General features: G+C 40.0%; 8 protein-coding genes across 13 annotated transcripts; 7 read left to right on the top strand and 1 right to left on the bottom strand.

The window, feature by feature from the left end:
• Positions 1–4,607: 4,607 nt before the first annotated feature.
• On the top strand, positions 4,608–13,553 carry ponzr6 (plac8 onzin related protein 6). Of its 3 annotated transcripts, XM_026935931.3 has the most exons (5): positions 4,672–4,708; positions 5,116–5,180; positions 11,975–12,098; positions 12,746–12,906; positions 13,061–13,553. In XM_026935931.3, the coding sequence occupies exons 3-5, from the start codon at positions 11,990–11,992 to the stop codon at positions 13,352–13,354; spliced, it is 564 nt and encodes a 187-aa protein (XP_026791732.1). In that variant the 5' UTR covers positions 4,672–4,708; positions 5,116–5,180; positions 11,975–11,989; the 3' UTR covers positions 13,355–13,553. The 3 variants fall into 3 exon arrangements, with proteins under 3 accessions (XP_026791733.1, XP_026791732.1, XP_026791731.1); XM_026935932.3 differs by lacking the exon at positions 5,116–5,180 and having other exon boundaries at positions 4,608–4,708; XM_026935930.3 differs by lacking the exons at positions 4,672–4,708; positions 5,116–5,180 and adding an exon at positions 6,252–6,345.
• A 6,083-nt stretch (positions 13,554–19,636) lies between these two features.
• tifa (TRAF interacting protein with forkhead associated domain) lies at positions 19,637–28,351 on the bottom strand. 3 transcript variants are annotated; one of them, XM_034303321.2, is made up of 2 exons: positions 27,955–28,351; positions 19,637–20,868 (listed from the first exon to the last, which is right to left on the bottom strand). In XM_034303321.2, the coding sequence occupies exon 2, from the start codon at positions 20,823–20,825 to the stop codon at positions 20,229–20,231; it is 597 nt and encodes a 198-aa protein (XP_034159212.1). In that variant the 5' UTR covers positions 20,826–20,868; positions 27,955–28,351; the 3' UTR covers positions 19,637–20,228. The 3 variants fall into 3 exon arrangements, with proteins under 3 accessions (XP_034159212.1, XP_034159211.1, XP_026792773.1); XM_034303320.2 differs by lacking the exon at positions 27,955–28,351 and adding an exon at positions 27,113–27,210 and having other exon boundaries at positions 19,638–20,868; XM_026936972.3 differs by lacking the exon at positions 27,955–28,351 and adding an exon at positions 21,039–21,194 and having other exon boundaries at positions 19,640–20,868.
• On the top strand, positions 27,210–30,488 carry rbm4.3 (RNA binding motif protein 4.3). The gene is made up of 4 exons (XM_026936297.3): positions 27,210–27,365; positions 28,342–28,785; positions 28,898–29,554; positions 29,866–30,488. The coding sequence occupies exons 2-3, from the start codon at positions 28,377–28,379 to the stop codon at positions 29,524–29,526; spliced, it is 1,038 nt and encodes a 345-aa protein (XP_026792098.2). The 5' UTR covers positions 27,210–27,365; positions 28,342–28,376; the 3' UTR covers positions 29,527–29,554; positions 29,866–30,488.
• A 180-nt stretch (positions 30,489–30,668) lies between these two features.
• Positions 30,669–35,774, top strand: LOC113540082 (RNA-binding protein 4.1). The gene is made up of 4 exons (XM_026936296.3): positions 30,669–32,031; positions 32,833–33,266; positions 33,633–34,383; positions 34,604–35,774. Exons 2-3 carry the CDS (start codon positions 32,855–32,857, stop codon positions 34,364–34,366), a joined length of 1,146 nt encoding a protein of 381 aa, XP_026792097.1. The 5' UTR covers positions 30,669–32,031; positions 32,833–32,854; the 3' UTR covers positions 34,367–34,383; positions 34,604–35,774.
• A 659-nt stretch (positions 35,775–36,433) lies between these two features.
• rbm4.1 (RNA binding motif protein 4.1) lies at positions 36,434–41,043 on the top strand. Of its 2 annotated transcripts, none has more exons than XM_026937265.3 (3): positions 36,434–37,282; positions 37,899–38,338; positions 38,872–41,043. In XM_026937265.3, the coding sequence occupies exons 2-3, from the start codon at positions 37,927–37,929 to the stop codon at positions 39,729–39,731; spliced, it is 1,272 nt and encodes a 423-aa protein (XP_026793066.1). In that variant the 5' UTR covers positions 36,434–37,282; positions 37,899–37,926; the 3' UTR covers positions 39,732–41,043. The 2 variants fall into 2 exon arrangements, with proteins under 2 accessions (XP_026793066.1, XP_026793065.1); XM_026937264.3 differs by lacking the exon at positions 36,434–37,282 and adding an exon at positions 37,304–37,493.
• Positions 41,044–44,316: 3,273 nt separating this feature from the next.
• On the top strand, positions 44,317–56,056 carry sf1 (splicing factor 1). The gene is made up of 12 exons (XM_026936372.3): positions 44,317–44,709; positions 46,048–46,176; positions 48,192–48,267; positions 51,234–51,386; positions 51,505–51,594; positions 51,799–51,982; positions 52,091–52,206; positions 53,221–53,328; positions 53,449–53,638; positions 53,868–54,090; positions 54,300–54,464; positions 54,576–56,056. The coding sequence occupies exons 1-12, from the start codon at positions 44,478–44,480 to the stop codon at positions 54,896–54,898; spliced, it is 1,989 nt and encodes a 662-aa protein (XP_026792173.1). The 5' UTR covers positions 44,317–44,477; the 3' UTR covers positions 54,899–56,056.
• Positions 56,057–58,473: 2,417 nt separating this feature from the next.
• Positions 58,474–76,464, top strand: pygmb (phosphorylase, glycogen, muscle b). The gene is made up of 20 exons (XM_026936673.3): positions 58,474–58,852; positions 60,658–60,759; positions 61,507–61,585; positions 61,699–61,802; positions 61,941–62,072; positions 63,584–63,695; positions 63,926–64,008; positions 64,157–64,300; positions 64,861–64,953; positions 65,582–65,728; positions 68,214–68,377; positions 68,638–68,752; positions 69,616–69,717; positions 70,221–70,368; positions 71,619–71,677; positions 71,852–71,993; positions 72,226–72,433; positions 73,408–73,542; positions 73,802–73,868; positions 75,125–76,464. Exons 1-20 carry the CDS (start codon positions 58,610–58,612, stop codon positions 75,272–75,274), a joined length of 2,529 nt encoding a protein of 842 aa, XP_026792474.1. The 5' UTR covers positions 58,474–58,609; the 3' UTR covers positions 75,275–76,464.
• Positions 76,465–78,392: 1,928 nt separating this feature from the next.
• clcn5b (chloride channel, voltage-sensitive 5b) lies at positions 78,393–101,279 on the top strand. Its single transcript, XM_026936700.3, has 13 exons — positions 78,393–78,808; positions 80,179–80,316; positions 88,313–88,461; positions 88,572–88,671; positions 90,059–90,246; positions 90,843–90,965; positions 91,763–91,969; positions 92,499–92,579; positions 93,312–93,869; positions 94,475–94,658; positions 95,443–95,841; positions 96,124–96,340; positions 98,165–101,279. The coding sequence occupies exons 2-13, from the start codon at positions 80,187–80,189 to the stop codon at positions 98,253–98,255; spliced, it is 2,427 nt and encodes an 808-aa protein (XP_026792501.3). The 5' UTR covers positions 78,393–78,808; positions 80,179–80,186; the 3' UTR covers positions 98,256–101,279.
• Positions 101,280–103,359: the final 2,080 nt, after the last annotated feature.

Here is a 103,359-nt window from a genome sequence, read left to right as displayed (position 1 = left end):
ACCTAGTGATTAAGAAGGCATGTTGTGTAGGGAATAGCACAGCCTCAGAAAAGTTGAGAGCCACACACGCGTGCGCACACACACACACGCACAGTAGTGTATGTGAATATACAGTACACTCCAATGTTATCACTACACAGTTTAGACTTCCTGGGTCTCTGGTCGAGGAGGTTTAAACCTGAATTGATCCACGTGCCTCGGGGGCCAGGCAAGCGTGGTGTTTAAACAGAACAGGATGTCTGTCGCGTTCCTGATTGTCGCAGTCAAAAAGACGCAACCGGGGGATTCATGTCCCCCTTTGGCTCACGTTACTGTCATCTTTTGCTCTCAAACTTTTTTGGTTGTACTTTTCACATCATAAAAAAAAGAATAAAATGGAAGTGAAACAAAATATTTCTGGAATGAGCCTTTTTATTTCATCATTTTATTGTTCTTTAAATAAAGATCATTTAGGCTAATTGTGTTCGTCTTGACTAAAATGGTACAAAATAGCCACTGGAACAAAACTCTGATTCTTAAACATTTTAGAGAGGTCTCTGTAGCTTCTAACACTGGCTGTATTGTTTGAGTGGTTCTTTATACACTGATCAGCCATAACATTAAAACCACCGGCCTAATATTGTGTAGGTCCCCCTTGTGCCGCCAAAACAGCTCTGACTCTGAAGGCGGGCAGTGGTATCAGGCACAAAGACATTGCAGCAGATCCTTTAAATACTGTAAGTTGTGAGGTGGAGCCTCCATGGATCAGACTTGATGGCCAGCACACCCCACAGATGGACTGGATTGAGATCTGGGGAATTTGGAGGCCAAGTCAACACCTTGAACTCTTTGTCATGTTCCTCAAAGCATTCCTGAACAATTTTTGCAGTGTGGCAGGGTGCTGATGCAGGGCGAAAGATGCCACTGCCATTAGGGAATACCGTTGCCATGAAGGGGTGTACCTGGTCTGGAATAATGTTTAGGTAGGTGTCATAATAACATCTACATGAATGCCAGGACCCAAGGTTTCCCATCAGAACATTGCCCAGAGCATTACACTGCCTCCACCGGCTTGCCTTCTTCTTATAGTACATCCTGGTGCCGTCTCCTCGCCAGGTAAGCGACGCACTCGCACCTGGCCATCCATATGATGTCAAAGAAAACATGATTCATCAGACCAGACCACCTTCTTCCACTGCTCCATGGTCCAGTTCTGATGCTCACGTGCCCATTGTAGGTGATTTCGGCACTGGACAGGGGTCAGCATGGGCACTCTGACCGGTCTGTGGCTACGCAGCAAGCTGCGATGCACTGTGTGTTCTGACACCTTTCTATCACATCCAGCATTAACTTTTTCAGCAATTTGTGCTACATTAGCTCTTCTGTGGGATCAGAACAGATGGACTAGCCTTCACTCCCAATGTGCATCAGTGAGCCTTGGGTGCCAATGACCCTGTCGCCGGTTCACCGGTAGTCCTTCCTTGGACCACTTTTGGTAGGTACTAACCACTGCATACTAGGAACACCCCACAAGACCTGCCATTTTGGAGATCCTCTGACCCTGTCGTCTAGCCATCACAATTTGGCCCTTGTCAAAGTCTTTCAGGTTGCCCATTTTTCCTGCTTCCAACACATCAACTTCGAGAACTGACTGTTCACTTACTGCCTAATATATCCCACCCCTTAACAGACGCCATTGTAACAAGATAATCAATGTTATTAACTTGTTATTAACTTCACCTTTCAGTGGTTTTAATGTTATGGCGTCTTTTATTTCAGGATAGTTTTTTACACCATGGATCAATGCAATTAAATTCTACATCAAAGCTGAAAGGTGCCTGAAAATTAGTTAATAGTAAACCTGCAAACCATACTGTTGAAATTTACAAGGATTTACTATCAGGACACTGTAGACAGGAAATAGTGCCATTTAGAGCAACTATGTGCAATTGGGACTTTGCCTCATCAAGAAATTAAAAGGGCAGAACAGGATTATGGGTACTCATTAGAGCACTTGCTTACTTGTATGAACTGGCAATGATTTTTTTTTTTTTCTGTAAGTTATTTCAGTCCTGTAGAAGTTATCTCTTGATAAATGTGTTCAGACATCTACAACATGCCAAGCTGCCAACCTTGGATCATTTGAATGCCCCTAGTTTACATGCTCATTTGTTTTTGCACTATTTCTCCTAGTGAACTCTTTCTAGAGAAAATTTCAGTTGTAGAGAAATGCTTTCCTCTCCTGGTCGCAGGAATCACAAGGAATCTCCCTTGTTTTAGCTTTTTGATTTTTTTTTTTTTTTTTTTTTTACTCTTCACAAAACACTAGATGTCCACTTTTCTCAAGTGTTAGCATGTAAATGCAGGCCATCCAAAGTTCTCAACTGCAAAGTTTGCCATTATTGTTGTAAAAAGTTACTGATTGCACAGTCTGCTGTGAATTCAACCTCTGCTTCATTCACCATCATGCCTCATGTCTAATAGAATCCATCTCAGTCTCAGTGGTTCTTAAGGTGGACCTGCCAACAAAATCAGTCCTTATGACCTAATTTAAGGTTTATCTAATAAATGGTTGAATTTCTGAGATCATGAGACCTTAATTTTAACCTTCATGCTTATACAGGAAATAGTCCCTTGGCATTTTTTGGCAAAAAAAACATAATTTTATAAGATAATGACTATACCTGCACACAGTCGCTTCTGTTGAACTCCTGAAGTTTGTGTATGTATGTATATATATATATATTACACACACACACCAATCAGCCATAACGTTATGACCACTGACAGGTGACTTAAAGGATAATGTGGATGCTACTACCTACCTAAATATTGTTGCAAACCAGGTACACCCCTTCATGGCAATGTTATTCCCTAATGGAAGTGACCTCTTTCAGCAGGATAATGCCCCTGCCACACTGCAAAAATTGTTCAGGAATGGTTTGAGGAACGTGACAAAGAGTTCAAGGTGCCAGATACCACAGCACACCTTCAGGGATCTAGTGGAGTCCATGCCTCGATGGGTCAGGGCTGTTTTGGCAGCAAAAGGGGGACCAACACAATATTAGGCAGGTGGCCATAATGTTATGGCTGATCGGTGTGTGTGTGTGTGTGTGTGTGTGTGTGTGTGTATATATTTGCATATAGACCGTCTTCGGTCTTCTGTGACATGGCGAGGAGTTTGCATACAGACAGGATATTGTATGGCTGGTCCTCCGGTGCAGTCAATACACTATGGAAGGCATAGCAGAGGATCCACAGTGGCTGTTTGAACAGTCCTACACAGCCATATTTCAGTCTATGCTCAAAACCTGACTAAAAGTCTGCTTCAACTCTGCAACCAGTAATACAAAACACAGTGTGTTCTCAGGTCAGCTGAGAAGCTCATATGGAGAAACCTCTAGAGCCCAGGAAGCAAGCAAAAAAAAATAATTCAATCAATAAAATAATTGCTGACCCCTTGCACCCAGGCTTGTGTGTCAAAACCACCACACACCAGGATTTTTTTTTTCTCATGCAGACTAATGAACACTTAATTTCCTCACATACATAATGACAATGTCACTGAGAGCATTGTGTTTTGTGCTCAAGATGCAACATTATTATGCAATATTTGTCTTTTTCTACTCACAGTGTAAAAACTTGTGTATAATATCCACTTGTTTTCATAATAGCAAGCATGTGTAACATTACCAGTGTTGTATATTTTCTTGTCTTTATGGTGTTACAATGTTTAATGTCTTTAAGCATGAACATTCAACAACCAAGTCAAAGTCCTTGTATGCACTAGAATACAGGTTCCCAACCCTATTCCTGGACACTTCAGTGGTTTCTCTGTTCCCAGTACACCTGAGCCATTTAATCAGTTAATTAATTACCAGCACTTCATGAGTTGAAACATGTGTGTTGGAGCAGGGCACACACTAATATGTTCAGTACAAGTTGTACTCCAGGACCAGGGCTGAGAAACTCTGGAAAAGAAAGGGAAACTGTACCTAAATTGTACCTTCCCTTGTTGCTGAGGTAATCCTGTCAGTCAAAAGTCCACCTTTCGTACCTTTAGTATGCATCTTTTACCTAGAAAAGTGCATTTAGTATACCTTATGTACCTTTTTACAGGTGCACATTTCCAAATGAATGATACATATTAAAGAAAAATATTTGATTCATATTAAATAAAAAACAATTGATTGAGGGTACCACCTCAGTGCCAAGCAAAGGTATAGTTTAGTGCTATTGTTTTTTGTTTTCTGTTTTTGTTTTCTGAAAGTGTGAATTAAACTGATTTCATTTAAGTTACCAAAAGCTTTTGGGAGATGGAATGCAAAATCGGAAATTGTTAAACATTTTTATTGCACCACTTTTTCTGATCTTTCTTTACACATCCTTCCTTAGCCCAGTATCTAATATTTGATGCTAGTCTTTAATTGAATTTGCACTTTTGGCCCTTAAGTTTTTTGCCCTACATTTGAATAAATCTTGATATAGTCACATTTTATTCACAGAGCAGGGTTTAGAGGAGTGTTTGAGACAGGAGGGAAGGTTTGAAACCAAAAGAGGGCATTGCCACAAGTGGCAGTTTTGCATAATGGCAGAGAGAAATGATTGGACCTGACGCATTAACCATAGGGGTAATGTCTGACAAACAATACCAGAGAGGCTGAGCTGCTCTGTTACCAAGTGCAGAGTTGTGAAACCTACACACCATTTTCCTGAAGGACAACGACTGGTAAGAAAACAAAACCTATGCAGTTTCTTTTCTTTGTAACTCGTCGCTACCTTTTTATGGCTGATATCTTGCATCAGTAAAATGCAATAAAACTAAATTAAATGTTAACACATTTGCTATCACAAGAGACACAATTATCCACCTTATAGCTGTCTGAAATATTAGCAACTCATTTAGCAAAGATCACCAAGTTTCAAAGAATTGCGTGTACAAATGTTTTTCAAATGTTTTTATTTTAAAGATAAAATTAAAGCATGGGAGCATGGAAAGAATTGCTTCACTGCAAATTATTAAAGAATTCCCAAGCATAAGGGATAAGAGGGTACTTGAGACATTTATAGTCTTAAATGATGAAAACCTGTTTCCAGATTAATGACTTAACTCTTAAATTTTTTTTTTTTTGAAAGATTCCCCCAGAGGAAGCTTAAAGGTCCTGTGTAGAATCCTACAACAGCGTGTTTTCCTATCAGAGGTACCAAGGGAGAACTCTTTTTAAAGCTAAGATCCCTTCGAGAGCCCTGTACTTTTCTATGTCACCAGGATTCTACCCTCAAGAGTATGCCTTTTGTACCTTTAGTGTGTATATTATATGGTAATGTGAATGCAGTGTGCATTTTAAATAATTTCAGATACATAATTGGACCATAAGGACCACTCATTTACCTTTAATTAGCTTTTAGAGTCATACATTAAAGGTATCACTACATGACCTTTTTTTCTAGAAAACACACAAAAGCTACAAAAAGTTTACCTTTGAGGGTAGCACCCAAGTGGCAAGAAAACTAAGAGTGTACTACCTTTATTCTGAGCATGATGAAAGTATCTATTAAATGGGTAAATGTGTGGTACAAATTCTAAATTATTGCTAATTATTTTATTCTTACCTAGGACCTGTGAGGTATTTAAAATGCAGCTACTCTATTCTATTCTATTGGTAGAAAAAAGGGGTCTTAGCACCCAAAAACTGATCTGGGAACCCTTTCTGATGGGACATCCAACTAACCTAACAGTAGGCAAGGTTTGATTTGTTGATATGTTTCTTCAGTTTGCGTGTATAAGACAGTATATGTTGCCAGCAGTCAGAAGTGCCATGTGGTGTACCAACACGTCCTGCTACGTTCAGATTTCCGGCCACAAACCTTTCACAATTTGTTTTGTTAAGATTAAGTTATCCAAATCTGACTGATTTACAAGCATCCATACAATGCTCAGGAAATTGCAGTTAATGTAGCATCGGGTGTAGCTTCTAAATAATGTTTCTCATTTTGTCACATTTTAACACAATGTTATTGGTAGACATTGCTTCATCTTCCGAAATGTTATTTATCTAGCCATATAAATCTTAAAGTTAAAACCACTTATTTCAGTGCAAAAACTTGAGTTTTGTGTTTATGCCGGTACAGCATTTGTGGTTGACTTCACTATGGACAATTTGCACACTCTATAAACGATCACATCATTTTAAAAAAATGATTATTTGCCCTTACTCCAGTATACTGTTGCCAAAACAAACAGCAATGTATAAGCAGGAAGTGTGGGTGTGACTCTGTCCTTACCTTGGCTTTTATTCAGCCCTGCTCTCATATCACGCACACACAACAGCTTGCGGCTTCACATCTCACATCCACCTCGAGCAGGTACAACACGTATTTTTTTCTGTTGCATCTACTAGAAGTGTAAAATTGATTTTATTCTTTTGTTTTTTCATAGCTTAGCTGAGTAATCATTTATGCCTATAATTCTGTCAGGAAAGAACTGACTACGGTAGAATTGTAGTGCTCTAGGTAAACATGTTAAAAACCATAGTCATGAGATTGTAATGAACATTTCACTGTACAATTTATATTCTTAGTTTTTAAGATGGCATATTTAAGATCCTTAACAAACTGTCATAGATGCAGAATTTCAGTTTTGGAGTAGACTTAAAGAGTCATGAAGTTTATATTACTGACCAGGGGGTTTTGCACTGATGTACAGTTTCTAATTGTATTCTTCCACAAAACTTGAATGAGATTTTAGAAATCCCAGACTGTATTTTGATGCTCGGCACAGGAAAAGTATTTGTCCCTCATGACATGGATAATAATGGAGGTCTCAATAAATAGGTGAAAAATAAACATTGTTCAGTAATAACATGGGCGTATAAATGAATGTACCATGTAAAATGTAAGTAAGCAGTAAACGCCCTTTAGAAAATAAAAAGAGCCCTGAGAAAGAGGATTGCATTGGACTGAGTGAAAGTGGATTTCACCTGCCTCTGGTTCATGAATGTATGTTTGCAAGTGAAATGTTTGGCCATAATGGAAAGAAATACTCATTATCTTAGCTTCTCAAATGTCTTTGTGTGTACCATGTTCCTCTTAGTGATGAATATAGGTGAAGATGAACTGTTGTTGTTTTACTATTGTACTGTTATAATCTGGGGAAGAACTGGTCCTACCAGACGGACTTTCACAGACTTTGTTGCAGGTGTGAATAATGAGATCAGGTGTCAAAAAAATCGATGCCTCAACACATTTATCAAGTAAAGTTTACAGTCTGGATCTGTGAAGAATATCTGTCTAAAACTGAGGCTACTCATTTTTAAAAAAAAATTCATGTTTAATAAGTTAGTTCTGTTTTTGGAAGCATTCATTTAAAAAATGTTAGTACATGTCTAATCCAAAGTTATGTACGGTTTCAATCATCTCAGATAGAAAGACAGGCTGTCTGTTAACTTTCTGTTAACTGAACATGTTGATGAGACAGCAGCTAAAAAACGTCTAACGTGGTTCTTTTCTTTTTCTTTTTTTTTTAACCACAATAACAGGTGAGGGGAAATGAAACTATTTCTCATCAGCATGTTTCTCTACACTGGATTGTAAAATGTGTAAATGTATGACCCATATTTCTCACCCAAAAAAAGTTCCTCAAATCTCAGCTTGTTTTAAATAGTGCTCAGGTGCACAGGTATAACTCCAGAATTATTGGTACTCTTCATAAAAATGAGCCACTCTTCCATGCAGAACAGCTTCTTTACTATATTTTTAGATTTGTGCACTTCTCTTTTCAATACAGACATCCGATGTGCAACGGGGTTCAAATCCAGGCTTGAGACTGTCGTTTGTGTTTGTGTTCCTTCAGGAAGTATGTTTAGGCTCACAAACTTGCTGAAATATCTATCTACAGCCAGGTCGTTTTCACACTGTTTTTTTTTTGTAACTCTGGGCCCTCGGAGCCTGCAGTTTGGTATGTCTGATGAAGTGTGAATGTTGTTTTCAAGCCTGTGATCAGTCCAGAGAACTGATCTCGGGTCCCCTTCAAAACAGCAGTCTGGTCAAGCGGACCAGTCTGCATCAGGTGTAGAAGCAATCCTCACTCGGAACCACATGACTTGTCATGTTACTTTCTTTTCTATTTTGTGACGCTGGGGAAAGTTTTATTGATCTATAAAACCAGACTTTCACAGGACAGGAGCTCTGTATTTGGCTCTGTTCTAGTGGATAAAAATCTTCTTAATGAGATTGTGAGTTCGTTAAGGCCAAAAAGCACTATTCTTCACCACCTGAATGTTGGTACCACAGGAAAATAATTGTTTTTTTTTTAAAAAGCAGCAAACGGATTAACCTAGCGCCTACTATTTTGTAAACCTGCATGTAATTTTCAACCACTCCACTATTCACAAAGAATTCTTCTACGTCAAGAAGAAAAACCCTTAAAAACGTATCCCCTTCTGGCAGATCTAACCAGGTTAACCAGAGCCAAAATATCCTGGTAATTAGCAAATTCCATCAATCCACATAAGAGCCTCTGGTCTCATTTAACAAACAGCCTCAAGCATCATTGATTTGTCACCATAATTGACCAGGAGTAACTTATATGTGCAGATAATTAGTTTACAGATCCAAAAGGCTGATTTTGGTCTTATCTGCCCACAACAGACATGTCAGGACACGCGTCTGTCACACCCCCCTTCCTGCTTGTTGCCATGTAGTTGTTAATTAATAGTTCATTTTGAGGCTTGACAACTAACCAACTCAGACAACTCAGACATCTTGAAACTGATCTGTGGTTTCTTTTGTGTCTCTCTCACCATCATTCTCACTGTGAGGATGGGAGCAATCTTTCTGTGTTTAAAAAAAAAAAGATTTGTAGGTATAAGATTACCTAATGCCCTACTTAGATTTAAAAAGAATTTTACCTAGGGCAGTACAGTGGGTAGCACTGCTGCGGCACAGCTCCAGGGTTCCACAGCTTCACAGCTGTGCTTGGAATCTGAGCTCAAGTTACTTTCTGTACGTAGTTTTGCATATGTCCATGTGATTTTCCTCCAGGTTCTCTGGTTGACCTCCAAAAAAACATGCTGGTTGCTGATTGGCTATGCGAAAAATTTGCCCTGAGATGGACAATAACAATACATTTACATTTACATTTACATTTATGGCATTTGGCAGACGCCCTTATCCAGAGCGACTTACAATAGTAACAATAATCCAGTTTGCCAGAGATGGTGCCCTAAAAGGGTTTATAGCTAATAAAGTACTTTGCAGTGTCATGTAAGACTTTTAGTAATAACAGAGCTTAATATGAAATATATTTTTATAATTGAAAAAGAAAATATTTCAGAATGTATGTCACTGGAGTTATGGTAGTGAAACTGGCTCTTTCTTCAAAAAATGAAATGTCATGAAGGACAGACACTGATGTTGGGTGAGGAGGTCTGGGGTGCAGTCAGCATTTCAATTCATCCCAATGGGGTTGAGGTCAGGGCTCTGTGCAGGACACTCGAGTTCTTCCACGCCAAACTTGGCAAACCATGTCATCATGGAGCTCACTTTGTGTACAGGGGCATTGTCATGCTGGAACAGGTTTGGGCCACTTAGTTCCAGTGAAGGGAAATCATAACGCTACAGCATACAAAGACATTCTAAACAATTGTGTGCTTCCAACTTTGTGGCCACAGTCTGGGGAAGAACCACATAGGGATGCGATGGTCAGGTGTCCACAAACATTTGGCCATATAGTGTGTAAAATTTAAAAGAAAGAAAATGCCCTCAAAATTGAATTGTTACACAAGTGACCAATCGCTGCACAACTGCTGAAGTCCACAAACTCTTTATGACCAAAATAGCAAAGTCACTGGTGTTACAGGCCTGTAATGTGACACCAGTGCCCATGACAGCAGCATGACATTTTTTTTAAATCAAAATGGAGGATTATTTCTAAATGGCTGACCCATGAGCAAAAATGCTATCTCAATAAAATGTCAATGCCATTTTAAAAGTAAATGTAAGGTACTAAAAAAGTGTAACACAATTGACAGACAGATGTTGCCATGTAAAGTACCCAATAAGAGCATATCTACTTACCATTCAAAGTTGTGAACAATCACTATTCACACTGACCTTTTGAAATAGGAAGTACTTCAAACGAATATGGTCCAATACATTAAAATTCAATTAAGTGTTCCAGGAACACCTGTGACAAAAAAAAATTGGGACGAAACCATTTTAAAAATAATGCTGACATATTACTATATGTATTATAGCCTCATTAAGCAAAATTAAAAAAAAGACTAAAAGTCTTATAGTTTGATAAAAAGTATTCCAAACTATTTCATGATTTTGACTGTAAAGAACACCTTTTATACTGTATTAATAATAAACTAAAAATGTTGAATCTGGATGCAGGACAGTCTATTTGACACTAAGACCAAGTACACAAAAAAGACCAAGTCAAGAACTACTTTTTAAAATGTAAAAACACATAATTCATATAACTGTAATTGTTTACATTTTTAACAGCACTTCTCTAAAAATATACAAAATATCTGATGTCTTATTTCACATTAAAATAATTTTTTTCACCTCAGAAATCACTGTGACGCACTTCGCCACCCTACTGAGGTAAAGACCCATAACCAATCCATTGTTAGCACCAGTATCCATCTAGCAGAAAGCCTTAACCCAAATGTGTAGCCCAAATATAGCTGATCAGCCAAAACATTTGATGTTAGGTGTTTTCTTCTATAGTTTGTCACTGGAGCTTCAACGCTAACAAGCAAGGGAAACTAGTGTTTGCTAACATTAGCGTTGTGTAAACATGTATGCCTTTGTCATAACACATTCTAAAACCACGTTGAGGTTTTAACTAATTTTGAATACACTTTCTTATATGATTTCTGTATGATGACACACTGTTATCAATAAAAGTAGACAAAAGTATGCTGCATAAGTTTAGATCTACAGCTTGCACTATGCTAAAGCTATAAGCTTTGTTAGCATTGTTAGCACTTAGGCAAAACTAATGAAGCAAATGTCAGATGCTGAACATGTCAGCCAGTGCATAGTATGTTTGCTGAAGGGGAATATTGTATGTACACAGCTCCAGCATCCCTGATTCAAACTTGAGTTTAGGTTACTGTTGCTCTAAAGGCTTTCTGTGACTGTTGCTCTAAAGGCTTTCTGTGACTCAGCAGTTAAGGCTTTGGGCTAGTGATTGGAGGTTTGTGAGTTCATATCCCAGAACCAAGCTCCTATGCTTGGATCCTTGAGCAAGACCCTGACCCTAACCTAACCCTCAACTGCTCAGTTGGATGTCTCAACTGTAAGTTGCTTTGAATAAAAGCATCAGTCAAATGAGTTTCACATGGTCTCCACGTGTCTATGTACTTTCCTCTGTGGGTCTTTGGTTTCCTGCTACCTCGTGAAAACATGGCAGGCGGATTGGCTCCGCTAAATTGCCTGTAGGTGTGCAAACATGTGCTTGGTGCCCTGTAATGGACTGGCATTCCATCCAAGATATATTTCCACCTCACACTCCACCGCCACCCTGATTACTATACACAGTTACTGAAGATGAATGCATGATTTTAATTGTTGAAAACATTTAAAAAATAAGGAATAAGACCAGTTGTTTAAACGTTCCATGCTTGTGGAACTTTCCTGATAATGAGATATGACTCAACCACCAACACTGTCTTTTAGTTTCCACACATGAATTTGGCGTTGGGTTTTCTGTGACTTACTCACTCAGCCATCACACATCTTTTGGATCTTGTCGTATTCACAACTGCCATATTCTTGATCCCTTGCCAACTGTAATTTGACCTGCTTGAATGTTAATGACAAATTTGGAGACTGATAAGAGCCCAATATTAAAAAATTGTTTACTTAATTTATTGTAAATCCAGGTTTGTGATGACTGTAAAAGCCAATATGTTGGCACCTGTGTTTCTGATCTCTTTGTGTGTGTGTGTGTGTGTGTGTGTGTTTGTGTGTTCTTTAGGGCTGTGTTGCTATAATGGCTAGTACTACAATCACCGTGCAGCCAGGGGCGATGATACCGGCTCATGCCAAGCTTAACACATGGAGCAGTGGCTTGTGTGACTGCTGTGAGGACATGAGCATCTGTGAGTATATGCGTATAATTGGCAGGATTGAGAGGAAGAGTGTTTTTTTTTATTCTGTTATTTATATGCTGTATTTATATGTAACGCAACATGAGCAGCAGTTTGAAAACATTTTGGCTGGCTTCATGCATCTCAGAGGAAGCATGTACTAGCCTTCACCCTCCCAGTTGGAAGCAGTCTTGAGATAGAGCTAGCTAGTGGGAGAAAATGGCCAAATAATTTCAATACTCGAGTATTTGTTAGTTGTGTTGTTATTTGTTACTCCTTTGTCTTTACTCTCTGATGCCCTGTATAACATATTCAAATTGTGAGCCATTTGTGATTCAATCAAAAACCCAGATAACTAGATAAAATGTGACCTAATTGTGTTACTTTATAATGACAACTATTTTTAAAGACAAGCCAGACACAAGTCTTTTGGTATGTGAATTATAGTACAAAAATTATGCTGTTTAAAATATTTTACACCAAATCAAATTGCTTAAAAAGCCACTGACAGGCAGAATGGAAAACACAAAGATAACATGTTGGGGGCTCAACCCGGACGCACAGGGTGAACTACCTACGACCATTAGTTTTCCTTTTTTAAAAAATAAAATCTCCTTTTTTTCATTTACATAAAATGTTGCATTCATGTGTTGGCACAGGCTGTTTTGGTTTCTGGTGCCCCTGGTGTTTGATGTGTACTACAAGCCAAGAGTTTGGAGAATGCCTTTGTCTCCCTCTGCTGGATCTGTGCTTCGGGGCCCTCATACCACCTGCCGCGTATGCTGTAAGAAGTGCCATGAGAGAGAGATATCGCATCCAGGTACATTTTGTTCTGAGCTGCCCTATGACTAGACTGCAGAATAGCTCCAAATCCATATGTACCCAAATACAAACATGCCAAAAAATATTACTGAGTTGTACACCTTTTGGATTGATGGACTGATGTTATCTGCTGTGGACTTTTCTCCTATAAGGGCACAATGTGTGATGATTGTTGCGTGGTGACCTGTTGTGGAGTCTGCTCATGGTGTCAGATGGCCAGAGAGCTGAAGTTTCGCAGGCAGCCCCAGGTGTTTGTGAACCCGCCGGTGAACGTGACCTACCAAGCACCGGCGAGCACATCCTACCAGCCAGTGGGGAATCCGTCCTACCAGCCACCCCCGATTAATCCGGCCTACCAGTCGCTGCAGCCTCAGAACCCTCCTGTGTACGCCCAGCCTCACAAGTCACCTGATCCTCAGGGCGCGGGACTGTATCCGGCTGTATAAGTTACATATAATCTACAGAAATCTATAATGTCACAGTCTATTTTATGTAGAATCTCTTTTTATGTTTTTTCATCATTTCAATTGCACTTCAATATGTACGTTTGAAAGAATCAATATTAACCAATGTACAAAGTCTATTTTTATGTGAAAACTTTTTTTTCCCTTGGAGGCATAATTAAAATGTAATACTATACAATAATTTATGCAGTACCATCAGTTTTTTTAATTTTTTGGCTGTGTCAGCCCATTAATTCAAAACATTTGGAGGCTTTAGCACAAAGAATGTTAAAATATTGTGTGTAATCTAAGTTTTTTACTTACATAGCCACTCCGTGACATCCTGTGACGATAACAGAGATAATAACAGCTGAAACCTTCAATATACCGTAGATTCGTGGCTAAAAGCAAATGAGTAAATAAAGTCCATGTTCTTCCCACAACAGAAAATCATTCACAATACAGTTGAGGTCAACTCAACTGTTCAGAATCTGCAAAATGTTAATTATTTTACCAAAATAAGAGGGATCATACAAAATGCATGTTATTGTTTATTTAGTGCTGACCTGAATAAGATATTTCACATAAAAGATGTTTACATATAGTCCACAAGAGAAAATAATAGTTGAATTTATAAAAATGATCCATCTTTTCAAACTGAGGACAACTGAGTCATATGCAACTATTACAGAAGGTTCAAACGCTCACTGATGCTCCAGAAGGAAAAACCACGCATTAAGAGCCGGGGGGTGAAAACTTTTGAACAGAATGGAGATGTGTACATTTTTCTTATTTTGCCTAAATATCAGATTTTTTCATTTAGTACTGCCCTTCAGAGGCTACAGAAGATAATTACATGTTTCCCAGAAGACAAAATAAGTTAAATTTACCCTGATCTTCAATTCAAAAAGTTTTCACCCCCCGGCTCTTAATGCATGGTTTTTCCTCCTGGAGCATCAGTGAGCGTTTGAACCTTCTGTAATAGTTGCATATGAGTCCCTCAGTTGTCCTCAGTGTGAAAAGATGGATCTCAAAATCATATAGTCATTGTTGGAAAGGGTTCAAATACACAAAAATGCTGGAAAACCAAGGACCTGAAGGATTTTTCTGAAGAATAGCAGGCAGTTTAACTGTTCAGGACAAACAAGGGACTCTTGAACAACTATCAGTAAACAAAAAAACACAGCTGTGGATCATTCAGGTAACAACACAGTATTAAGAATCAAGTGGATGTAAACTTTTGAACGGGGTCATTTTTATAAATCCAACTATTATTTTCTCTTGTGGACTATATGTAAACATCTTTTATGTGAAATATCTTATTCAGGTCAGCACTAAATAAACAATAACATGCATTTTGTATGATCCCTCTTATTTTTGGTAAAATAATTAACATTTTGCAGATCCTGAAAGGGGGATGTAAACTTTTGACCTCAACTGTATAAAGCTCATTACTCATACACAGTCAGTGTCTGTCAAGTCCCCAGGGCAATGTTGGGAAATTATGTGTATTTGCCTTGTGTCTGAGTATGCCATTGAGGCTTTGTGCAGTGGTGTTGAATTCCTGGTGATTAATGCTATCTTAGCTTTACCGGATTGTGTTCCCCAGTTATCTGGGCCTTCCAGGAACTTTCAGCTGATATCTCCACACCAACCAATGGACTGGCACTATGTTGATTATTTATCACTTGCATATGAGCATCTTCAAGTGAGCAGGAAGTTAATAACTCTTTCTGATTCTACATGCATTCTGGAGCCTGCCCCGAGGCGACATACATACATACAGCTGTATAGTGGCTTGCATAGATATTCATAGAACTGCTAGAACATGAAAAACCGGCTGAGGCGCAATAACCATACTGATCTTCCACTGGATGGTAGACATATACAAACACAAGACAACATGCTCTTAGAAAACATGCCGGCACAGAAAACTTGTGAACACATCTCTTCATTAACAGCAAACACCGATACTAATAAACACCACATTACCTGGCAGCCATGGGGGCTGACGGGTACGCAAATGTTTTTTTTTTTGCAAAGGTGTCCTGTGATGGACTGGTGTCCCATCCAGGCTGTGTTTCCTGCCAGCACAGACTCCAGATCCACTCTGACCTTGACCAGGATAAAGCGCTTACTGAAGAAGAATGAACGAATGATAAATATGATAAATATATCCACCTTAAGATTTTAATGTACCTTATTAAATATGGGGACCTCTTTTACATACAAGCTATTAAAAACTATTAGGCACATTATTTAAATAATATTTTAGCCATTTATTGGGGCCTTTCCACCCATAGAACCCCTTTTTATTAAAAGTGTCATTATTTAGAAGCTTAATAACTTTTATAATGGTAGATTATGATTTCCACCACTGTAATATATATATATTTCTTTTAAATCACAGACCCCCTGGATATGCGTCATGGACCCCTGGGGGTCTCCAGACCCCACTCTGAGAACCATGGCTGTATATCATATTACAACATCATTCTCTATTTTATAAAGACTTCCAGAGCCAACTGGCATCAGTTAGAGCTCTGTGCATCATCTGGAATCATCCAAAATTGTTCATATTCATATATTCTTATAAGTTTTTAATTATTAGCCACATTAATATTATTAGCCACATTAGTATTTAAATACCGTGACTAGTACTACAAATTATGAATCCTACATCATCTATATATTTTAAGTGTATAAATATCTAAAACCTGTGTGTGTAAACTTTACATGAACCATGTGATTATTTACATGTGAAGTTCATGAGTCTTTTCAGTCAGGGCTCTTCCTTTTCATTCCAGGGAGAAGCACGTGTTCAGGAACACAGGACCTTGTACTGCACTGCACTGACACACACACACACACACACAAAAAGAAGTGTATGGTACAGCTGAGTAGCAGAAAAGAGGTAGAAGTTTACACACTGACGTTTACACACTGTGGCGTGCCTAGCAAAGCTTCAGCTATTATCACAAACATGAAGGCAGGAAGACAACAGTATGAGATATTAAACTCTTTTAGACCTTAATGCAGTTCTTCTCACTTGATACTTGCTTCTGTTTTCTCTTCTCCTTACTGTACACCTGATCTAACTGGGTGCAAGTTTACCCTTTGTTCAACAATAGCAGTCACCGTGATACGCAGGTGTTTTTGAATTGCCTAGAAACCAGAAAGTACATTTAAATCTGAAATGGGAAACAGTCCCATTGGACAACGGTAACAAAAGTGAAGACAATACTTAAACATAAAATTTGCCAGGTAATCTTATACAGCCTGGGAGCTATGGTCCTTTGTAAGGTCATTATAATGTTGGGCTTTTTTCTTTTTTTTTTCTTTCAGTAATCTTCCCCACACACACCTTGTGGCATTCAGTTTGGCTCAGTTAGCTTGGAGAGATGTTTTAGATGTGTTCATTTATCTCCAGTAACCCACTTTATCCTGATCAGGTTGTAGTGGATATACTGTACCACACGAGGTGGGAATGCACTCTGGATCTTTTTTCTATATATATATTTTTTAATGTTTTAATAGAGATTATTATATATCATTTAACATCCGAGTTCATTTCTGTTCATTTGATAGTTTCAGTTTACTATAACCCTGGTGTTGAGACTGCTATGACAAAAACTGATGTCACTCAGAGAAATACAGTACATTTCCTCAGTGATTCAACGTTATCATGAGCTCGACTCTTTCAGTTTCTAATACACCCTTATGACAGCTGACTTTATGAAGGAGAGACAAAAAAGAGAACACATGTCTAGACACAGCCATATTCACATTTACGACTGCTATACTTACAGTAAACGTGTGTATTCTAGGAAATCCAAGCTCACGGCAGGAAAACAGTTACTGTTTACTCATAGTTGAAAATGTTCAACCTAGGTTTCCTGTGAATCCTTTTCCCATCACAGTCTCCACCTATACTGATAAGATAAGATAAGATAAGATAAGACGTCATGTAATGGTTGAGGCTCTGTGCCAATAAACCTGTTAAACATGTTTTTTTCTTCTTCTTCTACGTGTCTTCCCACCTCCCAAAAGCATTTCAGTAGGTGAACTGGTGACTCTAAATTGCCCCATGTGTGAATGAGTGGGTGAATGTGTGTGTATGGTGCCTATCAGTGGTCCCATCCAGGGCGTATTCCCTACCCAGTGTTCCGGGGATAGGCTCCGGTTACACTGCGCCCTTGACCAGGATAAAGCAATTACTGAAGATGACGACGATATAGCATCACCTAGTTTGTGTGTCTCCTTCAAACGTACTGAAAACCAAACAAAGAAATCCGATTTTTATTTTTGACTTTTTGATTTTTCATTGGTTTAGCGGGATTCTGGATCTTTAAGGGCTCTCCTACAAATCATCAGAAGACATTTTAGGGTGCTTAATTTAACTCATCACCCAGATAGTCTTCTAGCTTCTGCACTGCACCACTTCTTATGACTGGGTGGCTGACTAGGGGCTTCCTGTCGCAGGTTAATGAGAAACAGCCCAGGACGGTGTCTGCTTTAATGCTGTTCTCACAGTGCTACAGCTAGTTAATGGTAAGACAGGAGCCGTGATGACCCAGAAGTGACCTAATGTTTACTTCAAAATACAATTCAAGTATTTTATCATTCAGTGCAATCTGTACTGAAAAGATGTGCTGAGTACATGAACTAGATGAGAAAACATTGTTCACCCTTCCTTTCACAGTAATTCATACAATGTGTTGACAGGCATTATTGTAGAACATGAACAAGTTATCTCATATAACTTCATTTTTTGAATACTTTTGGCCACAGTTGTTCTTTTTTCATTCCTTTAGTTACTAACATTTTCTATTTTGCTACAACCCCATTTCCAAAAAAGTTGGGACGTTTTGTAAAAAAGATTTACAAATCACATAAACCCATATTTTATTCGCAACAGAGCATAGACAACAAATGAAATGTTTAAAGTGAGACATTTTACTATTTTATGAAAAATATTAGCTCATTTGGAATTTAATGCCAGCAACATGTCTCAAAAAAGTTGGGACAGGGGCAACAAAAGTAAATAATACTAACAAGAAACAGCTGAAGGAACATTTTAAAACTAATTGGATTAATTGGCAACAGGCCAGTGGTATGGCCAGAGGTTCACCGACCAATGAAAAACTGCGCAGGCAAGTAGTGAAACAATTTCAGAATAATGTTCCGCAATGTAAAATTGCAAAGAATTTAAACATCTCATCATCTACAGTACATAATATCATAAAAAAGATTCAGAGAATCTGAAAAGCAATATTGGATGCCCGTGATCTTCAGGCCCTCAGAAGGCACTGCATCAAGAACAGGCATGCTTCTGTAATGGATATCACTGCATGGGCTCAGGAACACTTCAAAAAATCATTATCATAACACAGTTTGCCGTTCCATCCACAAATGCAGATTAAAGCTGTACCATGCAAAGAGGAAGCCATATATGAACATGATCCAGAAACGCTGCTGTCTTCTCTGGGCCAAAGCTCATTTAAAATGGACTGAGGCAAAGTGGAAAACTGTTCTGTGCTCAAGACCAAGTTTGAAGTTCTTTTTGGAAATCATGGACGCCGCGTTCATCCGACTTGTTATCAGCTCTGAGTTCAAAAGCCACCTTCTCTGATGGTATGGGGATGCATTAGTGCGTATGGCATGGGCAGCTTGCACATCTGGAAAGGCACCATCAATGCTGAGAGGTATATACAGGTTTTAGAGCAACATATGCTTCCATCCAGACGACGTCTTTTTCAGCAAGACAATGCCAAACCACATATCGCACGTCCTGCGACAGCATGGCTTCATAGCAGAAGAATCCGGGTTCTGAACTGGCCTGCCTACAGTCCAGACCCTTCACCAACTCAAAATATTTGGCCCGTCATGAAGTGAAAAATACGGCAAAGACGACCCCAGACAGTTGAGCAGCTGGAATCCTATATCAGGCAAGAATGGGACAACATTCCACTCAAAAAAACTCCAGCAACTCATCTCCTCACTTCCCAAACATATACAAGCTGTTGTTAAAAGAAGAGGAGGTGCTACACAGTGGTAAACATGGCCCTGTCCCAACTTTTTTGAGACATGTTGCTGGCATTAAATTCCAAATGAGCTAATATTTTTCATAAAATAGTAAAATATCTCACTTTAAACATTTCATTTGTTGTCTATGCTCTGTTGCGAATAAAATATGGGTTTATGTGATTTGTAAATCTTTGCATTCTGTTTTTATTCGCATTTTACAAAGCGTCCCAACTTTTTTTGAAATTGGGTTGTAAAAGAAACTCCAGCAAGTTTACAAAATTGCTTTTATTTGTTTAAAACAGTACTGTGCTTCAGGTTAAACAAAGGTGTTAATAAGAATAAGAATAATAATAACAAGAATAAGAATAAGAATATGAATAATGGATCTTTAGGATGGTATAGGATGGCATACTATCCTGTACATAAGCATGGCTCATGTAACACTACATATGTACATATTAAATAAATGCATGGTAGTTAATCAGTATATCATACATTTAAATGATTCTAGATAAATAATAATGTGGTGTTAAGTGTTTGTGACAGTTATAGATATATAGATAGAAGCTAAACATTTGGCTCAGTGGCGTTTTGTTCAATTATTTGTCAGCTATTTACAAAAAGTACTTAAGTAACAATAAAAAAAACTGAGTTAAGGCAAGAAAAAAATAAAATAAAATAAAACATGACAAGAACGACAGAACAGAACCAAAAGTCTGAAGCTGAAAACATGCCTGTCCTCACACACAATGAAATGAGGAAATGTCATGTGCGAAATCAGCAGCCTTATCCCCATCCTTGCACATAAAATAACCCCAGAATGCCTTTTGGTGAACTCATCTTCGGATCCCTAAAAATGTTCTCTTGGCTGCTGCATATACAGGTTCTCGTCACTTTCCAGTGGCTCTGGACTCATGGGTGATCTATTCTGATAGTTTCTCACACCTGTATCCATCACTGCTATCCTGCACGGCAAATCTATACCCATTTCCCTTGAAGGGGAAACATTCAGCTTTTCAAACAAAACTTCAAAACTGTCCTGTGCCTCACCAGGCTCCTTCCATATCAGCAACTCATATTTGCCAAATCTGAGCAGGGCTTTTTCCTCCAGATCAGCCCGCTCTAGATGGCCCAGTTCATACCCGTTTACCATAATCTTGCCTCTCTGGCTCATGTTCTGCACAGTGAAGCGTAGGTCTGGGCTACCAGCCTTGCGATATGCCTGGATGGAGAGCTGCTTTCGGGAAACATGGCCGTCATTCAGCACAAATGAGCACGACTGTCCATCACGGCCCAGCCTGATCGGATCTTCGGCGCTGATCTTGTAAGGTTGGCTCATGCGCAGAAGGCTGTAGAGAGGTTGCGTGGACTGGTCTGGATGATACAGCTGAACGTGGAGACAGGTGAGGCTTTCCTCCGTCACCATGGTTTGAGACACAGCCAACATTGTTCTGGATGATCTCAAAAAAGACTTCTCCTTAGAATGTTATCTACAGGACAGAAACCAGAGTAAAACAATTCTAACACGGGTAAGCATGCTTCACGAGCTAAACAACATCACAGCAGGTAAAAGACTAGCTACGAATTGTTTCTAACTGCATACATAAGTTAAATTAATAAATACTGCTCCTTTTGCTATTATTGTTCTGGATTAGTATACCTTTTCACGATCCTAAACACTTCCTGCTTCTGTCTTCTGGTTTGGAGTGAAACACTCAGTAACTGTACACCACACTACTCATCTTCAAACTAACGGAGCTCTGCTGTTTGCACTGAGACACACACACACACACCCACCAACACATACACACACACAAGGGGCGGGAACGGAAGGCGATTACATCAGCTCCTGTAGAAAAACTGCTCCATGTGACAGGGAAAGACCAGTATTGCGCAATAGCCTGCTTTTTTTAATACTTTCAGTATTGAAATCTAAAACTATAGTTCAGTGCTATAATGAAATTTATTCCACACAAGTAACACTTAGTAATGCAATCGCGGATTTAAATTTGGCAAGGCTGTAGATTTTTTGATCAAAAACACAACACTGTAATATATCAAAGTCTGATGTTTGTCCTGCCTTAGCTCTCCTTTATAGCTCTTTGCAAAACAATACAGCAGTATTTGCTATTTTGTCTACTTTATTACTGTGATCTTATCATATTTTGTCATTATAGACACCACATAGCCACAACTCAGTCTCTGAGACCATGTTTCCTTTACAGTGCTTTTTTTAGCATCCACTTATGGATTTTCCCTGGCCATTCCTCCTTGGGGAAATCCCCAACACCATCTTGAAGGCCCTTACATTGGTTTATTATGGAGCAGGTTAACAATGCTCTGCATATTTTCCCTCTTCTAACTCAGGGCTTCTCAACTTTTTTGCAGCCATGGACCGCTTTAAATTATTTCATTTATAAACCTCATCCAACTGTTTACATATTAGGGACATTAACAGGACATACACTATATGGCTAAAAGTTTGTGGACACCTGACCATCACACTCATGTGCTTGTTGAACATCCCATTGCAGATTTAGTCCCCTTTTGCTGTTATAATAACCTCCACTCTTCTGGGAAGGCTTTCCACTAGGTTTTGGAGCGTGACTGATTTGTGTTTTGTGTTCATTCAGCTACAAGAGCATTAGTGAGTTCAGGCACTGATGTTGGGTGAGGAGGTCTGGGGTGCAGTCGGCATTCCAGTTCATTCCAAAGGTGTTCAGTGGGGTTGAGGTCAGGGCTCTGTGCAGGACACTCGAGTTCTTCCACTCCAACCTTAACACACCATGTCTTCATGGAGCTCATTTTGTGCACAGGGACAGTCATGCTGGAACATGTTTGGGCCTCTTAGTTCCAGTGAAGGGAAAGTGTAATGTTACAGCATACAGAGACATTCTAGACAATTGTGTGCTTCCATATGTGGGTGTGATGGTTTCCATATGTGGGTGTGATGGTTTGCATGGTCAGCTGTCCACATACTTTTGGCCATATAGTGTATTTATATCCATCCATCCATTTTCTGTACACCCGGGATTGGGTGCCAACCCATCGCAGGACACAATTGCATACACACACACAATTTAGAGATACCAATCAGCCTACATTGCCTGTCTTTGGACTGGGGGAGGAAACCAGAGTACCCAGAACCCTTGAAGCACAGGGAGAACACACCAACTCCACGCACATAGGGCAGAGGAGGTAATCAAACCCACAGCCCCAGAGGTAAGAGGCAAACATGCTAACCACTAAGCCACCATGCCCCCATGACATATTTTTAAAATTTTAAAATTGTTATTAGTGATGGTGCAGTGGGTTGTGTAGCCGCTGTCCCTGATTTGATACTGAGCTCTGTGTGGAGTTTCTCTTGTTGTCCCCATGCCTGTGTGGCTTTCTTCCAGGTTCTTTGGTTTACTCCAAACTCCCAAAAACATGCAAGTGGGTGAATTGGCTAAATTGCCCCTAGATGTGAACGTGTGTGCAAATGTGTGTGCACAGTGCACTGACATGGTCTGGCATCCCATATAAGGCGTGTTCCCGCCTCATGGCTAGTGTTTCCCAGATCCGCTCCAGATCCACCGCAGATAAAGCGATTACTGAAGACGAATGAATTGCCATTAAATGTCAATTGTTCAAGTTGACATTATTTATAGGCCTACTTGTTTAGACTTATTTAGGCTTGGATTGAACCTGTTCTAAAATCACATATGCTAGTAACTATAACAGTGCAGTACTTAATTTAATAACTCTGTTTCCACCAACATTTTTAAAATCACAGACCCCCTTTGAGAACCGTGGCTCTAACTCACCTAGTTCAACCTAGTTCACGATTGTTAATTGTGAGTTATGAACATGAAAATTATTATTTGAGCTATTTCTATTTGAGCTTCTTGAGTATGACTCAACTCAAAAAATTACCCATAATCCTCCAAGTTGTTGCTATTTTCACCACCAAGCAAGGCTGTATTTGGATGCAAGAAGGCATAAAGTCATGTAATAATCAATTTTTTCAGAGAATGCTGCCTTCCAAGGTGTCTGATTTTTGAAGGCAGTATACGCCTTCCTACATATCCCACGATCCAGTGTGTAAGCCAGCCTGTACAAAAATAGCTACAGAAAACACAAGGGATTTTTTTGATTTAAGATTTTATTCTAGTGAGAAATGACTGGTGTAGAATATTAGTTCCATTTTCCCTATCCATGCTTTATTCCATCTTATCTAATGGATTTTAGGATTAGTCAGCATTAACGTAGATCTGTAATCTGGCCTGTCTTGAAGCATTTTCTTACAGCTACCTTCTTACTGAAGCACTGCATTTTTAAGACAACTGGCTTATGAGACAGTACAGGCATCAAGGCAACTTCCTTCTACTTCTGACACACTTAAGGTTTCACAATTCGCAAATAGGCAATTTTATGGTTGTCCTTTTTACTCTTGAACTCTTGTTTGTAGAAATAATCTGAATAATGTATTGCACATGCCTCTATTTAATCTGTATGTTTTTATGCAAGAAAAGGAAATTATGTATGAATGTATGTACAGAATATATGTATGTATGTACACTCACTGTCCACTTTAATAGGAACACCTGCTCATTCATGTAGTTATCCAATCAGCTAATTATGTGGCAGCAGCACAATGCATAAAATTAGGCAGATACAGGTAGAGAGTTTCAGTTAATGTTCACATGAAACATCAGAATGGGGACTCACCCAAACTGGACAGTTAAAGACTGGAAAAAGACCAGATGATTCTTTTTCCTAATCTTCAACTGTCCAGTATTGGTGAGTCTGTGCCTGTGACAGCCTCAGATTCTTGTTCCTGGCTGACAGGAGTGGAACCTAATGTCTTCTGCTGTTGTAGCCCATCAGTGAGTGTATGTATGTATGTATGTGACATCTACATAGCAGCACAATACCAAAAATACTGGACACATTTAAATTTGGTCCATTTCCTCCCCCACCCCCTTGAAAAAATGTTCCAGTGTTGTCTGACTATATATATATAATTGTATTAATTGACAGAACTGTGTCAAGTCCTTCAATAACCTAGAACAGAGTTTATCAGTTAGTTATTATCTGGTCAGGTGTGTTGAGTGTAGTAAAAATTTCAAACAGTGCAAAGGGCCCTGAGGACCCTTAACATAGGAAATGATCTACATCCTGTAGAATAGAGAGTAAGAAAACCTTCTATATAATTTAAACCCTATGACTGTGTGAAAGTTTTAATTTTCCGAATCACATAATGTTCTCCACCCTTAAAAAAATATCCATTTGTTGAGTTCTTTATTTTTTTATAGTCAAGGGTTCTTAGCTTACTAAAAGGGTTATAGTTTGAACCCTTTATGATAAGAAAATACTCTGTTGTAGGTTTCTACACAGAACCTGTAAGGGCAAAATCAAGTTTTTTAAGGGCTACGATTTTTAAGAGCTTAATCCTGAATTTTTTTAGAATATAAAATAGGAATGACAAAAAATAAGATCAGATGTCAGCTGGAACATTTATACTTGTGTGATTTAAGGTGTCTCGCTTTTTTTCCTCTCTAGAAAAAAAACATACTCTATAAGAGTGAGGATAAAGGCCTCTTTAACACACCCAAGCATACACTATAACAGAATTAAGAGCTGCAGAGACTGAAAAAATACTTCCCTATCATCAGTTTTGAAAAGAAATTCAGACTATTATCAACCAAAAAAAAAAAAACTAGACTCCTTACTCATCAACTGATGCCCATCACCTGTCCAAAAGATGAGATCTACAGCAGATTTGAAAAGCTGAAAAATAACCTTACTTCTCCCCACACCCAACCTCCTCTCTCGCAGTTCACACCTCTTAACCAGCCTTGCTCACACCTTCAGCTTAACTACCCAGCTGACTCCCTCCCTCCTCCAGGGTCTGTCTCCATATTTCCAATCAACTGTCACATGTCTTGCTTCACAGACATTTTAACCAGTCATTGGATCTTTAACTCTTCCCAAAACATCCATTATCTATGGCCTCAACAACAACAACAACATAGGCATACCCATTGCTCTGACTGTTGTTCAGAGACTCTCATTCTTTTGTCTCAGCTCATCTCAAACAGACCCTAGACATCTGAATTGCACACAGACGTAGTTAGAGATTCTGTCTGCGAATTTGAGGTCTGCGCTTAATCACCCCTTAGCTCCAACAAGCCAAACTCTCCAAGATTGCTGTCCTGGACTCTCTTTGTAGGTGGATCAACAACTTTCTTCTCTTAGTACTGGAGTACTCTCAGGAAAATCTCCCCTTGGACGTACTTTCTGAGGCAATTGAAAATGTATTATCTACTACAGTCAGTGTTGTTCTCGTGCTTGTACAGCCCATCCACCACACGCTACAGAGCATCATCTGAGAGAATAATTGGCTGTAATGTGACCACCCTCCTGAACCTTTCTGTCTCCAAGATTAGGAAACAAAGTGCTGATTGTCTTTACCCAGGCAACAAAATTGCCCAAGCACCCCTTTCTGGAAAATAATGCTGGGTAATTAGATCCAAGACTATCAGGTACAAGGACAGTGTCTTTCCCCAAGCGGTATCTAGTGTATCAACTGAGTTTGGACTCTTCTGACTTTTCAATTTCTGCTAATACACTACATACTTGCACTGTGTACTGTGTAGATTTATTCTATTTCAATTCTGGATTATATATCTGGATCATTTATTTAAATAAGCTGAAAACATTGGGTTGTGTGATCAAACCTGGTGGAATTCCTGGTGTTTTACTCTGAATGGAATTAAAAAAAAACTATTAAAACACATTAAGCACAGTTCAGGAGGTATGATAAAGAATGGACAGTGTGTTCAAGGAGATGACACTGCACTGGTGTAATATATTCAAAATGATAGCCAAATGCAAAAAACTATTGGGCTTCAATGAATTGAGTAGGCCCAGTTTCTCTCAATATTTTTGATGAAACAGGAAAAATATTGATTGGCCTTCCCTAAAAACGATAGTGAAAATAGACAGATATTGGAAAAGAGAGAGACCACCTGGCCTTGGGGATTTACTGGAATGGGTATGCCTTTCTATGCCCAGTTCTTCAGTTATAAATCCAGCTTCACAACTTTACATAAAAAGAACAGTATGAGTTATGAGAATCATACTAAAAATAAGAAGGTATGATCTTATCGCTAGAAAAGACTACACAATTGAAGAATTCTTTCCCTAGATCTCCTCCTCACACTGGCTGTGTTTACATGCACATCAATAATCTGATATTAATCGGAATTTGGCAATATTCTGATTAGCATGGAGTCATGTAAACGCCGCAATCTGATTGCCCGATTCAGATTAAGACAATATTCTGATTAGCATGGAGTCATGTAAACGCCGCAATCTGATTGCCCGATTCAGATTAAGACAATATTCTGACTCCCCAAATTCCGATTCTCACCCCTGGAATGTGCCTGTTTTAATCTGAAATTTGTTGCATGTAAACACCTTATTCAGAAAATCCACTGAAAGGAGATATATGTGCGCATGCTCAGTCCGCAGGGAATTGTGGGTGCTAACAGATGCTTAGCTGTAGGCTAGGTATTTAGGAATGGCAACTCAGGCATACTTACAACAACCATGTATACAGGAATATTCCGATGCCTGTACGCATAGAAACATCGTATTCGGAATATGGCTGCAACCTGAACATAGACCTTAAACGGAATTTGGGGTGCATGTAAACGTAGCCAGTGTCAACATAAAATTTAAGCCTACCTGGCTTAAACCCGAGGGAAGGAGCGCATCCTTGCGGTATATTCAAGTAAAGTTTAAGAACACACACTACTGTACTCAGTAGTACAGTACCGCCTGGGATACGTACTATTTAAATAAACAATATAGTACGGAAGTATGCTTTGTGACGTAGACGCACACTGATTGGCTGGGCGTGTGAGTGGGCGGGGCTAAACCCTGCAGATTTAAGACGACAACTGTTCCTGTTTTTTCTCATTGTGGCGTGGGGGAAGTGGTAAGTTGTTCGGAAGTCGTTACTGTCAATAATTGCTGTTAATAATAGTATTAATAATGTTCTTGGTACTTTTTAAATGCTGTTTAGGAAAATATCTCATTAAGTTTTCAGCATATTAGTATATTTACTCTCCTTAAGTTTGCTTTGAGCCTCAGCTGATAGGTTTCTAGTTTGCTGTGGTAACTTTCGATATCGCTGCGTTTGCAAGATGGATAGTTGTTTAAAACTAGTGCTAAAATTCTCTTCAGTCAAACCCAACTAAAATCTAACCTATCTAACTTGGTTTACTAGAAAGCCGCTTTCAGTATGTTCAAAACAAAGTTTCTCGGGTTAACAGTTTCAAACCTCCTCTGTTTCTCGGCTAGCCATCATGCTAAAGCCGGCGCCATTTTAAGTTGCTGCCTCGCGCCTTTCCGCCATTCATTGTACGCTACCAACCGTGTAACATAACCAAACTCCAAAGGCACGACCTTAAATCTTCCAGCTTTAATCTAATTTATGATATATATCTTGTAAACGCTCCGTTCTTGAACGTTTCTATTCTGCGGTCGACATTTCTTATGAAATGGAGTCCCACTGGCGGACTTACCATTAGCAACCTAGCCAGGTGGAGAAGCCTCTCGAAGCAGGCGGTAATCCTGCAGCAAGTCGGGTTAATACCGGAGTTTATTCCGTCGTCTCTCGAGTGTTTTTTATGTAAAAATTTGTTCTGAGAACACCAGGTCTATATCACACACCGCCTTGTTGTATAGCGAGCTAGCCAGCTGAGTAAACGTATCCTCAAAGAGGAAGTGTGATTAGCGGCCTAGTGCTGCTGTTAGCTGCGTTTTGATCAACTTCAGATCTAGCATGAAGTTGTACATTTCAAAGTAACAGGTTATATTTGGTAATACGAATAAAAATTAACGTCACTCTTTTTCTCTTCAAATTAAGAACTTTTTTTGCATCTCTAATCAACTCTATCCATTTGGCACAGTGTGTTTCAGGCTCTGCTTTCTGTTCACCCACACAATGGTGAAGATCTTCGTTGGGAACCTGCCTCCCCAGGCAGAGAGCGATGAAATCAAAGCCCTGTTCTCTCAGTATGGCACCGTCACAGAGTGCGCCATCATCAAGAACTTTGCCTTCGTTCACATGGACGATCGCAAGAACGCTACAAAGGCCATACGCAATCTCCATTTGTACAAGCTACACGGCACCCCCATTAATGTTGAGGCCAGCCACGGCAAAAACCAGGGCCCGGTCAAGCTGCATGTGGCCAATGTTGAGAAGGGTGCAGAGGATGAGCTCAGAGCTCTGTTTGAAGAGTATGGAACAGTAACGGAGTGTTCCATTATAAAAAACTTTGCGTTTATACACATGAACAACTATGACGAGGCCATGGATGCCATTAAGGGTTTGGACAACTCTGATTTCCAAGGTAAGTAATTCTCAGCACTTGAGTTTGTATTGATTTCTTGTGCACATGTGATGAGCCTCAATTAGATGTTTTGTTTGTTTTTCGTAATAGCCTGATTTTCTTTACTTCCCAGGCAAAAGGATTCACGTCCAGCTATCCAAAAGCCGGCCGCGAGGAGATGAGGATGGTTACGGTCCTCCGGAAAGGGGGGGCTATTGGCCTCCCCGTTTCCCTGGTGACCACCCACAGCCAGGCCCTCCTGGTTTTGGCAGAGGCCGCTTTGGTCCTCCTGGTTACCCCCCTGCCCCGCCTCCACCCCCTCCACCTCCACCCAGACGCCCCCCCTTTCCTGGGGGTGGCTATGGTGGTGACCGTGATGGCAATGGGGTAGTGGATTATTATGAGAAATATCGAGCCCGTCCTTATGGCATGTCCTCGTACGAGGATCGCCGTATGGGCGGCATTCCACCACCCCCACCACCCCCTTCAGGCATGATGAGAGAGCGCATGCCCCCTTCCAGTCTTGACCCCTATGATCGACGCCCCCTCCCACCCCCACCGTCTTCGTTTTACCGCGATCGTAGTCCCATCGGAAGGGCACCGCCAGCCCCTCCAGCGTCTGCTGGAAACGGCTATTCATACGAGCGCTCCCGTCTCTCCCCTCTTTCCATGTCTCGGAACCCAATGTACAATGCGCCTCGTTCCAGGGACCCCTACAGTGACAGGGTGCCTCCGCCACCACCTGCGCGCTATACATACTAAAGTGAATCTCTGCACTTGTGTACCCAAGGTGAGGCCTAAGGGGCTTAAAAGTGTTTTCCTAAAGCAAGATCCAGTCTTTCACTTAAACCTGCGTTGCGCGCTGTTGATTGATGCGTAACGTGAGGGGAATGCATAATATACAGCTGTATCAGCTCATGTGATGAATGCTAAGGCTAAAGTGAACTGACCATATGGTCTAGCTAAGACGCGTAAAGGTAAACTAAATTTGCGAAAAGGCAATGTTGTGTGTAAATAGTTAAGACACAGTGGGCTTGATCAGTGCAGTATCATAAATGGTTCTCATAGGCACTTGACTCATGTGGTTTGCTCTCTTTTCAGGTGTAATTTATTCGACAAGATCGTCGTCGTTGTCTCCTGGTGCACATGACGCGATTCGCCCCTCGTCTGACGGAGCGCGTTTCGTTTGCCTGCGCCTCGCTTATCAGAAGAGTTCTAGTGCGGACTTCACGCTTTAAACTTAAATGATTTTTACCCGACTCAATTTCGTCCACTTGCTTAAACTGTAATAACTTGCTCATTCTGTTCGGCTTGTTTTTTACTGTATAGAGTTCAGTAGGTTATTGGACTGAAAGCATCAAGCAGACAAGCTAAAAGTTTTAGATCTTGTCAAGCCGATAACTCTTAAAGCTGTTATTTGTTCAGACTTGTGTACATTTTGTGACTTTTCTGTGAGATCAAAACGTTTTGTTTTATTTGAACCCCTCCCCTCTTTTGTTTGTTCAACCCTGTAACAACGTTTGAACAGTGCCACGTCTTTAGAATTAATGGGTACACACGTGCGCCTTGCGATCTAAACATTTAATAGATCAGCAATAATTGCGACTACTGTTCAGTTGAGGTTTTTCCTTTTAGATTGAAATTTAGTCAGAATGGCATCCCCTCTAATACGATGTACTCTTTTTAGGGATCGTTTCTTTTTTAAATAAAAAATCTGACACTAATGCGTCGATTTGTTTATTTTTATTTGTCTTCCTTTCCCTACCTCATTTAAGCATAAACTAAATAATCCAGTGTGTCAGTTTGAAGATAAATGCGTCACTTGAGCGTGCGTGAGAAGTGCAACACTGTTGGAACTTCCTGCTAGCTGTTTCTTGGTAATGCAGCATATTGCAGTGGAACTGGCAATATATCACTTATGACGCCCTGTTAAGCGATGCTCGCTATTAGATTGTGCCCCTCGTATCCCCCTCTAAACCACCTGTTTCCACATGCCTAACAGCCAGATCTAACATTCTCTCTGAATGCTGTAAGCCTGAATTGTGATTAACTTGCTCATTGACAAAGTTTAAGCACTTTAAAACAGTCAGCCCTTCATGTAAATAAAAGGCTTGAATGTTGACTGACACAAACTCAGGTAAGTTGATTGGTGTTTATAATGATCTTGCATGTCTTTTGAAGTTGCAAGTGGAAGAAGATATGAGAGAAAAGAAATAAGGCTGTTGTATAACAGGAGTTCTCAGGAAACTTAAATAAGGGTAGAGATTTTGTTGGAAGTTCTTTAAAAAAAAAAAAAAAAGCCTTTTTTTTCTTTTTCCTCCTCTGGGAAAGGGTGGGTTTAGCTTGTTTTAAACAGTATACATTTATAAAAGTTTAAAACTCAAGCTGCTTAGCAATGGGTTTGGAAACCTGAGCACAGTTCCATAATCCTTATTATAGTGCTGTACAGTCCTGTTTGAGGGTGTGCTTAAATACGTCACCCGTATATGTAATAACATACCAAAACTAGAAAAGCTGGCTGATCAGGAAGCCTTTGCTCATAGCTGGCCATCATCTAGTACAGGGTAGCACCAAGTGGAATGAAAGGGGAAGATAATCCTTCCACCTTTAAGCTCTGCATAGTTTTTATTATTTTTATATGGGATTATGTTACCTAGGTGTAGGGAACTGTGAGCCATTTGTAAATGTTTCTTTTAAAACTGTTTAATAAATTAAATGCATGCAGGTTATATATATTGGAATAATATTTTTCAGACGAGCTTTCATTCATGAAATTTCACAATAAAAATTGATTTCGGCAAAAGTTGTACTGTGCTTTTTCACCCCCAACATCTTTGCAGTACTGTTCTGAATGATTGCAAGATAAAGAGCTGTATATTTAATAATACATTTTCACGGCATTCCAGTGGGCCAGTAAGGCTCTACTAGCAATATTTTGTAACAGTGAAGAGCAAGTGAGATGAGTTGATCTACACAGCAGTTCATTCAGGACAGTAACTGCGTCATCAGTATGCTCCCGATAGAGGACTGTTTCATATTAAAATAATACTCACATTAAAATTCCCTACTCATTGGTTTCTCATAATGGGAAAACCCGTATATATGTGGGTTTTTCCTTGTTTTGGTTTGATTTTTACCGACATTTTTTCTACACCGGTGAAAGCGCTGTTTGGAGCGTGCCCTGTACCGGAAGTGCTCGGTCGACTTCCTGGCGACGCCATTTCGTGATTTATTCATTTGGCGGTTGCTTTCGTAGCGGTTTCTACGGTAAGAGGTGGATGTTTGAAACGAATGTTTATCTCATAAAAAAATAAAAAAAATGCAGTTGCTGAGGGTTTTTTAGATTACATAAATGCATAGCAGAATATTTGTTCCTGTTTCCTTTTTTTTTTTTTTTTTTTTTTTGCCTCCTGGTTTAGTTACGTCTCGCGGGGAGCTAACTTGGTTAGCTAGATATCGCTAACTTTTATGGCCTCATGTTGATAACACGGGTTTATGCGCGCTGCATTAAACAGTTTAGGAAAGAAAAAAGAAAAGCGCCCGAGTGGCTGACGGGAATACTGTTTTTACATACTGTTTGCTACATTAGCGGGCGGTTTTAACGGAGCTTTTTCTAACTTTAGTGGCTTGCTAGCGACCTACCGAGTTACAGACAAACTCAACCCAAACTCTTGTTCAGGAAGAGCCTGAGACACCGGATAAACACCGCCGCTAAATAAAAGCCGAGGCGCCTGAACACTACCGACTCCAGAATGGCTTTAATAATACAGCTAGTGCAACCTGTCCGTCGCGCTGGCTAGCTGGGCCATTTCACACTGTACTGCTCCGTTTAAACGCTTTACTCAGCGGCTCGTGGCTTTTATTTTCTTGGCATGTCAGCGTTAATCACATATCAACGTTATGTTGTGATTAAAAAAGTTAAAAAGTGGTTTAAAATAGCACGCTGCAAGCTGCATAACTCCGAGCTCAGTAGACTCGCGTTAAAATGAACTGTTAGCAAGCTAGCTAAACCAGATCGCTCAACGAAACTTGTATAACGTGAATTTCGCAACTATACTTTCTACCCAGGGACAATAAATCGGCAGTAAAGATGGTTAAGATCTTTGTCGGCAACCTTTCTTCGAGTGCGACCAAAGAAGACCTGCGCAGTCTTTTCTCGCAATATGGCAAAGTTGCGGAGTGCGACGTGCTGAGAAACTTTGGCTTTGTGCACATGGATTCCCAAAAGGAAGCCGAGGAGGCCGTCCGTAAACTTCACCACCATGAACTGAACGGGCAGCCCATCAATGTGGAGATGAGTCGAGGCAAGCCCAAAGGAACCACCAAACTGCATGTAGGCAACATTAGCAGTAGCTGCACTAATCAGGAGCTGCGCGACAAGTTCGAGGAGTTTGGCCCTGTGATTGAGTGCGACATTGTGAAGGACTATGCCTTCGTCCACATGGAGCGAAGGGAAGATGCGATGGAGGCCATCAGTGTGCTGGACAACTCTACCTTTCAAGGTGAACTCTCACAGAAAAAGAAGAAAGGCAGTGCTATTCAGAATTTAAACTTTCTCTTGTATAGCATTTCTAGTTGAATTAGCTACATAATTCTTCCATCTATCTAAGAAGAAGCAGTAGTTTTTTTTTTTTTTTAACGGTTACCGGCTCGCAGTACTTAATTCCACCTAACTAATTAATGCTAGAGATTTTTATTTATTTATTTATTTTTTTTGAGTATGTTTATGCAGCTAGCTCTTGATTAGACTATGCAACATCCACAGTGAGTCAGTGCGTTGTGCGTTTTGTTCATGCTCTTGGTTGTGATGGCAAAAGCGAAAGTTTTTATTTTACAATGTCTTGCGTGTCTTCTCTTCCTCTCATAAGGCAAGGTGATAAATGTACAACTGTCCACCAGTCGCCTCCGCACTGTGCCTGGCATGGGAGACATAACCGGCTGTTACGTCTGCGGAGAACCCGGTCACTGGTCCAAAGACTGCAGGCGCGGTCAGAACGGTAGCTATGGCGGCGGTCACATGGGGGGAATCCGTGGTGCCAGGGGTTTTCCTAGAGCAGGTCCTGTTTATGCCAGTGGAGGCCCTGCAGCATTCCCCAGCCGGAGCTATCCAGCAGCACTGCCCCCTGTCCCAACAGTGAGCCACACCCCCAGCTATGGGATTTCCCGAGAGTATGTTGGGGAAACTCGGTACCTCAGCAAACCGATGAGTGTCTACCCGGAGAGGGCCACCTCATACGAGCGTGAACGCTACAGCAGCATTGATTACTATGAGAAGTTTCGGGCTCGGCCTTTTGCTTCTAGCTATCTTGAGGATAGACGTCTCTCCATTCCCCCTCCTCCCCCTCTCTCTTCTTCCTCTCTCTCAAGGATGCGGTTGGCTCCTTCCAGCCTTGACCCGTATGACCGACGCGCTCTACCGCCACCGTCCTCCGCGGCCTCTGCGTACTACTCGCGGGACCGTAGCCCGATCCGAAGAGTCGGCGCCGGCTCTGAGGGCTACTCGTATGAGCGCTCGCGTCTTTCCCCGGTTTCGAGGAGCAGCTCGTACAGCGTGTCGCGGGCCAGGGACACCCCCACTGACCGGGCTCGGTATGATTACTAAGCCGCGCGCATGCCAAGGTGAGCGAATGGGAGACGTGATTCAGCGTGGTTTTGTTCTGATCGCAAGGATGTATTGCGATGCACTTTTCACTGACAGTTTTTAAGAGCAAAGAAATATGATTATGTAACGCGTCAAGTGTTTAAAGTCGTAAAGGGAAAGCATTTCTCTCGGGTTATGTAGCTAAGTCTGACGCGTGGTTTGAGAAATGTATCTTATAAATTTGTTTTGTTTTTCCAGGCGCTTTGAAACAGCAGGACTTTCTTTTAGCGATCATTCCCTCCTCCTTCCTCTGGTCAGCAGAAATATTTCCGGAGGCACGGTTGGATTTGAAGAAAGCAGGACTGAGAAGACACGCGCACCCATTATCATTTAGAGTCGCCTTCAGCTTATGAATGTTTAACTTTACCAGACTTATTAGAGCTGTTAAGATAGTCTTTTCTGCATTGCCCAGTGTGAATTATAAATTCTTATTACTAATTTTTTGTTCATCAAGTCTTTGTAAGAATGTTTCTTGCATGTTTGCTTTTCAGTTTTTGCAGAATTCTTCTACACTGTTTTAAAGTTTTCCACACATATTGAGAAACAGTTGCTGTTTGCTTCTGATGTGAACTGCCGTTTAGTTACTTTTAGTGCGTGCTTTGTTTGGGGGTTCTCATTCAGTCGGTTTCAAGATTTCCTTTATTAGTTTCATGTAGCAAGCATTACACGTCATGTGATGACAATCTGTTTCAGTTCTTGATATCGCTATGTTTAAGCGTTTTTTTCAAGCTTTATGGAGAAAATGAAACCCAAAACAAACATTCCTGTTACCTTCATTCATTGTCACTGACTTGTCACTCGCTTGATGCTCGTTCATCTCATAATGTACATCATGTGCAAGCAGGGAGCTGAAACATTAGTGGCAAATGAAGTGAGATGATCAGATAACTGCAAGATTCTGGATGGTCTTTTCCTATGAGGAATTGGGACTGAGTTAGTTTATCGGATTCAAAATAGAGTTCATCGGTCATGAATTTGAAATGGTAAAGAAAGGATTATTTAATCTCTACGTGCACACTTGCTTTAAAGACAACCTGTTCTGTACAGACTGTTGGCAAAAGGATATCTTGTAAGAGAATGCATCGTTGCAAGCCAATGCTGGATTATTTGATAAACTGGTACTTGTGCAGAGTTTGCCTCGTGGCAGTGGATGGAGAAAAGTCGATGTAGGACTGTACATAAGAGTAAAGTAAGATCAAGTAAGTATGGAAATGTGATGACCAACTGTCACTCAGGGCTCAGTTCACCTTTGAGACTGCTGGTGTGCGTAACTTCTGTATGGGCGCCTTGGTAAGATCTGTGAGGTTTATAAATTTGATTTCCCTCAAGAAGTCAAGTGTGTTTTATATCTTTTTTTTTTTTTTTTTTTTTAAATAAATCAAGACGTTATGGTGAAAAAAATGTGTTGTGCATTGTTTTATGATTGATAACTAAACATATTGAGCCTACCCTCTTGAAATAATATTTTTTTTATATTCATTTCTGTCTTGTCATTCCTTCTGGCTCTTTTTTTGTTTTGTTTTGTTTTTTTCCCCCCTCACTTTTCCAATAAATGAACTTGTGTGTCAATGGGGATGCACACATGAGATGACTGATTTCTAATCTAGACTCAGGGTTTTCAGTAAGAACACAGAATTCTGTTTTAGATAAGATTTTTTTGTTGTGGTTTTTTTTTGTAACACATACAGTATATTCAATTCAATTAATTTTGTTGTCATGACTGTTGGCGTGGTGCAATATTGCCTTGACAAATGGAGCAATAATAAGTGTCCATAATTGCTCAGTGCAATGATTAAAAATATACTCATATTTTCACTCGGCTGTGGAAAAAAAAGACCTCTTATGATGTACAGTATTAATCACTATACATGTATAGTCCTATACATATGTTCTATACCAGTGGTTCTCAGAGTGGGGTCTGGGAAAAATACACCCTACCATTATCAAAGCTATTATATTTTTATAGAAGTTCCTATAGATCTTTATATGTACAGCATGTAATGCATGCATTTGGCAGACACTCTTATCCAGACTATAGAAGTGTGCTCTGCAAAAGTGCTCATAATCATAAATATCCTCATGCTAGTACAAATAGGCCATGGTCTGAGAAAACCTATCAAGCTAACGCCTTGTTAGAGAGAAGTAAGAAGTATTTCACTGCTCAGTTGAAATGGTCAATTTAATCCCAAACCACAAGTAGGCCTGTTGGTGGAAATTTCAGGAATTAGAAAAAAGCTCCAAGGCTCCACACTCCACATCAGTACGCTCTCTGGCCAAAAGTTTGTGGGCATTAGTGAGCTCAGGCACTGATGTTGGGTGAGGAGGTTTGGGGTGCAGTCAGCGTTCCAGTTCATCCCGAAGGTGTTGAGTGGGGTTGAGGTCAGGGCTCTGTGCGCGACACTCGGGTTCTTCCACACCACCCGTGACAAACCATGTCTTCATGGAGGGAAACTGCAATGCTACAGCATACAGAGACATCCTACACAGTTGTGTGCTTGCAGCTTTGTGGGAAGAACCACACATAGGTGTGATAATCAGCTGTCCACAAACCATTGGCTGTATAGTGTAGCTAAAATGTACACATTAACAAACAGTGAGCCTGTGTATCTGGATAGTTGGATTATGCTCATAAAGGGTCAGTGAAGTGTCTTTTACAGTTAAAGGGGTCCCTGGGTGAAAAAGTTTGTGAACCCCTGCTTTATACTGCAGTGTGTTCATCCTTTTATTTGGTTTACAGTTATTATAATTCTTGCCTGTAGTAATGAAGGTGCTCTCGGTGTGTGAAATGAGAGTGGGCGGTGTATGTGTGTGTGTGAGTGTGTGTGTGTCCTCGCCATTTCAACCCAGACCGGCGAGTTCTCAGAAACTACTGCAAAGGTATGGTGCTAAATCAGTATATATCACTTATAGAGTGCAGCTCGTGACAGGACCCAGGTGCTGATCACGTGGTTATTGATGAGAAAGCAGTGATTTCGGGGTTCGTTAGCACTGATGTCGAATCAGCGATATTAGCCTCGTTAGCTAGTTCATTCGAGAGCCTCTGCTCGTTGTATTGCTACCTAGTGAGCTGTTGCCTGATGTCTTTGAGGTAAGTTGAAGCAGATAATCAGATTGCTAGATTATTAGTTGTATTTCCATGGCTTCGACTTCGCAGTATTGTGATAGTTTAATGAATCTGGTACTGCAGTAAGCTAGCTCTGGTCTCTGCCTTCACGCTGCTCTATTGTTCTCTAACAAAAAGCCCAGCCGCTAGATGCAGCTTATTTCCCACTCATTTCTGTGCTACTTCTGTGTCTAATAATGTGTTACTCCATGATAAAGACTTCTGGTGTTGATGATGAACATCTGGGCTGGGGTGGGGGTTGGGTTCTTATTAAAATTAGGATTTAAACTCTTCCAAGCACCTTTTTATGATCCTTAGAGTGTATTGGAAATATTTACTACCCAGTGTTGGTGTCATTTTACTTCACTTTGTGCTTGCTTTACCATACAGGCCCCAGCTGTGACCTCCACACACCAGAATGGTCAAGATCTTTGTAGGGAACCTTTCCCCAAACACAACTACAGACGAGCTTCGGTCCTTGTTCTCCCAGTATGGTAAAATATCCGAATGTGACATCGTGAAGAACTTCGGCTTCGTCCACATGGAAAACAAAGCTGAGGCCGAGGAAGCCATTCGCAGCCTTCACCATTATATGCTCAACGGTCTGGCCATGAACGTGGAGATGAGCCGAGGGAAACCCAAAGCCTCCACCAAGCTCCATGTAGGCAATATCAGTAGTAGTTGTACCAATCAGGAGCTGCGGGCCAAGTTTGAGGAGTTTGGCCCTGTGGTTGAGTGCGACATAGTAAAGGATTATGCCTTCGTCCACATGGAGCGAGTGGAGGATGCGATGGAGGCCATCCGAGGCCTAGACAACACGGCATTTCAAGGTGAACCAGCATATACAGCTAGATTGCCCGCCTGTCCATGGCGGGCTTTCATGATCCAAAATTTTAAGCATTTTAAATAGTCAATTTAACATTTTGTACCATTTATAGTGTCAAGCAGGTGGGTAAGTACATACACAATATCAGAGGCCATATTATGATTATTATTATTATTGAAATCTGAGTAAATCCCTATTTCAGTGGAGTATTGCCCTTAAGACCAAAGACACTGACCCCTTTTTCATCTCATTCAAAAGTTACCTGTAAAAGAAATGTTTCATGCATAGTTGCATGCTTCCCAAAACCTTGAGGTATTTCATTGGTGTGTGTGCTCGAGCATTTTTAGCCATCTTTGATTAAATTATTTTTAAAAGTCCTTCAGACATTGCATGGCCACATTACATGCTGTTGATTCAGTAAAGTTAAGATCTTAAGCCATTCCTAAATTATGCATACAACCCATATTCTCAGTTTGTTTGGCTAGGATTTACTAAGAAGCATCGTGGAAATTGTCATCCGTCTTTCTTTTCCCTAAGGCAAACTGATGAGCGTGAAGCTTTCGACTAGCCGCCTGCGTACAGCACCGGGAATGGGAGAGAGAACGGGTTGTTATCGGTGCGGGCAGGAAGGCCACTGGTCCAAAGAGTGCCCACTGGACCAGAACGGCTCCTACCGCGAGGGCCAGGGCTCAGAGGGATATGGCGCTCCCCGGTTCGGTGCGAATGGCGGTGGTGGTCGCGGTTTCCAACAGGGCTTCAATGGCGAACCGAGCTTTGGCAGCAACTATGGGCCTGTGCAAGGCTTCTCCCGTGGTGCTGGTTATGGGGGTCCTGGGTATGGCAGGGGCATGGGCATGGGCACGAGCACAAGCACGGGCACGGGCTATAACGGTGCGATGAGTTTCGGTGTTGCGGCGGGATACGGCATGGGCGCGACGTACGGCAGTGAGGCGGCATACAGCAGCGGTGTCGGCTACGGCAGCGCGGTGCCCGGGTTCCCTGCGCGGCGAGCGTCCTATGATGAACGGGATCCGTACGGGGTGGTGGACTACTACGAAAAGTATCGTGCGCGTCCCTATGGAGGCAGTTATTTTGATGACAGACAAGCTGTCCCGCTTCCCGGCCCTCCTCCTCCCCCTGCGTCCTCAGCCATAAGCACAGAGCGCATGCCCTCGTCTAGCCTTGACCTCTATGAGCGAAACCCCCTCGCTCCTCCTCAGGCTCCGGGTTCTTCGTACTACGGCCGTGATAGGAGCCCTATTCGAAGGCTTCCTCTCGAGGTGGAAGGATACGCGTATGATCGTGCGCATGTCGCCCCCATCTCTTCGCTTCCTCGGAGCTCGGCGTTCGACATGCCGCGGGATCCTTACACCGACCGGGCACGCTACGCGTATTAAGCTAACATCTGTGCGCGATTCATACGTGTGCACAACACAGACTATACAGTACATTGGATGTTGAAAAAGCTCGTGATGTTTCTGGACGCGTGTGTAGCATTCTGTATTGAGTAGTAGTCATGCTATCATGTGAAATGTCCTGTGGTCGATTTTTGTTATTGTTTAAGCTTACTCACACGGTGCAGTCATATTCCTAGCAGGAAAATCCTTGAGTGCCCTAATGATTAACTGGTTGTGTTGTGATGACTCTTGTTTTTTTTGCAGGTATTCTTCAATCATGCCTCCACTGACACAGTCACTCAGTCATCACTTTTAACCTTACAGTGAATACTATGGTGCTTGAGTGTGGTGGAGCAGATTAGGTGCTTTATTCTAGTAGTTGTATGTTATGTTCAGTATTACTTGTAGGTGTTATCAGAGTAGCATTTTGCTAACATTTTCAGCCTGGTTTTAGTTGGCTTTTTTTGTTTTTGTTTATCTCCCAAGGAGATAACACAACGCCTAAATTCATACGGAATCCTGCTTGAGTAGACGGGACGATTACACATTTGGAATTCTGTAAACTTTTACCTGTACTGTTAGGAATGTAGGAATACTAATTAAGGAATAATCTCTATAATCCTCAACTGGGTGGGTTTTTTAAATCTTGTTTTGATGTTACATGGTTTTTAATGTAGATACTGACTAATCTACTTAAAAATATTGTAATCTTAAATCAGAATTGGAGCAAATCGATATGTAGTGTATAGAATAAATCAGCTGAAACCAGGTTTATAGCAGTTTTAGACCTGTAGATTTTGAACCGAACCAGTAAATATCAGCCTTGATCTGAAACGTCAGATCGAAGAGCGGAGAAGTCAGATCAATTTCTTTGTGATTTTCTTTCTGTGTTGAAACTGATTATGCTATTATTTCTGCTCTTGATGCAGTGATCTTTTTAATACTGTTGGTTTTGTTATCTCTGTGAGGAAACGATCAGTTCACCTCTGTGCTTCAAAATCTTTCAGCATGAACAGTCATCATGAAGGCCAGACTCTACGGTAGTTCACACAAATGTAGACTTCTGTTTGACTACAGTAAATTTATAGACCCCTTGGTAAATGTATAGATCCGCACTATATAAAATTAGACCACTACAAAGAGTGCTGTGATGTTTTTAATTAAATGAGCCAACTTCTTCTGTAATAAAATGATCCCACTGGAAAGGTCATAGGCAGCAGCAGCACTAGTAGTAGCAGCAGTTGCACTGACAGTAGGACTTATCCTTGTAAGTTGTATTGCAATTTATTCCTTAATAAAGGCACTGTATGCAGATCTGTGTCCTTGTATTCTTTATATGCTTGTATTTATAAAAACTTTATTTTTTATTTTATTCAACACTGCAACTGAATAAAAAGACTAATGTCGAACTTGATGGGTTCAAAGTGAAATTGTGACAAAACAGACTAAACTGATTTAAGTACCTAATATAATTCAATGGAGGTTGCACATCAGGACAAACAATGAACGTTTCAATGTTCTTTATTTGTCACATACATTACATACATGTGATGTATTAATGTGTTCCAATAATGTTTTATTCCTTACTCAGCTAAAATGTAATGACAACCCCTTGTTGTAACACTGTCAGGTATAAAACACGACTGAGTGTGCTGTTGTAGAAGAAATAATCAGTGATGTGGGTGGAGTTACTGTTAACACCCCAAAGTTTATTATTTTCCAATAACAGCAGGTCGCAAGTGGTTTTATTCCTCCACTACAACAGAATTTTGCCAATTATTACTTTATTACTTAATTAATGATGTCGCACTTTTTATTCTTAATGTTGTGGAACGTCCACAGCTATAAACAGTCATTCCCTCGCCATCTCTTTTTAGCTCTCTCTTGAAGTCAGTAAGACAAAAAAGTTCAGCTTTTCAGGTTGCTGAGGAACCGCAGAGCTCTCTGTCCTGCAGACTTTGCCATGTAATAAAAGTTATGGTTTTAACTCCAACTGTTACAAAGTAATATCACTGGAGACTCCTTTTAAAAATGTTAAAGAAATGTCTTCACGATATATGATTACACTTTTTTTTTTAAATCTGTTTATATGGAGCATCTGCTATACAAGTTCCTGTGTAAACGTATTAGAAATGATAGATGTACACTTTACCTGACCATTGAACCCATGTTTGCTTGTTGGACATCCCACTCCCATTGGACATTCCAGATTTAGACCCTCCTTTGCTGTTACAATAACCTCCACTCTTCTGGGAAGGCTTTTCACTAGATTTTGGAGTGTGGCTGTGGGGATTTGCTCATTCAGCTACAAGAGCATGAGTGAGGTCAGGCACTGAGGAGTTGGGTGAGGAGGCCTGGTGCAGTCGGTATTGCAATTCATCCCAATGGGGTTGAGGTCAGGGCTCTGTGCAGGACACTCACATTCGTCCACTCCAACCTTGGCACAGGGGCATTGTCATGCTGGAACAGATTTGCACCTCTTAGTTCCAGTGAAGGGAAATCGTAATGTTACAGCATACAAAGACATTCTAGACAACTGTGTGCTTCCAACTTTGTGGCAACAGTTTGAGGAAGTCAGATCATTTGCTTTTCAATACTTTGACAAGTTTTGTTTTTTTTTTGCTGAAATCGTTTCATGAAACCTTACTCTGAATTGTAAAACAGCATGGCTACAAATGTGCATTGACAAATACAGTAAGCATGCCTACATAAATCTTACTGCGCTACTGAGTCTGTTCTTCTTTGAGAAGGTTAATTTACATTTATCTTGATGACAGATCTTTTCACCAAGCAGCAGTGCAGCGGATCCTCCCTGTCACACTGCCTCATTCACACAGCTGAGACTCAAACACACGCCTCACTGCTCACACTCATGAACAGCTCAGATGTTTCAATTTTGATTAAATTACACGGCAATTTACAAAACAAGGAGAAAAAGAAATGACTTATACATGCGAATCATCTATTAATTTTCACCTAAAAGTGCCAACTCAATGATCAACAATGATCACAAAAGACACATCACTAGTAGTGACATTGTTGTGTGTATCTGCGATGGTATAAGTGTATCAGATGAAGCAGCGTTCATGTAAGTGTACCTAACAATCTAGCAACTGAGTGTATATACACTATACATCCACATACACCCTGTGCTGACTCGTGCTTCTACACACTTACCATGACACACAAGCACAGATTCCTGTTTGAAAGCATGATAATAACACCCACATATATTAAATTCAACCATTAGTCGTTAATCTTCAGTAATCATTTTATCCTGGTCAGGATCACAGTGGATCCGGAGCCTGTCCCAGGAACACTGGGCGCATGCTGGGAATACATGCTGGATAGGAACCAGTCCATGGCTGTGCATCATGCACACACACAATCACACCTACAGACAATTTAGTGTAGCCAGTCCACTACCTGCATGTTTTTGGGAGGTGGGAGGAAACTCAGGGAGATGTGGACATGGAGAGAACATGGGAAACTGTACAGTCAGTAACCTGAGCTCAGGATCAAACCATGGATGCTGTTCGATGATGAAAGCCAGATGTGAACAAATATTTTGTGCTGATAGTCAAATAACGATGAGGATATTCAGATGCTCATAGGACCATCCGTGTGACTTTTTTAGACCCTTTTAGTCACTTTATTTCTGTTTCCTTCATTATTGCTCACCTTTCATGAATACTCACTTATCACAGCTTCATTTTGTCTGCGTTCTTGATAGAAAGTATAGTATTCTGTAAATGCCATGACCAAAGATGACTTCTTTCTGTAAGAAATAAAATATAATCTATTACTTTATCTTCTGATTCCATTTTTATTATATATGCTAAGTGTGTTTATAAACTCATCCTTCTTCATATACCCTTTTTTGTCATTTGATCTGCCGGTGATCATGATGAATTAATGAATGCAAATGCTTAGGCAAATCAGATATGCACATGTCAGAAAGTTGGCACAACCGCACTTCTGACCAGAGGAACACTGATTTTTCAAACCAAGAGAAGTTTCTATGATGCTCAGAGTGCCACTGTAAAACAAGCTGGAACAATTTCTTTATTATAGGAAGATAATAATAATAATAATAATAATGGCTGTGGCATGGAGTCTGGTCCTGATAAAATTATTCCTCCCCACTGGATCCAAATGGTAGATCTTTGCTGACTGTTCTGAGGGGTTTTTATCCATGTGTGTCAGCCATCACTATCTACACCACATGGGCTGGATACTGTTGTGTGTGGTTAATCCCCCTGAAATCGCCCAGTCATTCCACTTGTCCGAAAAATCACCCTAATCCCTACAGACTACAGACGGATGCTCAGCATTCCCTGTGTGTTATAGTTTTCAGATCTGATGCACAGAGTGCCAGCCCTCTTCATCACAACGCACTGTGCAGTGAATAGTGTGTGTTCAGCGTGTGATATTTTTGATCCCTAGTTATTGAGCGTTGATTCATCCAATAGCGGTTAAATTTATAAACATCAGGGCGCACTTTCTATCCAATAATATTTAAATACGTAATGATTGACACCTATTTTGACCAATGAGAAGGCGTCTAGGGCAACGCCGAGCGTTCTTTGTCCACCTCAACGGCGCCATTTTGGTCAACCATATCGTGACACTGGAAGGTTGTATAGTATTCGGTGCGGTTCAGTTTATTTTCGTGAAGGCGTCAGTCTTATGATTTTTTAAGCAGAAGAAAGTCGACGGACTAGAGGAAGATAAATACACCAGGAAATGGCAACGGGAGCAAACGCAACCCCGCTGGGGAAGCTGCACCCGAGTATCGGCGCTAAGCGGGGCTTCGACTCGGGGCCCGGTGCTGGCTTAATGCCTCCGCCGGGGCCTCCGGCCTCTTTCCCGCTCCAAAACTTTCAACAGATGCCGGGTGCCGCTTTCCCAGGATTTCCCGGGGCTGCTGGTTCATTTCCAAACCCACCCATTGCTGGACCGCAGTCTCAAGGCGGAGGTAAAGTATCATCTGCGTGGGATGCTGTTTAATTAACCTTAGCATTAGCTAATGTTGCGAAGGTGCGCGCGTGCATGTGTGGCCTTCACTCCAGAACCTTCTGGGGTTTCAACTCGAAGGAGCGAGACACAAGCACTACTTTGCACTAGTGTTTTTTTGTTCGTTTGTTTGTTTTTAAAAAAAGAATCTATTTAACACCCGGATTCGACTGCTCGATTATACGAATTATTCGACAGGTTATCAAGTGAAAGCCCGGTGTTTGTTCGCTGCAGTGCAGCCCCACGCTGTAGCTCCCTTCCCCCTGATCTAGCACTGACGGCTAGTCCAGCTCTCTTACTAGTCTTTTGGAAACGTTTATAAACGTTTATTTATTCAAGTCTTCGCTTTGTTCAGTTTCTTTTCCCTAAACACACATTTCGTCTATATTTCCGTGCAGCAGTTTCTTTCACCCAGGTTGTCACAGGCACCATGTTTGCTTGCTACACCTACAAGTTCACAGAAATAGTGTGAATTTTCTTTAAACTCTCTGATGGACCAGATTTTTCAGCAAAGACCCACCACTGTTTCCTGAGCCTTGCTGATTGAAGGAAGGATGGTATTGTATACACCGGTCAGAGTCAGGATTTAAAGGGTGTTCTCGCAGAGGCCGCCATCTTGTAATTGCGCAATATGCAAACAGTCATGTATGAGTGGATGTGTTTAGTTTCTGTGGCTATAACGCGTTTTTCTGATCTAAATAATCGACTTTAGGCTGATCATTGCAGCCTAGTTACTACCACTGAATAACATATCTACTTTAAAGTTATTATAACTTTTAGGATCAGATGTACACCATTTTATCGCAGTAGTCAAAGGTTATTAATGTGCAAGGTAGGAAACATCTTTACAGAAACCTCTTGAATTTTGAATAACTGCTGAGTTCAGAATATTCTGTCAGTAACGTCCTGTGGTCAGATACTGATCCTGAAGGACTAGAAGGCTGATTTACACAAATTGTACAACTCTAACTACACACCAGTAAGGCAGGTGTGGGTAACAAAGTGGCCAATAAATGTACACAGCAACACTGCTGTGCCCGATGTGTTCGTACCAGCAACACACACACTTGATGGTGGTCCCTTTGCACTGATGATTGAATTGCATACAGGTTTTATACTACAGAAGCTAATGGGATACTCTCAGTAATTATCTTGTATATCTATGATTTACTTGATAAAATGTATAAGAATTGTTGATAGTGTGTTTCTACCACCAGTCTTTCAGTCCTTTCTCTAATTCTGATTTGTACACATTTGGTATGGTGCCGTTCATTGATACCCCAACATCGATCTCTGACAGATATGAGTATGAAGAAGAGGAAAAGGAGTCGCTGGAGCAGCGAGACCCCCGATCAGAAGACCGTTATCCCAGGAATGCCCACCGTCATCCCTCCCGGCCTTACTCGTGAACAGGAGAGAGCTTATATAGGTAATTATGGGACTTGATTTCTCCCCTGAATGTCTAAGATTGATTAATCGGTCCTGTTGGCGGACACTCTGCAAAATTTATACTCCTCTCTACATCCCAATAGCTCCCTTTTCAGTTAATTTCTTTTCAGTACAAAAAGTTATGTGCCCATTGCTTCATAACAATTTGCACATCATTCAGAGGACGTGGTTGTTGAACTAACTTGTTACATGTTGTTCAGACATTAATGAACATGCATGCCAGAACGCTGCCAGCGTAGTGAGATGCAGTTCAGGTCTACATATTTGCAGTGATGTTCTTTAATGTCTGGGCATATTTGAATACTGGGTCATGTTAAATCGGCCTCAAATTATGGTATAGGGGTGTTTTCAAATCACACAAACTGTGCAGTGTTCTGCACTATGATTGAGTTGTTTGTAATATTGTCAAAGTACCCACAGTCTCTCTGATGTTGCTGCTTGTTGTGAGTTGTCTGGCTGTAGGATATCATTGCTGCTCATGTTAACCATGGAAAATGTTTTAACCAGAATCTGATTGGCTGCAGAACAGGCAAAGCGGGGCTAACATGAATTGCAGTCATCTTCATCACCAGTGTGTGTTTGTGCTGTGTAATACGTTCGATGTCTCCATTTCTGTCAGGTGCTTGCTCTAAGGTAGCATGTGGTTTAGTTGTATTCCAAACCGCATGTGACTAATCTTATACTCTGTCCCTTCACAAATATTTCCTCAACCCATTCCACCTGGATATGTTTAGTGCATGGGTTTTGCAGCGCAAACCTCTCTGGGTGGGTTCAGTCATAATGGCCCAATGATTATTGCAGATTAGCCATGGCCAGTTTGATGATTATTTTATTTTATTTTATTTATTATTTTTTTTACAAACATTGCTGGAAACAAGCTAAAATTCAATATGTGAAACAATAACTATGCAAATGTATTAAGTTGGACATATTTTGTAAGTGTAATGTGTTACACTTCTGGTAAGTCACCACTGAAGTGGGCCTGTCGATAATGGTACGAATTATTGACAAGTATTAAAATATTACAGTCGATCCCTCCCAAAGCCCGCTTGTATCCCAGAATTTGTGTAGATATGTCCACTTTTGTTATTTTTGGCACCCATGTTTCTTGTTGTATGCAAAATGCGTCGTATTTGCTGTATGCAAAACAGAACTTCCCGTAGCTACAGGCCTGTAGGTTAGCACATGCGCTCTCCGTCATCGTCAGTTTCCATTACTGACATCAGCAATGTTGATGCAGCCTGAGACTTTATCCTCAGCCGAACTTTATCCCTGTGCTTTCTTCTTGGTAACCATGCAAATCTGTTGCATTCCTAATAAAACTGGCATGCTATCAGTGAAATTTAAGTGCTGTGCTGCGGCACAGATCACTAAACTTTAGGAATGATTACTTGTCAGTTTTCAGAGAAACTAGACTTGACTCTGGCAGACTTCCTTTTTGTGGCACCACTTGTTCAGAATGACATAAAATTAGTGATGTAAGCAGCGAAAAAGGAAAGTTGTGTGAAACTGGACAGTAAAGCTGGGCGAATAAGAATGGTGGCATTCAGTGGAAGCCTGCCTCAGTGAACTTTTTCTCCTGAAATGTTTTGTGAAATAATTGTGAAATTAAATTGAAACCCTTCCCAGATATGTAAATTTTAACGGTCTATTTTTTTTTCTTCAGTTGTATGTAACGTGTATATACTGCTTCTGCTGCTTGTCTCAGAAAAGTTGCTTTCATTACAGGCTCCCTAGGAGCATAGGAGTTATGATTCCTAGTACCAATCTGTATGTCTGCTCTTTCCAGATATTAGGAAGGGTTTCAGAATGTTTTATAGCACTGAAAGTCTTGATCATGTATCATGTTAATCATACTGTTTCTTTTTGCAACTTGTAATCTGACTGTGCCTCTGAGAAATGAAATGCTCTCTTTATGTTTGGGTGTTTTTTCTGCTAACCACATTCTTCTCCATCCTTGTTTTTTGTTTTCTTTCCTAACCTGATTTCTTCCAGTCCAACTGCAGATCGAAGACCTGACACGTAAACTGCGTACAGGAGACCTGGGAATCCCTGTTAATCCTGAGGACAGGTCGGAATAACCATTTAAACCCAACAACAGTAACACCTTCTTTACCTCTTTTTATGTCATCAATTATGAAGCCAAATCTAAAAGAAAACGGCTCTATGTTTATACACACAGTACATATAAGGAAAGTAATTCAGGCATGTCTTTAGAAATGTAGCCGTGGTAGTGGTTAAGCAAGTTCTAAATTTGGTAATTATCCAGGTATTATGTTAGGGGATGTCATGTCTTTGCTTCTCCTGTTTTTTTATTTTTTTAATTTTATTTTTGTTTTATTTTTGAAAAGTTTACTTGTAGCACTTTAAAAACATTATACCACTCCTTGGCGCTTTTATTATGAATGCAGATGTGGTCACAGTAGTTGGATTTTTCCACTTTTCAGATAACCATTTTATCTGGATAGGCAAAGGCATGATGAACGCTTGGCTCTTAAGGGTAATTCTGCCCAAAAATCATTTTTGTATTTGCCAGTTGTTGACATGCTGAGAAAATGGTATCTGACCAGATAAACACCTTCCAGTATATAGAATATTTTATTTAATTTTTCTAAGCCACCAGATGTGTTTAATGGGTTTAATAAGAAAACAAAGAAGTAATATTTCTCTATACTGGAAAGCACTATCATACTAAAATGTCAGTAAGGCAAATGTGAAAATGCTGGAGATGTTTTGGTGGAATTCACCTTTGAGCTAAGCGATTAATATTAAAGTAAAGGAAGCATTTCACACCTTGGCATCGCAAATGAACTAAATCCTTTCTACAGTCTTTCACTCCTTCACATTAGAACTAGAAACTTGGCTAGCTTTTAATACAGATATCATTAAATCATATCAGATGTCTAGGGTGTTTTATTTTTTTTTTTTTTATTTATATATTTTTTTTATTGTATTTTAAGCCAAACAGTCTCCCCCTGCCCCTTTTTTTTAACTAGTTCAGTTCAAGTGAGTTTAAATGACAATTTATTTTTAAGTTAATATTATAGTCAACACTTCACAGTTTAAAACATTTCTCAGGTTGTGTTTTTAGTGTTAGATATCTGAATATTTTGCATGCTTCCTTTACTTTAAATAATCCAGCGAGAATAACTTTATTCCAGATTTGATTGATATCTATCCAGATATCATTAATAGCAAGAATTTATTTCATTTTCTATAGTATAGTAGATTTCTACATTTCTATAGGGTAGTAGAGTTTGTATTGAATTCCAGTGTGTAACTATAGTCATACTATTTTTAGATGATGTGACAGTTTACTGTATTGCTTTTCATGCACAGAATTTGAGCTTATAATTTATCTTAATGGAGCACTTTAATGTTGGTGGTGGGTGTCTAATATATTGTGCTTCATCAAATGTTTAAAAAAAAATTCACTAACATTTTGGCTGATTCCCACCAGACAAATTGTGTATATATATTTGTAATCTTTGATTTTTGTTGTTTAATTGCCATGTATACATAGTGCAGTTGTATGCATGGAATTATAGAGCTATTTGTTGTAATTGCTCTAAAGAATAGCTGAAAAAGAATTTGGTATCTGAATGTGTGAATAAGAAGAAAATCAGTTGTAGATGCATGTTTTCCCTTTTTAGTCATACGTTTGAACATGTAGCTGAACATTTTAAAATACATATTCATATGTTCTGTATTTCAGTTAAAAGCTCTTTCAAGACAGCCCCTACTAAAATCCATAGTTTAGCTTTACAGCTTTCAAACACTCTCCTCTTCAGTTTTGAATTGCTGACTCTTGTGAAGGTCACTAATGATTTTCCATAAAGGGGATTACACCATGTACAGGAATTTTCACAGTATGCCAGATTTCCGCCCTGGAAGACCTCTCTTGGAGAACACTGTCCTTCCTGGTGTAACCATAACCCTAATGACGATGATGGCTTGCATATAGTTTGCATAAGCCTCTAATTTTAAAGCTGGAATTTTAATGTTGCTCAAGCGAGAGTCTCTCTTTGCTAGCCAGCTATCTTTTCCTACCATAGTCTCTCCAGCATGATCCTAATCCAAAGTTTCCACAGCACGGCCAAAAACAAGGTTTGTCTGAGAAGAACCGCTCACTCCAGGATGTAAGATCACATTCCCACTTCCGCTACGCAAAAAAAAAGAAACAACAAAAAAAAAAAACGAACTTTGAGGGTCTTTCAGGTTGCCGGCGGTGGAGTTTGCAAGCCAAAAGCGAGAGACTTGAACCTTGGGGGTTTTTGTTGATTCACTCTTCTTTTTGCGCTGTCTCTCATGAACCTATTAACGTCGTCTCTCTTTTTTTTTGAGACCTCTCAAAAAGGTTGACTGTCTAATCATAATTCATTTTCTCTAACCCAAATTCCCCTCTCGTAACCTTTTTCAAGCACAGCTTCGTAACGCAGCATAACAGGTTTTCAGCAGCATCCAAGGGTAAGGTAACGATTGGAGCCGAAGCTAGAATGCTCTTCTCAGGAGTGTGAAGTCTGCTACACACATCCAAAGACTTCCTGTGCCAGAGCGCCACCTGCTCCAGTGTGAAGGGGTAGTTCAGTTTCCACAGAGAGACACTGATCCCGAATTGTGTTGGTTGCCCCATTTGTCCCAAGTGGACATTGATTTCATTTTTTTGCCCCTGTTGTAGCTACAGTAGATAAAATTACGACCTGTTTTGGTGTTTGGGTATCCCAGACAGGCTTCATATGCTGGCATCTCAAAAATTTAGAGCATTATTATATTCCTAATCTTCCCCAATGAAAAAAATATCAGTTTTTCCCTTTTCAGTCAAGACTTACAGGTTTACAGTCTTTTCCCCATCACTCTGATCTGCTGTGATATGATTCTGGGACATCCTGTGCATTATTAAAGTGACCTTAAAAAACAACTGATATTAAATTAGGGTTTTGTTAGGTTTAGGGAAGTGATTATTTTGCCATTCCTTTAAATGATTTTTTTTAAATTGTGTGTACATTTTTCTGTCTGTATTCTTGATTTCCCCAACAGGTCTCCTTCTCCTGAGCCAATCTATAACAGCGAGGGGAAGAGGTTGAACACACGTGAGTACCGCACCCGCAAAAAACTGGAAGAGGAGAGACATTCACTCATCACTGAGATGGTTGGGCTGAACCCTGAGTTTAAGCCCCCTGCTGACTATAAGTAAGTGTTTCTGACCTCTCAGTTGGTGGTAAGAATCAAGTTTGACTGCATTAGCTTTTGAGCTATTGTCTCTTGTTAGCCAGTACTAATTACTAATAGTTGTCTATCTTTGTCCCAGGCCTCCAGCCACCAGAGTTAGTGATAAAGTGATGATTCCACAGGACGAGTATCCAGAAATCAACTTTGTTGGACTTCTCATTGGGCCACGGTATGTGCCATCCATACATCACTGGACACTGCTAATGCAGTGACACCCTCGAAGACTAGGATTGACAGTTGAACATTGGTCTAGATGAACATGTTAAATTTCCAAATAACAAGTTTTCTACAATTTATTTAATCAAAACCAAAAGTCTCAAGGTACGTGCAGATTTAACTGACTGTCTTTGTCTTTCTCCTTTGTGGTGCACAGTGGCAACACGCTGAAGAACATTGAGAAAGAGTGCTGTGCTAAGATCATGATCCGTGGGAAGGGTTCTGTTAAGGAGGGAAAAGTGGGCCGTAAAGACGGACAGATGCTTCCAGGAGAAGACGAGCCTCTACACGCCTTGGTCACTGCCAACACCATGGAGAACGTCAAGAAGGCCGTAGAGCAGGTCAGTTATGATTGTATGACAGTGCCTTTCATAGGCCACCATACAGTGATGTTATTTTCAGTTGTTTGTGAAGCTTATGGCTGAATTTGCTTTTTGGGCTCTCTCTAGATCCGTAATATCCTGAAACAGGGTATTGAGACCCCAGAGGATCAGAATGACCTGAGGAAGATGCAGCTGAGGGAGCTGGCCCGACTCAACGGCACTCTGAGAGAGGATGATAACAGGTAACAGCCCTAAAGCTTAATACACACCAACCCTACAAGCACAATATCATAGTCTTGAAAGACATCTCTTTGGATAGAATTATATAAAGTTTCCCAGATGCAATTACATACCTGTTTATCAGCCTGCTTTAAAAATGATTTGACTGTTTTTAACCTCGAAATTCAAATAAACACAGCTCCTTCCTTAAAGGTTTGCTTTTAAAGTTGACCTTCCAAAAACTGTTAGAAAATTTAAAAGCTAGATAAGAGTGGGAGCTTTTTGAATCAACAGGCAACATGAATGAAAACCCTGACTGGTTGCATGTGTGGAGTGTGCAACATCCAATCAGCCAGTTCTCTTCCTGTTTAAAAGAGCCTCATAGCTGTTTTACCTCTAAGCAGATATTTTGACAGCTGATAGAATGTGAAAACTTCAAGTGCTCCTGAAATTGTTCTGACTGTTAAACTGATTATCTTATGATAAGTTTAATTTTTTAAACATTTGAATGTCTTTATTTTGTTAAACTGTTGGTCACTTTATTCTTTTCCACTTTTACTGATTGCATCGCAGTGTTCAGTACAGATTAAAAAAAAAAAAAAACTAAACGATGACATCTACAGGTGGCAACAAGTATCCATTATCTTGTTCCATAAACATTTTGGGTTAGATTTTTTGTTTATTTATTTATTTATTTTAATAGCATTTTGATTTTTTTTTTAAACTTAATTATTTACTATTATATCAATCCTTATTGATGCTTTAAGTATGGGCTGCCAGATTCCTGGTGTTAGGTTAATCACTATGAAAAAATTCACCTCAATTCACAGTGAACCATTCCAAGGCTTTAGATAATAACTATATATTAAGACCTTGATATTATAAACTATTAGGCAACATTTCCATTTTTTCCTAAAGCAATCATTTTCTGTAAAACATGTCTTAGTGGCATATGAACAATCATTTTAATCATTTTTTTAAACCGAAGAATCTGTGTCTACTAGCACATTATCATAACCTTATGTTTCCTTCTTAAGGATTCTGCGCCCTTGGCAAAATTCTGAGCCTCGTAGCATTACCAACACTACCCTGTGCACAAAGTGTGGAGGAGCTGGACATATCGCCTCTGACTGCAAGTTTACAAGGTAACAGGCCAAGCCTGTGCTTGACTTCTCATTGAAGTGTTTATATGTCTGCTGTATTTAAGTAGTTTGTCCAGTTTTGAGAACATTGTGTATTCAACTGAGAAACTCCTCCTGTTGTAGTACATATACCCAGAGGCAAGGTGATCCACCCCAGTCAGCTCAGGATAAGGCGCGTATGGATAAAGAGTATCTTTCTCTAATGGCCGAGCTGGGAGAGGCTCCAGTTCCCGCATCCGGTGGTGGACACAACAACAACAACCCACCCAGTGGCCCCCGAGGAACTGGACCTAACGCCAACCAGCCACCTCCAGTGAGTACAGCTGGGCTGTTCTGCTCCATTTCTCCACCTTTATCTGGGCCAAAGGTGTTGGATAAGTGTGAATCTGAGCTCTAAAGTACAGTAAAGCTTCATGAGCAGGAGTGTGCAGCCCTTATTTTAAATGTTGTATGATTTGGTCATTTCTGTTATGACCTGCAAACACCCCTCTACCTCACTCATCCCATATTCCTCCTTACTCTCCCTCCCATCTCTTGTCTAGAACCGTCCTCCCTGGATGAACTCGGGCCCTTCAGATAACAGGAACTTCCATGGCATGCATGGTGGTCCAGGTGGTCATGGAGGTCCCCACAACTTCCCTCCTCCTATGCCCAACATGGGTGGACCACCCATGCCTCCCAACCCTAACGGCATGCCCCCACCATGGATGCAGCCACCCCCTCCACCCATGGGCCAGGGCCCAGCTCCTCATGGACACCCGATGGGTGAGTTGCAAATCAGTTAAAATTCAAACTCGGTGGATTAATGCAGAAAGCAAATTTGGCACGGGAAAGGAGGGGCAATACATAATGTTGAATTGCGTAATATGTGAAATGCAGTAATCAGATTTCCATTCGCCTGGAGTCTAGAGACACAGGGTCGCATTTATGAAAGTATTGACTCAAACTCTAAAATTCTCTCTTTCACTTTCCAGGTTTGTTGCCACCTCCTATGGGCATGATGCCACCTCCTCCACCTCCACCAAACAACCAACCACCCCCGCCCCCATCCGGGCCTCTGCCACCATGGCAGCAGCAGGCCCCACCCCCTCCACCCACCAGCAGCATGGCAACCAGTGCCCCGCTGCCATGGCAGCAGAGTAAGTGTATACCATAAGCAGTATATTTTAGACTAGATTATATTTCACCCCATCATTCCTAATGCATATTTTCGAGTCTGTTAAATTGTTTTCTGTTTCTCTTTGTTACAGATACCCCTACCACTTCCACCCCAGCTACGGGTAACCTGCCTCCATGGCAGCAACCCCAGCCAGCGGCAAGCTCTGCCGCCCAGCCCCCTCCTCCTATGGGAAACCCCTCCATGGTGCCCCCTCCACCTGGGGTTCAGCCCCCACTGCCCCCTGGTGCCCCTCCTCCTCCCCCTCCACCACCTCCAGGCTCAGCAGGCATGATGTATGCACCCCCTCCACCTCCTCCACCCATGGACCCCAACTTTGTTACCATGATGGGAATCCCAGGAATTCCTCCATTTGGGATGCCACCTGCTCCACCTCCCCCACCACCCCAAAATTAAATGCCCCCACATCAACCACATGATAGAGGCTGGAGGACAACATGACTTGGTTCTACTTGATGTATGTTGTTAATACAGCTGGTGTGGTTGAAATGTGTAAATTTGTTTAACTTAATTTGTTTCTGATTTTAAAATTGTAGTGTTTGCTCAGTTGGTAGATTATTTGTGGGTGTTTTTTTTTTTTTTTTGGATGTGCAGGGAATGGTATGTGTGTTTGCAGGGCCTTCATTTCAGTGGTTGGCCTAAATTTCAGTGCTAAATGACATTCCAGACCACAGTAATTAAACAGTTATAATGTTAATCTATTTTTTTTTTTTTTTTTTCATTCATTACAAAATCAGATGGTTTCCTCTCTAATGAATCGAAAAAAGTTTTCCATCCAAAAGCTTTCTTTTGTAAATTCATATCTTTAAAAAAAAAAAAACAAAAAAAAAAAACAGATTTTGTTGTTGTCTGAATATTTTTGTAATGCTAACTTCAGCTAAATAAAAGTTGAAATGGCCTCACATTTATGTAGTAACAAATACAGGTGGGCAGATTCTTCGCTTATGTTGTGCTTTTGCAGTTCCAGGTTTGGTTGTTTTTATTTTTAGGATTTCTTTTAGAATGCCTCTGTCTCAAGTGTGCATAAAAGACTTGAAGCTACTTCAATCTATTCATGTTATACAGGGCTTTAACTACATGTGTATTCCTGACTGCTTCTGCAAGAATACTGTCCCACTCTTTTGCCCCCACTTTTCTCAGTGTATTGTCTTCTGAAGCTCCACTCAACTCTTCTCAAGTTGAAAATCTATAAAGGATTTTGCCTCAAGAAAAGGAAAGATAAAGATGCAATGAAATGATCTAACAGGTGTACGGGTCTTTTGTAGGAAATTGCACCTTCACAGTTAGTTCCTCCTGCATAACCATGGAAATGAAACTGATTTATTTCTGACTAACCTCATCCATTGGGTTTGTGTGAGGTCATCTGATACAGTTGTCTAAATTTATTTTTGTTCTTCCCCGTAGGCTTTTTTGCTTTGTGTGTGCAACTGTCCAGTCCTGAAGTGCTCAACTATTTTTTATTGTATGTACAGTACAAAATGGACAAAGTGAATATATGTTAAGTTCCTGTACTCTTAAAATAAAGGGGATTATACATTTCTATTAAAAGAACAACATGGTGATCTCCCTTTTTGAAAGTTAAGAAGGTATGATATAAATAATGTTTATAAATATGAGACCAGTGATATGCGTGTCGTTCTGGTAATCTTCAGTTGCCAGCTTTTTGTCATGGATCTTAAAAGGAATGTGCCTCTTATGGTAGTGTTACTATATAAAGCTCTCCTGTAACACGTGGTCAGACACAATTACAGAACTGTTTTTACCTCAGTGCTATTGAATTCTTGAATCTGATGGTCTTGTTTAATTTTCTAAATCAGGTTTATATGAATGCACTTGTTCTAATGTGTTATTGTTTCAGTGGTGAAGCTTTCTGTTTATATAACATTTATGGAAGGAGTGTCCAGTGTCCGAGGTTTGTAAGGGTTAGGTTCTGCCACAGGAGAGTCTTCAGAACCGAGGAAAAGGCTTTGTGCTTTTTGGCTTATCAGTAACATGAGAAATTGTCTTGTAAATGTCAGGAGAGAGGGGAAAAAGAAGCTGTTACAGCCATTGTAAGTGATAGCAGTTCTACATGATGTTCTGCAACATTAGATAAACTGTTAGAAAGCATGAAAAGTTCTTCATTAGAAATTAAAATTTTAATTTGTTGGCAAATTGCTGTAGTATAAGAGGAATAAAACACTTCAGCATGTGCAGTTATTGGAAAATAATCCACTTTGGGCTATTATCAGTAACTGCTATACTTTTATATCAAGTGTTTTGACTTATAAAATGATTAAAATCTAAACTTCTCGAAAGCGTGAACATTTTAAAGTCTTGGTGTTCCAATGAAAACTGGGCAGTCACTTCATTTTATTTATTTATTTTTTTACTGACTCTGTTCAGTACAGATTAGTAATTTATAAATTGATTAAACAGTGGCATCTACAGGTGGCAATGAATATTCATTCCTGTGATATGAACCCATGTTCAGTTTCATTTCTAGTATTCTAATTACTTATTGTATCAATTCTTAGTGATGCTTTATACCGGGAATGGCAGATTGATTCCTGTTTCCAGGAGAATCACTAGGAAAAACAACCTCAACTCACTGTGAACCATCCCCAAGCTATAAATAATCATCAGAACCAAATTTATTGGCCATGTATGCTTGTACATACCATGAGTGATACCCACAGTGTATACCTTAAATATGACAAATTGCAGTGGACATACTTAACACCTAACACAGTGTGTATATATATATATATAAATATATATATATATAATCACAACATGAGGTAGGTGCAACAGACAATAATCAGATAATCAGTGACAGTGGTTCAGTGGTTGCTGCTGGTTTTGCTCAAGCTTTCAAGTTGCACAGTTGCAAGTTGCACAGAGATCAAGTGTAAATTCACAGGGCTGGGAACCTGTGATCTAAAGCATTGCTTGTTCAGTAGTGATTCTGTAGTGATCATGTCTGAGGGAGGGTTCAGGGAGGCTGACAAATTGCCCATAGCAATGCATGGGCTACAGTTGATTATTATACACCTACAAAGTGGACTTATATGGTAGGTTTACCAGATCCACTGCCACTGAGCCCAAATACTAGCACAAGGTCAGCTGCACGGGAAAATCACACAATCTGGCAACTTACCCAGCAACAGCCCGCCCCATCCAGTGCAATAACCTAACGGACATGAGAGTGAGCGCGCGCCTGTAGGGCATTCAATAGTGATGGAAGTTCCGGCTCTTTACATTGAGTCGAATCATTTGGCTCAGTTCACTAATAAGAGTCGACTCTTTCATCTCCCAAACGGTTCATTGCCGGTTGTTTTCCCTTCTAAAGAGGACAAGGTTTGGGATATTTTGACCAGTGATTGTTTTTCTTTGCATAACTATGCTTGCACTTGTTATTTAGAATCTTACTCTATATTCTAAATAACAAAATAACATTACTATACGTAATCTTGTCTCCACCCTGTGTGTGTGGAGTTTGCATATTCTCCTCGTGTTTCAGGGGTTTCCTCTGGGTTCTCTGGTTTCCTCCCCAGCCCAAAGACATGCACTGTAGGCTGATTGGCATCTCTAAGTTGTCCGTAGTGTGTGAATAGGTGTGAGAGTGTGTGTGATTGTACCCTGCGATGGCTTGGCACCCCGTCCAGGGTGTCCCCCACCTTGTGCCCCGAGCCCCCTGGGATAGACTCCAGGCTCCAGGCTCCAGGCTCCGGGTTCCCTGCGACGGATAAGTGGTAGTATGGAAAATTAATGGATGGATGGATGGATGGCGCTGCATTTCATAAAATCCATTTGAATAACTGTCAAATCTGCAAGGTACTGTAAAAGTGTAAGAATCCCTGCAGTAATGTGATTGTGTTTGAGCTTCATTAAGAAGATTCATTCGACACTGAGTACATCTACCAAATAGAATGCGAGTCGGTTCTCTTAGTTCACATCAAAGAGTCGATTCAAAGAACCGACTTCAATTCGTGAACGATTCAGCGCTACTGCAGCAGCTTAGAGAGAGAGAGAGAGAGAGAGAGAGAGAAGGAGAGAGAGAGATTAAAGCGTCGCGTCCCTGCAGCTCACTGTCTTCTCTGAAATAAAGCCTCTCATCCTGTCACCATGCCCAAGCCTCTGACTGACCAGGACAGGAGGAAGCAGATCTCAGTGCGCGGCCTCGCAGGGGTGGAAAATGTCGCCGACCTGAAGACCAACTTCAACCGGCACCTGCATTTCACCCTGGTCAAGGACCGCAATGTGGCCACGAAACGGGATTACTACCTGGCGCTGGCCAACACCGTGCGGGATCACCTAGTGGGCAGATGGATCAGGACACAGCAGCATTACTACGAGACGGACCCGAAAGTAAGCACGAAACGACCGCTTCCTGCGCTAATACCGGCTCCGTCCCAAACCGCGCACTAACATACTAACTAGGGCGGGTAGAGGTAGCCATGGTGACGCTATTCCACTGGCGGCACTCTGCTTAAGATGGCTACTGTGTAGTATGGTAGTGTGCAGTTCCACACGTAGCCATTTTGCGCAGTACGTGTGTATGTGTTTGTGTGTGCGCGCGCGCTTGTGTTTATAGTTTAGTAGGAACCGAATGTCCAAATAAACAGAGGAATATCTGATAGTTTTGACCTTGCAAGGACATTTGGCTGGTCCCTACGAGGGAAAGTCTTTTACCCCTCCAACAAAAAAGCTTAAAAAAAAAATATATATATATATATATATATATATATATATATATATATATATATGTAGTGAGGTTAGTGAGCTGAAGGTTAGGGTTAGATTTAGATGTAAACCAGCATTAATTAATAATAGCTGCATTAATCATGATGTCAGTGGAAGGTCCTTACAAGGATAGTAAGATTTTGTGTGTGTGTGGGTGGGTGGGTGTGTGTGTGTGTTCGTAATGTGGATGTATTTCATGGAAAACTGTCTAAAAATGAAATCATCTTATGCAGCTTTTACCCTTTTGAGTGCACTTCCTTTGAATCAACTGTCCCAGTGTTGCCAGATTGTAATTTCCTGCTCCACAGAGCATAGCTAAATTCAAATTTGATTCAAATGAAGAGACTTTTGAAATGTATTTTTTAAAATAAATTATTTATTTGTAAGGAACAGAATTCACTTGGAAGAGGTGCATGATTTTATTTCTATGGAATTGTGTATAGCTATGCATGGGATGGAGATGATAATACCCAATCTGGCAACCCTGTGCAGGCTGTTACATAAGTGTAATGTTAGGATTGATGTTTGTGCATTTAGGCTGCAGACTGAAAGGCGGAGAGGAGCCAAGTTCATTTATCACCTCTGCTGTAGAGCTGTGGAGCCCAATGCAGCTCACACTCACTTAAAACATCAAATTATATTCTGCTGGTGCAAATGTAGCCACATCGATGAAATGATTTCACTTTTAGGAAAAAGTGAAGTCTCTGTGTTGTAATGTTATCTTTGGTGTGTGTGTGTGTGAGACCATTCAGGATGAATGGCTGGCCTATTCACAAAGACAGTCAGACCTTTTCAGAGGCTCACCAATGCAGTTATTTATACACAAGTACAAATGCCAGGTCTCACACACACACACACACACACACACACACACACACACACACGTACACACACACAGTTGTTCTCGCTACTTCATTCCTGATGGTGACAGACCATAAGTGCAATCTGAGGTGATACAGACCAAGAGAACCCTTGGTGACAGATTGTAATGAAGGACTGAATAGCACACAGACCCAGCTGACGGGATTCTGCACTCATCACACGCAGCTCTGCATGGCAGCATTAACCCTCACTGGGCTGATCGTGTGTGTATGAGCGTAGATTAGCAACCTAAGCGATATGAAAGCACAAATAAAGTTTTACAGTTTACAGTTTTCATTGTATTGGTTTATGATATCTGGAAAATTGAGATGAAACAAGAGCTAAATCCCACTGGCGCCACTATCGGCAGATATTCAAATGGCATTGTGGGTAATGTAGGAAACTGCTAGCCAAGGTGAAAACAGACCAGCATGTCGATGAAAGAACAACTCAGAATTTCATTCCAAAAAAAATCGGACATCATTAAGAAATCACATCAGCTGACACCATCAGTTCAAATGTAGCCCAGTTACTCTCACTGAACACACTGTCTGTCCTCCCGTCTGCAGCGTGTGTACTACCTCTCTCTGGAGTTCTACATGGGCCGCACCCTGCAGAACACCATGGTAAATCTGGCCCTGGAGGGAGCCTGCGATGAGGCCACCTACCAGGTGAGATATGCAATAAAAACTAGTAGAGAATAAAGCTATTTTTGCTACTAGAAGAACTGAACAGCACTGTGATGCAGTGATGCAGCCTTCCCCAAATGACACATAGCACATTGTATCCTTTTGAAAAAAGAGAAGTGTGCAAATAATGAGAACAAGTGCCTTTCAGGATAGGAGGTACACTATATGGCCAAAGGTTTGCGGAACACCTGATCATCACATTCATATTTGCTTTTTGAACATCCCATTTCAGATTTAGTCTCCCTTTGCTGTTGTAATAACCTCCACTCTTCTGGGAAGGCTTTCCACTAGATTTTGGAGCATGACTGTGGGGATTTGTGTTCATTCAGCCACAAGAGCATTAGTGAGGTCAGGTACTGATGTCAGGTGAGAAGGCCTGGGACACAGTCAGCATTCCTATTCTTCCCAAACGTGTTCAGTGGGGTTGAGGTCAGGGCTCTGTACAGGCCACTCGAGTTCCTCCACAACCACCTTGGCAAATCATGTCTTCATGGAGCTCGCTTTGTGCACAGGAGCATTGTTATGCTGGAACGTGTTTGGGCCTCTTAGTTCCAGTGAAGGTAAAATTGTAATGCTACAGCATACAGAGACGTTCTATGTAATTGCGTGCTTCCAACTTTGTGGCAACAGTTCGGGGAATTCCCACATATGGGCGTGATGGTCAGGTGTCCACAAACTTTTGGCCATATGGTGTATCTTTCATGTACTTGATTAAACTTTTCTCTGTAGCTGGGCCTGGATATGGAGGAGCTGCAGGACATTGAGGAGGACGCAGGCCTGGGCAACGGAGGCCTTGGCCGTCTGGCAGGTTGGATTCAATATTATTCAGTTTGTCATTAAACTGAATGTAAGAGTTTTGTCATTCATTCTAGGCTGCCGGGTATTTAAAAAATTCTCCTCCTTCTTGTATATCCTCCATAGCTTGCTTCCTCGACTCAATGGCGTCTCTGGGCTTGGCAGCTTATGGCTACGGAATCCGTTATGAGTTTGGCATTTTCAACCAGAAAATTGTCAATGGTTGGCAGGTCAGTGTGTGTGTGTGTGTGTGTGTGTGTGTGTGTGTGTGTGTGTGTGTGTGAGGGCGAGAGAGAGAGAGAAAGAGAGAGAGAGTTATTAGATCTCAGATATAGCAGTTCCACATTCCTCTGGCTGATGTCTGACAGGTTGAGGAGGCAGATGATTGGCTGCGCTATGGTAACCCGTGGGAGAAGGCCCGCCCCGAGTACATGCGCCCTGTGCACTTCTACGGCCGAGTGGAGCACCATCCTGATGGAGTCAAATGGGTAGACACACAGGTACTGACATAATCAACACCAATGTGGTGTCCTGTCCCGATCATGAAATATGTTTTGCAAAAAGTGTCTCAGGCTAACAATGAGCCAGCTTCTTACAAACATCACAAACATTTAAAGGAGCAGTGTGTAAGTTTTAGAGCTCCCTGCTACTGTTGAGATGAACTTCAAATACAGTGAAAAATCCTTCCGCTTCCACACAACCGACTCCACACCTTCTATTAAAACTATATATGCCTCGTGAGATGCTTTTTAATGAAAAAGGAGAACTCTGTTATAGATGGAGAGGAGGGTATTTCCGGGCTGGAAATATGTAAAAACAAGCCTTTAATGATGAAACTAGCTAAATCTTGTCTCATAGTCTTTAAAATATGTATTTGAAATATTATTATTATTATTATTATTATTATTATATTCAGTATTAGTATGGGTGAAGAAACACTTTTAAACATCATAAACACATCTCCTCTAAGCCTGTATGTTTAGTGATGATGGTTTAGTGACAGACAAAATGAATGTCAATAATTCCAAGGAATTTACAAGATTCTTTTAAGCCAAGGTTTAAACTTTCTAAACTATCAAAACCTGTACATGTAGGTTCAGCTCTGATTTAATTGAATACATCTAGCTTTATTATTAAGATGCTAAAAAAGCACTTCAGGGTTTATTAGGATTTCAGATTTGAGTAGCTCTGCAATAATATGTAGCAACAGTTTATCTAATTCCATTACTGTGGAATGTGCATGGTGCCCATCTGACTGAAGTTAGGACTGCTCAGACTGCCTGTATAAACCGGTGTTGTGCAGTGAAACTTTCAATGGCCGTATGTATAATGACCTATGAATACATTCATAGCATGTTATAATGCATTAATACTGCATAGCATGTTATAATGCATTAATACTGCATTAATAAGACATTACAGTTCATAACACATTTCAGAATCTTTAACAGAATGCATTATAAGGAGTGTTTATAACACATTATATCACCAATACCAAAGAAATTCAGCTCCAGTTTGCTTGGTGCATTATGTTTAGTTGTAGACAAGTAATTTCACAAGCTGTAAAGTCTTTAAGTATGATTTCCTGATAAGTTTTCTAGTATACTTTTTTATTAACGAATAAAAGGTGCTCTGTACAAAGGTGGGCTGGGTTTCTGTGGTATTGGGGATGTGTTAATGTGAACACTACTTAAAATGCACCATGTTAACTCATAATGCATAATAAAGATAGCTACAAAGTGTAATGAATGTTCATAGATAATTCATAAATAACAGTGTGTATAATGGCTTATGAATGCATTGAAACATTATTCATGAACATGTTTGTAGTTTATTATAGGTACGACCTTCATTGAGGGTGTTAGCAGAAATTCTTTAGTTTATGGCACCTCTATTCACTTATTATAAAGTGTTTTGAAGTGGCATAGTCATTGTCTTGCCTTTATAGACATGAGTTGGTGTTTGATGTGAAAGAAGCTGTTTTTAAAGCATGGACGGTTTATTTGAACAGGTGGTTCTGGCCCTGCCGTATGACACTCCAGTGCCTGGATACAGAAACAATGTTGTTAACACCATGAGACTGTGGTCAGCCAAAGCCCCCTGCGAATTTAACCTCAAGGACTGTGAGTCCTTCATCATAAATCATTGCATATACTGTCCTTTTGTTGCTGATGCCTCTTAAATATCAGCACTAATATTAGATATTTTTATTCATTTGTAGAGACACTTATACACAGACTATTTTTATACATGACATACATGTAAGAGTTTGGATCCTAAATGCTTGTGGGAAAATCGGGAAGCAATCTGAACATCATGTTCTTAACACACTAACACACACTGTGTTTAACAGTTAATGTTGGTGGCTACATCCAGGCTGTTCTGGACAGGAATCTGGCTGAGAATATTTCCCGTGTGCTCTACCCCAATGACAATGTGAGTATAATTTTATGTCACCAATTCAAATGATCAATAGAAAAAAACACACTATGAAGTAATACCCTATTTTCACTGCAGGTGAATTGAATGTTAGTAAATAGCAGCTCTGCATTTGTGTGCGTGTGTGTGTGTGTGTGTGGGGCAGTTCTTTGAGGGAAAGGAGCTCCGTCTCAAACAGGAGTACTTTGTGGTGGCCGCAACTCTTCAGGACATCATCCGCCGTTTCAAGGCCTCTAAGTTCGGCTCGACGGAGCTGGTGCGCACGGACCTGACCAAGTTACCTGACAAGGTGAGAAGTGGAATTCTCACACCCTGAGGCTTATTGAAAGTCTTAATAGTTAAGCGTACAAGCATTTTTTTTTCTTTTCTGAAAGGTACAGTAAGACTGTAAGGTACTGTAAGACTAGATTTTGATAATGAGACAGTGTTAGTATCAACTGGAAGACAAACTTTGCCATAAAACATCACAAACATTTCTCAGTTCACATATACCTACTTAGATTTTTTATTTCCAGAGTATTTAACCTGAACTCATTTCTTTGAAGTTTAACCAAAAATGTTAACACACATAAGTATATATATATATATATATATATATATATATATATATATATATATATGTATATATATATTTTTTTTTTCTAACAGTGCAAGCAAGTTGACAAATCATGTGTAAATGCATTATGATTGATAAGGGTATGAAAAAAAGAAAACAGAGCAGCACACTTTACATTTTACTAATACATGTAATGCACCCTTATAATTCAGTTCAGTTTAATAATTCAGTATATTTTTGTCAGATTTTCTTTGCTGAGATTTTATCCTGTCTTGCTTTGTTTTGCCATTCAGGTGGCCATCCAGCTGAATGACACACACCCAGCCCTCGCCATCCCCGAGCTGATGAGGATCCTGCTGGATGAGGAGAAAGTGTCCTGGGAAACAGTATGTTGATGTCTATTTCATTGTGTACTTTATGTATGTATAACATACAATAGTAAAATTCTTTTCCAGGCCACTACTCCAGGCATATATTGATTATTATCCCTTGAGTCTGATTGGCCAGAAGGTGTTGTGGAGCGTCTTGTATAGTAGATGCTCCACATAACGTAATCCTAATAATAAACGAATTTTAAAAAGACGTTTATTTAACATTTATGGAAGGAATCTCCAGTGTCAGTAACAGTACGGTTTCTGCCACAGGAGAGTAGCAGGGCAGAGGATTTTGTGCTTTTCCAGTTTCTTGGTAACAAGACAAACTGTGGTCTTTACTAACTTTAAGATAGAGAAGAAAGAGAGGTTGGTGAACTAACTTGGGCCATGAACAACTTTAAATGTAGTTATAAATGGATAAAAAGTATGACATATCATTCATTACTAAATAAAAAAATGCTAGCCTGGACAAATTGCTGTGGTAAAAGGGAAATGGTGTGATGCGTATCAGGTTGCACCACCTCATCATATTTTGCTATTATTTTGCTGTAACAGCAGACCCCTATTATGTCTTATTCCTAACATGATCCTATCCTGCATATGTTTTCATTCCTCTTCTTCCCTCTCTCTCATCTCGCAGGCATGGGACATCACCGTGCGTACCTGTGCCTACACTAACCACACCGTCCTTCCAGAGGCTCTGGAGCGTTGGCCTGTTGACCTGTTCCAGAACCTCCTGCCTCGCCACCTGGATATCATCTTCGAGATCAACAGGCGCCACCTGGAGGTCAGCTGAGAAATCCTGATTATTATATTTAATACTATACTTCCGTATATAAACATTAGCAGAATGACAAGAACATTTGGACCCTGTTTACACCTGGTCGTTTTATGGTTCTTATATCTGGATTGTATGCCACATGCATTTACACCTGCAGGTTGAAACCTGCTGTATGATGGCCATAGTATGCAAACCAGCACTTGCCGAGGTGGACAAATCCCTAGCCGCTTTATTATTAGTATTAGTTTTAGTATGTGTTATTAATAGTTACAGCACCTTGCATAAGTATTCACCCCCTTGAACCTTTCCACTTTTTTGTAGTGTTACAATCTGGAATGGATTTAATTAGACTTACAGTGGAGTCTAAAAGTCTGAGAGCACTAGTGAAAATGCTTCTTTTTTGCATTCCTTTCTCATTTAATACAACAATTTTCATTACAAATTATATTATTGACAACAACTTGAGTGAAAAGTAGAATCTTTGAAATATTTACATGAAATTCAGAGTTTCTTAGTATTTGGTACGCCCCCTTGTAGCTTTAATGACAGTGTGCACTCGAGCTGGCATGGATGCCACAAGTTTGTGTAAAAACTTATGATCCATTTAAGATCAAATCCACAAACTGTCAGATTTTCCTCATGCCCAATCTCAGTAGAAGAGATTAGGCATGAGGAAAATCTGACAGTTTGTACAAAGCAGCTAACATGGTCAATATCACACATTCTCTTAGATTTAAATAGAGACCTAGAAATAGTGCAGAATCTTAAATATTAAATATTCAAGATACTGAACATTTACTTTCTTTATTTTAAATATTTCAAAATTCTAAAATCTTCTGTGTATTTCCAATTTTAAATGAAAAAAAAAAAGATTCCCAGATTTTCACTTTGGTCTCAGAGATTTGGACCCTACTGTATATGTCATGAATATGCACAAAATAGGCCGTAATTATTGAAGTGGGGGAAAAAAATCAACCTAGTTAAATTATTTACAAGTAAAAAACATAAAGCGGTCATTTAATAAGTATTTACCCCCTGCTGTGTAACCTTTAAAGTAGTTCATGTGACTTCTGAGGGCAATTCATCAGTTGCCATCAGAAGTCACATGATTAGATGAATGGAGTCTGCCTGTGTGCAATTAAAGTGTCATGTGTCCTCAGTATAAGGACACCTGTTCCTAGAAGACCCCAGAGTTTGTTAGAGAACATAGCTAAACAAGCAGCATCATGAAGACCTCTAAAGGATCTTTATAAGAACTATAAAAACAACTCTGGGACAAAGTTCTGCAAAGTATTAATTAGGGTTTGGTTATGAAAATATTTTTAAAAAACTTCTTTTGCTCATTGTTTCCTATTGTTTTATGAACAATATTGTTGCTGCATCAAATCCTTTTTATGGCTGTTTTAATTTAAACTCAGAAGTTAGAGGAGAGTGTGGACAATGTGTGGTGTGACAATGTATTGGAAGTCTTTTTGATTGTCTAATGTGGTTTGCAAAGATAGATGTATTTCCACTTGAGTAACATCTGGTTAAAGTTTGTGTCAGACCACATCACATGGTGCAGTTAGGTCTGGGTTGCATTTACATGTACACTTTATGTAAATAATCCCTCGCTGGGTATAGTCCTGATATTCAAAACATTTATATGATACACTTAGGTGGAATTGGGGTTTTTGTTTCCTATTTTGCAATAGGCATTCATAAGACCAAATAAAAACAGGTCATGCTTGTCAACATCAAAAGTGTTGGTTGAGATATAAGATGTGTTTGATATAACATAATAACATAGCATTAATTTATAGCATATGTTTGTTTGCCAATGAAAATTTATCCAATTTATTTACTTGAAAGCATGGAAATATTGGCGTAAAATATGTAGCATATGCACTGGAACAAAAGTAGTCAAAAGGCTTTTATGTTTCCTTCACAAACTTTACAAACTGTCAAAGCATTTTACTGATAATAAATGTATAACAATGTTGTTTTGTTACTGTATACAAATTGTAAGCCATTTTCAATGTTAGAATTTTGGAATTGGTAAATTGTTAAAGGTTGTTAAATGTTAAAGAATGAGATGGAGGCCTAACTGAAAAAACTTAGAGCAGGGAAATGTGGTCATGGGTGACTCGAGGGTTACAGCTGTATTTTTTCAGCTGAGGGACACTGTCTTTGTTGACATTTCATGATATTGATGAAAGAAAAAAAATAGTTTGGCATTGCTGAAGCACTAACTATGCTTATGCATCTATAACTATGCTATATGATTACATAACTTACATAACCAGATCCAGCTAGTCTGTAAGGTTGAAAGATGTAAAATATTATTAATTTTCCAAAAAGAACTTTCTGATCCGGAATGTAAATGGGTGTTTGGGATTTACTTGTAGGTGATGCTGGAGGTTGTCCATCAATTTATTCTTGTTTCAGTGTGGTGCTGATCAGTATATCTCTTTATCTCTTCAACCGCCCCTTCTTCTCTTCCTCATGTTAGCGAATCTCCTCTCTGTACCCCAACGATAATGACCGTTTGAGGCGCATGTCTCTGATCGAAGAAGGAGGACTGAAGAAGATCAACATGGCTCATCTGTGCATCGTTGGCTCTCATGCTGTAAATGGCGTGGCTCGAATCCACTCAGAAATCATCAAAAACACAGTGTAAGAGTCAAACACTGCATGTAGGATCAGATTTAGCTGCTACACATGTGCTGAGAAGCTTTTCTGGGGGAAATGACTTACTAGGCATGTAGAAATGTGACATCCTGATCACCAGTGTTTATAGAGCATGAAGCTGAAATGACTAAACACCTTCACAGTACACTGGAACATCTTGTTATATAGATTTACATTAGCTGAGTTACGACGTTATCACATACTCTGGTAAATGTCAATTCCTGAAAACAGTGTTTTGTCTCTAGGTTTAAGGACTTTTATGATCTGGACCCACAGAAGTTCCAAAACAAGACCAACGGCATCACCCCTCGCCGCTGGCTGGTCATGTGCAACCCTGGCCTGGCGGAAGTCATTGCTGAGGTGAGAGGTGCCAAAAATAAACACACGAATGATCTACATAATGAATATGTGATAGACGATACTGCAGATAATGACAAGTGGAAAGCTCTGCCCTACTTTCAGTGTGGTGCTTATTATAAGATGATAAGGTGGTCTGGGAAAACACATCGGGTATCACTGTGGCTATATTCTGTCCAAAATGATGAAAAATGTCTTTTTTTATTTGGCAAAAATTGTGGTTTTTGCCTATAATAAACTTTGACGCCTCTATTTTAAAAAACAAATATTTTTCACACAAGTGACATGGAATTTTTTTTTACATTTTAATCTTGCCTTGGCGATCTTCCTGCAATGATCATGTTGGACAATGAGGCAGTTTAACAAACATGGTGGTAAAAACAGTTAGTCTGCTTAAAGATGTCGAAAATTGTGAGTTCTTCGCACAGCTGTTGCCTAGCTATGTGCTGTAGCAAAACAGACATTAGCCTAATCGGTCCAATTCAGTATGTAATCAGATACTAGCTGGCAAAATGTCTGCGGTGCTCCTGTGCTACACTCAGAATGGAAAGTTTAAATGTGATTTTTGCTTCCTCATCTCACTATTGGAGGTAATCAGGCTAAAACATATTTCAGTTTAGGAAAACCTATAGTTTTCAGAACTATATAAAGCAGAACATTTCACCAGATGAAGAGTTTTCCCAGGCTGCCACACATATATGAAGCATTTGGAGGATGCGTAGACAGTAAATGAGAAATAGTGCTGCATGGCTTTTTTGATATGTGGCTTATTATAAGATCCAGCATGTATAGCGTCTTGTAAATGGAGTGAAGAGATAAAGGGGTTTTAAAGGTTGTGCTATGTAATCCTGTACGTTAAACATTAGCGGATCGGTGAGGACTACATTCGTGATCTGGATCAGCTGAAGAAACTCCTGGAGTTTGTGGATGATGAGGCCTTCATCCGAGACGTTGCCAAGATCAAACAGGTGAGGAGACGACTCGAGCTCATCCTCAGTATTGTCTGTGCTGAGAGACAGATGATGAGAATATCAAAACTTTGCTGTTACGCAACAAATAACCTTGAATGTTGGTTTCTTTAATTGTAAGATTTAAGTGCATGTTGTGCCTTTTTTGGTCATCAGCTTTTCTCAGTCCTGATCATTTTCTTTTTTTTTTTTTTTTTTTTAAAATCTTTATCTGTTGTGTTTTTGTTTGAGAAATTGTTATTTAAAAACCCAATTTAACTAAAAAAACTTAAATTGTCTGTTTGAGCTCCTTAAAATATGTATTGTAACACATTTTTCATATCAAACAAGTCTTATAGGTATATTGGAATAGAAAGAACACTACAAATAGTGGCACGCCAGACCACTCTTATAGAAAAACAGGTTAAATCTAGCACCATAAATGTTCTTTGGTTTGTCTTTCTAGAGGAACCTTTACTTCATATACTACTGTTTTAATCCTTTTACCTACTTTATATATGCAGGAGAATAAGATGAAATTTGCTGTGCACCTTGAAGAGCATTATAAGGTGAAAATCAACCTGAACTCCATGTTTGATATTCAAGTGAAGAGGATCCATGAGTACAAGAGGCAGCTGCTGAACTGCCTGCACATCATCACGCTCTACAACCGTAATTACGCCATTTCATACAACTCGTCTCATCACCAGTGTCTAACAGTAAAATGATAGCACCCAGTTCCCTTTACACTTAGACACACATCACTGTGACATTTCCAGTCCACTGTGAATTTTTCAGTGAAATTTAATGTAGAATGTTTGCAATAGTTTAAAAAATATTTATTTATATATTTCCTAAAAATATTAACTTTCCGAAGTATTAACATTCAATTTTAATTATTCAAATGCCTTCATATGTGTGACCTTTACACCTGTTTGTTTCATGTATCATGAGTGTCAGTGTAAGGGTCATCTGCATAAAAATACAGGAGCAAATTCAACCACGATTTAAAATTGTTTAAATCTAATCACCCAAACTACTTCTGGAGGTCTGGGACAATATTATAGTCATATGTTGTATAAGTATATAATAGAACTGTCTCTTCAAGTCATATCACAGCTAATTAGGCAAGCAGAAGACACACTCACCTGATGAGTTTGAAATATAAAAATACAGAGAAACACACAAGCACCTCCCATTAGTCATAACTAATAATTAGTCATAACATCATAACGCAACAACTGGGTAATGATACAAATTCCACAATGAGGATATGTCAGCTGACTATTATTTATTAACTTCCCACCATATTAGAGAATAAATATATGCCTTACCTCTTCAGCAAAAAGCTAAAACTCTTTCTCTCTCTCTCTCTCTCTCTCTCTCTCTCCCTCTCTCCCTGTCTCTCCTGATGGATTGGCTGTGACTCTTGTCTGTCACCATGCATTCAGACTACTGTCATGCCTAAAGTTGACATATTTGAGTTTGCATATGACGTATGCATACGACGTATGCATACATATTTTCCAGCAATTCCAACCCGATACTTCTGACACAGCGCTTATTGTTAATTGTTGTTGTCATGACGACTCAAAGCAGCTCAAGAACATGACATTATAAAGGATTTTTTTCTCCCCTGACTCAATATTTTTATCATTTCTAACAATATGCACTGCAGCTTTAACATTTGATGTATTTTGCATTGTGCATATTTCATGGCTAATTTTTTAATTGCTGTCAATTATGGAAAATATCTCAGGCTGCAGTTTGAGTTGTCTGGTTCATTAAACAAGGCTGGTAGTGGGAATAGTTTTATACAGACTAATTTGTTTGACTATAGTGCTGCATTTCATTTCAATCAACACTTCAGTCAATTAACCCTCGTCTCAGAGCTTAAATAACACTAATGTGTCTCCACTCAGGCATCAGGAAGGAACCCAACAAGGCCTGGACACCCAGGACGATTATGATCGGAGGAAAGGTGAGAGTGATCATATCTTCTTTCACTTATTTTCCTGACTTGTGATTATGTGGATAAATGAGTTTTGCTATTTTTCTCTCAGTGGCTGACTGGGAATTAAATAGTGAGAGGTTTCCTGTTCACAAATAACCTATTCTTCTGAATTCTGCTATGTCATTGGTTATTTTACACCAGGCTGCTCCAGGCTACCACATGGCTAAGATGATCATTAAGCTCATCACGTCTATTGGAGAGGTGGTGAATAACGACGCGGTGGTGGGAGACCGCCTTAAAGTCATCTTCCTGGAGAACTACAGGGTTACACTGGCTGAGAAAGGTGTGGTGTTTTACTATAAACTCAGAATGTTTACCATTTGCATATCTTACAAAAGGTTATTGTCCTACTCTAGATAATTCCTTGCTTCATATCTGCTTTTTTTGCCCTTTTGTTGGATCAGTGGTCATGTAAAGTTGCATTATATTTAGATTTTTGTTTGAACTTTTTTGTTAGGCGTATTATTTTTTTGCCAATTATTTCTATTTTCTGCTTCTCTACCTTCTCTGTGTAGCAATCCCAGCAGCTGATCTCTCTGAGCAGATCTCCACTGCAGGGACAGAAGCTTCTGGAACAGGAAATATGAAGTTCATGTTGAATGGCGCTCTGACCATCGGCACTATGGATGGAGCCAATGTGGAGATGGCGGAGGAGGCCGGAGAGGAAAACCTCTTCATCTTTGGCATGAGAGTGGAGGATGTCGAGGCCTTGGATAAGAAAGGGTAAAAAAATTGTGGTTTTTATGAATCTAGGTAGCTAATTCTATCCCTCTGTGACAGACCCATCGTGCATTGGACAAAAAATGATTTAGTGTATACAGATGTTTCTGCATTATTAAAGTCTGATACGATATCCACATCGCAGTGAAGGAGGTGTGGCCTCTGTACTAGACCATCTCAGTGAAGGAGGTGTGGCCTCTGTACTTGTCAATCTCAGGGAAGGAGGTGTGGCCTCTGTATTAGATCATCTCAGTGAAGGAGGTGTGGCCTCTGTACTTGTCAATCTCAGGGAAGGAGGTGTGGCCTCTGTATTAGATCATCGCAGTGAAGGAGGTGTGGCTTCTGTACTTGTCAGTCTCAGTGAAGGAGGTGTGGCCTCTGTACTTGTCAGTCTCAGTGAAGGAGGTGTGGCCTCTGTACTTGTCAGTCTCAGTGAAGGAGGAGTGGCCTCTGTACTAGACCATCTCAGTGAAGGAGGTGTGGCCTCTGTACTTGTCAATCTCAGTGAAGGAGGTGTGGCCTCTGTACTTGTCAATCTCAGTGAAGGAGATGTGGCCTCTGTACTTGTCAATCTCAGTGAAGGAGGTGTGGCCTCTGTACTAGACCATCTTCGTGAAGGAGACATGGCTTCTGTACTGAAGGATGTGTGCGTTTTTTGTTAGAGAAAATGGAACAATTTCAGCTAAGCAGTGATTAATTTTTCTGTATTAAAACCATCAATTGTTTTAAATGTAAATTCTATACATCAGCTCGATGATCACGCTGTAGTGTCTTGTAAGGAGACGTTCCCATTCTGGTCTTGTCCCATTTTGCAAAAATATGTTTTAATTGAAATGGGACTCATTTCAATTAAAACATATTTAAATATTTAAACATATTTAAATAGAGATTTTCATTTGTTTGAATGCAAAGTTAAAGTGGTCATTTCAAACACAGTTTAAAAAATATATTTTTCCCCATACAATTATGCTTTCCAGGTACAATGCTGCTGAGTATTACAGCCGTATCCCAGAGCTCAAGCAAGCCATTGATCAGATTTCTGGAGGATTCTTCAGTCCCAGTCAGCCAGACCTCTTCAAGGACATTGTCAACATGTTAATGAATCATGACAGGTCAGAACTAATTCCTCCCTGGCAGGAAACTAGACCCTTCCTCTATTGCATGTGAAGAGGCTTAGAATAAGAAAAGTTGCATGTTTATGATTATGGATTAGTAACATTATACTGTCTTTTACACACATGACCTGCTGTGTTCATTCCTCTATTATCATTCCAATTTTCTATCTTCCTCTCCATATTCTTGGCACATGGAACTTCTTAATTAAATATCCTTAACATTGTTTTCTGTGTTCTCTGTGTATCCTTTTTGCAGATTCAAAGTATTTGCTGACTATGAGGACTACATTAAATGCCAGGACAGAGTTAGCGCTCTGTACAAGGTTAGTGCATGGCAACTTTTGAGTAGAGGTTGAAAAACAATAGGCACTACTCTAAATGCAAGTACATAGAAATAGAATACTCTGGAGGTTCTAATCTGTCAGAGAAAGTACTGCATGAAGGTATTGTGTTTCCCAATGTACAGAATGTACCCTGAAATTTAGAACAGGGGTCCTTAAGGTTCAACGATTGGTTCCATTTCTCTAACCAAAGATATAAAAGATTAGGGTATATAATAGGGCTTATAAGGGTAACCATCAAACCCCAGGTTAGTACCCTATTTTTTGAGAATGTAGTTAAATGTATGTGTTATTTGCTTCATTTAATATAAACTTTACTCAAGCAGACACTCTGACAAGTGATCAGAAGGTTGGGGTTCAAGCCCCAGCACTGCCACGCTGCCACTGTTGGGCTCTTGAACAAAGCCCTTAACCCTCTCTGCTCCAGGGGTGCTGTATCATGGCTAATCCTGCTCTGACACAGGCTAGGATATGTGAAGAGGGGAATTTCACTGTGCTGTAATGTATATGTGACAAAATAAAGGCTTCTTCTTATTCCAAGGAGACCTACAAAACCAAAGCACTTAGTATAAACATGCAGTTGTAGCTGTGTTTTACAGCTTTTGTAACACAATTGAGTACCAGCACTAGCACTAGTTAAATTGTAAATCGTAGCTCTCTCTCTGTTCTTCATCTACCTAAGCTCCCTGGGCAAAACAAAAACTATTTTCGACTTGTTTCTTTCCTAATACTTGGTTATGCCTGCCCTTGACTTAATAACATCTCCAGCATCTCGATGTAGTTCCTGTCAATTTTAGCCCACTTGCACACAATTCAAATAATTGCCCCAAATGTTTTCTATGGGATTTTACATGCCAGTCAAAGTGTCAGAGTGTTTCATCGTGCTTACTAAACAAGTCACACACAGGTTTGACCCTATAGTTGTCATCCTGCAACATAGGAGTGTCAATGTTCTGTTCTGTTTGGACATGAAGCATAAAAAGCAAACCTCATAGTCTGACCAACAACTAGCTGAACTTGCATTCCTCTATGTGCACTATCTACTGAAATTTTATATTCAGATGCTTCTATTAGTGGCAAAGTTTTTTGGCCAGGGAGCTTATCTCACACTTTATCTCACATATGATGAGTCTTACAGCACTTTCTGTCACTGTCTATACTTGTCTATGCCTGGATTGTATATAAATATAAATATAAATTTAAAGCTGAACTAATTATTGATGGCGCTCTCCAAACAGAACACAAAGGAATGGACCAAGCTGGTGATCCACAACATTGCTGGTTGTGGCAAGTTTTCCAGTGACAGGACCATCTCTCAGTACGCCCGTGAGATCTGGGGTGTGGAGCCGAGTTTGGAGAAGATTGCCGCTCCAGACGACCCTCGCTAGGCAGCTACTCAGCATTCAGAAGCTCTTTTCACTGGAGTTGTTCTCACATTTAGTTAATTTCTGCAGTGTGGTTGTGGACCTGTGTCTATGTGATTCTGTCTCTGTTTGATTGTGTAACCAATGTCTCCCTGTCCTGTGAGATCTGTTTCCCCGGTGGCCTCAGTTTCAGAAGTTACCGTCCCGCTTTCTGTGCGGTGTGTAATAACACGAGAAAGGAATGTTTTATTGATGTTAACTGATACTACCTTTCAGATGAAGTAAAATCTATGTAGCGTCAGTTTGGGAACAGTAAGCTAAGCATTTAAATAGTTTTAATATATGTTTGAATGTATCATTGTGGTCCGTCTAGTTTGTCTTCCTCTCATTAACCAAAGAACAACCCAGTTATGGAGAGTTCACATGGACCCACTGTGACGTATAGAGCAGCCAGTGAAGCTTTGACTCTGTCTGTCCACGTCTCATATTCAGCTACATGGATGACTGTTACTTGCTTGGGCTCATTGAGATATTCCTGCATGATTTGGTGTGTAGTGTTTCTGAAGTGTTTTATCATGTTTTTAATATTAATAGAGGCTGTTCATTAATCACATCACATCACACAAACTGACATTCAGTCATTAAAGCTCACTTGCTGTTCATAATATTCATGTAAATCTCACAAAAAGCATGGAGATGTAGTGTGGCACCTCTACATACATGCTGTATTGTACTGTCTTTGCTCCTGCACTCTCAGTTTAACAGCAAGCGAAGGAAAGCTGCCTTAGTCTGTGTGTGAACATGTGTGCTAGTGTGTATGACAGCCTATAGATGATGCAGCTTCCACCGATCTGTACTAGCCCTCAGCGTAGACACTGGTGAACAAGCCACTTTAAATAAACTTATAGATTTCTAATTTATGCTTAATATATATAGAAGTTTTAAGAGTGTCTGTTTTAAACAAAGTATTCTCACTGGAGTGTGGAAAATACTAAAGTGTGTTATATCATTATATAATATTATTAATAATAATCAACTAAGAGATGGCTATATGTATATGACTATAAGTTATGGCAGTTTGGAACTGTGCCTCTAGTGTACTCTGAATGTTATTCCTCTGTTGGTTGTAATAGCTGACAGATCATACAACATGGGCCAATATCTCTCACAGAAAACCAACTCAAAATAATAATTAAATAAAGTATACCACACAACACATGCCTACTGTCTCTCTGTCATGGAAAAGACTATAGAATAAGTAATTACATATAGCTCACAGAACCTAATCCTCATCAACATTACCATTACCAAAGGCAAATTTCTCATCTTCCTCATCAAATGTTTGTCTCAAGGCTTTTTTGTACCTGAAAAATAAGCTATAAGACTGGATAGTGAGATGTGGGTGATGCGTTACCACCCCGCAGTTGATTCTTTTCCTATAACAGCACATCCTGAAGTGTGTGTTTCCTCTCATCAACTACTGACTTAAATCAGAACTGAGATTTCAACAGCGCTATGGTATAAGTTAAATTATGGGTTGTCTTGTTTACCTGTAAACATGCTTATGTTGGTGGTTTAACTGCTCACATGACAAGAGAGTTTTACTTCAAGAAAGAAGACCTGAGAAAGATTTCTGCAGCAGGGCTCTATAAAAGTAAGTAAATAATAACTTAATATGGTTATAATATGGACACAAATACTAGCACTGGTACAAGTATAATGATGGAAGGGTATTGTTAAAACTTTATTATTATTAACCCTGGCTCATTGGAAAACATATATATACACAGTACTGTGCAAAAGTCTTGGCCCCCGCCCCCCCTTTTTTTAGTACAAACTTTGTTATAGATTTTTATTTTATGACTTCTCCATTATTGATTCAGTACAAAAACATTTTAGATTTCCAAACATTAGTTTTCCAGCACGAAATTAAATGTTACAGAAAAATGTTTGTATGTCAGTAAAGAAAGCAGCATATTACATAAGAGACACTTTTTAGTCAAAAAAATCATAATCAAGGCTGCTGGGTTTTGCTGCAAAAATAAGAAGCAAGTGTGACAGCCAAAGTTTCCAGAAGAACTGTGGCTGCTTCTGCAAGATGCTCAGTAAATTTACAGTACTAATTTTGCACTAATTGTACTAATTGTACCTGAGACTAATTTTTTTTTTTAAAGTGAAGGATCATCACACCAAATATTGACTTTGTTTCATTTATTACTGTTTACTGCTATTAATAGTATTTTTTAAAATGTACACAGTGCACAGTATGTATATATGATTTAGTGTATAGTGCACAGTACTATATATATATATATATATATATATATATATATATATATATATATATATATATATATATATATATATATATATATATATATATATATATATATGTGTGTGTGTGTGTGTGTGTGTGTGTGCGTGTGTGTGTGTGTGCGTGTGTGTGTATAAGAATAACTTTTAACAAAAAATAAAGTTATAGGAGGTGCAAATAGATAGTATCGACTTCCTTTTCTTCACTGTTGTTTTCTTCATTTATTTGTGATACTGTGTGTGTGTGTATATTTATATATATATATATATATATATATATATATATATATATATATATATATATATATTTAACTAACAAATGAATAAAGTTATAGGAGGTGCAAATAGATTGCATTGGACTTCCTTTTCTTCATTGTTGTTTAGATTTGGCAGTAAATTAAATTCTATCTTACTTGTGACTCTGCCACAGTGGCCAAGAATCAAGCCTGTATTTTTAACACTCTTAAAGAAACTTGTCATTTTCACTTGTATTTTCACTTTTAATTTGAGCGAAACTAAATGTAAAAGGTATCCAGCGTGTGTGTGTGTCCAGTATATAGACTTGTAGTAGTCATATAGCTGGGATTAAATGGATTAAGACACTAATACAGCGGGTGGCAGCATCCACCAAACGTAACAAATCGGCCATTTAACCCAGGACGCGTCCCAAACTTCATAATAGGGTGCTCAATGCTGGTAATAAAGTACGCCATGGAGGCTACACTCTTCAGTATTGTAGTACGCAGGTTTGTACGGAAGAACATCTGAAACCCAAATAGCTTCCTTTTTTCGATATAAGTGCACTACTTAGGGTTTAAGATGCTGGATTGTGTACTCTACGTAGTGCACTATGTTTGTGAGAGTGGGCGGTTTGGACGCAGCCAGGCTGCTGTCAGGAAGGAAGTTATTGCGCGCTGTAAGTTAGTCAGTGTTCAGCCAGAGGATTTACCTGCAGGGGAACTACATTACATCCACGTGCTGCTGCTCTGCTTCACCTTACCTGCTGTAGTGAAAAGCCAGTGGATATGAAAATGAGACAGATCCACAGCTCTTCACTTCGTTAGTGGCGGAACTGTCAAGGGGGAAGAGGATTAGTGGCTCATCAACCCACACACACACACACACACACACACACACACACAGACACATAGTATCACAAATCCGTATCACCAGACAAGTTGTGTCTTAATGGCAGCTGAATCACTAGTGATCCTGTGACGCCTCTAAAGCCAGCACTTAAAGAAGGTATGTACAGAAAAGCTTTCTGTTACAAACTCCAACTTACTTCTAACAAACCTACAACTTTTACTCCTGGTGTTTAAATGCTGATGTTACTAGGATGGAAAGAGGCATGATAGTCAACCTGTTTCAGTGCCATTTGAAATGTAACTTCATCCTCATGTCATTCAGTGACATTCAGCCTGTGTAATAATCTATCCTAAAAGTACCCTGTACTACTAATAACATCTGTTTCAGTTTCAAGGTCTTCGTTCAGTCCACACAGCTGTTATCTAGAGGAAAAAAAAATCCACCCTGGACAACTTGCATGCTCATTTTTATGGTTAACACATGATCTGAGTTGTTTTGTTTAGTATAAACTGCTTTTGTTGACAAGTCAGGCTGTTTGGATTCCTACATTACCCACAATTCCGTTCAACTGCATGCTGCTAGTGGTGCCGGATCAGTATCTAAAGAGAGTGATGCAGCAGCGCTTTAGTCCTTTAGTCTGTCCAGCTCCTCATCTGTACACTGCTCAAACACATCAACTTTCATACCAGTACCACTATCAGCTCTCTCGTTAACTAGCTGAGCCGTGTCCCTGGCATATAGCTGCATTGTGTTCTGGGACTTTGAGTCCATTGTTTGCTGTCTTCACTACAGTTAATGTTGGATTTCTCATTAATGCCATTGTACGTCTCTGGAATATGGTGAGTGAGAAATAAGCTCTTGCTCTTTTGTTTTTAGGAGCTAACAGTGAAACCTGACTGTTGTCGTGTACACTATTGATGCACCATTGAGTAAAGTCCTCCTTGTGATATCAGAGCAGCATACAACTGCAAACTGCTCAGGGGAATAATGAAAATACAGCATGAACCAACAAATTAGCACCATAATCACTAAAACACATCACACATATTTCAATATAAAGACCTTTAATGTGTTTTAGGGTGGAGTTCTCCTTTAATGAAAATATTGTTTTCATTAAGTCGGCTTGTGGTGCGTGAGTCATTTGGGTTAAGAATGTTTGTGGGATTGGAAAAAATGTGTTTTGGTCTGCATGTAATGGGACGGAAGAACAGAATTGTCCTTTCAAAACAATGTTTCACTACCTTAGTGTATAATATAAACTTTTGCCCCAGTGTTGCTCATTAAGGTACATGCATATGAACGTATATAACATGTTTGCTGCTTCTCGTGCCTGTTAGCTTCATGTACTGTTTCCTAGGTTCATAATTCGTAGATTGAGCACATTCCATTCTTGATGGCCATTTATAACTGGGAATCACCAAACATTCCCACACTCTGGACATCCAGGAGCATCAGTCAGGCTCCTCTAGTTTACCCTGTGTATCTGTGATTACTTATCATAATCCCATTTGCTTGTGCTGTGTAAGGAGAGAAGATGGAGAACAGTGGCTTTTATAATGACAACTACAGCAGTGGAAGCAGTGATGATGACCTGGTCGACCTCAATGCCACTGCTCAGGATCTCCTCGAAGATCTGCCTTACGACGAGCAGGACAATGGCCAAGGTATGCATGCAGCACAGAACCTCTCTTCTACTTCACCTAGAACTCTTATTGAAGGCTCTTGTGGTCTTTGCTACATTATAATTGTAAATGGAGAAAAATATTATTCGCTTAATCTCTGGTGACTGCTGTTGGAGCATTGACAGGAACAGTGAAGTGAGGATTCACTGGAAAACTGGAAATTAGGAAGATTTTTGAGTTGAACAGAAAGCAGACTTTCTTTTTCTCTTCTCCATTCCTCTGCTTTTATTCTGCACATACACCCAAAATATCTTGCTTTGTTTGACAGATGAGCTTGGCACAAAAATTCTCCAGCAAAGGAGATAAAAATCTCACAGGCTACGGAAAGCATGAGGCGACAAAAAGGACGCGTATAGAATAAAAGCAGATGAAATAAATAAACTGCTTTGCTGCAGGCTGTTGTAGTCATATTTTACAGTGCAAATAGTGTAATAATTTTAACAGTTCAGATATCCTGCATGAATATAAAAACAAATATAATTTTCAGGGAATTCTCATATTTCAAATAAGGTCATTTTTTAACCCTTTTATGCAGAATTACTGTAAATATTAGTTCTCAACCTAAAAGATGCAAGTTGTAAAGTTGTATATTGCAAGTTCGAGATAATTGTGTTTATGTCCTGTTACTAACCTTGACCTGTCATCGTAGTGGACAGAAGAGTGGTTTTCATATTTCATATTTTTCTAAATACAAGTTAGTAATCACTGAGTAGGCCTTAAACACTGGCTTACATCTCTAACTGTTGCATTATTGACATTTATAATGGGAAAATGCCAATATAGACCAGGCACATATTAGTGGTGCACTTTTATAAAAACCCCTTTGTAATTACAGTTAGGCACTTGATGACTGTGTACACATGGTAATGGCAAAACAATGAAATTTGGACTTGGAGATCATTATTCTCTCAGGTCGGTGTTATTTTGTCACCATATCCTATTAAGACTGTAAACCTATCATGCTTTTAATGTTTGGGCGTTTATTTCATGGTTATCTAATTGCACTGTTAAATCCATAACATATGACATATGCCCAGTGCAGACAGTATGTTCTCCCTCCACATTTCTGCTTCTTAGATACTGGTGACGTTTCGATGACGTCAAACACATTTCAGTAGAGGACAAGGAAGTTCACTCTTTAAGGAGTGAAGTGTTATTTAGTCTGCCTGCATGAGGCCAGGCACAGTTTTTCTTCCTCATTTCTCTTCCTTCTATCACTGACATTCGGTTCCTGCTCTTCTTTAAGTCCCTACCGTATTTCAAATGAATACCTGTGTTTGTGTGTGTGTGTGTGTGTGTGTGTGTCTCAGAGGCATTAAGAAACATTAAGGTTCAGGGTCCTGGCTGAGCTTAGAGCAATGTGACCTCGTCCTTGCCCAGGCAGGGGAAATTATCTCAGCTAATTTTGTTCTTTCAATGTCTAGATAAAGAAGGAGATAGTAAGAGGATTGGGGAAGGGTTTTTATAATTTGTGGTTGTGCTTTTTTCATTGTACTGTAAAGGTGACTAATTTGTAACATGTCTAGGACATCCTGCAGTGAGATTAGATCACAGTGGTTTGTGCTAAGATCAGAGGGCTACAAAAGGAGGAGAAGAGGAAAAGACAGTATCAGTGTTTGGTGTAGGGGTGATAGGCTATCATACCACTGATAATTGTTGAGAAGGTTGAAAGACAGATGGTTGGCTTGAAAAAAAAAAAAAACTCTTAATGCACTTAATGTAAATTTGTTCTCATTTTTAGGCAATACTGAATGTCTTTAGCTCTTTAACGCTGAAATGTGTTAGGGTTAGGGTTATGAAATCTGGCGCCAACAGCCATGCCATGGTCAAAGTCACTGAGATCACATTTTTCCTCATTCTGATGTTTGATGTGAGCATTAACTGAAGCTCTTGACCTGTATCTGCATGATATTTATGCATTGTGCTGCTGCCACATGATCGGCTGATTGGATAACTACATGAATGAGCAAGTGTTCAGGTGTTTTCATTAAAGTAGGCAGAGAGTGTATATGGTACAAAAACATTACATTAATAGTTATTGAAAATAGGACTCTATTTGATAGTGCAATTGAGATGCATGAAAAGTAATGACATTTTTCTGAAACAGAGATTGATCTGTTTGGCAAAATGTCAAAATTATGTGGCCTCCACTCTCAGGTCAGCAGCCAGCTTTTATTATTAACAAATGCACATCACAAAAAGGAAACCTTATAATTAGCGTACATGGATTTATTTTGTGATGTGACTTTAATTCCAGTCGAAGGCCCAAATGAAAGCCAGTGATTGGGTGCTAGTTCATGCTCTTTTTGTTCGTTGTTGTAGGGGATCTAGGTGTAAGATGGGTTAAGAGTAATGATGGCATCAAACGCAGTGGGCACAATACTACTCTGTAAAAACTAAAGCCAAAACACTGAGGATATAAATATCTATTGATGTTTCCTCAGTATTACAGTTTTTCCAGGATAAAATAACTTTATTGTACACATTAATGTGACTATCACAGTTACTGAGTGATGTGAAGGACAAAAATCTCTCATTTGCCCCACCATAATTTCACAGGATGCTGGTGTCCACTAGCCCACTAACTCTAGCTAGCTAAAATACAGCATAGAAACATAACTATCACAAGTCGCTTCATATGTGTGTATTTTTATTACCTGATCCATGATCTGTCTGTATTTTATAATCTAGCCTATCATGAACCAGATAGTTAAAACACAGAGCAGCAAATGTAAGTTACACACCAAGGCCAAGCAGACATCCTGGATGACTCATATCCCCCCGCTGCTACACCCCCCATCCATCCTCGCTCCACCCCCCGACCTTGTTTTTTTAGAGAAGAACAAAAAAGAACAACATCTGTTAGTTACTGCCAGACATCCTGAGTTCTCTGGCTAAAATAATTTTATAACTGGGTAATGATACCAATTCCAGGACAAGGATTAATCAGCTAATTCCTCTCCAACAGGTCATACTCACTCTTCTCTCCCATAATTCCTGGTCCCTTGTAGACTGATCCCGTCAGCATCACAGGTCAGGCAAGGTCAAAGGTCACTGATGTGATTTCTGATGTAGTAGTCTCATAAGGAAAGCTATTAACCAGATCTTCAGCTATCATTCTCCAGCTTTCCACTGAATTAATATAATGAATATCTTTCACTTTCTCAGCCCTGTTTGGTTTGTTTTATTCTCACCCTGTCACTCTCTCTCTCTCTCTCTCTCTCTCTCTCTCTCTCTCTCTCTCCCTCCCTCTCTCCCCCCTGATTGGCTGCTATCCTGACTCTCCTGACAGTCACCATGCAGCCAGACTTCTTTTGTGCCTAAGTTTGATGATTTTTGTCATATATATGAGCTGGTGTATGCATACAAATTTGCCAGCAGTTCTGACCAGACACCCCTGAAACAAAAATGACTTCGCATTACTAGTACCGGATTGTCAGGGTGACTCACAGGAGCGTAGGGACCTTGTATTATGAAATTTGTTTTTCCCCCCTAATTCAACAATCAATTTTAAAACAAAATATTACATGCACTGTGTCATTAATGCAATCTGAAATTCATATATTGCCTAATATGAGAGTTAATTATAACTGGACAGTGAGAAAGACAATACTGATGAGGTTAAACACACTGCTCTTTTTTTTTTTTTTAAACTCCCACTCCAGAGATCATAAACTTGCTTTGTCATTTTTTCAGTGCTGCGAATTCCAGGAAAAATAGCTAGTCAGAATTTTACTCTTGTTGCAACACAGCAGTAACAACAGGTCACATACTCACTCTTCTCTCCCATAATTCCTGGTCCCTTGTAGACTGGTCTCTTCAGCATTACAGTTCAGGCAAGGTCAAAGGTCACTGATGTGATTTCTGATGTAGTAGTCTCATAAGGAAAGCTATTAACCAGTGCGAGCTGTTTCCCATGCTCCCTGGGTTGTGTGGGTTTGGGTACGTCCAGGAATGAGGAATTAGAATTGCACAAGAGCATAGCACTGGAGGAAGGAAATGCCTGAGAGCCAACATATTCATAGTGAATGTGCTTTTCCAAGCTCTTTATTTAATATTTCTGTCCTTGTTCTCAGGGATCTGTTAGTGTACTGACGAGATCACACACTCAGACACAACCATATTGTAACTGAACTGTGTGATGTCTACCGACCCTCTTGTCTACACAACTTAAGTGTCTGCTACAGTATATGTTTTGTGAACAACCGGTTATTCTTAGGCCACTTCTGACCTGTATAAATGTCTTTGCATGTGTTTTATCCCCACACTTCTTAAGTGTAATCCAAAATAAGGGCTTGGACAAAGTCTGCGTTGTTATTGTAGTACTATGTCATTCTTAAGGGTAAAAAAAAAAAAATTGCAATGTGTAGACAAAATGTCCAAATGTGAGTTCTTCAAGTAAGGCCCTTGAACTTTAAATATTTTAATAAGTCAAAGAATCTGCACTTTAGAGTTTAGTTGAGATTCACAACAAATCAGTGAAGCTATAGATTGATAATTCAGAGAGTTTTTTTTTTTTTTTTTTTTTTTTTTTATATAATTAAAGTTTTATAAAACTAGTAGTAGGGGGGCATGTTGGGTTAGTGGTTAGCTTGTTTGCATAGCGCCTCCAGGGCTGAGGGTGCGAATCTGGCCTCTGCCCTGTGTACGCAGAGCTTGCATGTTCTCCCTGTGCTTCAGCAGTTTCCTCCAGGTACTCTGGTTTCCATCCCCAGTCCAAAGACATGCCTTGTAGGCTGATTGGCATTTCCAGATTGGCTGATGTGTGGTGAATGGGTGTGTGAAAGTGTGTGTGATTCACCCTCATACAGGGTGTCCCCTGCCTTGAGTCCCCTGGGATAAGCACGACCCTGTATAGGATAAGCAGTGGATGGAAAACTAGTAGTATTTAGTAAGGGGAAGGAGGGAAATTGAACAATTGGTATTCAGTTGGTGTTTCAAATGTCCAATCACTTATAATCTGATCTTTGTTTATAGTGAGTTTATATTAGTGGTCTCCTGTGGTTGTGTAGTGACAGCTACTGTTCTCACTTGTGGATGTGGCTTGTAGGCATTCTGATATGTAATAATAGTATAAACAGTTTACTCGTCAGTGTGTTAAAATGGCTTAAAAATGGATTTTTTAAAATATATATAAAATATATTTTTTATTTTAGTATTGTACTAAAATGTACATGCTCACAGTCACAAGATTCTTTTCAAAGTTTCAAAGGTGTTGAATAGGAACTGCTCACAGAAACTGAAACTGAAGCAGACATTCTGGGAGACATCAGATGACTGGTAACATAGGACATAGGACTGGTCTTAGAAATTTACTGGATTTTACATATTTAGCATAAATTTGAGAAAATTCAACTCTCATCTCTGAAGTTGTGGCTCTGATTTTGGACACTCGTCTAATAAGAATGGTCACCTGGTAGGGTTGCAAGATTCTCAGTGAAATGGGACTCAGAACTGGGATCACAATTCTCACTTACATTTCCTTAACCAATTTTGTAAGGCACAATATGTATATATACAGTATATTAAATTCATATATTACTATCACAGAACATTTTCCTAGCAGATGTTTGAGAATGATGGCTTATGAAATAACTACTAAACAGTATAAAACTGCAATCAGTAAAACTGGAATCATATGCAGTGTGTCCTCCCAAAGTTAAATCAAAACCAGCAATGTTAATGGCTGACGTTGTGACAATGACACTCATAAGCCACTTGCGTGTGACAATTGTCCTTGAGTCATGCAGCCATGATTCACTCCATTCAATTCATTTCATACATTTAGTCATCATTTGTTTAGTAATTGGCAATTTAATGTTCAGTAAATAATATTAAACATTTGCTCATATGTATTCCTTTTCACTATAGACAGGCATTTAGGATATTTTAAAATGGTTTCTGATGTTGTTTCTCCCCTTTTTCATGTGTAGACTCGCTGTGCTTCAGTTATGTGCATGGGGTCATGTGATAACATCTATGGTAATTGGTTATAGTGAATAAGGAGGAACGATGCTGCTCTGTTTTAGGTAATGATTGCCTGAATGCAGACACTGTCCTTGAATCGAAGTATATTGAGAAATGAATGAAGATTTCAATCTGATTGACTTTCTTGTGCTGCCCTACTGCTCGCGCATGTTTACGCATGTTTAGCGTTATAAAATCACTGACACCTGAGGTCACTCAGTCAAGTGTATGATGACGTTAATATATCATTATATGAAAATCATACTGGCCAGCCTTATCGTGTTTCAACGAAAGACGTCCAGTTGATGCAGCACTACACTAAACTACACTACAGATGTGCATGCTGTGCATTCAGGCTCTCACAATTAACTTGATTTGAGGCCAGAATTAAAGTAGGATCCATTATGAATAATTGCACAGTCATTTCAAGGAAGCAGTTTCAAAAAGCTGTGGGGTTAGGCTTCACATTCCTCAGAAGGCATATGTGCAGAGCTGAAACTTCTAGGATTACTATAGTGTCTAATTACAGAGTGATGAGACGTTGTGTCAAGACCTACTAACGTATTAAATATGACATTTAAAAAATAGGTCGGATCCTATTTGACACAGATCTGTATTTAGTGCTTCAGTTCACACAGCAAGCACTGGGGCTTAACCTCTTGCTTTTAAATAGTACACTAGTTTGTGTCAACAATTTCCATTTTGTAGATATTTCCTGAAACGTTTTCAGCTCCACAAGACACTACAATACAAGGATCCTGATCAATTGATATATAATTGTTTCATGTATTAAACGTAGAATTGTTTCGTATAAAAACGTATGTTTTTAATAATGAAATTTTTTCAGTGGAATTAATTTGTCTATGCAGGTTAGTCAAAGTGTGAAAATTGTTATTGCTGCATTCTTTTAAGTGACAGGTATAATATTCCTATAGAATATTCCTATATGAAAATCTGATTTGATATTGAACACAGGCCATTGTTATTACATCATAAAATATAAGAGCCAGTCAGGTACCAATATGCAAATGAATTCTGTTACGAAAACGCTTTTCAAGAGGAAGTTGAGGGGGTGTTTACAATTTGCATTATCTTATAAATAAGTGAAGCATGTAGGCATATAGATTTCACTATCCTTTCTGTGTCGTATGACATCTTTTATGAAACTGCCACATCAAGCAGTTTATCAGAGAAACAAAAACAATAACGTTTTATGCAGCTTAAATTAGATATTTAATAGACTTTCATTTATACAAATGTGCCTGTATTAAATGCTCTCAAAAAAGCAGTCTGAATGAAACTGTCCCGGAGATCTCTATAAATAATGAGCTGCACATGATTATCATGATGTATATTTTAAGCCAGTGTTATTTAACACCCTTGAAGTAACTCATCCTGTCCATTACAGAGCCTGCTCTACTTGTTTGACTGAACGTTTTTGGCTCATCCTAAAGCCTTTAGACAGTAAGCCTGTGTGTGCCTTTGTTTAATTCTACAAGGTCACATGTGCTTTATTTGATTTAGTGTATTAACATGGTGACAAATAAGATTGTAACCTTGGCAGCCTGGTCAGTTTTCAAGCCATGGCTTTAGAAAACAGCATGTTCAAGCTGATCTTCATTCCTATTCAGTTATATTGATTTTGTCACCATTTTTGTCCAGTTGTGAGGAAAGTTCGCATGATTTTGATGATTCTCTTGCCTTCTTGTTACTTTGTCATTTCTTGCTGTGTCATTGTTAGCCATCTAAAATTGGATTTGATGAATGTTGGAATTTCCCCTTGCATACACTGTTCCTGTTGGCATAAAATTGATTTGGACTCTCCCACAGTGTTGGTAACATATTTGTGGTGATCTGTACATGCACAGTTCCTTTATTGAGTCTGTTGGAATTTGACCAGTTGTTCCTCTTTAGTATAGAAGTGTGTTTTTGCAGCGCAATCACCTTTTCGCTAATATGACATTGTGTATCAACCAAATCTCATTGCTGCTTTTTTTATTGTCCAATTCAGGCTACAGTCCAGGAGGCCGAGGACAGAATGGCACTGCTAAGCTGCTGGATCTGTTAGACGATGGGTTGCACAGGGTGGGAACGTACGATGATTTCAACACCATCGACTGGGTGAGGGAGAAATCCAAGGATCGAGACCGTCACAGAGAGGTGAGACTGCAGGACACAACCTGGGCCAGAGTTACACAGTATTTAAGTGATCATTAGCAAACTCTGTGTGTGTGTGTGTGTGTGTGTGTGTGTGTGTGTCTCTCTCTCAGATCAGCAAGAAGAAGAAGGATTCTGTCCTGGATCTTTTCTTGAGTGTGAGCGATGCTTTCTCTGGCTGGCTGCTCATGCTCCTCATCGGCCTCATGTCTGGTTAGTGACGCCTCACCACACACACGCCAATGCGTCTCTTTTCTTCCTGCTTACTTTCTCCCACTTCATTTTGCCTGTGTTACATCACCACTTTCTAGTGGTTAGTTGGTTGTTCTGTATAGAACATGTCTGTTTAGTTGATACGTAAATTGAAATTGAATGTATACTGAAACAGAGGATTTTTCACCAGGCTACAGTGCAACTTCAGTCCTACAGAAGTACTGAAAATATTCAGATGTCAATCAAATACAAAAGAGTAGAAAAGAATCTAAGTGCTGTTGATTGGTAGAGACATCTGTTGGATACAAGAGCAAGTGTACTATACCCAGAAAAAAAAGATATAATGGACATTTCTCAGCCAGGAGAGATTTTCAAATACCATATGAGATTGCGTTTTGGATGAAAAATGATTGAAGAGACACACAGCCCCTGTGATAAAAAAAAAATAGTTACAAAACTTTACAAAACAGCTGCTAGTAGAGATGAACTCCATTTTCTTCATTTTTAGTATATTATGGATATCAGCGCTTGGCAGTATTGGCCAATAACAGATAATAATCCAGTGCTGAGATCCTCTTACTAACTCGCTGCAAGCTCAAGATATACAAAACATCACGCTTGATGGCACCATGCTATAAAAATAATTTGTGTCATGTGTTTATATGCAAAATCTGTGTCATGTTAAGATTGAGTCAATTAACATTACAGCTTTTCTCTGTAAATGAAATATGCTCGGATACTGACCCACAGTTTAAGGCCAATATCGGTAACAATACTCGATACCAGATTAATGAATTTCTAGTGAGTTCATCATTTTCACTGCACGACTGCTCATGATGGCAGTCACTGTAAATACCTGCTTATAGTGAGTCTGTCAAGCATAAATTAGACACCATGTCCAGCTACCACGCAGAAGAACAAAGTGGGTATTACATCCATTGTACAACAAGAAGACCTGATGTGGTTAAAATAAACATTGGAGTGAATCTATTGAGATTTTAGTAGCATTTTAGGAACATTTGCTGGTTTGCATTGAATCTGGACTGGTTTGTAGTGCAGTTTTTTGTATATGGTTTATGTCGTTGCAATTTACATGATTGCTCAAATAGAAAATGTAAAATCCATTGTTTTTGTGATGCATTAGGTTTAGGGTAGGGGCTCTAGTTGTTTGTGTGTGTGTGTGTATATATATATATATATATATATATATATATATATATATATAGTATTTAGATATTTTAATTATAAAATTGTAGCTATCTGGCCCACTCTTATCTGATTATTATGATACTTTTCTGATTGGGTATTAATGCTTCCATTGTTCATCCTTTCCCTCTCTCTCTCTCTCTCTCTCTCTCTCTCTCTCTCTCTCTCTCTCTCTCTGCAGGAGCATTAGCTGGAGGTATAGACATCGCAGCTCACTGGCTAACAGACCTGAAAGAGGGTCTGTGTCTGAATGGCTTCTGGTTCAACCACGAGCACTGCTGCTGGGACTCTAAAGAGACCACCTTCCAGGAGAGAGACAAATGTCCGCTCTGGAAGAGCTGGGCCGAGCTCACGGTGGGCGTCAGTGAGGTGGGTGCTGATTAACTCGTACACACACAAATACAGGTACACAGGTGCACACACATTTAATGAAAAAAATAAATAAAAATAAAAAGCTCGGCTAGAATTTAAAGACACGCGCGCACACACCCACACACACACACACACACACAGAGGTTTTGCTGTGTTAGTGAGTCAGTTTTCATATCTGGTTTTGGATGCATGGTGGTCTTCACTCCCTCTAGTGGTGAAGAGTTCAAAACCACAACAGGAAATGACTGCAACTGGAGCTGTGAAAGCAATGCTTCATTTTACTTGCTTGTCTGAAATGTCAACCCTTGAGCTTACAGTACAGAATGGATCTAAGCTAAAACAGTCACTGATTTAAATTCAGTTCAGATTGTTATGCATCTGTTCTGATTTTACAGTAAAGCATCTAATCATTGGATATATCATCTTTTATATATTACCAGAACTATATTATACAAGTAAGGAGAGCTATTTGCCTTTGTATATTTATTCTTTGATACTGTATGCTTTATCCAGCATTACATTAGCTTGAAGGTTTTACATGTGTGTACAAACAATAAGAAGTAAGAGATGGCGCTGTTCTGTGTGTGCACTAGGGGGCGAGTGCCTATGTGGTGAACTATCTGATGTATGTGACCTGGGCTCTGCTCTTCTCCTACCTGGCTGTGGTCCTCGTCAGAGCCTTCGCCCCGTATGCCTGCGGCTCAGGAATCCCTGAGGTGAGACGCCTGTGTGTCTGCCTGTCACACCCATTGATGCATTGATGCATTCACATGCTTTCTTTTCTCTCTCAATATATGTATTTGTCATTATTATTAGTGCTTACTTAGCCATTTTTAAAATGCAGTCAGTATGGTTAATATGCTCTGTGTGTGTATGTGTGTCTGTGTGTGTGTGTGTGTGTGTGTGTGTGTGTGTGTGCGTCTGTGTATTCTTAAAAGAGCTCCACTCATCGTGTAAAGCAGCTGTGACTTGTTTTAGCAGCATGAAAAGAAAGTCTCATGGGTGTTTGTGTATTTGTGTGTTTTTTTTGTTTTTTTTACATCTTCTGCCACTCTTATTTCAGAAATTGAGCAAACTGTTTGCAGATGTTAAGCTCTCTTTATTTGCATGCTATAGACACACACACAGAAAAAAAAAAATTTTGTGCATCAAAAGCCCCAAATGTCATCTCTTTTCATGAGATTAAAAAAAATCATACATCTTTAAGATTTATGAAAGCTCTCCTCCTTCTTAGTTGAGATTGGAAAGCTCAAAGTGATCCATTTCCTCAAAAGGCCTTTCCAGCACTTGGTTCCTGCCAAGAGCAAGACAATGTCACACAAATGATGATCCAGGGAATGCAAAAATTTTAGTTCCTCCCTACCACAGATCATCCTGAGTGGATTAATGGATTAGAGGTTGACGTTCATGCATTTCCCAAGACACTTATTCATTAGTCTCTTCTGTGTTGAGTCATTCTCTATCAGAGTAGTGAAACGGGTTGGTGTTAAACCTTTCTCTCTCTCTCTTTCAGATAAAGACCATCCTAAGTGGGTTTATAATCCGGGGCTACTTAGGAAAGTGGACTCTAGTGATAAAAACCATCACTCTGGTGCTAGCCGTGTCTTCAGGCCTCAGTCTGGGGAAAGAGGGCCCGCTGGTGCATGTGGCCTGCTGCTGCGGAAACATCTTGTGCCATCTTTTCACCAAATACCGCAAGAACGAGGCCAAGAGGAGGGAGGTAGGAGACACGGGGCAACCTCAGGAGGGAGTGGAAAATGGAGAGGAGTGATAGAAAGATAAGGAGAAAAGAGTGGGAGATTGAAGTAAAGTACAACAAGATAAGGAAAAAGTGTATGGGGAGAGATTGGGGAACGGATGAGGAGGAAGACAGGACCCTTTGTGTCTTAAGCCAAGAAACAGTAATATAATATAAAGAGATTTGCTCCAGACACATTGGTAAGCGAACACGGCAAATGTTAACTGAGCTGTACAGATTACTGAGCAGGCAGATAGCTACGCTCTACTGCTCAAATTAGCTCCATTTACACTGGAATGTGAAATGAAAATAATAATTGTGTTTAATGGACGTGCCTTAATTAAACAGGATGTCGATGTGTACATCTTAATTAGCCTGTAGATGGGATAATAAATTAGGGGTAATTATTTGTATGAGTTGTTTTTGTATGTGTTTGAGTGCTAATAAATGTGTATGTTTGTGTCCGTGTGTTTTTGTGTGTGTTTGAAATGTTTCTGTTGGATTGTCTCAGGTCTTGTCAGCAGCCTCCGCAGTGGGCGTGTCTGTAGCGTTTGGAGCTCCTATAGGAGGAGTGCTCTTCAGTCTGGAAGAGGTCTGAATTAATATAAATTATTAAAATTAAATTAAAATTAAAATTTTGGAACATTTCCAAAAGTATTAATGTATAGTTAAAATGCCGTTTCATGCCATGCACACAGAATCTGTGTACCGCTCTGTGTACGTCAATAACATGTAGAGGCAACTCCATAATTATTGGCATCCTTTGTGTGCTATTTTGAACATATAGGGACTAAAAAAAAAAAAAAAAAAGACAGCAGATGAAACTATTTTCAATATAGTCAAATTTATCTCATATTTTCTATTACAGTAAACCAGATATATATGATGATTTCTTTTACTAAAGCTTGAAATAGTCTTGTTTTATTGGCAAATAATTTTTCTAATTTTACGCATTTATTTCTAGGAAGAATCAACATTTTCCGCCAATAGAATAAGTAAATTTAAAGCTTGAAATGAGTAAAGGCATGTAAAAACAAACTACAAAACAGACTACAAAACAGCCCCAGATTCTCAAGGAGCCACCATCATATTTTATCTTGACTGTCAGGTCCTTTTCCATGTATGCAGTTTCCTTTTGCTGAGGTTAATGACACACATTCTCTTGAAGGGTGTGAATAATTTTGGAGTTGACTACAGCATATCTTGACTATAATTACTTATTATTTCAGTGTAAACTGAGTGTCATACATCATTCTTATGTTGTGACTGTTTCCTGCTATAACGTAGTGTTGAGTCTTTTCTGTATTTCTATCCCCCGGACCAGGTCAGCTACTACTTCCCCTTAAAGACACTGTGGCGTTCATTCTTCGCTGCTCTGGTGGCCGCCTTCACCCTACGCTCCATCAATCCCTTTGGCAACAGCCGACTTGTCCTCTTCTACGTGGAGTTCCACACCCCATGGCACCTGCTGGAGCTCTTCCCTTTTGTTTTGCTTGGTATTTTCGGTGGCCTGTGGGGGGCGTTTTTCATCCGTGCCAACATGGCCTGGTGTAGACGGCGGAAGAACACGCGTCTGGGCCGCTACCCCGTGTTGGAGGTGGTGCTGGTGGCTCTGGCTACAGCGGTGTTGGCCTTTCCAAATGACTACACACGCATGAGCGGCAGCCATCTCATCTCCGAGCTGTTCAATGACTGCAGCCTGCTTGACTCCTCCCAGCTGTGTGACTACACCTCTCAAGTGAAGGGTGGAGCAATGAATGCTAACTTAAGTAGCGGCCTGTCTGACCGAGCAGCAGGGCCTGGAGTGTACACGGCCGTCTGGCAGCTGGCACTAGCACTTGTCTTTAAGACGCTGATCACTGTGGTTACGTTTGGCATGAAGGTATTACTCCAGCTAGCAATATTTTTCAAACTGACTGTTTCTATAACCGCATTTGTTAAACTGGCTCCTTTTCTGCCTAACATAATCTCTGTAGACGGCATAGGCAAGGTTAGAAAGCAGTTCTACATCGTTTGGGGGAAATATCTTTGTGTTTTTTTTAAAGTAGAATTATCAAAGTATGTTAAAGGCAGAACATCTTTTTTGCCATTTTTGCCAGACTTCAGGCTTAGTGACATCCAATGTTTTTTTCCCCCAGACTGCCACACATATATTACTGAATATATATTACTGTACATATGATACTGTACATACTGTTTGTTAGCTAGCAGGGTGACATCAGAACAGTACCTGTATAAAAAAATGTGGAAAATGATGAGGTTAGTAATACTTTTACAACAACAGTACAACAATAATTTATTCATCACAAAAGAGGCAGGAAAATCTAGTACAAAACAGATTTAATTTCCTAAAAACTACTGAAGGTACTCACCATATCTTTGAAACGTGATGTAATTCATCACAGTACTGACACTATATCATCATATTGCCAAGCTCTAATCTCAGCTCCATCCATTTTCTGTTTCCTTTGCTCTTCTCTGTCATAGGTGCCCTCTGGTCTCTTTATTCCCAGCATGGCAGTGGGGGCGATAGCAGGCAGGCTGCTGGGCATTGGCATTGAGCAGCTGGCATTCTACAACCACGACTGGTCCATCTTCAGAGGCTGTTCATCCAGCACCAAATGCATTACGCCAGGCCTCTACGCCATGCTGGGGGCTGCAGCATGTCTGGGTACGCCTAACACACATCTTCAATGCAGATGACAAAATCGCCCCATTTCATCTACTTTCCACTGACAGGAATGTGCCCGCTCATACATTTAATTACAAGTGCTTGTTTCGTCCGTACTGTTGCTCATTGCTGCCCACTTGTAACCCAATAAGTCCACAGCACAAGTTTCACAGCTCATAAACCTTCAAACTGGCAGGCATATTTAACTTGTAAGCCGTGCTGGAGGCCTGCCTGCATGACAGACGTTAAATGGAGGTCACTGAAGTATGAAAGCCCATCTGATGAGGAAAATGCCTGCTTGGATGTTTGGATATATAAAACGGTCTGTTGTAGTTATATTGTAGCTGCAGCTCTTTGATGCACAGCCCAAACTACATTTTCAGTGCTGGTCTTCCGTGACAGCGCAGGAACAAACATTACACACTTCAATGTGGGACTTGTTAATTCTACAGGGACAAAAACGCTTGCAAAAATTGTTTCACATGGGCTTTCAGAGGTTTTTGCACACATTAATCATTTTTGAGTTTCATTTCTTTTAGTTTTTAGTCTTTTTCTCTGTCCCTTTCTGGCCCTGACTGATATGAAATCTGGCACCAACAACCATGCCACGGTTAAAGTCATTGAGATCACTGGGATTTTTCCCCATTCTGAATTTTGATGTGAAGATTAGCTGAAGCTCTTGATCTGTGTGATTATGCATTGCTCTGCTGTTCCATGGCTAATCATATTCTCTTTATTCCTCCCCCTTCCTCTTCTCATCCTCTCTCTCCACTTCCCTGTACAGGTGGTGTAACTCGGATGACGGTGTCTCTGGTGGTCATCATGTTCGAGCTGACTGGAGGGCTGGAGTACATCGTGCCCCTCATGGCAGCCACTATGACCAGTAAGTGGGTGGCGGATGCGCTAGGCAGAGAGGGCATCTATGAGGCGCACATCCGGCTGAACGGCTACCCTTTCCTCGAGCCCAAGGAGGAGTTTGCGCACAAGACCCTGGCCATGGATGTAATGCGTCCACGGCGCTCTGATCCTCCACTTTCTGTCCTAACTCAGAGTGGCATGAGCGTGGAGCAGGTTGAGGCCGTGATAGCTGATACGTCATACAGCGGTTTCCCCATAGTCATGTCCCAGGAGAGTCAGAGGCTGGTGGGCTTTGTGCTGCGGAGGGACCTGGTTATATCAATAGGTGAGATAGGCGAAAGGCTATGTGTGTGTGTGTGTGTGTGTGTCTAGCAATCTTCATATACCTTCGGTTGACATTGGTTTATTGTTGTTGTAGGTTAACTACAATGAATATTTTTTTGTCCTTGCAGGAAAGGTGCTATACCGATATTATCATTACTAGTACTTTTCTAATATTTGTGTATTTCATATTTTTGTAGTAGCTTTATCATCAGGACTGTGGAGGGTTTTCTTCAGACTTATCTGGTTCTTCATTCGTCTCTCATTTCTGCCTCCTCTCTACTAGAAAACGCACGGCTCTGCCAGGAGGGTATCGTGGGAGCATCGCAGGTCCTCTTCACAGAGCACACTCCGGCTCAGCCTCATGGTGGCCCTCCTCCACTCAATCTACGCAGCATCATGGACCTCAGTCCACTAGCCATCACTGACCACACACCCATGGACATCACAGTGGACATCTTCCGCAAGCTCGGTCTACGCCAGTGCCTCGTCACACAGAATGGGTATGTGTGTACTAGTCCCATAATACAGTATCCCTTCAAATGTATAAGTCAAATTTCTATCAGATCTTTAAAGCTATCACTTATATGTGAGTCAGCATGACATTCCTGTAACAGTAATTCCCAGTCAGCCTTGTCAGGGGTATTGTGGCTGAATTGGAGGGAAATTTGTATGCCTACATCATACACCTACTTAGATATTCCTAGCATTACCCAAATTTAGGCACAAAAGGATTCAGACTGCTCCCGAGTGGCGTAAGAGAAAAGCGTTCGTCCTGTTGTCTGGAGTTAGAATCCCAACGATGCCACAGCCATCTGTGGCTGGGAGTCCAAGGGGGTGGATAGCGCTTTCCTCTGAGTATGTTAAACCACCCTGTGATGCGGTTTGAAAAGATGTGGTTGGCTGGCTTCATACATCTCAGAGGAAGCACGTGACAGCCTTCACACTCCCCGGTTGGTAGCTGTCTTATGCTTGGGGAGACCAAGACTAAATTAGGGAGAAAATTAGGGGGAAAACACATGAAGAAGTCTGACTGCATGGTAACAGGCAAGAGCCAGCAGCCAATCAGGAGAGAGAGAGAGCAAGAAAGTGAGGGAGACCAGTATTATCAGTAAGAGGAAAAAGGATTCAGAATTTGATAGAGTTTTAGTTTTTTTTCTCAAGAATCTGTTAAGGAATTTCTTTGAGGGGACGGGAGTGTATGATAGTCATCTGATTTATCCTCATTATGGAATTTATATCATTAACTAATTGTAACATTGTTTTAGCTGAAGAGAAAACGATAGCTGGCAAGTGAATAATGGCTGCGTTTTGTGTGATTCTGTATTTTGTACTTCTAATTCTATTATATTGCTGTAAGTATGTGTATAGTATTCCATCATTCAGATAGGATCGCTTTCTCTTCACTGTATTTTAGCTAGTTATCTTACTACAATTGGCCACGGTCTTACATGTATCCTGGGGGGAAACCGAACATTCAGCCTGTGGTCTGGCCCCAAGAAGCATGCTATGAGATCACAGTGGAGCAACCCTACATAGTATGCAGTATGCTGTTTGGGAAACAGCCTTGAATTCTCTCTGACTGTGTATCGACTTGGCACTCATAGTCGTGAGATTAATTCAGGCTGTGGACAAGAGTGCAGCACAGCCCATGGTCATAAAATGTTCTTCTGCATGTAGTTTGCAATAGCAGGGATAACAAAATTCCCAAACTGTAGTGATGCAACCAAAGAGGCAGCTAGAACCTGACTAGCTGACTAGAGACGTTGTGATTTAATGTACTGAAGTCAGTTTAAAAATGATATCTAATATCATTGATATCTCCCAAACTCAACAACATCGCATTCAATAATGTTCAATAACAAATTGAGGAAGCTAAAAATTGTGATCATGGTTAAAATATTGTGCAGTTGTGCAATCCTAGTTAAGACTGAAATTAAGCTGCCTCAGTGGTTTTGCTGGTATACAATCTGTGCTATAGGCTATCACATAATTGTGTGTGTGCGATTTTGTGTGCGCGCACACGCGAAAGTGAAAGATGAGCAGTCTGTTTATCTTTCTATCCCTCCCTGGAGCCAAACTTCTTTCCAGCAAATGGAAATGACATCTGTGAGCGATTGAGGGTTGACTAACTGCTTAATGCGCACACACAAACACACTTGCGCAGACGCACATACATGTGGACTTGCATAGTATATTCATTTATGTGGTCATGTGCACAAAGACATTAAGTCATGGAGCTGTCAGATTAATAGTTTCCGTTAATGTTATCATCAAATAGATTTTATTCATTCTTTCTTTGTTTTCTTCCTCTTCTGTCTTTGTAGGCGTTTGTTGGGGATTATCACTAAGAAGGACATTTTGAAGCACATGGCCCAGATGACAAACAGAGACCCTGAGTCCATCCTTTTCAACTGAGAATCCTTTCCACACCACTCAGCAGGAGAGACATTAAATCCCATTCCATCACATGGACACACTTCCCAGACTGGATCTTCCCAATTACCTGGTGGAAAGTGTGTGTGTGTGTGTGTGTGTGTGTGTGTGTGAAAGAGGGATTTTTTGTGTGAATGACCTGAGGCTTTGTGTAGTTGGAGAAGCAGATTTGGACAACTTGCCTGAACGGGAAGTCTTGTCTGCTAGAGGATCTGACTCTACAGCTTCCCCTGAAGCTGTCACACACTCCACTGCTGACAACTGCACACACACACGCACACATGCACACACACACACACACACACACACACGCACCACTGATCCACATCTTCCTCAGAACACTGTCACAAAAACATTCCTGTGGACACTGACTTGGGCTTTTTTTAAGCCTGCATGCCTCAGTCCTGGATTCTTTTTGAGGGAAGTCATGGCAGGTGAAGGGCATTTTGGGAATGTCATGCATTTGGTTGCACTCTCTCTCCCTCTCCCTCTCTCACTCTAGCTGACATGCCTGAACTTGCCCAGGTCAGACAATCACTGTGGGAAGTGGATGAGAGATGAGACAAGAGTGTATCATGTTAAAAAGTCACACACTCTGTCTTCCTCACACTCAGCCAGCCTGTCAGATGCTCACGCAGATAAAAGCCAGCCAAAGACAGTGTTATGTTAGAGCTTTGTGGAATTGAAGTGTTAATTTAAAGTGTCAGCGTCTGAATGTTAACATATGAACGTGACTTGAAATTGAGCAGCTGTAGCTGTTATGAATGTTGAAGGGAATTATTTAAGCCACTGTGGTCAACTTATATGTTTACATAATTCATAAAGAGCTCTTGATGAGATACTCTAGGATCTCTTAGCACCATTTGGATTTTTCTGCCATTTAGCTCAGATTATTTTACAAAGTTGGTCAGTTTGTCTAAAATGTATTAACTTTTTTTTTCCTGAGTCAGTATGTCCTGCAATATCCTTTAGATCAGGTATGCATATGTTGGGAGTTCTACCACTTTGTAGCAAAGTATACTGGAGAACATTCCTCGCACTGCAGGTTAGTGTCCAAACGAGCAGCCACAGAATACCCATAATGCATTTCTCAGGTTGTAGGGACACCAGTTTAGACATGGGGGTTCACCATGTGTTGTCTTCCCCTGCCCAGGCCAGTAGAGGTCACTATCTCTCTCACTATCTCATACAGCTGCACTGTGATTATTCTGATCCGTTTTGGCCAGCTCTCCTTCTTTTCTCATGACTGCTCACGTGCCCTTGCATTAGGGAGTTAATATCACCGTCTCACTCTAGAGAACTGAAGTTGAAGGGAGTTGAAGTTCTTCCCTTCTGCGCCGCTTTTCTTCCTGTGCTGCGATCTGAGCGTGATCGTCTCATTTTGGGTGTATCCTCCGTCCTCTGTTTATCTCGCTTGTATTCATTATGACCCTGGACAACCTCGGTTGAGCATCATGTCTTTCCGTTCCCTCCTGTTGTTTTAGCAGTTGTGACAATCCAATAATGACATTAGAGGAGGCTCCTCCTAAAGGAAGCACAGGCGGAGTGCGGGAGAGCTCCCTGTCATTTATTTACTCTACTCCCCATCCTCGGCACGCTCACGCCACTTCTATTGTACTCGCATGTTTATCTACCTTAACACAATGTTAAAAGCATGTTAGTCCTTTCAAATGCATTCTGAGGCCACTTCTACTCTCTCTCTCACACTCTCTTTCTTTCCCTAATATTCCCGCGAGCAGGAGCGAGGGCACGGAGGTCGGAGGAGCTATTGTTCCTGCTCATGCTCGTCTGGGCTAGTGGTCGCCAGGATGTTCCCCGACGGCGTTTCCCTGCCGCCCGGCCCTCTTCCACTCTTAGAGAGCCAATTTCCGTCCAACAACAGCCAATTCTGCATTATTGTAATATAATAGAGGCGAGGAACGAAACGATCTCTGCCTCCGCTGATTGAAAGTAAATGTTTGTGTGTGTGCATGCAAGGTGCGCAGGAACGAGGGATTAATCCTTTCTTATCTGACCCCCTGAGAAAACAAGGCGAGCGTTGCTGGGAGAGGCTGGAGAGGAGGTTAATTAAACAGTGTGGCTGGGTCACTTTCACAAAGGTCCCTTTTTGTGGCATCAGGGTTATGAGCAAGAGAGAGAGAGAGACAAAGAGAAAGAGAGAGAGATTTGGCTAGAAGGAGGCTTGCTCATTGCTGCTGGGTTACCGAGTGTCCCAGCTCTCTGCTGTAATCCAACCCTTGATTGGCTTTAAGGGCTCAGTCCAGGGCTGAATGAAATGTCATCTAGAGCAGGACATGCCACAGACCAAGCCCCCTTCCCCCTTCTCTCCTCCGTGTTCCTTATCTGCAGAAAGCCACACACCACCCTGTGGAAGAATGCTCGAGTTAGTGCTTTATCCAGCTGTGATTATTAACCACCTGCCAAAAAACGGCTTTTGTATAACAAATGTGCCATTCAAACCCAGGAAGACAAACAAGAAAGAAAAAAAAAGCATGCAGCTGAAAGGCATTTGTTCGAAAAGGCGCCTGTTTTTGCTAAGAGAGTAGAAATGACAGGTGGAGGCATGGCAAATGAATTGTTGTTACAAACACAAGACCAAATTCTTCTGTGTTGCCTCTGAGATGCAAAAGATGCAGACTCTGGTGTGAACAGCATGACTCCACCCTGCAGATGGATAACACCTCTCAGAGTTACTGGACCATCAGTAGGTTTGTTTTATCCATGCACACGCTGAACACAACCTGCTTCCCATCAGAGCACTAACACTGTTTCAGTTTAAAGGAGATTGAGAACATCGAGACCTCACCATGATCACAGTAGTATTATTCTTGAAGGTCAATATAATGCAGTCATTAGGACCTTTAAACAAAATGGATCTGTAACTTTATTTATTTTGTAAAATGCTGACTCTGCACTGTGGAACTTGTAATCAAAGGTGTAATTTGTTTTTTGCGGAAATTTGTTTGAATAAATGTGAAGCATTTCAATTCTGGGCTGTGTGTTCTTTTGGGGTGTGTGTGTGCGTGCATGTGTGAGTGTGTGTGATCAAGAATGTGAGGAATCAGGCATGCCTGGTGTTTTGTTTCAGTCAATCAAAAACTTGTTTAAGAAATGAAATAGTCTGTAATATTGACATTAAATCATGTTTCTGCTCCAAAAAAATCCCCAAAGTCATCAGCAGACTCCTGGCCAATCGCAAATTGGCCCCATATGCTAGTAAAATATGCATTATTTAAAGGAAATTGCAGAGCATATCCTACAAAGGATTACAGCTGTGGTCTCACTCCAGAAATCTTTTTTTTCCCCTATGAGATATCGATCTATTATTTTCACTTGTGCATAAAGTAGCGAAGTGCTTTTGTCATCACGTGATGGAGGTGTCCTCTTTAAAAGAGTTGAGTTATGATTCCCAGGGGGAAATTCACAAACAAGATAAAATCACACACACACACACACACACACACACACACACACACACACACACACACACACACACACACAGGCTATTTTAACTCATAAATCCAGCCCTTTGTCAACCCACATTCTCTCTCTGTTCAGGTGCAGCTCTTCTCTTCATGTGGCTTTAGCAGCACTGCGGGATGTGCAGGCCTAAAGGCTAGATCCCTCATGCTGTCTGATTCTCACCATTCCAGGGTTTCACCTCAGCATAGCTTGGGTCTGCGTTTAACAGATCCCTTAGAATTCACTCCTGAAAATCATGTCAGGAGGTGTTTTTATGACTGAAATTCCTCACAGCTCAGAGTAGGATCACTGAGTTTCTTTATCATTGCTTACTTTTATCAAGGACTAGGTTGAATTATTACTTATTATATAACACTTATTATTAATGAAATCCCTCTTGTTCACAACAGCATCATGATGTAATGGAGGATCTCCAGTTAGATTTTTATCTATTTTAGTAATGTCTACAACTTTTTATTCTATCTCTAAGTGCAGACCACACCCTCAACTTAAAACATGAGGAGTGATGTGAAACTGTAAAAAGGTGGAAGAACTTATGAGCACTTGGGCGGGAGTTCTGGGTACTTAAAGACTCTTGAGTAGGAGTTGTTAAATAGGGAGGATGTGGGGAAGTGGTGGGTGTGGAAACTGACTAGAGAGAGAGAAAGAAAGGATGGGAATTTGTAGGAAGGTAATTAAGAAGTAGATGGAGCTTCAGGTGTGGGCTTTCTCCCAAATTTACGTCCATTTCCGGCATGATGTACACCATATGTCCAGAAGTATGTGGACACCTGACCTTCACACTCTTATTTCTATCGAAATGGTATTCCTTAACTAGCATTTAGGCTGTCCTACAAATTTCTCTCTTCATGATATTTCTCTGTTCAGGACAAACTCTTGACTCATTTTTTTTATTTATGTGGACTCTTATGCAGGGTTGTAAAGAAGTACTGAAAAAATTTATGTCTTAGAGCTTGTCAGAACAAAACTTTGAGCTGTCAGCTGTCATGTTACAGAGAAATTAGAAAGCGTAATGTCCTCTGTCCTGAAGGTTCTGCTGTGAAGGAAAACTTACATTTATAGCTTCACTGCTGAGTGTTACAGTGCTGTCACTGGAGACTCCTTCCAAAAATGTAAAAAAAACATCTCCTCACAGAAGACATCATGGTAAAACCAATTACACACTCTGTTTATGTGGTGTATCCACCATACAAGTCTATAGAAGCAATAACATATTCAAAAAGAGCATTAATATAAACCTGTTATTTGAGGTGAATGTCTATCAGTTACAGAAAATTAATCAACACCTTCCGACCAATCAGGATTGAGAATTCAACAGCTCTGAAGTATAAATATAGTTCACAAATAACATGCATAGTCATGCATTTGAGAGTTGGAACAGGTATTTGGAACATCTCCTACAATGACGCTCGAGTACTTTTACTTCCACTTTTCTGTGTTATAAATCTTGATAACTTGCTTTTACTTGTAACAGTTTCCTACTGAAAGGCTTAATGGATACCTGTTCTTATCTCAACCTCTACTCAAATACGATATGAATATTTTTCTAACGGCTTTTTTCATCAATTACATACATTATACACTCATTAAAGTCCCTCACAGG

The sequence above is a fragment of the Pangasianodon hypophthalmus genome, chromosome 4 (assembly GCF_027358585.1).
Source record: "Pangasianodon hypophthalmus isolate fPanHyp1 chromosome 4, fPanHyp1.pri, whole genome shotgun sequence".
NCBI lineage: Eukaryota > Metazoa > Chordata > Actinopteri > Siluriformes > Pangasiidae > Pangasianodon > Pangasianodon hypophthalmus.
Note: the sequence above shows the minus strand (reverse complement) of the source record. Positions and strands in the feature narration are given on the sequence as shown.

Coding starts and splice junctions, on each gene's coding strand:
- pygmb (XM_026936673.3), top strand. CDS start 58,610: ATGCCCAAGCCTCTGACTGACCAGGACAGGAGGAAGCAGATCTCAGTG. Junction 65,729..68,213: donor TCAACAGGCGCCACCTGGAG/GTCAGCTGAGAA, acceptor TCCTCATGTTAG/CGAATCTCCTCTCTGTACCC. Junction 71,678..71,851: donor CGATTATGATCGGAGGAAAG/GTGAGAGTGATC, acceptor ATTTTACACCAG/GCTGCTCCAGGCTACCACAT.
- tifa (XM_034303321.2), bottom strand. CDS start 20,825: ATGTTGGCTGTGTCTCAAACCATGGTGACGGAGGAAAGCCTCACCTGT.
- rbm4.3 (XM_026936297.3), top strand. CDS start 28,377: ATGGTGAAGATCTTCGTTGGGAACCTGCCTCCCCAGGCAGAGAGCGAT. Junction 28,786..28,897: donor GGACAACTCTGATTTCCAAG/GTAAGTAATTCT, acceptor TTTACTTCCCAG/GCAAAAGGATTCACGTCCAG.
- rbm4.1 (XM_026937265.3), top strand. CDS start 37,927: ATGGTCAAGATCTTTGTAGGGAACCTTTCCCCAAACACAACTACAGAC. Junction 38,339..38,871: donor AGACAACACGGCATTTCAAG/GTGAACCAGCAT, acceptor CTTTTCCCTAAG/GCAAACTGATGAGCGTGAAG.
- LOC113540082 (XM_026936296.3), top strand. CDS start 32,855: ATGGTTAAGATCTTTGTCGGCAACCTTTCTTCGAGTGCGACCAAAGAA. Junction 33,267..33,632: donor GGACAACTCTACCTTTCAAG/GTGAACTCTCAC, acceptor TCCTCTCATAAG/GCAAGGTGATAAATGTACAA.
- clcn5b (XM_026936700.3), top strand. CDS start 80,187: ATGGAGAACAGTGGCTTTTATAATGACAACTACAGCAGTGGAAGCAGT. Junction 92,580..93,311: donor TGCTCTTCAGTCTGGAAGAG/GTCTGAATTAAT, acceptor CCCCCGGACCAG/GTCAGCTACTACTTCCCCTT. Junction 94,659..95,442: donor GGGGGCTGCAGCATGTCTGG/GTACGCCTAACA, acceptor TTCCCTGTACAG/GTGGTGTAACTCGGATGACG.
- ponzr6 (XM_026935932.3), top strand. CDS start 11,990: ATGGCTAGTACTACAATCACCGTGCAGCCAGGGGCGATGATACCGGCT. Junction 12,099..12,745: donor CTGTGAGGACATGAGCATCT/GTGAGTATATGC, acceptor GTGTTGGCACAG/GCTGTTTTGGTTTCTGGTGC. Junction 12,907..13,060: donor GAGAGAGATATCGCATCCAG/GTACATTTTGTT, acceptor TTCTCCTATAAG/GGCACAATGTGTGATGATTG.
- sf1 (XM_026936372.3), top strand. CDS start 44,478: ATGGCAACGGGAGCAAACGCAACCCCGCTGGGGAAGCTGCACCCGAGT. Junction 51,387..51,504: donor AAGCCCCCTGCTGACTATAA/GTAAGTGTTTCT, acceptor TCTTTGTCCCAG/GCCTCCAGCCACCAGAGTTA. Junction 54,091..54,299: donor TCCTCATGGACACCCGATGG/GTGAGTTGCAAA, acceptor TTCACTTTCCAG/GTTTGTTGCCACCTCCTATG.